Source organism: Pseudoliparis swirei, chromosome 5 (genome assembly GCF_029220125.1).
Source record: "Pseudoliparis swirei isolate HS2019 ecotype Mariana Trench chromosome 5, NWPU_hadal_v1, whole genome shotgun sequence".
Classification (NCBI taxonomy): domain Eukaryota; kingdom Metazoa; phylum Chordata; class Actinopteri; order Perciformes; family Liparidae; genus Pseudoliparis; species Pseudoliparis swirei.
In genome coordinates, this window is record NC_079392.1 from 6,493,970 (window position 1) to 6,633,566 (window position 139,597).

The window sequence follows — 139,597 nt, forward strand, 5'->3', positions numbered from 1 at the left end:
TGACAAGATTATTATTAAATATATATATATATTTTTTTGTGTGGAATTTATTTATTTATCATGGAATGAAATTAGACTTCAGCCTTAATATCTCAGAGGCCGTCTCATTCTCAAAGCTACTCCCGCTATGCTTGCCAACTGCAATCAGAAATAACTGTCCCTTCAACTTAATGAAAAACAAGCACTTGGCTATAAACTTGTAGTCATCCTCCATCCAATCACATTGTCTTGAGTAATTAAAATGATTAGCTTAATTAGCTTAATTAACTAAATTTGACTACAGGACATGGCCATATGGTGAGGGAAAAAAACAAAGATGGGAGCTAATTAAAGTTAAAATAATGCAGGTTTTAATTAACTCAACCCTGAGGCATCAACATTTTCAAATTTATCCAAGCTGATAATTAAAAAGTCCTCTTGCCCAAGCAACATTTCTTCTCGGAGCTAATTAAATCTGGAAATAAATTAGCAACATGACGCTCCAAATATTAATTCCTGCTCGAAGATGACTCCACTTTCTAATGAAATTAATTAGCTGCACTGGACCCTCAATCAGATGCCAGGCGCTGACCATGAGCATAGACCTCATGTAATCTAGCGCCGGGCCGAGGGCCCCGGGGCCGAAATCTACAATTGTAATGAACGCTCTTTAACTGTGTGTCTCTCTTAATATACCAAATGAACGCGTAGATCTATTTATGCCAACGGCTTCCTCGTTTTTATATAGAGGGAGCGGTAAAACCGGCTAGTTAAAACTTTTGCGCGTGTGTGTGTGTGTGTGTGTTTGTTTTCTTCTTCTCCAGGAGAGAATGTGTCGAGAGAGAGAGAGAGAGAGAGAGAGCACAACACCACATGGCTGCCAAAAGCAATGCCAGGCCCAGCTTCAGCAGCCTGTAAGGTTCCACAGGCTGTGCCTGTGTGTGTGCCAGCCTATTACAGAAGACCCTCATGAATTCACCCCCCTACACCCTCTTGGCAGCTTAAGGGGATGACACTGTGGATGGGGAGGATGCAGTCAAAAATGTATCCGTCTGCATTTTCAGCTCCTCGCTGTCTCCATTGCATATGCATAGAATGTGCTGCATACACTGGGGCAGTGTTGTAAAACAAACTTCATTACGGAGCATTATGGCTCTGTTTAAACAGATGTCTGGCGTGCCAGACGAGTTAAAAACAGTCAAATAAAAAAGGTCAGCAATGGCAGGTTTCAACCCTTATATGCTTGTATATATTTGAGGAGAGTGTATAATAAGCACAGCTTACTGCATGAGGAGGGAGGAGGAGAAAAGAAAAAAAAAGCAGGTTACGACGTATTCAAACAGATTTCGAGATTATGATTAAGAAGATAAGATCAAGATGACATTTTAATGATCCCCGAAGGGGAAAGTGCATGAAAATTAAAGAATTACCGCGGAATCCCCAAAGTTCTCGTGTGCAGTGCCACGGCGATGAGTCAGGTGTGATACTTTTTCATGAGTAGGTAAAGTTTTGGAAACCCACTGCGGTAAATTAGCAATGTAGGTCAGCTTCATTACGCAAATTATAATAACATTACTAATCTGCACAAATAATGCATCAAATATGCCTCACGCTGCAAACTCAAGTCTGTCAATCAGAGTCCAGAATGCCTTGACGTTAATGGGAAAATACATGCACGACCTATATATATATATATATATATATATATTTGTAATATAATTAAATATATTATATAATTATATGACATATATATATTTTATATATTATATATATGTAATATAATTACATATATAATATATATATATATAATCATATAATATACAAATAATATAATTATATATATTATATATAATATAATTATAAATATATATATTATATAATTATATATATATGCATATATATATATATATATATCAGCAGTGCTGTGTCCACTGGTTAGCACGCTGCTTCGCTTTAATTAATTAATTCTCGCGCTCAGTGTGATCGATACGAAGCACTTTCCAGTTGTTCGTAACCACATCAGCAGGCGTGTACAGTAAAGGTGGAGCCCCAGAGGCTGCACCATCACGTCCCGTCTCCAGGCGCTTGTTACAGCCTGTTGGGCAAAGTGCATAAAGGGGCATAAACCTTCATTTCTGACCCTGGTGACAGAAGCCGCCGCGGCCCTTTTGTGTCTATCCTTAAAAGAAGAGCCTTCGATGTCTTTAAAATTGACTTAATTGTGTTTACTGGCCATGCAGCGGATGGTTCTTCTTTTTTTCAGTCGGTGCAGACAACAAACTATGAAGCGAGTAAGGGGGCGTGATGAATATATATATTTTTTAAAGCTGCTCTTTTGATTCTGTCAGTTTTTCAATAATTAATGCTCTCCTCTGGCAATTTTTGATCCGATATGTAAATAATATCTCATCCCGTTATGCAGGCCACTGATGAATGTGACAAACTTCCGAGAGACGACGGTCCGGCCCACGCGGTCTGTGGGCAAACACTACAATAGACTAACTACCCTGGGGGGGGGGGGGCTTTAATGCCCATCCCAATCTGAGACATTAGAGAATTTGAAATTAAAGGTACAGTTGGCCCACGCGACAAAGTGGGTCCTCATCTAAGTGGGGTACACACATCAGTCAGGATGCCCGTGATGAGGCCGCTCCCAGCTCAAAGCTAGTTATAGCTCACATCAAAGGGATGTCATCATGCCCAACAGCTACCCTTGCCATTTGGATCGCACTGGATCCTCACCACCCCAACAACAGACTGTTTCAGCTGCTGCGGTCAGGCAGGCCCTCGCTAGTCACGCAGCAACAGAGAGAAGACTGAGATTTCTTTCCCATCAGGATCTCAGACTCCGACCTCGACCTCTGACACCCCCACCCCCACCCCACACCACTGCCCTCTTACACCACACACACACACACACACACACACACACACACACTGTAACATTGTTGTTGTTTATTGTGTGTTGTGTATTGTAAATAGTGTGTGCACTTTGCTGCTGAGCCACTGTTTCACTGCACCACTGTGTGTTGTGTGTGTATGTGTGTGTGTGTGTCTGAATCTTGAATCTTGAATCCGATCCTTTAGTTACATTTCTCCAGCATGCCCCCCCCCACGCTTAAAACACCATTAAAAAACGGAGAATATAGTGTTTTTGGCGTCGGGGCCCCCGACCTTCGTTATTTCACGAACTCGTCCTTGTTATCTTGATCGCAGTAAACAAGCGGCATGCACTCCTCTGATTGCGCCGCTCTGGTGTGGAGATGTCCGACAAAGTGGTCAAGAATGTCGACACAATTAGCGCTTCAAAGAAACGTCGAGGTATCAACGCGGCGGTGCAATGACCTTTAAAACAAAGGATTACAAACACGGGGATGATAGATACGCTCGAGCCGCTGCCACAAGGGTCCGACTCATTTGTTTCAGGTGTTTTTCATAAGTTCTACTTTGAAGAATAATAAAGCCCAATGCTCTAATCATGCCGCTCGGGGGCTGTGGTATTCCTCTTGGTTATTAATAACACAGAAAGTGTGCAGGAGCGTCAGAGATCGGGTCGAATGCATACGCGGCTCGCAGGCGAAGACAAAGCTTCTGATGGCGATTGTTGATTTGATGTTCAGAGAGCTACTTCCCTAATTATCCTGCTGTGGATTATATCATGAAAGAGTTTCATCTTATTCACAATCTTTTCTTCTTTTTTTAAAAACTGAACAGAGCATGGGTGATTAACTTTAAAACACATATATATATATATATATATATTTATATATACAGTATATATATATATATATATATATATATAAATATACACACAGTAAATGATGTTCTCATAGATCGAGACACCACACCAGTCTTGCTCAGCGATCCAAAAACACACACTTTTTATGCTTTAATAACCCCTGACAGGATACAGAAGTCCTTTCCAGACCTCCCAGCACATGTACCTGCAGAAGAAACATGCCTTCGTCGAACAATAATACATCAAGATCCCCCTAAATGAGACTTAACATGTCTCCGGCTGCACCTTTCGTGACCTGCCTCGGACATGAAAGGTTAATCCCGTGACAGGGTTAAAAACGTATCTGGCCTTTCTGGTCACATAACATCCCAATTACTTTAACAATCTCACAATGTATGGGTGCGTGTGAGGCTGGGGCCAGGGGAAAAAGGAAGGGGGGAGGGGGGGGGAACGAAAGAGATGGGAAAGAAGAAAAATACAATAGATAAAAAGTCTGAAAAGATAAATTGTTATCTTAATCTAATGATTGTGCAGCTTTAATTTGTCAGACCTGGCTTGCCTGGAAGGAAGAAAAGGAAAAAGGAGTGTCTTGTACGCAGTGTTAATAAAGGACGTCTCTCAAGCCTCGGTGTGAGGAGAAAGGATCATCGGCGGAACACTGGGCGAGATGTGTGCTCTGTTCTACGTGTGCCGTTTTTTTTATTTTTATGGGGGGGGGGGGGGGGGGTATTTCTTTTTTTACCTCCGCTAACAGTTGCTAATTAGCACCTCATCACCCTCCGAGTAGCTCCACGCCGTGAGAGACGCAGAGTGCGGGGGTATTTATAACCCAGCACTCACGGTGGCCGTCAGACATTCGGCTGCAGTTGTCACATTAGGTTTGCTGCTTTGTTGTCGGGGAAGATAAACATTTAAACAAAAAGTAGAATTAATTTCACGCGAACTAGCTGCTCCGAAACTCTCGCAGTCCTTTAACGGAAATTAAATGCTATTAACTGCGTTCAAAACTCTAATGCTAACGGTGTATTTGTGTATCGCACGGACGGATTCCCATTCGGAATCAAACCGTTAAAAACTGGCAGTGTCGGTCGACACGCTTAGCTAACGGAGCTACGCGGGTCCGGGGGCCGCCACAAACCACGACGCAGAGATGAGAAAAACCTGGCCCCGCGAGCTGCAATCCCTTCCGCGAGACAAAAGGGGTGAAAACAGAATGCGAGCATTGTGCGAGAGCAAATCTCACAAGATTAATTTGAAGTGTTCACCGAATTGTGGTTCCTTTTAATTAATGATAGAATTAACTGCTTTGTTAATGCGTTCCTGGAGGAAATGAGCTGCTGGCAAATTCTGCCTTCGAAAACAAAAGGAGGGACACATTCTCTCTCTCTCTCTCTCTCGACGTTCATGCTAAGTCTCGCGTTTGCCCGTGTCGGGGGTGCAGCAGCTCATGCTGGGTGGAATCTGTCTCCACGGAATGTTTCTCCCGCGCTGTCGAGAGACAGCGATTCGAAAACAACGGCCTCGCTGGCAACCGATAGAACCGAATGACGACTGGTGCTTTTTATGGGAGCTGAAGGTGACACATGTTGCCGATAGGTGTCGATAGCATGTTCAGATTCACACGCATGTTCTTTGTGTTCAATTATCAGCTGCCAAATGTCGTGGAAATAAAGCACTGCGAAATTACATCACATGTCATTTAGCTAACGCTTTTATCCAAAGCGATTTACAATCGTGTTACATTCATACACCGTAGACGCAGCTACAGGCATGAATTCAGGATTAAGAGTCTTGCTCAAGGACACATCGACTAGGGCCGGGATTGAAGCGCCAACCCCCTGATTGAAAGACGGATCTGCTGACCACTGGCACACAGTCGAAATGAGCAGATGTTGAACAAATCAACCGATTTGTGCAACTTTCACAAAGCAGTGTGCTCGAGATTAACTCGTCGTTCAGTCAGAGGCCAATCCGAGGTCTGCATGGCGGCCGACAATGCCTCTAGCGCACTAGCAGAGAAATTGCCACAGCTCCAATCCTCAGATGCTCCCATAAAATGCAGAAAATGGGAAGAAAATAGATTTAAAAATGCACTTGAAATGAACGCATGTGTATGAATAAACAATATATGTCCGATGCGAGTGAGACGGACGGCTGCTGAAAACACCTGCTGTGCTCGAGAAGCATGAGATGAGGTGATAGCTGGCTTTTTTAACCCGACCGTCCTCCAACAGCGCTGCTCGAGCATCTGACAGGCCGTGCAGTTGAACTGTACCTTATATCATAACCACGGCGCTTTGTGGCCAATGGCTTCCGCTGCTTCCCCGTGTGGCAACGAACCTAATATCTAACCGAGAAAATAAAAATAAATGTCTGGATTATCGGGTACATGCACAGAAGTGGCGTGGCACAAGTTAAGTATCGCGGCATTTTGTTTGATTTTCCGGTGATTTTCTAAAGGTTTTTTTCTCTTCTCTTTTTATTCGCCCAGAACACCTCGAGACTCGGGTGCCGCATCAGAGTGACGCTTTGACAATGCGGGCACACCGCGTGCTCCCCGACAACGGCGCGTTCGGAGCGGATTCCACGTTTTTTCACATCACTCTCCCTTTCGGCAGAGTGCTTTGTGATGATTTTGTCTTCGGCGAGACGCGGAGACAGAAAATCACTGAGATATTTCAGGAGCGGCGGTATTGGACGTGGAATCGAGTGAGTATTACAGGCCGCATCCCTGCTGCGGCTCTTAACGCGCACTGAATTACTTTGCGTCCACGCCCGTGCTCGATATAAATCCATCAGAGGCAAAGAGGGGAGGCAAAGAAAAGAAATCGGTGTGAGAAGTGAACACAGCGCGATATCTTTTCATGGCGTGTCATTCAAGGCATTTAATGAACTATTTGGAGTGTGTCTTTCTCCGGTGAGCTAGGGATACGCATCCTTTGGTAGGAGCAGATTTTAGAGGCAGCGAGTACCTGGACCGCGGCGTGTAATGCGATAGCACACGTGTTCTTATAAAGACAGGTGACCCACGTAGCTCCAAATTGAAGGGAAAAAAAACAACTTGGAGTCGAATTTCAAGGATGAAAAACCATTTCTGGCTCTTTTTGGAGCTGACGGGCCACGAGAGGACAAGTAAATGTCACCTTGTGTGAGTAGCACTACCCCCACCACCACCAAAACAACAGCTGCATATTCTATTCAAGAGCTAGGGGCAACCGGGCATCCATAGGAGCACAATATCCCCGAGCAGGCGGTTTCCCCTGCACGGGGCCTGTCGGGCATGATGTACGTAGCGGACCTGTATCTCCCCCACCAGAGCTCAGATTGTTTTGATATTTTTATTAACATGTCCTCAATCATAAATCACCCTGACGAAGTGAGGACGATCCCTCCTCTCGGCGCAGGCATCAGATTACAGGTGGAAGACAAAGTTATCGGACACCACCGCCACGTGTCTTGCGTTTAAGCTACGACACTTCCTCCTCAGAGTCCTTAAATTCGGTTTGCATTCGAGCATTCGGAGGGCGCGGAATACGATATACATAATGTTATGTAAATGTCCTCGAAGACTTGAGACAAAGGCGGGAGGGGCAGTGAGCGCTTCTTGCAACGACAGGATTCGATGCGGTATCGCTTTAAATGACCTCGGATGGACGTCATTTTGAGTTATTGTGATGTCATCCGAGGGAAAAAGGGATGTGCTATTGCATTATTTAAGCACAACACCGTGACCATTTGCATCACAATAAGATCCATTGCTCGTCTTCTTCTTTTTTTCCCCCGTTTGACTTCTCAGCAAGCGAACTGCTCAGTGCCCCCCTCATTCCCACCCCTCCACCCCCAAGCGGCACACATTCTCATGTCACACTAAACTCGCCAGTGTGCGCAAAACTGTCACGCTCCCTTAAAGGCCCTGGATGCTACGTGTAATTCCTTTAACACAAGGCCACGCAGATCTCCTTATCATTGTCGTAATGGCCGCGCTCATGCCACCCTGCACAAGGCAGCTGGTAATTCATTTAATTTATTCATCCCGACCCCCGCTGTGGATCCGAGCGTTGCTTTGGCGGCCGGAGCGTACATGGCCCGGACGCTTCGGCAGCCTCCGTCCTTCAGAGGCGATCCCAGGGTCGTGTGTGATTCTATCACAGGCCGGAGAGAAACCATCATTTACGTCTTCCTATCTGCAGCCCGGCGGGTGATCTCGCGAGGAGGGAACACACGTCTGGATCAAAAACTGTGACGATTTATGAAAATGTATAGAACCGATTCATCACAGCCCATCGGCCATCTTCCGCGTCGAACCAAGACCCCGCTTGACGTAAATCTTTTCCGACACCGTCGGATGAGAGATGGCCTTTGTTCGTCTAATATGTAAACACCATCTGCATTTCCTTTAATCCCTCCTCAACAGGTAGCCAACTCTGGAGCAGAGCCCCCCCGTCACTCGCAACCTAGGACATTTGGCACTCTGACACGATTCAAATCTGCGCATTGGTGCTTCAAAGCGAATCTCCCGTTTGCATGTGGTCTGAAGCGCCGCTGGGCGTGTTCAACTGGATCTCAGTCAGCGCGGAGCGGGAGAGTTATCTCTTCTGATGGATCTGGCCTCTCATTATGAGGTGGGCTTGTCTAATGAGCTCTGATTTCACAAAGGCCTCGGCTTGAGTTCAATCTGATATGACTGCGGGGCATTAATAAGTTGAGTTTTTGGGAGCGAGCTCCATGCCAAATGGAATTTCCAATTCCCCAATTTGGCAATGGTTTAAATTCACGTAAACATCTATAGATACGTATTTTGGATTGAAACACATATATCATGGTCTTATTGCGGGATTGGTGATGATCTGCTGAATCGAATGACATGATTTCAATGATATGAATGTCAAAAGCCGGATTAAACAAACAGGAATTTCGTCCCGGAGACCGCCGTTATTCCACACTAGAAAGTATGTGTTGACATAGTGTCACACTGACTGTTTCACGCGAGGCGCTTTTCGTCTGTCACTCCCAAGTCACGAGAGTCATTCCTCCGTCAACCACACTCTTTTCCTAAACATGACCAAGTGGTTGTATTGCCTACAACATAACTCCATGTGAAGACGGAACTTTATTTTGAAAAGACAGTATGCAAAAAGACAAGTGCAAATGACAACGTTGGCAACAAGCTGTCGGAAATCGTGAAACATTAAGCAGCTAGAGAAACAAATATTTCTTCTCTGGAGTTGGTGGAGACCAAAACAGAGGTAAAAGGAGAGTAAATATGGAACCCAGCTGGACACAAATGTGACACGAAAAAAAATATTTTTATGCAACTCTCTGCGTGAGAGGTAAGCATCAAACTGAGTAAGAAGTTCACCATATCAACTATGTATATATTGTGCCAATGTTGCGTTTAGAGCTTGTTGCCCCCTCAAAGTGGCCAAGAAAATCAAAGATTGCTGCTTTAAATGATTAATCAATTATTAAAACTGCTGCGGGTGAAATTGCTGTTGCTTGACTGAACAATGAGTCGACTCGTTCAGGCACCAGTGTTTTCTCATGCCCTACAGTATTGCCTCCTATTGTCTGCCTGCTATGGTGTCATATGATCTGCTGGTTTGACCCACTGATGAGCACTGACAGCAATGAATCAGATCATTATGTGCTAATGTGTTGATGGTGGTGGCCTGTTCATACCATGGGCAGCTGTAGCGAGGTAGGCAGGCCATTAATCATGGAGGTGGCAGCCAAATCCCCCCCCCCCCCCCCCGCTCCTCTCTAAATACATACACTACCGTTTAGAAGTTTGGGGTCACCCAGACAATTTCGGGTTTTCCATGAAAACTCACACTTTTATTCATCAAATGAATTGCAAAATTAATAGAAAATATAGTCAAGTTATTGACAAGGTTAGAAATAATGATTTTTAGTTGACATTTTAATTTTGTTCTTTAAACTTCTAGCTCAAAAGAAAGATAGTTTTCAGCTGTGCTCACAAAATTGTACAGGGTTTTTTACCCCTCCGTTAGCCTTCTAAGGCGATTAGCAAACACAATGCACCATTAGAACACTGCATATGGGCCTCGATACACCTATGTAGACATTTAATTAAAAACCACACCAAAAGATTACTTTTCTTTGAAAAATAAGGACATTTCTAAGTGACCCCAAACTTTTGAACGGTACTGTACATGTACAGTCACATGTGAAGACTGCACACGGTGAGACGTTGCTGCTGCCACACAGGAAGTTAAGGGGGCGGACACAAACTTTGCCAAGAGAGAGAAGCATTCGTCTTGCTGGATCGTCTCGTAACCTTTCCGTCTGCCATTTGCGGCGGTGCCCCGTCGGTGGGTCTAAATGTAAGAGCCCACTGGAGGGACGCTCTTCCCCCACGTGCCCACCTGCCTCTCTCACGGCAGTCTGCTGTACCATGTGGAGGCCCCAGATGTAGCGTGCAGAATAATCCACTCATACACTCATGAAAGTGTCCATCTGGCCCCACGTGCACACATTAAGCCCCCCCCCCGGAACCATACAGGCATGGGGACACTGAGGAGAGAGCCTCTGCAGTCCTGTCTCCGTGGCATTAGCTCGATACAGGAGTGTGAGATACTGCTGTGTACTTCCTCTGTTGCGTCTACAGAAAGAGGGCCCGGCCAAGGTGGCGCACAGCTGAGAGTCACTTGGCTGTGACCGAGAGGTGAAACGGAGAGAGGAACTGAGCGGGATAAGCCCAGCAGAGCGAGGAGGATCTTTTTACATTAGCTGTGGCTCGGGCACACGCAGATAACAGCAAAGCTCCTGCCTGGCAGGAGAGGCACCGACATTACAGCCCTGCTTCACAGCCGGCAATGTTTATCCAACCAAAAGAAAAGATTTTTTTTTTTTTTTACATCTCAAGGTTTCCTTTTGCAGATCGGGAAAATATGTATTGACTAAATTGAGATAGAACATGAAAACGACTCATCAGATCGAGAGGCTCGCCTCCATTTTTTAATTCTCCACATGGAAAAGTTTCATTAACAGCACAATAGTTCAATAATTGTTTACAGTAACAAAACATTTAGTTATTTATACGTTATATATGTCCTATTGCATTTCTGTGTTCATATAGGAGCATTTATTGACAACATCAAAGAGGAACTCCTGTGAAAACATATGTAAAAAAGGTCTTCTGTGGTTCTCGGGGAGCAAACAGCCCAGATGATGTCATCGGGGCAATTTAGACGACGTCACCAGCGTCATCATCTTCGGGTGGGCGTACGGACTCCAACTGAAGAGCAGAAAGCCTGCAGGAAAAACATGGCCGTTAACCAAATGGTGTTGATGATGTGTTCTGATCTCTTGTGTTTGCACGCTATTGTACAATGGGCTCAGGGAGCGCCGCTCTCAGCCACTAAAACTAGAACAAAGACGGTTAGAAATTACAAGACTGATTTCCAAAAGTGTGTGTATTAATCCACAATGGAAAATAGTCCTAAAAGAAAGAAACAATTTAGACTCTTCTAAAGTTGTCCTCCCCTACACCCCAAAAAAGGATGCTGCATATTCGTGACCTCTATACGGATTGATGTCTTTAGTACCGATGGCTTTGGGGCTGACAGCAACAGACTGGGGTATGTTTCTGACAAAGATAAGAATACAAGTTTATTGTCCTCCTGAGCGTAAAAACTGTGTGTGGCGTACCAACAACATGAAAGCGGCACAAGACACCGAATGTCTGGAACAAGACAACCAGCTCACGGTACAGTGCACAGACACATTACAAATCAAATACATATCTTTTAAGTTCAAAGTGAGGATTGCACTTGGGAGGAAATACTTCTTAAAAACTATGGTTGGGGGCTATAGAAAATAAAAGGACTGTCAGAAAACGAGGGCTTTATCTCAGCTCCCTGGTAGTATACCGGTCACTCAGTACTATACCGGTCACTCAGTACTATACAGGTCACTCAGTACTATACCGGTCACTCAGTACTATACCGGTCACTCAGTACTAAACCGGTCACTCAGTACTATACAGATCACTCAGTAGTATACCGGTCACTCAGTACTATACCGGTCACTCAGCTTCATCTGTGGCTTCCATGCCAACTATTCTGGCAACGGGTTCTTTAGCCTGCAGTTGTTGTGTATTTTATTCAGTCAATCACTGCAACACAATACAATTCTATATAATACACAAAACAGAAAGACTGAAAAGGTATAGGTAGAACCATTTGGAAAAAAGTCTAATGAATCCGGCTCTGTTGTGAAATCTGGCACAAATTATTAAAATCTTTAGTCTTATCAACACTTTTTGAGGGTCAAATACTTGCTCGACTGAGAAGGCCACGTTGTCTGCGTACTTTAAAGACAAACTCGTCCAAAGCTTAATATGTTTGCGTGCAGAGAGACCAGTCCAGGGTTGATAATAGACCCTTCACCTGTTCACACAGTGAGTCAGACATTGTTGTTCCACGGATGGAGACGCTCTGCGGTCGGTTCGGAAAAGTCGTCATTTACCTCCAAATCCTCCGGTCTTTGCGAACGGATCTTGCCGTCATGGAGTTTTTAAAAAAACTCAACAAAAGTCCTCAAATTAAACATATCTGGGATCTAGAGAACGTCATCTCTACCACAGAGGAGTTTAGAACTTTCTTCATGGAGCGGAACAGGTCCAAAGTCATTCCACATACTCGCTTTTGGCTTTTTTGGTCACCGACTTAATGATCCCCTGATTTAGGCACGATGCGTCTTTTTTAACAAGCACTGGAATAACCTTGTAAAAACTCTTTTTAATTGAGTCTTTAAGGACGTGGGCCTGTAGACCGTCTGGGCCAGTGGCCTTTTTTTGTTTTGGCTTCACAGTCAACTCTACTGTAATAAACATTTAGCTCATTAGCAAAGGACTGCCTGTAACTGACGGAGCATTATTCCTCCTCTCTGGCCACCCCCATTAGTGCATCGTAACCTTCCTGTGCTGATCCCGTGTCCCCCGTTGTCATCACAAGAATATATTTATCTTCGTTGTCTCCTTTTTATTATGTTCGCCGTCCCCGCTGCACTTCTTTTTTCTTTTCTTTTTTCTCACAAAGACATTTCAATTCTTTTGCTACCAAAGACGGTTTGAGAAGATTCTCAGTCTTCCTCAGCAGACCTTCGTATCGGAGGAAACGGTGTCTGGGATTTCATCGAAGATTCAAAGACAATGTCCCAGATACAGTGTCCTCTATCGTCGAAACAGTCTCTCACGTTCCTTTGACACACTTACTACGAACTACTGTGGTGACTGGTTTCACGAATACACCGAAAGGTGAGGACCAGTGTGGTCTGCAAACTCCCTATAGGCATCTGGGATGTTCACAAGTTGATAGTAAGTGAGAATTTTTTTACCTCCAACTTTGTAGCGTGTGGTACCTAATTACATAACCAGAGTGAACAAGATCATGAATGCAGAAGAATTAATTGATTAATTTAAAACAACCAACATTTTTCTCATACTTCTTTTTAACAAGTTCTCTATTTTTTAACATGTTCTCTATGTTGATGCTGCCTGCTTATTTTCTCTCTCTCTGTGGGTGGCAACAGGTACAAACTAAGTGATTGATTCATTTAAAATAACCATAACTTATTCTCTTAAAATAGAGAACCTGTTAAAAAAAAATGAGAAAAATGTTGGTTGTTTTAAATGAATCAATCACTTAGTTTCTACCTGTTGCCAATCACAGAGAAAAAAATAATAAGCCGGCAGCATCAAAATAGAGAATGATTGTAATGGAGCGCTCTGCTGCAGGTGTGCTGGTTGTATGCACATCCTCTATGTATCACGGACATACGAGTGATCTTTGTCCCAGGTATGGTCCACAAAGGTACACATGTCTCATCTCGATTTTCATTTCAGCTCCAGCCAATCGTGTGGGCTTTCCAACTGGAATGCCATAACAGCAAGAATAATCCACTGCTAAATTCATTGTTATTCTAAATTTAGATGAATGCACAAAAAGTTAGACTTTTTGGGATTGGCCATTCACATGACCTGTAAAACAGTGAACAGCGGGCTTGGAGCTCTGGTTTTTGGTTCTGGAATAACAAACAAACAGGTTTTAACTTGTTAGTCAGTGACGTGCTGGTTGGTGGATTGTGTGACTAATCGACTGGACATGGCTTTTTATTTTATCCTGTTGTTTCCAGCCTGTGTGCTAAGCTAAGCTAAGCTAACCGGCTACAGACTGTGTTTTACAGTACATTTCTTTAACAGGCAGATATCAATTCTCTCATCTAATAATCTAAAAGCAAATAAGCTTATTTCCTTCAAAGTCTAACTTTTGTTTTACCCATACTTTGGTTGTCATGCGCAGCTCTAAAGACATTAGTGAGTGTCACTGCGATATGAATGCTGTCTGATACTCTGAAGAAATGGAAAGGTCGCGTTGCTTTTTACCATAACACGATACTTGTGTTGCCAATTGGGGTCATTAATGCCAAATTCATATTACACCCTCCCCGCTTTGCGAAGGTCATTTTGACCCGAGTGTTCTATGTTTCACCCTCCTGTTGCCTTTATATTTACTAACATATTTTACCCTTTGGGTTCAATTTGACAGGCAGATATCAATTAAAACCTCTAATAATTATTAGAATTAATATTGTTTTCCAAGTTTAAGTCTAACTTTATGTTTGTTTGTTGTCACCGCGAACGCAGCATTAAAACATTGAATGAGTGTCAAATGAATGCTAAGTCTGATATTGATTCTGAAGAAATGCTAAGTCGTTGCTTCCCCACTTAAGAAAACATAGCGCATACGCTAATTAAAAAGCTTTCGCATATAAACATAATCCGCCGACAACACGGCGGTGATTCAACAGGAGGGCTACTTGTTAGCACCTCTTCCCTCTCTCCGATAATGATTTTTCATGTTCTGAGGACCGCAGTAATGTCTCCCTCTCATCTCTGAAGCAGCGGCGGGACCGAGCCGCTCTCGCCCCCGTCCCCGTCACCACTTCACAGGCTATTCAATTAGCAGGAGAAGCAAAGGAGATGGAGCCATGATGGAGCTGATGAGATGCACAAGGACAGGTGACACTAATCAGAGCGGCGCCCCGTTGTCTCTGTGTGGACATCATTAAGGAAAGAGAGTGATTCCAGGCTCTTTTATTCCCCCTCCCTGAGCCTGAACACACTCCAGCCAGCTGCATGCATTAGCTTCTTTTTTCCGATCAATTTGCAAATGAGTGAAAATGTACCCGCGGTATAAAGGGCGTAAGGGTTTGACGGAGGAACGAAAAAACAAGATGATCCGACAATTCGAACATGGGTTTTGAAGTATAGAATCTCATAAATGCCACGTGGGGAAAAAACTGATATCTTCAATAAATATATATATTTTTTTACACTCACCATGTGAACTCCTTCAGTTCCTGGTTTTCAGAAGAGAAGCTGAGACGAAGACGTCCCCTCCGTCCTTTCGTCCACTTTCGCCTCCGATGGAGCGTGACCTGCCGCTGCCGAGGCCTCGGACCGATCCCAGCGGGCCGGACTCCTTCGGTCCTCTTCAGAGCCTCTGGCCCGGACCGTGAAGGAGCTCTGCTCGGCCAGCCGGTAGCGGCCGCTGAGGTAGCTGTACAGACACCTGAGGAAACACCGGGTGCCGAACATTAGGCGGGAACAGACTCAGGGACTCGGGGTCCAATTAGCTTACATTCACGCCCTTTTGAGTAGAATCCTAAATTCATTAATAAGTCCGTCTCTGTATCAACTGAGTCTTTAGCGCATGTGGGAAACTCCCTCGGCCCCCTCGCTCAGTCCATTAAGACCTTCGCTTAAGGAAGTGTTTAGGAAGTGGAAGTATTTTGTAAAATGTTAAGCAACTGTCCAAATCAAGAAGAGTGATACAAGATATTTTTTCTTGTTTCTGGAAACATTGAAACAAGTGTTTGTATGTTTTTTAACCACAAGTGACTTTTTAACTCCAGTCAGGCATGAGAATCCCTCACCTTTCGGCGAAATTCGCCGTTTTGAAACCAAAATAGGTGACTTACGTGAATCGTGTAGGTCCGAAGAGTTTTTGTTTTGGGGTAGGGGGGGGGGGGGGTCAATTGGCTGGCCGGCGTTTATGAGATTGGAGTGGGACATGGAGAAAATGTGAAGTGGTGCTCTTCGCAATAGAACATCTTTGATGGGACGTGTCGCGTCTCGGCCAATCAGCGTTCAGATGTCTTCAGCGTTTGGTGGTTTAGGTTAGCTTGAATGTTAGCCGCTACTTCTGCTGCTGTCACGCTGCACGGTGTAGCGATGCTAACAAAGTACCCGTACGTTAAAAGCGATGTGATTTAGCATATTTTTAGTATCGATACTTCATTAAAAGAGCGCGGGATCAGAGCGCACCCGCTGCTCCGTGTCGAGCTGTCTGCGCACACTGCGCTGCGAGGGGCGTTAAGTGGCGGAATTTTCGGCTTTAAAAATTAAAAAAGATGCCAGAAGTGAAATGTTTAAGTTCAGTCTGTAAAGTTCTGTAACTCTACAGCTGCTCATCCTGATGAACTCTGTATCCTCTGGTCAGAGACTAACGGCCTCATAGTGTATAATCAATGCTATGATGGCTCCATGTAGTTTCATTAATATCTTGTAGGCTAATACTAATATTACTGCCATTTGTTAAGCGTTGAAAAAGTTGGTAAAAAGTGAACCGTACAGATATTTTATTTATTACTATTATAGATAAATATACCAGGATCGTATTTATGGTACTGTTTTATGGTATTGTATCAGTATCATGATATTTATGGCAGGTATGGCATAGATTAGAACATACGTGTCAAACTCATGGCCCGCGGGCCAAATGTGGCCCGCCACGTCATTTTATGTGACGGCATTCTTGTGTCCTTAAGATTCACTTGTTGGTTCATAATTGACTGTAAAAGGGAATATTACTAAATAGTTGTGTTGTGCATACTGTGATATTCTGAACACTCAGGTTCAAACTGCACCATCTTTTCATTAAATACATTTGAGAAGTTAAAAATGTCCCTCGATTTAGGTCTCAGCTTGTCATTCAGGGGTGATAGTGCGTCCCAAAGCCAGACCAGTGGAGAACCACAGCCCCAGACCAGTGGAGAACCACTACCCAGACCAGTGGAGAACCACTACCCAGACCAGTAGAGAACCACTACCCAGACCAGTGGAGAACCACTACCCAGACCAGTGGAGAACCACTACCCAGACCAGTAGAGAACCACTACCCAGACCAGTAGAGAACCACTACCCAGACCAGTGGAGAACCACTACCCAGACCAGTGGAGAACCACTACCCAGACCAGTGGAGAACCACTACCCAGACCAGTAGAGAACCACTACCCAGACCAGTAGAGAACCACTACCCAGACCAGTGGAGAACCACTACCCAGACCAGTAGAGAACCACTACCCAGACCAGTGGAGAACCACTACCCAGACCAGTGGAGAACCACTACCCAGACCAGTAGAGAACCACTACCCAGACCAGTGGAGAACCACTACCCAGACCAGTAGAGAACCACTACCCAGACCAGTGGAGAACCACTACCCAGACCAGTGGAGAACCACTACCCAGACCAGTAGAGAACCACTACCCAGACCAGTAGAGAACCATTACCCAGACCAGTGGAGAACCACTACCCAGACCAGTAGAGAACCACTACCCAGACCAGTGGAGAACCACTACCCAGACCAGTGGAGAACCACTACCCAGACCAGTAGAGAACCACTACCCAGACCAGTGGAGAACCACTACCCAGACCAGTAGAGAACCACTACCCAGACCAGTGGAGAACCACTACCCAGACCAGTAGAGAACCACTACCCAGACCAGTGGAGAACCACCTGTCTCAACTGTGACAAAGCTTTTAACAAAGTTAATGTAATCATGTTTGTTTGATCTTTGATAAAGTAATGTGGGTTAAAATAAATATAATGAAATTAAATAGATGTATTTTATAATATTAAATACATTTGCATATATAGTTATACATTTATATAAGTACACCTAAATAAACAAATGCAAAGACAGTTATTTAACAATATGTTCTGGAGTAGTTAGAATTATACCGTGTTAGTGACAACCGGCCCTTTGAGGGCAGCCATGAGGCGGATGTGGCCCTCGGTGAAAATGAGTTTGACACCCCTGGATTAGAAGATCATGACAACCAGGTAGAGGCAGAACAGACTCAAGGAACAGACTCGAGGCTCAGCAGAGCACAAGACTTGAAGACTTGTTCACGCCAACAACAAAAAAGGAAGTTGGTTCATGAATGACCATATTATATACAATATTACTATTATTATAGGGCCCACTGACTTGGTGTCAGAATGGAGGAACTATAGATTATCATACAACGTCCAACATCGATGTTCGTGGAAGTCACCAGCACCCCCCCCCCCCCCGCGCCTATCCTCCTCACCTTTTTCACCCCTGACCCGTTTTCATGCCTGTGATTGTGCCTGTGTCCTCGTATTGTATTTTATATATTGTTGTTGTTTTTGTGTCTGTTGCTTTATGGACTCATGAGTCTGGAATAAAAGAAATATATTGAGTCTCCTCTTGACTTTGGAATACTTAAATAACATTGTATGCATCTGTATGTATTATTACCTGTAATAATGAAGTTAAAATATACATTGTATTCACTCTTATCTCTTGCACGATTCAACTCGTGTTTTACAGTTTATGTTGAAATTAAACAAACATATATAACATGTTAATAAGGGATCTTCAGAGAGGATGTTAAGCAGATGTATCCCCCCCCCCCCCCCCACACTGTTTCCAGTCTTCATGCTAAGCTAGGCTAACATCTCCCAGTGCTAACTTTGTATTGAAAAAGTACTTTTAGGAGACAAGAGTGGTAACAGTATACCACCTTCTTGTGATTGGCCAAGAGGTTACAACTACCTCCACATCGTCAGGCTGTGAATGGGTTATTTTCTTCAAAAATACCTGGTATTGTGAGAAAAAAAAGGCAACACAAATCTTGTTTGTGGTCCTGTGTGCTCAGCTGCGACCACACAGGAAGAAACATGCATGTTTAAGTCTCATTAGGGGGCTGAGTGATATCACGGGATCACGCTGATGTTGGTGCATACTAACCACCGCTGCAATGAACGAGTGACCATGGGGTTGACGTGACTGATGTCGGCGCTAATCACGATAGCCTTGACTCCGAGGTGGTTGGAAAGCCTCACTCTGTATCATTTCCCACAATCAGGAGCCACTTCATATCGAGACACGCATCTTCCAGCACTGCCTGGCAACCTGATGGAGGACCTGAGGGATCAGGGCCGATGCTCATTATTCAACTGCAACGGTTAATGAAACATTTTAATTCAACATTTGCAGGAACTGTTTGGTACAAAGTAATGGATTTGACAGCAGGCACAACATTTTTGTATTTTTTTTTAATCCCTCTCCCCAAGAGACCGACTGGATGCATAACCTCAGTCTCGTATAGTAATTGGCTGCCAAGGCGAATCGATGCCTCGGATCAGAATTGAAGCATTCTGCTTGTTTACAACATCTATCATTTGCTCCTATCAAGTGCGATCAGAGCAATTTTCCCTCCCTTAATATAGGTTTGATGGGACAAAGAAAAACTCAATTCTCAGAGAATTGGAAAAGACATTTCTTGGGTCTTCGTGGTAACTACACTGTCAACAGATAAGAGAGTCCATCGCATCAATTCTTGGGTAATTCATCTTACAATTGTGCCGCTGTGTTTCCCTTCGGAGCAGCTTGTAAATAAAGTTTGAGGCTTTTTTTTTGGTTCCGAATGGCCGCGTGTACGAAGCGTTACTCTGAGCGTCGCCGAGCTCTCTCCGGCCGTCCGGAACTCACCTGTCGCCGCTACCTCAGAAACAAAATGTACGTTTTTTTCCAGTTTTTTTCACCCTCGCGTTGGCCTATGTCTGCAAAAGGCCGATGAGCTACTCGTCCTCGGGCAGCTCTGCAAACCGCTGTCGACAGTAGCGTGAGGTGAGAGAGCAGCGGAGGCCACTTTGTATCATGTCAGCGCTGGCGGTTAGACGCCATCTCCACAGTGTCCCTTGTCACCAATCACATCCCTTTTAAACCACCCAGGGAGCTCGACCCCCCCTCCACTCCCGCCCCCCTCCACTCATCCTCCTCGCTCACACACACGCACGCACACACCCTTATCTGTCAATGCTGCTTAAATAATGTAATTAATGACTTAATTAACATTTCCATAATCTATTTTAATAAATCTAAGGCGGCATAATGAGAGTTTCTAACCTCCAGGCAATGGCATATAAAAATTCACATTGCAGAAGCCGCACGGTCAGGCCGCCGCCGCAGCGCCCCCAACGATCGCCGTGACAGTAACGGGAGGAGAGGGCGCATATTGTGTGACAGCCTTCGGAAAGGCAGTTCAAGCCTGACAAATGTCATGTGACTTTGTGAATGTGTCCCATAACAGACCTGCAGCACGAGGGGGGGGGAGAAGAAGAAGAAAAAAAAATTATTTTTGGAGATTTAAAATGTTGAAAGCATAGAAGCCAATAGATGGAGAAAATGAGATTCAGTTGAGAGAAGTTCATAAGGAGATGATGCGTCATTCAGTGGGTTTACTTCTACATTTATTTGTAGCTTTTAGTATTTTAACTTACTCTTGTGCTCTTTTATTTCCCTGCTTCTTCTCTATAATATATACAGTGGGTATGGAAAGTATTCAGACACCTTTAAATGTTTGACTCATTCATTGCAGCTATTTGCTAAAAAGTAAATTTTATTTCTCATTAATTACTCAGCACCCCATCTTTGTCATAAGTCACGGATTTCGCAGAGAGAGAGGACCTAAATGCCGACAGATTCTGCAAAAACATATTTAATTTCAAACTACTAACAGGACGACAAACACGCGGACCAAACAGTACGAAACCACACTGGGAATGAGACGAACAGGGTTTATATACACAGGCAGGCGGAAGTGATTGGACAACGGGGAACGAGACACAGGTGAACACAATGAGGGCGGGGCCAGCAATCACACAGAAGGAAACAATCAGGACCAGGGCAGACAATCACAGGGAGACAGATGACACAAGGACTTCAAAACAAGACACAAAACCCCAGATCATGACATCTTGACAGAAAAAACCCAGAAGTGTGGACATTTTTGCATATTTATTAAAAAAGAAAAACTGAAGTATCACATGGTCATAACTATGTACATGTATGTATGTCTTTTCTAACAAATGTCAATTGTTAAAAATGGGTCACAAGTCAGTAGTTAAAAAAAATGCTGGGCACTGTAGTTTTAAGCAGACGCTACTCAAATAGGAGCAAACGGTGTGTTTGTTGGGGACTATTTTCAGCAGCGGATGAATACACATATGGTGCCCGAGTGAATATTTACAGCAGCGGGGCTGTGCATGTGTGTGCATGTGAGATTGAATACAAATAAACGTCGCTGCTGCATTCACACTCACAAACACTAATTAGTTGTAATAATTAATTGTTGTATTTGTTCTTTTCATCGAAATTCTCAGCAATAAGAAAACATGTAAAATATTGGTAATATTAGAAGAAAGATTTTATTTTGATAATGAACACAATTACCATAAAACCATTCACTTAATTTCATTATGCTAAAAAAATAAATGCTTTCTCTGCCGACATATTTCATCACAGTATTTATTCAGAACTGACCGATAGTGAAGAAAAGGTACAACATGCCCGCTAAACAAAACTCGGAAGCGGCCGAAATGTTGTCGCCACGGCAACTGACAACAGGTAACAGAGGCTCAATCACTGGGAGGCTGGCAAAAGCCCCCCCCCCCATCCCCCCGCCAATCGACTGGCTCATTGCACGTCATCATTCGCTCAGTGTTAACAAACACACGAGTGCACGTGCGTCGCGGTAAAAAAAGAAGAAGAAGGTAATTCCGGAAGTGTTTACTTGTTAATGTTCGTCTCGCTTCAGTCTCATAGAAAAAACCAGACCGAGCGGTGGGTGGGGGTGGGGGGGTGCTCCTTATGAGGACTTCCACCCCTTGGGGTGGAGAGTGACTGAGATGCACCCTGACAGGGGGCAGCAGGAGGCTGGCACATGCGAGGCAGCGCGAGCACCACGGGGCACTGATCTCCGAGGCCAGCCCATCCTAAGAAGGGCGCCCACCAGCCTCCGACTTGCACCAGCAATAATGTGAGCGTCGGTGAACAGGAAAAGCTGTTTCGTGCAGTGGGACACCTCCAGAGTTTATGATAATGATAGAACATATCTGCGGAAGGGGTTTTAATGTACTCGTTTGGGGCTTTGAAGATCTCCAAAATAACAACGTGGAACGCAACGGATGTTTTGGGGCGCGTAAACAAAGTGTCCGTGCTTTAGCGGTACGACCGTTCGCGTGACAACACGTCGGAAACCTCTTTCAACTCCAAAGCTATGAGCACATACCTGCAGCCGAGATGTGCCAAGAATGTAGCTGTGGCGTCTGAAGCTGCTGAATGTGTTGTAAACAAACCAATTTCCTGTCATAAAATTACAGCTCATTACTATAGCGTTGGATACGGGCTTCAACAACATAATGATGCAGAAGCACATTACCAGCGCAACCATATTTATTAATTACCACTTCACTCACCACATTCCTTGCAAAGGCGCTTGATGGGATGGAGGGGGGGAGGGGTAAAAAAAAAAATTTAAAAAAAGTTACGAGCCTTGTTGAGTTAATTACAAACAGCCTCTCTTATGCTAGTTAAGGCCAATACTGGAGACGGGACAGATGCAGAGCGCAGAGTTTTAATTCTGCTGCTGGCTCTCAAAGCCATTTGAGTTGATTGGTGGATTACATCACTTCTACTACTCCCAATTTATTTTACAATAATAAAAAAAAAAAAGTAAAGCGTGGGAGCTTGTCTAAATCACATCATTCACTTGAATATGTCGTAATAGTTTTCAAACATGCTATTCTCTCTTATTAAAATCCACTTCAGAACGTGCATTCCGATCGGTGCGCTCGCTTTCGGTAATTACAGATTGCGTAACCTGTATTTGTAATCTGATCCGCCATATGTCGCTTTCTAATCACAGAGTAGATATTGTTTATGCCAGGAATCTAATGCATTATCTACACGCTGGATGTTGATAACAACAGACTGTTCATTTACTAATGGTTTATAGTACCGCAGGCATCGCTCCAATTAGCAATATCAAAATGGGAAAGAAGCTAGAGTGAAAACAAGAGCGATGGGGCGGGGGATCGGACAGCAGCGTGCTTTTTAAAGATGATTATTTGGTTGACACTCGCCACTTCCTGTTTGGAAACTTACATAAAATGTAAATGTTATCGTTTTGCATTTTTGGCAGATGGAAAACACTTCTCGGAGCGGAGTCACAAACAGAGGAGAAAGATCATGGCAATCATTTGAAGTATTGATGTTCGCCAAGTTCAGACCAAGAACACTTAGTGTCTAAAAGTACACATTCCACACATACAGAGTAAAAAAACTAAAACACTCACTTGATCAGCAGGATTTCTGTCAGCAGTCCATAAGAGGCTGCGGCCACTTTGAAGGTGATGGGCGGCGGGGGGTCGCTGAAGGCCGTCATCATGCAGTGAACTACGTAAGGCCCCAGAAACAGCAACACCAAGGCGGTGATCAGCACCAGCCACGTTTGCCACTGGATGCTCACCGAGCGCCACGGAGAGGTCCTCTGGAGCTGGTACTGGACGAGAAAGAGAAAGCCTCGTGACTTAACCGCGCAATCACACGGCTGTGTCTCGCCACTCGTGAAGCTTTCATCAAAATGGGTACATTTTTAGATGCATGAAAATATAAAACTGTATAATCGAAAGCTGCAAACACCATAGAGGATGGATGGAATTGTTGCTATGTTGGTCCAGACTGAAATATCTCAGCAACTGTCATGGAATCTTGCACAGGCATCAATGTCACTTTAAAAGATAAACCTCAGGAACATTGGTGACCCCTGACCTTCCATCCAGCACCACCTTCAGCGAAACATGTCCTTGTGTCCAATGTCTAATTACCACATGTTACTACGGTGGTAGGCTCACAAAGCAGGATTTTTTTTCATTTTTTTCATGATAATAAAAATAATTATGCTGTTTATCATTTATATTAATTGATTTACAACAGCATGTACAACTGTGTCAATCTAACATAGCATGGTTGTGATTATTTTCTGAAATTAATAGATGTAGCTTAAGGTAGCTAGCCATGTAGGAAGATGACTTGGCCGTTCTTCATCCAGCTACAACACTGATTGGTTAAATGTTTCTTAAACCGGATGACATGGACATCAATGGGTACAACACCCAACGTATTTCAATCTGCAGCAATTTAGAGGTCTGGAACCTGGAAACCTAATCATTGTCTTACTTTGTGTCACAAGCAAAAGAATAATGGATCACATTGGTCTCATCCAGGTTGTCGTCATTAAAGGTAGGGATGATCTTCTTGTTCAAAATTACTTTTTATGATATGTTAAAATATTCGAATTACATCCTGACAGCAATAAATGAACCAAATCATTTAGAAAGAAATAAGAAAAGAAGAGAAAACCCAGACTGCAATAGGCTCATCCAATCATTTCAATTGGCCCAGATGCAACGATTGGACCGTCTACCTGCGCCTGATCCGCCCCTTGCAGTCATTGCTCTTCGCAAGTCTTCCACCAGCTGCTCGCTTACCGGTTGTGAGTTATATCAACGTTTGGATACTGCTCTCAAAATCTAGCATACTCTTGTTCGTTGCTCATGAATACCAATCCTTGCTTTAAATGTGTCACATGTTGTAGCCAGAGAGAGAGAGAGGACCCAAACGTCGACAACATTCCACGAAAACTTCAATCTTTTTAACTCATATGAAACCAACAGATCAACAATGCTAAAGAATTTAAGCAGTACGAACCAACAAACAGGGTTCAAATACACAGGCAAGGTGCAGGTGATTGGACACAGGTGGAAACAATCAGGCACAGGGCAGATAATCACAGGGACAGGAAGTGCAGGGAAACAGACGACAGGAGAGACGGGGACTTCAAAATAAAACAGGAAACACAAGACACAACAACTCCAGATCCTGACAGAATGATTCGTCTATTGCAAGAGTTTTGCACTTTAAATCCCATCATGACAAGATAATGTTCATTGAACGTCGTCCATGGTGACACAAACTAGTGCGGTGGGTTTTTACATTGAGAAATGCATTTCCAGCTAAAAACAATCAATAAAATATGGAGCTACTGCGGCAACGAGTAAAACCAGAGACGCTTTCCCCTAGTGATTGTAATGTGAACCCATAATGGAGAGTAAACAATCCCCTATTGTTGGAATAAACTCATTAATACAACCTCACACCTGTTCTTTACACCCAGCGCTTTCTTTGTTATCTGTGGCTTTGCACTTAAAAAAAAAGAAAATACAAATAGTACAAAACACCTCAAACAAACAAACAGAAATAAACGCTCACACAGACGCAGGCGTAACATCACCAAAGCATGTATGCAGTCATCAAGCCAGTATGCAAACATTGCCTTAAGTCCTCTCCAAATATCACTTTGCTTCGGAGGCAAAGCAAACCACTCGAACAGCGTTTGATTAGTGTCTGGAATTCATCTGCAAATGCACACTAGCCTTGTCCTCTTTCATGGCTGCTATTCATTAATTAGTTTCTTTGTGCAACTGAGCTATCCTCAATGTTTAAGGTTACATCAGGCCCCAGTAAGTGGCTGCCTGATAACAGAATGCATCCATCTTCATTACTCAGCCCTTTCTGCCCGGGCTTGCTCCTCCACAAGTGAGCTATGTCGCTAGGTTCTAGGGAACTGATACATTTCGTTGCTTTCAGATCCTGAACTTTTGCCTCCTTTGATTTGAGTCGCTCTGATTAAATTACTGGGTTGTGGTTTGCCCTCATATCGGGTTCCTTTGTGGTGATTTTTCCCTTCACAGGGTGGAACAGTGGTGCAGCCAAATGAAAACCAAACACCTCCTTTGTGTTTTTAGATTATAAGTCCTCTTTTATGAATACATTGTTCGGGTTTGTCAGGTAAACATTGCTGCCAAGGAATTTGTAAATACTGTGTTAAGGTCACATTCCATCCAGTTGGACCCAGTGGGATTGATCCATTGTAGCAAGTCAATAAAACTGGGTTTTTTTCAAAAATTAATCGGCACTTTTCAGATAAAAACCATTTAAAAACGTTCCGGCTGAAGCTGTAGATGAGGTTCTCAGTCAGGTCAATACATTGGAGGGGAACAAAATGTATTTAAATTAATTCGGAACATGGAAACTAATAATTCAGATATGATTAAATATTAAATTAGATTTCCACCAAATTAATTATTGAATTAATCATCAATCAAAAGCTAATGTTGAATTTATAAATCATTTTGCATTTGCTTTCCAGAATGCACACCAGTTTATTCTGTTCTCCGGAAAAAGAAAATGAAGAAAAAAACAAACATGTCAGCATAGTCCATCCTTTTTTGCCAAAAATAAAGCCCAGACATTTAGATAAATGTTTTCTCAAACCAAAACATGTGTTTTCAATCTTTGGAGGAAATATGAATAGACTCGACACCCAGGGCAAAAACAGAGCGAATGTGTTTCCACACAGTGAAGGTTTTCTTTTGTTATTTAGAAACGGATCTCGATGACGCAAGCTATTAAAAAGAAAATGGGACTAAATGTAGCGGTCAGTCGTTAAAAGGACTTAAGGGGCAAGATCCGAGATTGGGAACGTTTCAATTGCCTCTCCAAGGCTCTCGTCATGGCGATGGCGAGCCGGCAGCTGACGATGCTAAAAGCGCAAACAGTGTGAACTGTGAACTACGCTCGAATAACAACACACACAGAGGAAGGTAGACATTACTCCACTATATATCGTCCCATAGGTGGTAGTTGTTTGCTGCTATATTAATGCTCTGAATGTTAAATACAGCTCCTTTAAGGTTCGGTCGAAAAAAGCCATGGAACATATTTTAGCGACAACCGTGAAAAAAGACACATTTAATCGAAGCGGTTGGCGTCACATCCATCTCCCTCAGCCTTTCGTCATATCAAGGCCAGACCCGTTTGAATCGGGGTTAAGAGCAGCTCAATATGTTCATTGTGTCCCCTCAGCCAAATATAGTATCAGTGAAGAAGCAGAGTAAAGAAACCATAAAGAGACATACCAGTCACATATGTCTTGTATCCACGTGATTCTGCATGGAATGTCGAGCTTTAGTATTTTGGAGGCCGGTGGTTCAGAGGAAAAGGAGATGCGATAGTCCATCTATTCCTTGAAGGAAACCATGATTAAAGACACGCCGCATGAGGATATGTGCATCACGGGCCTGGCAGACCTACCTGACACCTTTTTTGGTGAGGAACACCAAAATTACATTTCCTCTGTGCCTAATCTTAAATTCAAATAACACGTGGAAATCCAAACAGTAGACTGAAACGCAAGCTATAACTTAAAAAGTCAACATCGCAGTGCATTAACTACCGGTTAAGAATCACAGTGTGTTAATTACATCCTGATGTTTTATGACTACGACCTTTAAACACCGAACCAATCAATCAATACAGGACGGAAGCAGCCTATTGGGAATATTTAGACCCACAGATTCCGAAAGTAGGGCACTATTTATCCAAACACAATCCTTATTAATAGCCGGACAGTCAACCCAAATACATTTTCTGCATATTTTTCCCATCTCCCTCCAGAAGTACAAACACAACACATTGTCCAGCATGGGGATAATTAATTAACCAGAGCTGTGACAGTGGTGCAGCATAGGGGACAATGGAACAAATACAATAGTATCCTTATAATGTCATGGTCTCACGTTTGACCTGACATTTAAATGACTGTAACTTACAATTCATCAAACACTAAGAACAAAAAAAGTTGCATGTTTCTCAGATGTAATGGTCGGGGTGGAGCAGACTGTTACATAGAAAACAGCAATTATATGGAATACTGTCGTCAGGTTAACGCCTGTAAATAACCCCATGGAAGGTTTATTGTTTTGGTTTTGATGTATGCCTGATGATATTCTGTTGTATTAATAATTTAGAGAGGTTTTTTTGCCACTTCCTCTCTAATAGATAAATCAGACTTTTATTTTGAAAAGGTAAAAGGAATCGCAATTTTGTTTTTACGTTTGAATGCGAACTTGACTGTGGGACGGATCTTGTTACGGAGGGCTGCGCATTTACGAAATTGTAATAGTTTAATGGACCCGTATGAGGCTAAAGCTCTTACGGTGGTGATAGTTTACCAGTTTAATTAATGTATTGTGACCCAAAGGAAGAAAATAAAGGAGTAATTTCACCAGCAGTAAGTTTCATGCCACTTAATATATGGGGATCCATTACAACTATAGTTTTCAATTTCATCCTCTTGTTACTTTTGCTCGGCCTTTTAGCTTTGGATTCTAGGATGGCACGTACGACGTCTGCAGTGTTAGCGGAGGCAGATTGATTACTAGAAATTCGGTGTAATCATTGGGAACAATGTGCGCTTGATTTCAGACGAAGGTAGACCAAAACGGACTTTTAATGTTTAGCAAGTGGCCTTTACCTTGATTCATCAGAAATTACAACTGCTGCTAGATTCTATCAGCTCTAGCTCGCTAAATGAATTACGTTAGCTATGTGAGTTGAGTAGAAATGTCGATTAGCCGGACCTTCCGATGTATTCAGCTGTCTCGTTATAACATGAAAACCCTGAAAACAGGCGCCGTGATATCATGCAACTTTGGGTGAAACTTAGTTGAAAAACAGTTAATTAGATTTATGCGTTAGCTTTTCTTTAAAAAAAAAAAAAATGTGTTTCACTTTTACAAGAGAAAGGAAAATGTCCCACATGCTCCAACTAAATATGTCTCAACGTTCACCTCTACCTCTAAGTCCAAACGATGAAAAGTAGTCTTCAAGAAAACAACAACAACTTCTCACCAAGCACAACAAATGTGACTAAACTGCGTGAATACTGAGAGCCAGTCGAACTACAACGGATATCTTATCATCTTCACGTGCGGCGTTGGCCTCTAGCTTTCAATAGCCACCTCTGTGTTTACTGAGGGGAGAAAAGAAAAATACATATAACTGTTTCATTGTTTCCGTCTCTTTGTAATTTTGAATGCAATAAACAAAGCGTCCGAATGTATGTAATGTCTGTGACACGCAACACGTAGGTCTTTGACGTAACGTCGACACTGTTACTTCTTCACATGCAGTTGGTAATTATTGTTCTTTAAAAAAATAAAAAAACATTTAAACTATCATTTTGGCCTATAAATAAAACTATAAATGTTACACGCTGCACCTTTAAACCTTTGGTAGGCCTGTTAGCTGTGATTTAACATTCGTCGTTAAGGGAAGAGGGTTTCGCAGACTGTCAAGTTTTACCTGCAGATGTCAAAACAACGTGACGTCTGGGCGGAGGTTATGTCCTCTGTGTTTTAGGAGTGTTGGGATGTCCATGCCTTCAGATAAATGACGAAACACATTTACTAGAAGCTGCGAAAACCTTTACCCGAGGAACTCTACCAGGTGTACCTGCAACAGTCGGGATCTCGATTTGTTTTCCCAAACTCGGTTCTGACTCACCTTTAATTGGCCGTTATCGGCGTATTGACAACCAGCAATTGGCTCTCCCAATTTCAACACAAATGAACTACTGCAATGTGGAAATACCCAGCAGCTCCGGAGACTGTCTCCCGTGTGCATGCTGCCTGTTTGCTAACAACAGGGATGAAGTTCTACTTAGCAGAGCCGGGACTGGAAAGTCTATTAACTTATTGAGATTAAGAGCCTGATGCCTTCCCTCCCTCCCACCCCCCGGCCCTCCATGGCCCCTTCCCCCGACCGGCACCACACCTCCAAAGGAGAAAGGTGATTGATGAGAGCCATCAGGCAGCTTGGAATCTCTTCTCTCATTAGACTCCTCATGCATCTCGCTGTTTCAACACACACACACACACACACACTGGGAGAGCACGACAGGGGGGAGGGGGTGGGAGGGACGGGAGGAGGTGTCCATTCCTCTGACTTTTTAGAAGATAAGTACTCACTAAAATATTTACCTCGTACATTAATCTCTAGGAAATTAATTTGCCATACTTTCTCCCTGAGAAAAAGAAAAAAAAGACTTTTTTATTATTACTTTCTTTTTACACAGAGTGTGGTTTCCACTCCCTTCTCTTCGTGCTCAGTGAGCTTTCTCTCTTTTGACTCACTCATGGGACTGCTTCGAAATTAATGTCCCTGAGGGAGTGGTGTTTGGACAGTCAGGGTGGATCCTATCATCGACCACTGAAGCTCTCTTGAGGAGGGTTTAGCCTGAGTGGTGGAAAGGAAGGAATGTTACATACGCATATCCCCGAAGCAGACGTGATCAATCACATTAATGCAAGTGCAGCACATTATTAGTAGCATTACTATAATGTGCTACTGATTGCACCGCTGCAAAACCAAGTGGGGCCTGCTCTGTTCAGATAAATAACTTCTTTGTACCTCAGGCAATAACTAAGACAAATAGTCAGAATCAATGCCCTCTGTAGTAACAATTTAGTTTCCCTGTTCACTTCTATTTTACACATGTTTTAAGTCGCGTTTTTTGAGGCTGCATTTTTGATGAATAAGACCGATAAAATAATGCTGCTTTAATAAGGAATAATCCAAGGTATAAAGGAGGAAATCTTTGGCCTTTGAGTGGCAATAGACTCAGAGTTGAACCTTTCGCTTAAGCCCTCTACACTCAAAGAAATGACTCATTGGATGAACTCAATTAAATTGTTGGCAGGTTTTCCATCCAATAATTATATGCCACTCCAACTCAAATTTAGCACATCAGTGCAATAAAATGTAATTAAGTTAGTCCAACTCATTTGTATCAAATACATCTAAAATAAAATAACGATATTCATTAAATTAAATTGTCCAACTCAAAATATAAACTAACTAACTAACAAAATATGCAAAATCCACACAGAAGGTACGCCGCGACCGGGAATTGAACCCACGGCCCTCTGGCTGTGAGGCGACAGTGCTAGCCACTACACCACCGTGCGGCCCTGAAAGTGTCTTCACCTCATGCAAACAACTGATTTTCAGCTGGCGCATGCGCAAAGGGTAGTCCTCAATGAAACACATTTATTTTGAGTTGATATGCACACCATCTAACCTAAATAAATCTAATAAATGAAAGTATTCATACATTTTGTGTTACACCCATTAAATATAAATATCTATTTTTGTAATTGATGTATTTAAATGTATCAAACAATATTTAAATGTGTCACCTCTAAGAAGGGCTTGAATCGTTTTTTTTAGTGTACCAAACAGTGACTGTGCAACCCATAGCAATGTCAGCAAGCAAGACACAGGCGCAAACGGTACCGGGAACGGGTTAAACACCAAAGTAGTAATCCCTAGAAACGATATCTGCATATGAATCTGTAGGCAACAGGACTTGTCCAATCCCGTTTGAGCGGGATTTTGGTTGCATGCAGATAAACGGTGTTGGTGACAAAGCACCAAAGGGGCAGCGTGGGTCAGTCCAAAATGCAATCCCTAAAGGATCAATGTTTGTGTATCGGGTGCATAAGTGTTGCTGATCTGACTGTAAGCAACGACAGAAGAGGACGCCTTGGCCCAGAAAGCCGTTATCCGGATATCCGCTAGCAGCACCAAAACAATTATGTCCGCTGCCCCAAAAGGCTAAATCGCCGGCGGACTGACAGCCAGTGGGTTCCGAGTTTGCCCACTGGTAACCTAAACCTGGGTTACTTCAAAGGCCAAGAGTTAGCATGTAATTAGAAGACCTGATGCTCTGTTTCAGGGGGCTCATCCGCTACAGATGCTAGCGAGCTATACGGCGAACAAGATTTCAGACAGTTGTCTTTCAGCCCGCAAAAAAAACCGGAAGGCCGCTGGGTAAAGAGGAGCAGAGCCTGCTTTGTTATCCCTCTGTCCATAATAAAATATTAATACATACCATGAGTGATATATCTGCCCTGTTATCACTGTAAAAACTGAATTCGTGCCCGAAAGCTCGAGAAGCGCACCAACGGAAACTTGGCTGGCGTCCTTGTGGTGGGAAAGTGTATGACCGTGTGAGAGGATGTGCGTGAGTGGGAGAGACACAGACTGCATTGTCAGAGAGAGAGAGAGAGAGAGAGAGAGAGAGAGAGTCGGTGAAGGGTGGGGTTTTGGTCATCTGCCATCGGATAAGATATCCTGACAAGGCAATCAGAGAGAAACAAATTCTGCAGCCACACAGGTTCAACTCTCTCGTTCCTCACCCTGATGAGCTTTTGAGAAATGGAGTGCGGTTGAAATTGGTTTTGTATGAGAGGCTTCAGATGTGTCTCTTGTCAGGATTATTGCCACCTGTCTTCATTGGCTGCAAAGGTCCGTTAATTAATCTGCCTCTCTTAGTGGCCGGAGAGGACGGGGGGTGAACAAAGCGCCGCCTCCCCTCCTCAGCAACCGCTGTGTCAAGAGACGCGACTCCCGACGAACACACATCCAATTGAGAATACGACTGCTGTGATGTTAAGCAACATCTCTAATCAGAGTCATTAAAACACTACATCATGTCCTTCCTCTCTAATTGTATGATTGAAGCTATTTAATTGCATATTTAATCTAATTTAGTTAATGAAAGTCCTGGGAAATTTAGTTTGAGGGACAGTGATATTGCCGGCGATCAATGAAGCTGCAAATAGAGCTCTTCAGAGATTCTCTCCTGACTGATTCATGCAGAATATTCATGAATACAGTTGCAAAAAATAATAAAATATGCTCTCCTCCATATGAAGGTTATCCCAGTTAAAACATATCAGCTGATATTAAATATAAGGGCGGCGGCAAGTGATCCAGCGTTGATTAATTGGACAAACTTCGATTAATATGCCGCTGGATATCGATGCCAAGCTCATCAGAACAAATGTGGTACAACACAACCATCAGCGGTAGATGAGCAGGGTTCAGTTTTCTGCAAGAAGCAACAACAACAACAACAAAAACAACAACGACAACTAAATAAGCAGCTCAATGGACTTTTTTCTTTTGGTTTGCAGGAGGTCCCGTCCCACAGGAACCCGTCGTTGGCATCGTCGGCCCCGCAGTGTCAAACTGATCAAGTGTTAGCCGGGATCGTCTGCTGCTGAGTGTCTGCACCTGTGCATTCCTCTGAGCGCTGAGATCCCAGTGACTCTTGAAGTGAAGCTTGAACTTTTCCTGCTGTTTTGCGGCTCAGGCGTACCCAGACTTGCCTGACTGAGTTGTACACACACACACACACACACACACACACACACACACTCCTGCCACTCTCCGCTGTTGCTACGGAATGTAAACCACCAGTGTCACAGCAGCGTGATATATATATATATATATACGGGGGGGGGGGGGGCTGCATGTTTTTCTTTTTTTTGGTCGCGGTGCAGGTGCAGTTGGGGGGTACGGCATTGAAGTACTTGCCAAGTTACAACATGCAAATGATCCGAAAGGCTGAACAGTTCGGTGGACTTAACTGCGCGTGCAATAAAAGTTATTTTCCTGCACAAGTCTGAACAAAGAAGCAATCAGATCATCTTTACATATTTCCCCTGAATGCATGCCACGGTGTCCTTAATCAACAGCACTTTTACGTACGTTTGATTAAAGTAAAAACGAGCTGTTGTTTCTCCAAGGACACCTCGCCTCATGTGAAGAATACTTTTTTTTTCTTTCATTTAGCAGATGCTTATATGCAGAACGGCGTTGTTGCCGCCCACAGGTATAATCAACCAGAAAATTAATAATCATTCTGCAGGACTACAATAAATCATTACGCTTTGGACAATTAATAACGGAGGTGAAGCTCGGGATGTCTGATTACAATAGTTACGATGCATATCATCAAGATTTAAACCCAACATTTCACAATGGAATTTCAGACACCAGTGCACATTACTGATGTTTAAATGTGGCATTAGGGCGGGTCACGGGGGGTAGAGGGATGGTGCGTATCTTCATCTGCAATTCTAACCCAACCTGCTATTATAAAACTTACAGCGCAGGACTTTTTGTAGCTCGGAATTTACATTTGATGCAGAGTGTAAGCACAGGCTTTCCGCTTTATGGAGCGTCTCGTCTGAAACGATCTGTAAGTATGAGGACATTATGATAAGGAATGAAATTAGTTGAATACCATAACGGAGAAACTTTTTAAATTCAGGGACACATATTCAGGTTTCCAGTGGCCGTCCTATCGGTATTCTCTCTACGTGTCACGGTAATAAAAGAAGATGTATGGCTCTTGTAGAAGTCCAATTATGGAACAACGTTAAAATGGATATAAGAATGGTCAACTCATTTTTGGTTTTCAAAAGGATTATTTATTAAACAATTTTTGAGGATTATAAGTGTGATAGAAACGTAAGTACACTACCGTTCAAAAGTTTGGGGTCATCCAGACAATTTCGTGTCTTCCATGAAAAGTCACCTTTATTTATCAAATGAATTGAAAATTGAATGGAAAATATAGTCAAGACATTGACAAGGTTAGAAATGATGATTAATATTTGAAGTATTAATTTTGTTCTTCAAACTTCAAGCTCAAAGGAAGGCCAGTTGTATAGCTTATATCACCAGCATAACTGTTTTCAGCTGTGCTAACATAATTGCACAAGGGTTTTCTAATCAGATATTAGTCTTCTAAGGCGATTAGCAAACACAATGTACCATTAGAACACTGGAGTGATAGTTGATGGAAATGGGCCTCTATACACCTATGGAGATATTTCATTAGAAACCAGATGTTTCCACCTAGAATAGTGTGTATTTTTGATTAATGTTATCTTTATTGAAAAAACAGTGCTTTATAAAAAAAGAAAATAAAGACATTTCTAAGTGACCCCAAACTTTTGAACGGTAGTGTATATATATATATATATATATATACACAAATATATTATTTTCTTTATTTTCTATTAATTATCCAATTTATTTGATTATAAGAATTTAGGATACACTCAAAAAAACGATTCAAGCCCTTCTTAGAGGTGACACATTTAAATATTATTTGATACATTTAAATAAATCAATTACAAAACGAAGATATTTATATTGAATGGGTGTAACACAAAATGTATGAATACTTTCATTTATTAGATTTATTTAGGTTACACTCACAAAAACGATTCAAGCCCTTCTTCGAGGTGACACATTTAAATATTGTTTGATACATTTAAATAAATCAATTACAAAAATAGATATTTATATTTAATGGGTGTAACACAAAATGTATGAATACTTTCATTTATTAGATTTATTTAGGTTTGATGTTGTGCATATCAACTCAAAATAAATGTGTTTCATTGAGGACTACCCTTTGCGCATGCGCCAGCTGAAAATCAGTTGTTTACATGAGGTGAACACACTTTCAGGGCTGTACGGTGGTGTAGTGGCTAGCACTGTCGCCTCAAAGCCAGAGGTCCGTGGGTTCAATTCCCAGTCTGGGTGTTCCTTCTGTGTGGAGTTTGCATATTTTGTTAGTTTATATTTTGACTTGGACAAACACAAATTAATTTAATTTAATGAATATCGTTATTTTATTTTAGATGTATTTGATACAAATGAGTTGGACTAACTTAATTACATTTTATTGCACTGATGTGCTAAATTTGAGTTAGAGTTGCACATAATTATTGGATGGAAAACCTGCCAACAATTTAATTGAGTTCATCCAATGAGTCATTTCTTTGAGTGTAGGAATATATAATCTTTTTTTGCTTCTTCCTATACCTTTTCAGTCTTTCTGTTTTGTATATTATATAGAATAATATGGTATTGTATTGCAATGATTGACTGAATAAACACAACAACAATGTGGAGAGTGGTGTTTAACCGAGTTGCACTATATTTTTCTGTAAAAGAACCTTGATGGAGATTTTCAGCCTACATATGAAGAGGAACTGTATTAGCAAAGCTTTAATGGAGGTGATCAGACCCTGGTTACAATGAATGGTGCATTCTCGCTTGATTTCAGTGCTACATTTGATTTAATTCACCATGGTATACTCTTAAAGACACCGTAAAGCAGGGGCGTCAAACTCATTTTCACCGTGGGCCACATCAGCATCATGGCTGCCCTCAGAGGGCCGGTTAAAGTGTAACACTCTTTAATTGTAACTACTCCCCAACATATGGTTACATAATAATAATAGTCTTTGTATTTGATTTTTAATTATTCAAGTGTAAAGATATTGTACATGCATTTATATAAATGTAAAAATATATATCAGCACATTTCTTAAATATTATGGACTCTCTAATGGTCTGGGGCAGTGGCTCTCTAATGGTCTGGGGCAGTGACTCTCCACTGGTCTGGGGCAGTGGTTCTCCACTGGTCTGGGATAGTGCCTCTCTAATGGTCCGGGGAAGTGGTTCTCCACTGGTCTTCCATGGTGGACGGCGCTAATGAACTGTTTTCACGCCTCCTCTCTGTCTTATCTTAACATCATCAACAGCTAAAGAATGCACTTATAACCAATGAAATTGTAAACCTAATTTAATAAGATTCATATTGGGTAATCAAACAAACAATTTGTGTGAGAAAGACGATTAAAAAATAACAATTATGTCTTTATATCAACTCTATAGCACTAGTTTTTTTTGGGTTTAAATATGAATAGCAAAAGAAAATGGCAACATATCTCTGTTTTCCTTATAGGGCTTGTGTACGTGCACCAAAGCCCAACTTCTGAATAAAAATCACCAAATGTATTGACATTATTGTCACAACCCAGGTGTGCAAACAAGCGGTGAGGCTAAGTAACACTGGCTCCACTTCGTTTTGACATCCAGCTTTCGAGAGTCAAAAGAAGCAACACTGCAGAGCAGTGGGGGTCCAATACCTGAGCGTGGTCGTCGGCTCATTGAGCGGACATAAACTTTCTCCTCCTGACATGTGGTGGGAAGAGGATTAGTTAAACACACTCAGCCTTGGCTGACTCACAGTTTGTGGAATCACAAAGTAATCTCGAGGCACATTCACTTAGGAGGCAGCTTGATGATCCCAGGCCAGTGATTTATTCATCTTAGGCACGTTGTGAGGCTGTAAGAATTTGTCAAGTTAGAATCCTAATTAAAACTGTTAATCACAGATTCCTGTTTGTTCAGCACTCGAGTGAAATGAAAAATGTGATCAAATTATTCATCGCTCCCTTTCAGACAGGTAAGTCAGCATCGCCGAGAGTGTCAGTGTGGCGCAAAAGTTTTTTTTTTTCAAGGCTTGTGAAGATGTCAAAGCACAACTTTTCAATTCATAATGACGTACATCTACATTTTAAATTCGCGTCAACGACCCGATCGGTTTGGATTGAACTTTATCGAGATAAGCATAATTTGAGACATCTGGAAAATGGGATCCAGGCTATGAGAAGTACGCAGTGGAGTGAATCAGAATTCATGTTCAGCCCTCAGCCAATGGGCTGCTCGTATTCAGAGCGAGGCCTCGAGCGACGTTTACACAAAGTTAAAGTAACCGCTTCATTTTCTCAGCCGCAACATTTCCTGCCGTTCACATACTTTTTGATTCTGTCCGTCTCATGAAATCTATTTCCAGAAACTTTAATAATAGTCATAAAAACAATGATGACAATATGGAATAAGTAAGTCCACTTGTTCTGCTTATGTGACCTAGACAGCGACGGATCTTTCAAGTTTTCAAGTTTTCAAGTTTTCTCCTAATCTAATGAACATATATCCTTCAAACTGTAATACAATCTTTTTCATTCCAGAAAGAGAAGGCAGGGAGCATCGTGAAGATTCAACAGAAATAATTGTTTCGCTGCCTGCTGTTTGGACAATATTAAGAACGTGGACACTGGACGAAGACATTCACATCAATGTTGATGAACACAGGGATAATCTCTACATAAACTGGTTCATTTGACGGCAATCAAATGAAAATTGATTTTAAAAGAATCTAATTTTCAGTGCAGAAATGCCAAAGATATGGTTGCAGTAATTTAGAAATGTATATAAACAAATTACAAAAAATAAAGAGCACTTAGCAGACATATATACGTGTCCTTTGGGCACCAACACTACATAGTGTACGTACGTTTAAAGATCCCTGACCCTGTGGCAGAGCGTTCTATAGATGTCACAACTTCTCCACTTTAATAGTTGTATTCTTCTTCGTGTTCTTTGGGGTTTATTGGCTGTTGGCAAACAACTGTCTGGTGCATTACCGCCACCAACTGGAATGGAGTGTGCATCAGGATGACGATACCGTCTCGCCAATGTTCAAATAATACTAAATAAAATAACAAAAACAAAAAAATCTACAAAACAATAAATAAATAAATATATAAACTAACCATATACATACATATATATATACACATATATATGTATATATATACGAATATATACATATACGTATATATATACACATATATATATGTGTATATATACGTATATATATATATATACATATATATATACACACATACATTGATTGTATTCATCCTGTCTGCTTAATTAACTCTCCTGTCATTCCAGATCCTGTCATCTTCACCTGATTGTCTCTCATTCCCTTCACCTGGTCCTCACGCCCTTCTCACCTGCCTCTGGTCACCTCGTTAGTCCCTCATTCCCTTCACCTGGTCCTCACACCCTTCTCACCTGCCTCTGATCACCTCGTTAGTCCCTCATTCCCTTCACCTGGTCCTCACACCCTTCTCACCTGCCTCTGATCACCTCGTTAGTCCCTCATTCCCTTCACCTGGTCCTCACGCCCTTCTCACCTGCAGCCCATCCCCTCATTAGTCCCTCACTATTTAGCTCCCTCACTTCCACTTGTCCTCTGCCAGATTGTCTTGTGTGTCATTGCCAAGCTCGCCAGTGTATTCCAAATATTGCTTTTGGGTTCAAGTACCAGTAATCCTTCCAATAGCAGGACATGGAGGATGCACACATTCTAGCCAATCGACGGAAAACATCAGGGTGATAAATAACAAATCTGCATACGACTCATGGCCACAAAGATCATTTGTTCAGAGTGTCTCTGAAAACACGTTGCCTTTTGTATTTCCCACCTTATTTATGTCATCATGCCTTCAGTGTAAATTCCAGATGACATACAACATGTAGTTCATATTGGATGTTTAGTTAAAATGTGATAGGTTGTATTCTGCTAAACGGAGTTGAGGAACTGGTTTGTTAACACTCTTAAGACATTAATTTCAGTTTCTACACACTTTATTAGCTATAATCTAGTCTAGTAGTGGTAGTTAGAAAGAACAAGGGAGTATGGAAGTGTTAACACTGAGTAGAGAGCAGGATATAATTTGTAAAAAATCAAATGAGCTATTTTAAGCAAATGCATTACAATTATTTCTCTCGGCAGCTGTATTTTTATTTGGGCTGATGTTGCAATGTTAATTATGCTGTAAAACCAGACCAAAGGTGTCAAATGGCGTGTGCGTAAACATTGAACTTACTAGTGTTTAGTTTAGTTGGATTGGACAAGTGACAACATTCAACCTCTTAGCGTGCCACACAACTCACTCCATCCAGATCCCCTTCCCAGGAAACAGTTTAGAAACTCACTGGGAACTCTCCCGGGACTCCACTTTGAGAAACTCCTGGTTAGGGGATAATAGTGGAGAATATGAATGGGGGGGGGGTACTGTAAATTAATTAGCCTCCTACCTCCAGTGTGACATCCTGCTTCTCTTGCCAATGAAACAAGGCAACTGTGAAACTGTACAAGATGGAACTTGCTCAAGGAACCAGCGCCTCGTCACCACCATCTGTAGTGAAACTCAACACACACACAGGAAGGGCCCCGGGGCCTGAGGCTGTACCCTGAAGTGCCATGTGATAAGATAGAAAGCATTACATCATGCCACGCTACATCTGTGTGCACTATCATCATGAATGTCAATCTATGTAATTCAACCGCAGTTCCCGATCCCTCCCAACAAGAGGTAAAAGCTATTCGAGTGAAATAAACTATTAAAACATGGCTAGATTGACATATCTAGGGTACATCTATCTCGTTTCCAGTAGATACAAGTCCAGAGGAGCTCGGATATGTGACACTAAACACAATGACATCATGCTTATAGATATGACTCAAGCATCTTATTTACTATAGCATTGTCTCCACTAATGTTCTGATCAGTGTGGTCTGCACTGGCTCTGATGACTCCAGATTATTCTTCATAATTTCTGGAGTTGGAGCTTGTTTAATTTAAACTGGCTAAAAGTACAATTTTAGGTAAATAAAAAAACATCAAAAATATTGCATCCAAAACCCGCTGTGAAATATGAACATCAGAGTTTGTGCAATCTTGCATTTTTGATGAGTTTTTCAACAATAAATTAGGCTTATACAACAAAAAAAAATGAAGAAATTACTTTTTTACACATTGAAGACAATATTTGGGTGAAATAGACCATTAACGCAGGGTATGATTTAGGAGGTGTCATCATGTTATTGACAGGTCTCTCACATATGTTCATCTTACATACTTTGACCCTCTCACAGTGTGTTTTCAGTCCATGACCATTAATTGTAACATTTGTCACATACAAATGTCCTATTACGTGTTTGGTTGTCCTCCACAACGGCAAAGTCACAATTTAAACCCGTTAATATCTCACTGGACACATATCTAAAATGTCAAGAAAATAAACAACATCTCTGACATCCCAAATACGGAGTGGGGTTTATAAAGAATGAAGACCATCATCATTCCCTCGTCATCCTCCCTCTGCTCATGTGATCCATTGCTCATTACAGACCAAACACTGGAGTGTTGCGTGGTGTAGGGATATACACTGTGTGATTGCTTTGTATGTTCATTCCTCTATAGGGTCCACTTCTGAGATGATTAGATAACATGCATTCAGTCACTCAGTACATTAACACCAACTGGCAATAAGAAAACAAACCAGTGATTAACAAAAATGATGGAGGTCAATTTCTATAATATTGCTTCCTTAGCTTTATTTATTGCGTGTTACTGTGATGATGCGATGTTAGTGATGCAGATCAGCTTAATGAGCTGAGACAATGGTAAATTAGCAGCTGGTAAATTGATACATTGCTGTTGTTATTTTCACAGATTTTTCCCGATGGGAGGCTGCCGCCGACGGGCCCACGCAGAGACCAAGACATTTCTTTATGTCCCTTAGGCCTTCGTTACAAATAGAGGCAGTTTTTCTTTTATTTGGGTATATTGTAAATATATTATTACGTACGGAAAATTTGGGTAGTGGTTCCCAACAAACTGGAAATGAAGCAATGTCGTCATGAGGTGTTGTCATCAAGCGTTCAATAAGTGAATGGATTACGCCCAGTGACAGTTTTTCCCAAGCCCATTGCTTCCTAATAATGTAATAGAGAGACATTTTTAATGTACAAATTGTAGGTGTAATCAAAATTATCTTTAAGATTAAATGTGTCAAATTGAAAAGCAGTTGATTTCTGGATAAATGTCTGTAAGAATTGCTCCACTTCATTAATTCATAATTGGAAACATTCTCCATATTAAATTGTCTGCTTGCCGACTGACGTCTTGACAGTTTTGGGATGTTCAGCTGACACTGGGTTATGTTAGCGTGGCATTTCATTAGAATTAAGTAATTGGAGGTGTAAGCAGAACCCAAAATTGTTACCTTAAATTAAAACTTCCTCGGAGGATATTAGTTCAGTATTAAGAGTTTAAAATGTAAACTTTTTAGATGCCTGAAGTGGTAAGATTATCAAGAGAATTCCTGAGAATAAAAGTGAAAACTATCCAAACATCTAATAAGTAAAGTGTGTAGCAAAGCATTGTTCTCATTTCCTATCCCAATAATGACCTCGCCACTCGTTAGATTTATCTTGCCACCCTCCAAGGGGGTCTCGACCCCCAAGTTGAGGAGCGCGTACGATAATGTATGTCTAATTATAAATCTGTCCATGAGTAGTCATTGACATTTTGAAATATAAGTAATATAAGTCTGATAATAGGATTGCAACTCCGACTGAAATTCTGAACAAAGCGTCTAATTGTTGGAATCATTTTTAAATGGAAGGTGTAGTTCAACGTGGGTTACATTTATGAATTAGTCAGAGCACCTGCCACTCAAGGCCTTTTCATCTGTGGCAAATATCCTCGCCCTCAGTCATCTTAAGGTGTTCATTCTACCGTGTGACAGCCCCTGTGGGTGAGTGGGCCCCACTCTAAAAGCTCATCCAGACACAGATGCGTAGCACTAGTGACCTTTAATTTCATTCAGGCTGTGTACAAATGACTTCAGCATAGCCCACTTAGAGGGGGGGGGGGAGAAAAATGCCTGTGAAAGAAAGTCTTTGCAAGATTGTCGCGTCTCTGGGTTTCGGCACACCGGCATTATCTACTCCCGAGCTTTAATGACTTCCCGCCGAGAGGAGCCGCGGCGAGAGCCTTGGCAGTCGGACTAAGAATAGCACGAGACGCAAGGTTATCTGGGCATTACACTCATTGTAACATGCAATTAACTCGACTCCTCCATTTCCATTACACAATTATTCATTCATGTCAATTAAATTTTATGCATTGTTCTACATGACCAACGCCTGATTACGGGGCCCTTGCACTCCGATATCCCAAGTTAACTGGTGCCGGCCTCACTCGCAGGCCAACTAATTGCAATTTAGCCCTAGACAGCACCTCCCTCTTTACGCTGTCCTTAATGGAGCAACTGATTCACAGACAGGTAACGATTGGAAAGACAAAGTGCTTCTCTCTCTGAATGGAAAACAAATGCGCTGCCGCTAAGCTGTTTTCTTTGTGATAGCACCAGGGTCTGCCCTTTGTATTCAGAGAGGGACAAGAGGTAATATGTTCCCTTAAATCCTATTTGTCTTCCAATTCCATCTCCATATAGAAATAAGAAGACCCCATTAAATCACACAGGAATGTCTTTAAGCGGGAGAAATGGAATTCAGTTTACAGACAGGAGAACAATTTGCACTTGCCATGTCAAGATTAAGGTACCATGGCGAGTTCTTCATTATGAACTCGCCAAAAGTATTCTCAAACGGTCGATATGGGGAGGAACAAACTTTATCACATTTATTCTCAGTTTGACTGGCTGTCTCATGTATTCAGTTGAGAGGTTTGTTTTTGGAGTCAGTCGATAGCTGGAGCATCTCCGACTTCTTATAAAAATGCAGGCTTCTCCAGCTCTACGGACCAATGGGTGATGTATTGTAAAATATGTCAGAAGAGTGTTAAAAAAACCCAACATGACCTTAAAATCTACTTGCGTTCATCGCGTCTCTGTTACTCAGGACTAGTCGTCGGGGGCCTGTCCAAACCAGCCCCGATGCTTATGTTTCCAAGAAAACAAAGAGAGATGATGTTATGTCTGTCTCTCAGCCAAATGCTGCTTTTGTTTGCGGTGCTGTGAATTGCTTAACGTGGCTTTCCTCCTAATCTCTACAACGGAGGCGTCAAGTACACAGTAACCCTGACCTTTTAGTCAGAACGGCCACAATTATGACAAAATGGGCGAAATGAAAAATACTTTAAGCTCTACTTCCTGACCGTGGCCTATAAAGTAGTCAAGCTGGGGGTTAACTGGCCACCAGATTATCCCCAGAGAGTATAACTATTTAACGGACCTCTGTGTTCCTGCTCTGGGAGTTGATTCTTAAACCAAGTCGAACCAGTCGGAGAGTTCTTTACCAAGTGGACGATATATACAGACCTGACCAGTGTGAAGTAGTTGGACTGGACCCATAACAATAACCTTAGAAACAGTACATGGTACCAGTAAAACTAGATGATGTGCTCTGTAGATTAGACTGGGCAACAAGAACAGCTGCTGATGAGACATAAGGTACCCTAAAGCCTCACGGGTCTTTGCTTGAGTTTCAGTTCAGAACAATTTCTGGTGGTTGGAGCTGGGATGGTTCCTATCAAGAAAACCAGAAGAGGAGATTTTTCCGGGTCAAGCATCGTAGTCACGTGATGCCATTGAGAAGCAAAAATACATCCTTCCTATGGACCAATATTGTAAAAAAAAAAGACGTCTCTAATTCAATGGATAATACACTTTTTAGGAAAATCAACTTCCGAGTAAGGACACATTCATTTCCTCGTTTTCACCATTAGATCCTAGCCATAGCCAAATTATTGGTATTTTCCTTCCTCGAGAACGAGGCTGGGTCGAGGGCCGGGAGCAACTTTCATCGGACTGAATGGGGCCCCACCTCCGTCACCGTGTCCAGCTCTCTTTATACATCCACTGGGTGACTGACTCAGCAGTGAGCTACCTTGAGGCGAGAAAGGCTTTGTCAGGATAAGGTCAATAATCAGCCTCAGCTGCACTTTGTGAAGTTTCGCTGTACTTTCTTCCAAGTGTCAATAATCCTGCAGTTGTTGATCTAACTTTCGGTTTTTTTTATTGACGTCTACCTGCAAGACCTTGCTGGTCTCACCTCACCAGCTCTCACATATAATGTCTACCTCAACCATGCTAAGCTGCTTCAAGTTACTTGTATGCTTGCATGCTAATATTTAAATATTTGTATTGTAATTCAACGCGTGGCCTCTCATGGCTGAGTGGCGGTGCCGTAACCAGCTGTCTTAACCCTCCTGTCACCTTAGGGTCAATTTGACCCCATTCAATGTTTAACCCTCCTGTTACCTTTATATTTACTGACATATTTTACCCTTGGGGTCAATTTGACCCCAGCAATTAAAGCCTCCAGAAAATTATTAGAATTAATATTGTTTTCCAAGTTTAAGTGTGAGGTACTTTATGTTTGTTTGTTGACTGCCTAAATAGCCCTTTAAATATCTAAAAAAGTTGATATTTCTTATATGTTTGACACAGTGAAAAACAGCCTGGGGTCAAATTGACCGGAAAGAACACCGACATTAAACATTGAATGGGGTCAAATTGACCCTAAAGGTAACAGGAGGGTTAATACATCTATAGTCATTTAACTCAAAATACATACACGGGTGATGGGAATTTTTGTACCTTCTCAAACACACCGTGGGACAATTCTAAAATTACAACCTGCTGGTAGCGCGACAGAAATCCAACCCAACCGTCTCACACATGTGAGATATTTTACTCTGGAACCAAATATTGGACCGAGGGACGGATCAACATCGGAATCCCCAGAGCCGTTGGGGAGCGTGGCTAAAAAAAGGCTCTGAGTGACCTTTCAGTTCCATCCATCTGATGGTAATTAGATGCTGCAATCCCAGTGTTTATGAAGGTATTAACACAACAACTGTTTGGGCTTTTCCTTCCATCCTGTCGCTGTCCTCTGCAATATATCCTACCTAGCAAGTCATCGTGTGTTGTGCAATAAATAAAGGATGGCAAATTGTTTCACACACTTCTGTCAAGGAAAATTGCTTTATAATAGGAAAAGAAAGAAATTATACACCACGAGGGAGCTTTTTAAAATAGATTTTTAATACACCTGACATGGAACACATGATTAAAGAGTGCAAATTTGAGGGTCACCCCAGGCCAATTGGACCTGTGTTTCATGCACTGATTCACATCAAAGACTCTCAGGCAAGACTCCTCAAGGCATACCGTATGTGATCAAAGCACTCGCTCCTCTTTGTGAATTCTATTTTATCCTTGTTGTTCGTATTATGTTTCAGGGTAACCATACAAATCTCTCGCATAATTTGGAGGGTAAAAGACATCTTAATTTTTCCAGGACCTTGTTTCATGCACAAAACAAGAAATTGTAATGTGAGATAATGATTAATGTACTTCTTTGTTGATTGACCATTGAAAGGACTGCTCTTTTATTCTTCTGCTCAACAGACTCTGTAAGCAGTAGGGCAGCAATTATTGTTCATATTCAGACCGGGAATAATCAAGGCCTTCAAAAGAAAATTAGATAATAAGCATATAAAATATGAAAGGAAAGGAACAGCCAACAGGAGTCTTTACTCTGAATAAAAGAAGATGTGATTAGCTTGGCCAAAGGTTTACAACATTCTGTTTGAATGTAATAGATATAATTACTTTGCTGTTGAAATGAATTCACTTTGTAACAATATATCAGAATGAGGTGAAATATGTCTGGATTAAAAGTGTGACATTTTCATTTTCCGTGTCTTTGCTCGTGAGTGCGGATCATGTTGCACTCTGTTGTTGTTGTTATGTTTGACAACTATGAAAAAGTCTTTTAAAAAGCCTGATAATTGGATTTGAAAAAAATAGTGTTCGCTCTTGCCGACTCACGGTAAACCGCGGTGAGGGTTTATGACACAGCTGTTGCCGTCTCCAGAGACGCGTACGTGACTTCTGGGAGGAACGGCGAGAGGACGCAGCAGAATCTGGGTCAAAGTCCGACTGTCCACGGAGCGAAAGACGAGGCAGGCTCCTGAAGTTAAGTTTGAACTTCTCCCTGCCTTTTTACTCACCGGTTGTCCGACGCCATCCTGATTTCTGTGTCTCATCTTAACGGGACTTAGCGGGGCCGGACTTCCCCCCCGAAAGCAGAGCCAGAGCACTGGTCGACAAGCCTGCTGGTTGTGCAATACAATGTTTCCGAGTATATTTGGGGTCGATCGGCACACGTGGATGAATTGTGAGAGAGGGAAAAAAAATCGCTTCACTTCTGCAAAAGTTATTCGGCATACATACATGATGTGCAGAGGATGGCTTCCACTGACCTCGCGAGCGCCTCCGAGCTCATCAACAGGAGTGCTCTTCAAGGCTCGTCAGATTCTTCTGCGGATTTTCATATTCCTCATTACACTGAATTCCTCTCATGCTGACACATTTTCTTTTAAAAGGTGTAATACAAAAGGATTCAGACGAGCAGGATCTCATTTTTTACCAGTGGTGCTCCGTCAGGCGATGCCAGGACTTGAAGCCAAGTCAGACCGGAAGAGCTATAAGAAAGTCTGCTAGCTGTTGGGCTAATTAATGCAGTGTTACATGCCACAGGCATAAGCCAATTAAAATTGTTGTTTTAATATATGCGCTAATCACAGAGCATATGCGCCTGAGTAAGCGAATGTCGTCGACGGGTCTTTTTTCACTGTTACAATCATTAAAAAGCAAAAAGAAGCATACCTTTAAGTAGCTAGCTTAGCATAGAAGTGCTGATACTAGTTACGGTTGTGCTAACGTGCTTTTATGTCATATACTGAGCGTTTTAGAAATGTACACTACCGTTCAAAAGTTTGGGATCACCCAGACAATTTTGTGTCTTCCATGAAAAATCACACTTTTATTTATCAAATGAATATAAAATATAGTCAAGACATTGACAAGGTTAGAAATAATGATTAATATTTGAAGTATTAATTTTGTTCTACAAACTTCAAGCTCAAAGGAAGGCCAGTTGTATAGCTTATATCACCAGCATAACTGTTTTCAGCTGTGCTAACATAATTGCAAGGGTTTTCTAATCAGATATTAGTCTTCTAAGGCGATTAGCAAACACAATGTACCATTAGAACACTGGAGTGATAGTTGATGGAAATGGGCCTCTCTACACCTATGGAGATATTTCATTAGAAACCAGACACTTCCACCTAGAATAGTCATTTACCACATTAACAATGTAGAGAGTGTATTTCTGATTAATTTAATGTTATCTTTATTGAAAAAAAGTGCTTTTCTTTGAAAAATAAAGTCATTTCTAAGTGATCCCAAACTTTTGAACGGTAGTGTATGTCTCCCTCCGAACTCTCCGGGTAACGGGGGATCACTATTACGCAACGTTTTTACTCACACATGCTTTTCCTCATAGCCTATGACACGGGGAAAAAAAGAAACCACGGTAACTTAACACGATGCGCACGGTGCCGAGTTAGCGTGGGATAAGCTACACAATCGTGAGCATTTAGCAGACATTACAAACTATCATCAGCCTATCATCAGGGCTGCACATGTTTATTCAGATATGTGTAAGAATGAAGAAGGAAAAAAACACACCAATCTGTCTGCTTTCTATTCACTCCATTCTGTTGACGGTCGTTGTGCCATCAACACCCCGGCTGATTGCTGGGGATTGATTAACAGCTTCTGTGCATCACCCAATTTTCCAAGTTCTTTGTGTCTTTTAATTAAAACCGAGTGCACTTCACCTCTGGCTGTATTGTGCAGCAGTAGAACAAAAATGAATGAAGTGCGAGCCCGGGGGGGGGAACTCTCCTCATAGGATTCTAATTGTCAAGATGAAACTCTTATGAACAAGCTTCAGCTAAACACATTCTCAAACATGAATTAGATTAGTCTGTACAGTGAGTGCATGCACCCAATATGTCGTTACTGCTATATTATTAATCCGCACGTCTAAATAATAAATGCAACTTATTTTAGAGAAATTTGTTCTTTTCCCCTCCTACTTTTCAGAATGTGTGTATGGATATAAATGTTTGAATGCGGCAAAACAAAGCACAAAATTGATTAAAAAATATATATATATATTTAACATTTCAGATATGCAACGTCCTTGCGTTTCACAGTCGAGTGATTTTTTTTGGGTAATCAAGACGATGCGATAATTACGTTGGGATTGGAACGTGGAGCATTTAAAACATGGCACAGCTCAGACGCTGCACATCAGCGTGTCGACAATTAAAGGACATATGGGAAAAACCTCCGCCTGAGTGCAGGAGGCCCTGGATGTTAATGGGAGACTGAACTCTTTGTGCTCAGTCCTCCAGTTGGAGTGTTGAGATTGGCTCCTCTGATTGTCCACTGAGAGTTGTTTACATTTTTTTCAGAAGCTCCATTTAGTTTCCCCTGACAAGGTGGAATAAGTGACTTGGCCATGATGGATGAAGGCACCTGTCCTAATGGTGGCTCAAACTGTGCCCACTAGTGCACGATACATTGATAAATTGACAACAGTTGGGACATGCTCTGCTAGCAGGGAGAATGAGGCTACTAGGACATCCGACTGCTCCCCATGTTTTCCCCGTCAGCGTTGTGGAACCTCACAATGTGGAAGTCCCCAAACAGCTGGAGCGGCGGAATGAGCGCTCGGAGGGGCGTTTGACGATTAATGTTTGATCTTTGTCACCGCCAAAGAAAAATAGAGCGGAGACGTACGCCTGGAAAAGTTTAGTTTGAGAAATCCGCCGGGTAAGTTAAAAATGTTTTTGGTGTTCTTGGAATTTTTTATGAAGAAGGGAAAAAAACTATTTAAATGTAACAATTAACAAAATTAGATGTGAAATAAAGCTATTTCCTGAGCATTAGCATTTTAATTTGTGTCATTGAGGTGAACTTAAAATGTTTTTTAACAACAATATTTGAGTGTTAAATCAAATTTAGGCTTTAACCCTCCTGTCACCTTCACATTTACTAACATATTTTACCCTCGGGGTCAATTTGACCCCAGCAATTAAAACCCTCCAGATAATTCTTAGAATTAATATTGTTTCCCAAGTTTAAGTGTGAGGTACTTTATGTTTGTTTGTTTACTACCTAAATAGCCCTTTAAATATATAAAAAAGTTGATATTTCTTATGTTTGACACAGTGAAAAACAGCCTGGGGTCAAATTGACCCCAAAGAACACCGACGTTAAACATTGAATGGGGTCAAATTGACCCTAATGGTAACAGGAGGGTTAAAGCTGCACCAGTGTGTATGTATATATATATTTTTTAATTATCGATGGATTAAAAAACGAACAAATAACTTTCAGTTCACTGTGTTGGTTTCACAGCTTCACACCTTTACTTTTCCCTTTTATTTCAGTCTCTGCTCTCATCAAAGTTATTTTTTACCAGCAGCAGGAAGTTTTTAAAACTTGATTAACGGAAAGCGTCGTAGGTTTCGTGCCTCGCACCAAGACGGTGAAGTTTAGTTTAAGCTAACGCAAATGTTGGGGTTGAGATTTGAGGACATTGTGGTCATGGTATAGGAGACGGGATGTGAACCGTGGTTATATCCCTCAGCTTTTGATCGCCTTCGCAAAACATTTTTGGTGTTACAACATTTTTAATGTGACGCTACCCATAGCGTTGCCTCTGAGAGAGAGGGCAGTAATTGTTGCACAACCACAGAGGTCAGTGATTTGGATAAAGTAAGTATAAGTAGATTCAAGTGTCACTCATCAATATTATATATTAGCAATATATCAAATAACTTCAGGTCAAGGTTTTGCTTGCAGTGCAGAATCCATAGTGAAGGATTGTTCACTCCATGAAGCCCACGGAGCATTTTGGTGTCTTTTATCTCAATGTTTTGTTTTTCCCCCCCGACCTGCAACTTTACTGTTCGGCTCACTCTCGAAAAAAGTAAACCCTAATGTTGCACCATTTCTGCTGAAGATATGAATGTTCCCCATAAAGAGAATACTGCTGCTTTAATTAAGCATTTGAACAAATAAACAACAGCGGTTTTTTTTTGGGTGGGACATTCTCTTGACTGTAGATCCAAGCCTTCTGTGTGGCTGGAGACATCATCATGCATCCAATAAAAGTGTTCCTATACAGAAGTGTAATTCCTCTTATAATGACTATACAAACTGCTGTAAAGGCTCCAGATAGTTAAGTAATCTTTATTGCTAACTATCTCTCACACAACTCATACAGTTTATAATGAGTTCAGCTTACCTCAAATGAGACTCATAAAGCTTCCCTTGGCATCCTCCCTGCTGTCTGTTTTGCCTTAGTGTGATATGGGGTCCATAACAATCAGCACCGCCCTAATTATTTTTGGCACTCACAACTTGCTCTGAAGGAGAAAAGACCAATTTGAGGCCTTTAAAATGCCTTAACCTTCTCTTAAAGAGCCAATTAGCCAGCATATCTACCCATGAAGCCCAGCATTACACCATTTCTGTCAGTTCTTTGGGGAGAAACCTACTTTACACAATTAATGAGGATGCTTTGCAGCTTGCATTTCAAAGTCCAAACTCTATTGTCTACGCAAGTTTGTCTTTCAAAATACCCTGCATGTGTGTCAGCGCATATTCTCCACTTTACAACACAGGCCTAGTTTTAAAGTGTGTCGACTTAAATCCCAACATAAACCTGGAACTCTAAACTTTTACATTTACATTCGTGCCATTTGACGAATTTCTCATAACATGTGTCCTTCCATGTTGTGGCGGATTCACGTTGCACTGAGGAGGGAAATGAGATAAACGATCACCCATCACCCCCTCATATTGACAGGGCAGTTTCTGCTAATTCAAATTAAGTTATTTGGAGGGCAAGTCCATTTAATTATCTCACATCTGCAATAGTTTACTCCGGTGATTAGTAAAACTCCTCAGGCCTGATGAAATCAAATACAGATGTTGCTGTTTATTCATAGCGTTGAGAGTTTAATAGCAACAACATTAAATATATGTATTAATCCATGTAATCAACATTACAAAAATATCCTCCATCATCAAGAATAATCCTACATAACAAATTGTCTCCCGAAATGGACCCGTGTCATGGTAACTGATCTATATAAATGATCATGACATAGGCTATGATATTTAAACTGTCTCACAGTGCCTTTACCACAAGTGACTCATGATTGTTCATCATTTGTTATTCCCGTTCCAGTTAAGGTTGTTGTCTATTGGCTCCGTGCAGAACACCAGATATACGCCTCATAGCCTTCTGCCCATTTCATTGCTAATTTTGGTTCATTTTGTATTTGTATTTTTTAACAGGCTGTGATCTTAAATAATTATGTACTTTATTATAAAAATGTTTTACTTTCACCATCTGTGTTTTTTCACGTTAAACTTTCCCAACAGAAAGGTCTAACAGCACAAGCGTGGCATAAGTGTCTCTTCTCCTCTTCCGATTTGAAGGCTTTTATTTTCATTGATCAAGTGAGCGCCATTAAAACCCCATGGAAAACTACTTTCGCATAAATGATAACTGATACACCTTCTTGCAACCGCTGTGCATTGAGTTCACGGACAGCATACGTCTCCAAGAGATGTTAACTTTACCATGACGTCTTCAGTTTGGAGAACCGTGTGACACCAACAACCTCGCTGGCGCTGATATTACAGCCAGCTAGGAACGGGTCAGCGCTGTCAGTGACAGAACCTCGATTTTGGGGGGAAAAAACTCAAAACGTTTTGGCTCAATGACCGAACCATACCGTAACGTTTTGCGGTCAATGCCTAATCTCAACCATCGCGCCAGAGTTTTGAGGCCTACCATCTCGATATGACCAGCTTTTTCGGCTGGCTAGCTTGCTAACTGACAGCTAACAGGAAAACAAACATTATAATCAAGGGACTCAGACACCCAACTCTCATTCAGGAGTTTAGTTGAATTTGGCTTTTTCTTGCTCTGCCTTTTAGTTTGACGTTTTTTAACAAATAAACGCATCAACCAACCAACCCCCTAGTGTGGATCGTACATATTCAAAATATACAGTAGAGTTCAACAACATGGACGCTTTGTAGTCCAAACCAAGACAGCAAACTTTACTACACATTTCAACCGTGATAAGGCAGTCTGGACCAGAGCCACTCCTTATACTCTTACCTTTCACAATAAAAACTCAAATAACTGCAAATTGCTTTGCGGTTGTGTTTATTTCAGGTGTAAAATCGAGACGCTAAAATACTGACGGAGCGAGAGTGTGTGTTGGTGCATTTTGAGGGGGAGGTGTGTGTTGAATGTGGATGTCACACATTTCAGATCCCCCACACACACACACACATGAGCCGAAAACCAACTAAAGGCCCGTGAGCAGTTTCTTTTGCCTCCACTTAACTTTTGTCATTTTTTCTGACGTTGTCATCAGCTTAGCCTAGATTTTTGGGAATTATTGGAAATGTTGAAAACATGTGGCAAGCTTTAAAGTAGCACTAATTCATCCTCTGAGCTTATCGCACCTTTCACTTTCCGCAAAGCCACATAACCCACACGATTATTCAAGTGTGTCAAACTCGTTCAGCTTTTGCAATCAAACAGGAAATGCGCAAAGTATCTGACGAACAAAACGAAAAATGGCAGGGATGAGAAACAGCCTATGCATGAGCGAGGTGTCCCCCACCCCGCTCGGCAAACCTGCATTGAATCAATCAAACCAAGAGGAGAGGCGATTGCCTATCTCGCTGATAGCTACAGGCCAAAAGTTGGCGAGCACGGCGGGCCAGACAAAAACAACACGTAAAGGCTGATCTATTTTCTCGTTTGAAAGTAATATGAGTTCCTCCATACATTCCTGTGATTTAAATCAAGGTCATTAACTGTGATGTGTTGGAGGATGCAGAAACGGGGACATTAATCCTGAGGAAATAGTTATCTGCCTGAAGAAGTGTGATCCGAATGCAACGGGACTCGGATAGTTGTGGATGAAAAATGTGACAACAAGTCTATGTCACCCGACATTATCTTCCCCAACTTTTGCACATAACTCCTGAACTATTCAAGATGTCACCGAGGGAGGAGAATCTAGGGCTGTACTGCTTGTTCCCATGAGACTCATTTTCTCGGCTATTTATTGCGCATTGCCGAAATTCTCCCTCTGTCCTGGGCCGACTTCTCAAGAGGGAGGACAAATTAATCACGTGGTTTACTTGCGTTTTGGATAAGATTAATGGTAAAATCACAGAAGTTGGAAAGCCCTGAAACAGGCTTGAATAAAAGAGGCCATTATTCGAAATTTGCCCCGTATTATTATATCATATATTTGTACATTTTTAATTTGTTGATGTTGTTTTGCTGTTAATGCAAATTTCCTCTGTTTACCTTCTGAATAAATTCCAAATGTCCATTTCCACGGCACTAATTCCATTAGTACAACAGCCATATCGTACGTGTGTTGTTTCTCTTCTCTTTAGAAACAACAGGAAGACAACATCTCCTCTTCTCTCTCTCCTTATGGATGAATTTTCATCTCTCCATCACACATTACTAACTCTGCTTCCTCCCCAGAGACTTTGTGACTCTACGTCTCATCGGGTCCATTGGACCCGGCTGTGTCTGATGCCTCCTGCCTGGTGACCCGGCTTCCTGTCATGACCCTGCTGATGACCCCCCCTCTGGATCGTGGTCCATTCCTACTACGAACTATTCACACTCTGTCATATTCATTGAATGTGTTGTAACTCTGTAATGATTCCTTCTGGTCACATGACATTTATTGCTTCTGTCCATCCTGGAGAGGGATCCTCCTCTGTTGCTCTCCTGAAGGGTTCTTCCCTTTTTGCCCTGTGAAAGTTTTTCCTGATCCAGTGTGAGGTCAAAGGTCAGGGATGTCGTATGTGTACAGATTGTAAAGCCCTCTGAGGCAAATTTGTGATATTGGGCAATATAAAATAAACTGAAAATGTCAGTATGCCGGTCGATGGTCAAATAAATATGGATTGCCTTTACATGTTCAAAGACATTCATGATGTGAGGCGACCCTTTTTTTCCTAGAAGGTTTGAAAACACACACAGAGAGAAATACCTCCACACTTAATTTTGAACCAATATTCATGGTTCCCAGGGGATGAATCTATCCTACTTTGGTATGTACTGACGATTCCTCTGGCGCCACCACATGGTTGACTTAAGGTTTTCTATTGTAATATTTCAACAACCGTTGGCGTGGATTGTCTTGAAATGTGATACAGATGTTCATGCTTCACGCCAAGACAAATTGGAACAACTTTGTAATAACTAATCTTTCATCCGAAATTTCAGTTTCTCCAACACTTAGAAATAATGGCCTCGTCGGCAGCCTCATTGGCCCTTTGTGTTGAGATACTAATTAGCAAACGTCTACCTGTAATATGATGAATTATGATGGCGAACAATGAAGTAGCATTGCCATTGTGAAGACGTCGGCATGCTGATGGGGAGCAGTAGCTACAGTCTCACTGAGCTGTCAGCGCGGCTGAAGACACATCGGCTGCTTCTTCACTTGGTATTTTCAGTCGGATTAATTTGTGCTGCTTTTTTAGCTTTTTCTCAAGTTGAAGTTGCTTACTTTTTTTTCATTCTTTAAAAAAAATTGAAAGTAGGCATCAATTAGACATTTACAGATGTCTTTCACACAAATGACATCGCATGTGCAGATTTTCAGATGATGCTCTTTTTAGTTATAAATATTTATAGCAAGAAGATAGCATAAACAACAAAAAAGGGACAAAATAAAACAATAAAACCCCAAAAGAAAACAATGTATAACTGGGGAGTTATACATGTTGCTTCCTCCAGGCTAACATGAGTGTCAACGACCAATTCATGATGCAAAAATATGTGATGAATCCAATTAAATACATTTTCTCTTTCTTCCTTTAAAAAAACGATTTTTCCATGTGTTGACCAACATGCAGGAGACTTAACTATTCTGTGCATGCACTAATTAGGCCGGTCCATCTGCAGCATATGGCAAATGTAAAATCCCTTCCTTGGGAATTGGCAGGTGTATAAAATGTCGGAGAGCTCCTTGTAGTTTAAGTAGCGGTCCATGTCCTTGTATATAACTTTACATATTTTATGGACTATCCATTGCCATTTTTATTAAAGCAGCGAATACTGTACCGCAGGTTAGACAACCAGATTACATCTCTGTATAAAATGGGATTTCTTTCTACATCAAACCTAAATTGTGACCAAAGGAGATTAGTTAAGTTAAACCCAATCGAATTTCAGCTTTGCTCTCCAATTTGCATATTCTGTAGCTATAAGATAGGATGATTCACCTTTTTACAATTTCACAGATGGGATCATCATGGATCAACTGATGCATCAATGTATTTTGATTTTCCCTTTTTTTCCGGCATTAAGTAGCTTTTGATAAAGTCTTAATTTCCTTACTACATCATTATTAGCTTTTGATTCCGACGTGCCATCTGGCAAATGTTAAAGCACAAGCAGATAAGAATGCATAATGAATATGGTTGACTCTGTGACAGATTGCAATAAAAGAGAGGGGCTGTGACAATTATCGCAGAGACAGAGCGTGAGGGCATTTGACAATGTGGCAGGCCTGCATTTGCTAATTGCAAAGCTGCTCATACATTCCCACTATCTCATCGACCATCACTATTCCTTTATATGTGCAATCACATCTTTGTCTCTTTTTCTTTTTTTTCCACGTTTCCACTCCGAAAAAATCTCACTCTCCTGCGTAACGTCTGTGCGGTCTAAATGGATTTTATTTAGCAGTTAAAATGAGTTCGGCGATATATAACAGAAGACCTACAACACTTTCCCACCTACACATGGTGAGAATGAATCCAAATTGTTCCATTTCGCAGCCGTGTCAACTCCTCCCCGGCACCACCTGTCATCGGGATATTTTTGCAGCAATATCAGAGGAAACACTTTGTGAGATTGTGCGAGCTGTGTGCTTTCATCAATGTCCCTTTAATTAAATCTACCTTTCCCCAGGCTCTTCCATGATCTCTGCAAATAAAATGGAGAGTAAACACACCTAATTAAAGAAGTTAAAACACAACCCAACCAGGTTTCTGCCTCGGTGTCAGCCGGCTGGCGGAGGCTCTGCAGAGCACTGTAATTCCTCTCTCGGCTTCGCAGTCAATGCAGGCAAAAAAAAACAAAAAATCATGTGTCATTAGTAAATTACACAGGTGCCAGAATGAGTTATCATCTTGAGTATGAAAAGCTTGATAATAACCTAAGGAGGTGCTTCTAAAACGGTCCTATCTTTTAAGCTAAATGAACACGCCACACTGATATGAGATTATCCAGCTTTAGAGCAGACACTGTTGCCCGGAGGCCTGCAGCCAGTTTATGATGCACTATTTTCCCCTAATCTTTTTCAACCTCAACAAGACCAAGTGCGGGGCAAAAGGCAAGAAGAGAAGAGAGATAAATGTGTTGTATAGGTAACAACATAATGTGGATGTTTCTTTCTATCTCTCTCTCTTTATGCTTATATAACGGCGTTATTTCCAGAGAACTGCTGGACGCCGGCTGACAGTTTATTACCTCTGTTGTGAAACTACAGCTTAACAGCTGCGTAGCGCCTTTCACTCGGACTCCTAATGGATGATTGGCTGTGTGGTGTTGCATTATAGCAATTAAATCTTTTGCAACACCCTCAATCCACACCTACTTTGTAAACAGCTAATTTTTGGGATACATATTTCCACATCTCTCATGTGGAAAAAACACGAAAAAGACTCAAACTATGTGAAAGACACGTAAGCTGGTTTTCACAAATTATTTTCAGCCGCCTTCATTTTTGCTGCTTTTTTTGCTTTTTTTCAGGCTACATGAACTACATGAGCTACATGAGCAACATGAAATAGATCAGCTACATGAGCTACATGAGCTAGATGAACTACATGAGCTACATGAACTACATGAGCTAGATGAAAATAGATGAGCTACATAAACTCGATGAACTACACAAGCTACATGAGCTACATGAGCTAGATGAAAATAGATGAGCTACATAAGCTACATGAGCTAGATGAAATAGATGAGCTACATGAGCTAGATGAGCAAGATTAAATAGATGAAATAGATGAGCTACATGAGCGAGATGAACTACACAAGCTACATGAGCTACATGAGCTACATGAGCTATATGAGCTATATGAAATAGATGAGCTACATGAGCTAGATGAGCTACATTAAATAGATGAGCTACATGAGATATATGAGCTACATGAGCTAGATGAAATAGATGAGCTACATGAACTAGATGAGCTACATGAGCTACATGAGCTATACGAGCTACATGAGCTATATGAGCTATATGAACTACACAAGCTACATGAGCTACATGAACTAGATGAAATAGATGAGCTACATGAGCTAGATGAGCTACATGAGCTACATGAACTACATGAGCTACATGAGCTACATGAGCTACATGAACTACATGAGCTACATGAACTACATGAGCTACATGAACTACATGAACTACATGAGCTACATGAACTACATGAGCTACATGAACTAGATGAAATAGATGAGCTAGATGAGCTACATGAGCTACATGAACTACATGAGCTACATGAGCTACATGAGCTACATGAACTACATGAGCTACATGAACTACATGAACTACATGAACTACATGAGCTACATGAACTACATGAGCTACATGAACTAGATGAAATAGATGAGCTAGATGAGCTACATGAGCTACATGAACTACATGAGCTACATGAGCTACATGAGCTACATGAACTACATGAACTACATGAGCTACATGAACTACATGAACTACATGAGCTACATGAACTACATGAACTACATGAGCTACATGAACTAGATGAAATAGATGAGCTACATGAGCTAGATGAGCTACATGAGCTACATGAACTACATGAGCTACATGAGCTACATGAGCTACATGAGCTACATGAACTACATGAGCTACATGAGCTACATGAGCTACATGAACTACATGAACTACATGAGCTACATGAGCTACATGAGCTTCATGAGCTACATGAGCTACATGAACTACATGAGCTACATGAGCTACATGAGCTGCATGAGCTGCATGAACTACATGAGCTACATGAACTACATGAACTAGATGAGCTACATGAGCTACATGAGCTACATGAGCTAGATGAGCTACATGAGCTACATGAGCTACATGAACTACATGAACTACATGAGCTACATGAACTAGATGAGCTACATGAGCTACATGAGCTACATGAACTACATGAGCTACATGAGCTACATGAGCTACATGAACTACATGAACTACATGAGCTACATGAGCTACATGAGCTGCATGAACTACATGAGCTAAATGAGCTACATGAGCTACATGAGCTAGATGAACTACATGAGCTACATGAACTACATGAGCTAGATGAAAATAGATGAGCTACATGAACTACATGAGCTACATGAGCTAGATGAAAATAGATGAGCTACATAAGCTACATGAGCTAGATGAAATAGATGAGCTACATGAGCTAGATGAGCAAGATTAAATAGATGAAATAGATGAGCTACATGAGCGAGATGAACTACACAAGCTACATGAGCTACATGAGCTACATGAGCTATATGAGCTATATGAAATAGATGAGCTACATGAGCTAGATGAGCTACATGAAATAGATGAGCTACATGAGATATATGAGCTACATGAGCTAGATGAAATAGATGAGCTACATGAACTAGATGAGCTACATGAGCTACATGAGCTATACAAGCTACATGAGCTATATGAGCTATATGAACTACACAAGCTACATGAGCTACATGAAATAGATGAGCTACATGAGCTAGATGAGCTACATGAGCTACATGAACTACATGAGCTACATGAGCTACATGAGCTACATGAACTACATGAGCTACATGAACTACATGAGCTACATGAACTACATGAACTACATGAGCTACATGAACTACATGAGCTACATGAACTAGATGAAATAGATGAGCTACATGAGCTAGATGAGCTACATGAGCTACATGAACTACATGAGCTACATGAGCTACATGAGCTACATGAACTACATGAGCTACATGAGCTACATGAACTACATGAGCTTCATGAGCTACATGAACTACATGAACTACATGAACTACATGAACTAGATGAGCTACATGAGCTACATGAGCTAGATGAGCTACATGAGCTACATGAACTACATGAGCTACATGAGCTACATGAGCTACATGAACTACATGAGCTACATGAACTACATGAGCTACATGAGCTACATGAACTACATGAACTACATGAGCTACATGAGCTACATGAACTACATGAGCTTCATGAGCTACATGAGCTACATGAACTACATGAGCTACATGAGCTACATGAGCTGCATGAGCTGCATGAACTACATGAGCTACATGAACTACATGAACTAGATGAGCTACATGAGCTAGATGAGCTACATGAGCTACATGAACTACATGAACTACATGAGCTACATGAACTAGATGAGCTACATGAGCTACATGAGCTACATGAGCTACATGAACTACATGAGCTACATGAACTACATGAGCTACATGAGCTACATGAACTACATGAGCTACATGAACTACATGAACTACATGAGCTACATGAGCTACATGAACTACATGAGCTACATGAACTACATGAACTACATGAGCTACATGAGCTACATGAACTACATGAGCTACATGAGCTACATGAACTACATGAGCTACATGAGCTGCATGAGCTACATGAGCTACATGAGATACATGAACTACATGAGATACATGAACTACATGAACTACATGAGCTACATGAACTACATGAGCTGCATGAACTACATGAGCTACATGAACTACATGAGCTACATGAGCTACATGAACTACATGAGCTGCATGAACTACATGAGCTACATGAACTACATGAGATACATGAACTACATGAGCTACATGAACTACATGAGCTACATGAACTACATGAGCTACATGAGCTACATGAGCTACATGAACTACATGAGCTACATGAACTACATGAACTACATGAGCTACATGAGCTACATGAACTACATGAGCTACATGAACTACATGAGCTACATGAGCTACATGAGCTACATGAGCTACATGAACTACATGAGCTACATGAACTACATGAGCTACATGAGCTACATGAGCTACATGAACTACATGAACTACATGAGCTGCATGAACTACATGAGCTACATGAACTACATGAGCTACATGAGCTACATGAACTACATGAGCTACATGAGCTACATGAACTACATGAGCTACATGAACTACATGAGCTACATGAGCTACATGAACTACATGAGCTACATGAACTACATGAGCTACATGAACTACATGAGCTACATGAACTAGATGAGCTACATGAGCTACATGAGCTACATGAACTACATGAGCTACATAAACTAGATGAGCTACATGAGCTACATGAGCTACATGAGCTACATGAACTACATGAACTACATGAGCTGCATGAACTACATGAGCTACATGAACTACATGAACTACATGAGCTACATGAGCTACATGAACTAGATGAGCTACATGAGCTACATGAGCTACATGAGCTACATGAACTACATGAACTACATGAGCTACATGAACTACATGAACTACATGAGCTACATGAGCTACATGAGCTACATGAACTACATGAGCTACATGAACTACATGAGCTACATGAACTAGATGAGCTACATGAACTACATGAGCTACATGAGCTACATGAACTACATGAACTACATGAGCTACATGAACTAGATGAGCTACATGAGCTGCATGAACTACATGAGCTACATGAACTACATGAGCTGCATGAACTACATGAGCTACATGAGCTACATGAACTAGATGAGCTACATGAACTACATGAGCTACATGAGCTACATGAACTACATGAGCTACATGAACTAGATGAGCTACATGAGCTACATGAACTACATGAGCTACATGAGCTACATGAACTACATGAACTACATGAGCTACATGAACTATATGAGCTACATGAGCTACATGAACTAGATCAGGGGTGGCCAACCCGCGGCTCGCGAGCAGCATGCGGCTCTTACGTTCATATCTAAGTTTGTGTTTTTTTGTATGTGCGTGTTCGCTTCGCTTGAGTTCAATACGGTATTTTTCGTCAAACGCGCATGCGTGAGATGAAAAAAACGCAAAGTTTCCCAGTAGGGCACGGGTCTCAAACTCGTGGGCCAAACGCAAAAAGACCACATCCGAATGTCGAGCGGGCCGTTCTACGGTGGGTTACGCGAATGAAAGTGTCCGAAAATCAAACACTGCACTTACGCCATGAACGCCGCATTATGGGCAGCTGGATGTCCCGCACTATGGCTAAAGTAGTTTACGGTGACGCTTTCTCCAGCCGCCTCAATTCAGCGGACACGGTGTAAGAGCAGCGTTGGAGAACCGCATCCGAATGTCGAACACTCTCTTCGGCTAAAGTGGTTTATTGGTGGGCGTTTGATTACTCCAGCCCCCCATAATGCGGCATTCATGGCGCAAGTGCACCGCTCGATTTTCGGACACCTGTTCTGATTGAAACCATGTGAAAGAATTGCATTGAGTGGCAACAACGGAATTAAGCCAGATTTGAAGAGGATTGTTCAAGGCAAGGAATCCCATAAGTCCCACTAAGCAACATGCATAGTAAAAGAAAACGCTATTGTAAATTATTCTATTTTGTTTGTGGACTTGGTTGAACTGAGATAATGTGTGTTTGTGTGTGTGTGTGTGAGACAGTGTACACAATGTTCATTGTTGAACATGACAGACCTGTTGTCTTAGTACTGTAGGAGTCCATTTCTGTCATTATCATGTTGGTGTGTGACATTTACAACAAATCTGGCTGATCAGAGGTGTGTGCGTGCGCGCGCACACATATGTGTATGATGTGGCTCTTTGCGGTGACACAGTAAAAAATGTGGCTCTTAGTCTCTGACTGGTTGGCCACCCCTGAACTAGATGAACTACATGAACTACATGAACTACATGAGCTACATGAACTACATGAGCTAGATGAACTACATGAACTACACAAGCTACATGAGCTACATGAACTAGATGAAATAGATGAGCTACATGGGCTAGATGAGCTACATGAGCTAGATGAGCTACATGAAATAGATGAACTACATGAACTACATGAGCTACATGAACTACATGAACTACATGAACTACATGAACTACATGAGCTACATGAACTACATGAGCTACATGAGCTGCATGAGCTACATGAACTACATGAGCTACATGAACTACATGAACTACATGAGCTACATGAGCTGCATGAGCTACATGAACTACATGAACTACATGAGCTACATGAGCTGCATGAGCTACATGAGCTGCATGAGCTACATGAACTACATGAACTACATGAGCTACATGAGCTACATGAACTACATGAGCTACATGAGCTACATGAACTACATGAACTACATGAGCTACATGAGCTACATGAACTACATGAGCTACATGAGCTACATGAGCTACATGAGCTACATGAGCTGCATGAGCTACATGAACTACATGAACTACACAAGCTACATGAGCTACATGAGCTACATGAACTACATGAGCTACATGAGCTACATGAGCTGCATGAGCTACATGAACTACATGAGCTACATGAACTACATGAGCTACATGAGCTACATGAACTACATGAGCTACATGAACTACATGAGCTACATGAACTACATGAGCTACATGAACTACATGAGCTACATGAGCTACATGAACTACATGAGCTACATGAACTACATGAGCTACATGAGCTACATGAGCTACATGAGTGTCACGGACCAATTCATGATTAAAAGCCGAAACAGACTCAAACTTTTTTGAGCTCGTGTTCATCACTCGTATATGAAAAAAAAGCTGATTGGGAATCAAAATAGTTCCAGTAAACCCGAAGGGTTGAAGTCACTTAACAGTCCATACATCACCAACCAAAGAAAAATACTGTATATTGCAATGTAAATAAATGTAAAACAGAGTTCTTTATTGCAGCAGGAACAAGGAGCAATTCTTTGTACTTGAATTCATGTATAATATATATATATATCTGCGAGTCAGCTGTGGGGTGAATAAATGGAGCAGCAGATTAACAATAAGTGACTGGCTCTGTCTGAGACGGTGTCTTATGAAAACATGTTGGCTTAGCGCTCGATAATTTACTCTACAGTTCTTTATGTTTTACTGAGAGGTGGCGGTCCAGCGGCTCAAACCTTGTCAAACACACAGATCGCCATATTTAATCAAGATTAAAGGAGAAACTGTGGAACAGGTGACTGTGAGAGTACCCAGGACGTTCACAGGTCCAGTGTATATTTCAGAAATCATGAGGAAGTGTATTTCCTAAAATCTTACGATTGCATTCACTGTCACAATAAAATGTACACACATACACCAAACCTCATAAAGGCTATCGTACACGTGAATATCCCAGAAATGTGTTTTCTCTTGCACAATCTGCCCTGTGATATGGATATCATGAGTAAGACTGAGAATGTGTGCGCTTGTTTTCCACCCCCGTGTTTATGACACATTTAATGTGCATTCATTTGCTTCTGTTATTTTACTCGTGAAGACATTTCAGAAATTCAAGTACTGTACTAAAGTAGATTTTTGTGATGCTCCACTAGAAGTTCAGAGGGAAACATAACACTATGAAGCAGTTGGAATCATATCCACATTATATTCATCACATTTAATGCCTCAGTAATAACTTAACATATATTAATTATAATAAAGACCATTTCGTACAATTACATTTTATTTTCTAAGTATATTCTGATGATACTTTGCTTTTTAACAGTGTTATACTTCTGCTTTTTACTTCCGTAAAATGAGTACTGAAATTAAAAACACAAAACTAATTCATAATCAACAACCGCATATGGACAATATTGAATAACAATGTGTTCCAAACTGAAATAAAAACACAATTTGACTGTGTACGTTTGACCTGTAAACGTGTTTGTCAGTGGAGAGCACCTCCATGTGTAAGGCCTCCAGTGTGTCCTGATGCTCTTCTCTCCAGGAGTAATAGGAGTTAATGAGAGCAGCTTGACAATGGGAGACTACCTGCAGCCCGAGGGCCTGTCGGGGAGTGAGTAAACCATTAGCCCTGTAGCCCCGGGGCCAACGGCTCCTCAGAAAGTGAGGAGTCCTGCGACACCATATCACGGCTTAGTCTCCGCGCACTGCTCTGGCGAAGCCGCTTTGTCCCGTTGCTGCCATCGCTGGATATCGAATGCCGCGTACATGTCAGAAACCCGAGGCCCCCCCGAGCTGGTCAAAACAAGCCAGAGATATAACACTGACATACAGTAATCCCTGCAAACGACATGCGCCGCGCCGGCCTTTATGAGCGCGGCGGCGAGAGTTGATACAGAAGAGAGTAATGGGTCTCTCACCTGTAACATGAGTCTGTCTTTAGAGGGGGGAAAGGCCCGAGGACGGCTGGGTGCGCCCGCCCGCCCCTCGGTCCTCTCCCAGTTGGACACCACTATCCTGCAGCTCATTGTCTTTGTGTGATGGGTCAAGAAGATAAATCCCTCTTTGCTCTCCGCTTCTTCTTTTTTTTTGCAACTGGAAAAATGATAGCCCTGGGAGCATATTTTTGGCATCATATAAATAAGAAATGGAAAGAAAAAAGAAATTATACCCCTAAATGAATGATCTGGTTTGCATTGTAGGGAGCCACAATTATGTATGTGACATGTTGTGAGATGCCAAACCATGTTAGGCTACAACAGGCATAGTTGTGAACAATAAAGCAAAGCTATAAAAAATAGTATTTGTGAACCGTAATCAAGCTTTTAAACAAACAAAAAAGCTGTAAAATGTTTGACTGTCTTCAGATCACAAATGTAAACAGTGGTTGTGTCACTATTGCATAACAATGGTGGACTAACTATACTGAATATTCAATCGTGTTTTTTCGAGCCTGAAAATGGGGCCGACAGTAAACCGAAGCGTTCTAAGATTCTTTAAGATTAATAACACTCAAAAAATGTGAATATCTTACAATACATTTCCAGGGATGAGCACATATAGCAGACTAGACCAATGGTTCTCAACCTTTTTTCAATGCTGTACCCCCTGTCAAATATTTTAAACCTTATTTAAAAACCCGATTTAATATAAAATATCTAAAAAATAAGTTTCTAAACTTTCACTTCCTTTTTAAAGGATTTTTTGAATGGGTGCTAATTTAATATATATCTATTTTAAATCTCACGTACCGCCTGCTGTGTCTTCACATACCCCGGGGAGTACCGTGTACCCCCATTTGAGAACCACTGGACTAGACCATTATTAACAACATTATATATATATATATATATATATATACACTACCGTTCAAAAGTTTGGGGTCACTTAGAAATGTCTTTATTTTTCAAAGAAAAGCACTGTTTTTTCAATAAAGATAACATTAATCAAAAATACACACTATACATTGTTAATGTGGTAAATGACTATTCTAGGTGGAAGTGTCTGGTTTCTAATGAAATATCTCCATATGTATAGAGGCCCATTTCCATCAACGATCACTCCAGTGTTCTAATGGTACATTGTGTTTGCTAATCGCCTTAGAAGACTAATGTCTGATTAGAAAACCCTTGTGCAATATGTTAGCACAGCTGAAAACAGTTATGCTGGTGATATAAGCTATACAACTGACCTTCCTTTGAGCTTGAAGTTTGAAGAACAAAATTAATACTTCAAATATTAATCATTATTTCTAACCTTGTCAATGTCTTGACTATATTTTCTATTCAATTTTCAATTCATTTGATAAATAATAGTGAGTTTTCATGGAAGACACAAAATTGTCTGGATGACCCCAAACTTTTGAACGGTAGTGTATATATATATATATATATAATATATATATATATATATAAACCATGGCCACTTCTGAAACAAACCCAAACACAGAAAATGTGTGTGACATTAGTTTTGAAGTAGACCTCTTCTAACCATTTAAAAAATGTCCTGATATGCTCACGCCATCTTTACATTACACTCCAACGAAAACGCTATGTCGGCAGAAGTTCGATGTGGGTGGAAGTTTGAGTCAAACTTTCTAAATCTCAAATCTACAAAGGTTAAGAACACCCGCTGATCACCACACTTGGGGCCTTTTAAAGTATATTACAATTACTCTAAAACACATGAAACAATTCCAAACATGGAGGTGATTTATTACATTAGCGGTGAGCCACGGAGACCGGCACAAAGAGAGACCGTTCGAAGATTACAGTGATGAAATAGTCAAATGTTTTATCTTGACAGCTGGATATTCCAATTTCTTTGCCGCTGAGCCATGTAGATTTTCCAGAGTGCAAACACGTTTAAGTACTTCTTCAGAGTCAATTAAATCAGATACTAGTTAAATTACCATTTTTATTAACCTACAGGTTCGCATTTCTGTAATTTTAATCACTGTTGGAAAAGAATATTAGAACAGCTTTTCTATGAAGACAGAGCTAAGGGTCATTTAGAGAGCGGCGAAATTAATCACACAATGTCACTTCGACTCTACCTTTCAATTCACTTTAGAGCGCGCTCTATGATTTACATGTGCATGGAGAATTATCCGTGGTTAGTTAAAGGAGAGATTAGGAGCGGCGGTGGGCTGCACCTGCCCCGAAAAAAAGCTCCGGGAAACCTGAGCGTCACACCTGAGCCAAAGTAAGATTATTAAAATGAAGGTTGTACAGTATTTAAAAAGGCTTAAAGTTAAATATCCAAAGTTCGACTACCGTCAATATTACGCTACAAATCATGTAGCGTAATACAACCGTCCACTATACCTGTGGAGTCTCCTCTCCCTCCTCCACCGGGGGTGATGGCCGGGCCAGCCTCTGGAGTGCGGACGGTAAATAATATACCAAGAGACCATTAACCTTTAGTTGTGGTGTTAAGATTTGAACCTCAATTAGCAAGAGTAAATAATCCTTGTGATTACTTTTGGCTGGCCTTCATCACGTACATAACATAATTAAATGGACCATTCCAAACATAAAACCTCAGCTAATCAAGAGCTTTGCTGAGGCGACGCAATATGACTGGGTGGGATTCTAAAAGCACACACCCACGCGTGTGCCGAGTGTTCACGCGTCCCTTACCCACACACACACACACACACACCCACTCACACATTTATTTTGAAAATAATTAATGGATAATAAAGAGTTTTTTGGTTTTGGAATACCTCCCCACAGTTGAGATAATTACATATACAAGGCATATCATTTGAACATAAAATAGAAAAAAAGAGATTGATCAGAGTCAATCTTTGTGATTCCCATCTAAGTTAATTAAAACTCAATTATTAAGATGACTTAGAGCCAACGCACATCCACTCCATCTCTCTCCGTGGCCCTGTAGGTGATCAGCGGGTCATTGTTCGCACTAAAACCAATGACTTTGGCCTTCAAAATACATTGAAAAATCCATTAGTGATAAACAATGTAAACTAATTAGAACATAGGAGACCATGGGGTTTTTGCAGCTGCAATTTCATGGCAGTTGGTATTATAATGTGTAATACAGAAAACAATTAAGCCTTAATGGCTTTAAGAGTATTAGACCAATCAAAATGTACTCATGTCTTATCCGCATGCTTTCAAGAATGCCATTTGAAACATTTTGAAACCCAGAGAATGTTTCTTGCATTAGTATATGGATGTTGCCAAAAATAAAGTCAATTAGGAATGAGCGATGGTCCACCCTTGACCTGTCCCCGAATTGGAAGTAGACATGTTTACTGTATAATGACATTAAATAACATGTTTTTTTAGACTCTTTTGTTGTTTATGGAATGGATTTAATACGTTTGATAACACTAAGAAATATATCAGTATGCTTGCTGTTAAATTCACTAATTATTTTTTCAGTTTTGACCTCTGGAGAGTTCTGAGGTGATATGAATGTTATAGATTCATTAGTTTAGTTCTATTGAGTCATTTTGTATCGTTTTGATGCCTTTTTGTGGTGACGTGAGCACGTTCAAGCCAATCTCTGCAGTTCACAGATTGGACGATTGAGCTGACTCAGCACCTAAGTGTGTATTTGTATACATATAGGTGTTGTGATGCTGCCCATAGAATTGGTGATGGGTCGGAGAGACCAAAAGGCTGCGATCAAATAAACATTTCAGCAAAAAAAACACACACAATCTGCATCAGGTAATCTGCCAGGCAGTGCCTTAATTCAGCCCCTTCATGCCAATCAAAGCCAGGCGCAATGCAATAATTTAACCATGATTTACAATGGTCTAATTATTAGTCACTGTGGAAGAAAAGAGTGCCGGTTAAATGAATACATCGTTAAATGTAAACTATACTACCTTTGCAGCCTGTTAACGCTTCATGGCTGTGTGTGTCTGTGGGATAATGATGCGGTAATAATGATGTAAGGAAAGTGACAAAATGACATTATGCCGTGTCTAGAACAACGATAATTACTGTGGTAAAGAAGAGAAAAAAGGACATGGGAAATGGTGTTCAGGAAGTATTTCACTGCATTGGTGGTTCTTCATAAAACAAGGTTGTCATGGCAGTAGATGGGCGCAAATACTTTAAAGAAATTGTTGACGTGAGACGTCAGAGCAAAATGTCTGCGGTACTTCCTTTTGCTCAAAGAGGTTGACAACCTACAACAACCAGAATGCACTGGGCTTGTTAATGACCACTGAGTAGACAAAGTATGTCACTATTTTTAGTGAAGTTTTTAAGGTGAGAAAGACTGTCGCTTTTGCATTTGCTCGATACTCAGAAGTCTATTTTGTTCTCTTTGAAAACCTGAAATATGTCCCCTGAACGCCACACGTGGGCAAAAGCATGGCAGTAAAGTGGCCTCTCGACATTAATCTTTAGAAATACACGACCCACATTGTAATGATACAGAGCCAGTGAAAAATGTGCCAAACATCCCGCTTGTATCAATTGTCTTTCATTGTGTTTCAAATTTTCGTGAAAATCGAGGACACAAAAACATTTTCGCTCGTGGCTAAACAAGTGTAACATGATTTAACCGCACCGCGTGTGTGAACGCTGAAAAAAAAACACATCCCACATCTTTAACCTCCAGAACGGTCCCGAAGCAGTGGATATCAGATCGGGACATCCTTGTGTTAGCAGGTTGGAATTAGTTTAAATAGGCCACAGAAAATGGACTCTTCAATCTGAGCATAGAAATGCAGACCGCGTAATCAGCTCTCGTTCACGTGTGGGCCAAGATAAGGCTGATTTTATTCGTGTGTAAATCTATCCAGAGAGGCCTCATTCTTGGCTGTGGCAATAGTAAGCGATGCCTCCGAGCTATAGCAGCTCGTGTGTGTGTGTGTGTGTGTGAGAGAACTGGTCCTTCACTTGGGTCCCCACCCTCTGCCTCGGGATCCTTGTGTAATTACGAGATGATCTGGGCATCGCACACAAAGCACGGTCACACTGCCTCAGGAAGTGAGCACAATAATCTTTGTAACAAGGCAAGGAAGCGACTTCCTCTCTCTCTTGGTGGAAATAGGGAAATGTAACTCGAAGGGAGATAACTCCTTAAGTGTACCGTTAAACGAGACAAGTTCAACACCTTTAAGCCGGCTCGAATCGGACACGCATAGCATTTCCTTTCACGCATCCGAATCGCGGCCGCGCCTCCTGTACGGACGCCGCGCTCTCCGGTTTTCAGCAGAAGTTGCAGGCGCCATACAATACGTGTGCACATTCTCAATCATTTTGCATCCCTAATCTGTTACCGTAGCTCGGCGGCGGCGGCACATTATGAAGACAACTTGATTGCGAGTTGTCACCTGAGCCTCATTCCCTTTAATTACATCCGGCGCGTGGACACGCCTGCGCATGCAAATGGCTGAATTTGAAGAGTGAACAGAGTTTGTTTGAAAAAACTACAACAAAACCATTTGTCCCCACCAAAACAGCCCTCGCTCTGTGACAAATGATGCTTTAGTCTTATGAATAATTCTCAAATTCTAAGCAATCAAGTTTTAAAGATATCGTAAATCCTGTTTAAATGGCCTCATTCATTACAGCGAAGATATGGGCGGGGGGCGGGGGGTACTCATAAAGTGTTGCGTCTGGAATTGCCACTGACTGGGAGATGTTCGGCGCGGAGCTGATGTATGGCGCGGCTGACTGTATGGTGATGGAAATGTCGCCGTGGCCTCGTTAGCATTCTGCTGTAACCCTCGGGCAAGGGTGTCAGATTCTCTCAAAATTTACAGCTCAGTTTGGGACCGAAAGATTTCCGTGCATAATGGCTGCGAGGAGCCTCTATAATGACAATACTGATCCGCACCACAGCAACGGTATAGCCCAAAGCCTATTGGGTGGCCCAAATGGGCTTTGGGCCACCATATTGGCCACCATTTTGACCCACTATATTTCACTAATAGTGAAAAATGAATATGCTTTAATTCCATTCATGGTGAAACTCAAAATGTTATCCTCTTTATCCCCAGCGTCACTACAAACTGGGTCCTGATAAACATTGTACGAACCCGTGGAATACAAAATGACAAATGAAGTGGACAAAGACAACTTGAGACACACATGTTTTGTGACTGCGTCTTGCCGGGTCGCGATGCTCCGGCGTTGACAAAACCTGTCGACAGATTGACATGAAAAACGCCCGGCGAAGTGCTGAAAACCGGTTCGGCGGTATAGTTCCCGCTCTCGTGCCGGTGTCTCCAAGAAAAACATTCTGACACGGTGACTCACACGCAAGCTCGGCGTGAAAGCAATACCAGTGTTGCTGCTGGTTACAAAAAATTATTACATTCCTCTGAATAGCTTTTTTTGTTGTCCAAGTATTATAGAAAAGAAGATTTTTTTTTAAACACAATGAGCTGTGTGTGGGCACTGTGACAAAAAAAAATTTCCCTTGCAAGTTTACAGAGTGTAAGGCGATATTTAGAAATGTTTTATTTTGTCAGATCAAGATGTTCGGTTCACGATCAAAGAGGACAAAAAACCAGAGTCGTTGAATTTGATATATATATATACAGGACTGTCTCAGAAAATTAGAATATTGTGATAAAGTTCTTTATTTTCTGTAATGCAATTAAAAAAACAAAAATGTCATGCATTCTGGATTCATTACAAATCAACTGAAATATTGCAAGCCTTTTATTCTTTTAATATTGCTGATTATGGCTTACAGCTTAAGAAAACTCAAATATCCTATTTCTAAATATTAGAATATCATGAAAAAGTATACTAGTAGGGTATTAAACAAATCACTTGAATCGTCTAATTAACTCGAAACACCTGGAAACACATTTTCAAATGTTTGATTTTGTTTTGCTGTTATAAATCTTTTTTTTACTTGGTCTGAGGAAATATTCAAATTTTATGAGATAGGATTTTAGTTTTCTTAAGCTGTAAACCATAATCAGCAATATTAAAAGAATAAAAGGCTTGCAATATTTCAGTTGATTTGTAATGAATCCAGAATGCATGACATTTTTGTTTTTTTAATTGCATTACAGAAAATAAAGAACTTTATCACAATATTCTAATTTTCTGAGACAGTCCTGTATATATATATCAAATTCAACGACTCTGGTTTTTTGTCCTCTTTGATCCATATACTTATATATATATATATATATATAAGTATATGGAGTGAAAATGTTGTGTGCTATGGATTTGCTGCATCTTTGGCTACCATGTGTAAACCTTTGTCTTATAAGGTTGTCTATGCAATATTCAGAGCACATTAATATAGCAGAAACAACGACTTGCTTTGTAAAAGATAAAGTGGAGTAACCGGAGTAGGGAATGTAATCTGTGTGGTTTGTAATCCGAGTTTCTTTGTGCTTTGTTCAAATAGCCGGGTCGGCCGGGCCCCCACCAGCTCAACAGCTCATAGCCTACGGCGGTCACACTGAAGCGTGCGCCGCGCCCACCATCTTGCTCCTCCCCCCGGGGTAACCACTGTCGGGGTAACAGTGTCAGCACTGTTGCCGTTGCTAGCACTGTTAGCTACGAGCGCAGTTATCTGTGAGCGCAGTTAGCTGCGAGGCGCTAGCTCAACCGCTGATATTGAGAGCCGCGCTTAAAGAAGTTGGATATATAAATGTAAAAAAAAATAGAAATAGAAACAAATGTGAGAGAAAATACTCCAGATAAACTCTGCAGCATTTAAATGACTGTTTGCCACGCGGCGCTCTCTGGTCCCTCAGACGTCTCGTTCCCTGAGCACTCTGCTAAGAAGGGCAGAAAATGGGAGTTACAACTAAGCTACTTAACCACAATGAATTAGGGCCTAACATTTGAAAATTTGATACTGAAATTACTGTCATTATGGTGCATTATGTCTGAGCATAATGATTGCTTTGGCGCTGTTTGAAGACAAAGACAGGCTCTTGGGGGGGAAGTAGAGTCAGAGGAAAAGTTGATTCCGTGGCTGCTAATGTGAACTTCAAACCTTCATTTCAGCAGCTGTCTTTCCCGGCCATCTCACAACCCGTCTTTTGTTAGCTACATGTAGTGATGCATCTGCAAATGATTTCTCTTTTCTCTGGACACAGACTGAGCCAGACCCACAGAGAACGACTCGTCTTTCAGAAAAAATGGCTTTCCCGGCTTATGTTTGCTTTGTCTGACATTTGCTTTGGCGAAGAACAAATAAGAGTTGGACACGCCGTAAAGGCCTGATGGGACGACATGGCGTTATTAATCTTTCATCACTACTTGATGGTTTTAATGGGTCTGGAGAACGGTACGCGCTCCTCTAGCAGAAGCAGAAATGGTTAGATCCACTGTACTTGTGCAGAGTTCTCTTTGTCCTCTGCTGTGTTATTGTGGGCATCGAGTTTAAGCCGCACGTCCAGGCCGTTGAGAAAGAGATGAATTGCATTCCAGGATCGTGGACCACACAGTAACTGCGTCCACGTTTTCCTCCTCAGCTGTGTTATCAAACGACTAAAATGGGCCAGACTTAGCCTTCACTTTTCGGGATGTTTCCAAGGTTGCAAACAGAGACCGACTGGAGCTGTTATTAATTCTCCATCAGTTTCAGTTTGGATGCCTGAAAGCCAATTAAAGGAAACTTAATTGAATCAGCCTCAGGACCCTCCCGAACAGGAACTAAAAATGAATTGTGCTTGGGGACGGATGGCAGGAAAGAGAGGGAGGGCATGGAGGTTAAATAAAAAAGGGTGAAATTACCAAGAGTCCAAGTCTGAGATGATGGCTTCAGACTGACCCTGCTATTACATTGTGCTTGCAACCTAATCCCACAAAACCAGATGCTGTATTTTTTTTTTTTGTCTGGTGATGAAATTGCAACTATTCAGTCTCTCAGAGACACAAGTTTCAGCCAAAAGTTAGTGTGGGAAGTGCACTGAATACAGATGCTATTTACATTTACATCATAAAGGGTCAGTTGCATGAAACCCCACGCAGATTCATGACTATTTGTGCAAACAAAGACTTTTTATGTCTCTCGCTTTATAGTTAGCCTCATTCTTATCGTAGCCCCAGCAGCGATTTCGAGAAAATCTTTTTTTATGCATGGTTTGATGTCTACTTGAGGTGCACACATTCACACTGTCTATTCTTTTTTTTATTTTTATAAATGACAGTTTATGTGTGGGAGACAGCCTTTTTTTGCACACTCATCTCTTATACATATACAGACTATTTGAGAATGAAAAAGTTCAGCTTAAAAACTGAACTGACATTAACAAAAACAACTTATGCTAGTATATTAAAACATACATACACACACTTCATACATATCCTCAGTGTTATTTTTGTGTACTTGATTGGTGAACGTTTGCGCCCCACATGAGTTATAACCACTTCTCCTTGCCATGCCTTGTCAGTCAAACATTGTCCAAAAATATAATTCAATATTTGTATTTATATAGTGTAGCTATGTCTCCTTACACCACAAAAAGGGAATTCCATTTCAAAATGTGGAAAAATGACTTGCGTACATTATTGTAAAAAAAAGAAAGAAAGGAAGTCTGTATGAAGAGATATAGCTCTCTGCTGTTGTGTGTCCATTGACATGCCAACGTGGTTCACTGCTCAGTGACACCCACACACACACACACACACACACACTCACACACTACCTCAAGGCCATGTCTCATTGTCCTGCGAAAGCCATGAGGAGGAATTCCTTTCATGTGTCATCTTCTGTCACAGTACTGTCCTGACAGAGGCTTAGTGACATATGAGAGGCCTCGGCGGAATGTACTGCTTTTAGTCAAATGAAGAGTCTGGCAGCTGCTGCATTCATCAAAATCAAGGGATAATCTGATTTCCATATAAAATCAAGTGATGATGAAAAAAAAAAATTTGGTCAAAGAGGGGTGCTAGCACCTTTTAAGGAGACACTTGAGAGACACGGGGCGGGAAAGGTTCAGACACCGTGCAGGATCGCGTCAGAAGATTTGAAGTTACATGAACGTGGTGTTTAAACTAAGCTCTCCGGTTAGACGGTCACTCTGTCTGCGCTGAGTTCTATATTATGACTTTAATTGCCCGCGACCTTTTTAAAAAGCCAGTTCATTCAGCGATACATAAATCACACAACGGGCACTCAAGCTGTAAAATGCTAACACGATACAATCTCTGGCGTCATCAATTCTATTTTGAACTCAGAAATGTTCCATTCTAGGCAAATCATCTTAATTTACGTCCATACTCTATTTGTTTTGACCAAGCCAGCGGTGGAATTAGGTGCCGTCCAAGCCACAGTGGAGCAACAATCGAAATGTGGATTTGTGTGCGAGCTTTTACCACGGCTGGAGATGCTTTCTATGATCTGCTGCAGGGAAAAGTAGACGGCCGTGGCTTTCCAGGTTGCAGATGCCCTCGGTGATGGAGTGCCAAAGGAGTTCAAAAAGCCGGGAATAAGTTTACATTTTTTGTCTGTTATTAACACAAGATTAAGATAGTTCAAGGTTTTGTTCGACTGTATCAAATGTGTCTGTAGATACACGTCTTGGGAATTCTGAAGCTTTTACGTGTCTTCAAAAAAACGATCGCTAACGAGTGAGAAAAATGAGACGACAAAACGGCATCACGCCGATCTCTTTGAGCGCGTCGTCGCCCTCTCGAGACTGTGTTGTAGTTTGTTTGATCAACCTCCACCCTTCAAACATCATGAAAGTGATGTTCGTTTGTGAAGAGTATTCTGCTGAACAAAACATGTCAGTGTCATAAACCTTTGTTTGGCAAAGTTTTTCTTCTGAAATCGTCTGATGTAAAAAATCCCTTTGGCCCTTTTGTTGATGGAACCAGTGCGATGCTAACATTTGGGATTGACCAACAAAACTATCCCTGCAACACTCTATAAAGACTGCTCAAAACACTGGGAGAGACTGATTTAACGTTGTGTTGAAAGACATATTTTGATGTGTGTGTTCCCAGGAAATGAAAGTCTGGAAATATGAGGGAACATCTGGATTCCCCCCCGCCAATAAAAACCAATAAACCTTCATAAACAGCTAATGCATGTCAACATGTATTTTGCAGTGGTTTCCATGTAAAACTACAAACAACTCGATAAATAATATAGAGTCTCTGACCTTTTTGTTGTTGTTTTTAAATGTTCGTCTCATTTTGTTCAACCATTGTTTGCATGATAAAAAAAATCTAGATATGTTGCAACATTATTTACTGTTTTAAAGCCTGTGTCCTGTCAGAGAAAATTCCAAACTGACTTTACTAGACAGGAACTGGAAAAGGGATGTTCCCAACCCAATTATACCAATATAGCAAATGATCAGGAGAGGAACCAAGAAGAATTATTATTTATTTATTAGGAGTGCATCATTAGACACCTGTCCTCCTGACCCCCGGCTCTGTGTCGGACAAAGGCTAATCAGAGCCAGGGAAAGGGGAGTGTGAATGTGCTTCCTCCCAAACAAGCCTCTCCTCCACCGGACTCCGCTCAAAGGGAGCAGAGGCCATTAGGCGGCTCTGGACCTCCTTTTCTTCATAATTACACCCTCCTGGATTGACCGAGCAGCAGCTAGCCTTCTGCTGTTTGTGGTAATTAGTCCAGAATGTGAGCTGTCAACATGCAAAAATCGTGCCAGTCGGCCCACAATGCTGTGGCCACCCCCACTGTGTTCAACAACAAGCACCTTGCCTTGGCCACTGGAATGCATTCACTTTCTTCCTCTCTCTCTTTTTTTCTTCTTCTTTTTTCCCCCTCGGCGACTTGTGTCAAATTCAGGTCCCTCCGAACAAAATCTTAATAATTAACTGGCAAATTTGAACATGATTGCTTGTGACACACCTACTCTGGTAATTATTGCTTTGAGGCTATGTGCTAATGAAATTAATGCATTCATTGCCCCAACAAATTAGCATAACTCATCCAAATGGCCCACATTTGATGCCACGTTGCAAACGGGGAAAACAACTTATAAGGGAAGAAAAGCAGCATCGTCAAGAAAAGAAACCCAGAAGATGAAATGGCAATGGAGATCGTACGATGAGCACTGCTTGCTCAAATTCTTAATGACTAAAGCCTCTTAATGTTAACCAAGGGTGATTGCAGTAATGCATTTCGGAGTGAAAGCAGCACAGGACCAAATGATTATCACGAGCATCATTACAGTCGTTGCTGATGTACATATACATCTCTCTGAGGACACATATTAAATGGCCGTGCCACTGCCGACATTAAAATGTTATTATACTGATGCATTAACTTACTGCAGCAGAGCTCATATCAATATACAGCTTTCCAACAATCGTTCTCTAAATGGCACCGCTGCCACTGGCAGCCGTCGCCAGCCCCGCTGCTAACCCCCCCGTTCACGGCTGCTTGGACTCTCCGTGGGATGTCTCTGCCGGGCATCCATAATTGATGACGATGCCATCGGTACAATGGACTAAGACAAGTGCAACGGTCAGTTAGAGATGCTGCACAAGTGCAATAAATGTGCCTTCTTAGGTAGAAGAGCCAAAATGGTTGTAACACCTAGACATTATTTGTTTTGCCTGCAGCCAAATACTGTCAGACCGTTGCAGTCAGGTAAGAGCCTGTTGGCTCACATGACAACTCATGGTAGCATTTCCAAAACCTCACTTCATATATATCGTGGGGACCCTACTTTGTACAGCACATCAGTAAACTGCAGCGGAGAATAGTTGCAGGCAGGGCTCGACATTAATGCTTGCCTGTGGCAAGTCAAGTCTGTGTTCGGGCAAGTGGAACGCCTCATTCAGTTCCCTCATCGGGCAAGTGACAAACACATGTGATCTTTAACAGGGGGCCGATATTAAAATATGCAACTGGGAGATCGGCATTAATAAATGACTAATCGGCGGTCCCTGAAATCGTACATTGTGAACGTTAGCATGAGGAGACCTAGTTTAAGTTCGCTGTTCGCAGCCGGTTGGCGGTACAGTCCTGCTCGGCTAAATAACGGGGCTAACCACGTAGCAACATTCTGAACAACTGACTATGTTGATCTGCACTTCACACATTTCATTTATTTTATTTACACTACACACATACACACTTTGCATTTGCACACTGTCTATATTTGGTGTTTTTATATTTAGTTTAATTGTCATTAGTATTGTGTATTGTGTATGCATATATGTTGTATATATACATATCTATTTTATTTTATATTTTGCTTTGTATGCATCTATATCTTTCATCCCTGTTTTTATATTTTATTTTTTATTCATGTGTGTTTGGTTCATTGGTGCTGCTACTGCTACGACAAATTTCCCCTTGGGGATTAATAAAGTATATATCTATCTATCTATCTATCTATCTATCTTAATCACACACGTAGGGCGATTATATTATACTTCATTCCCATGCAGGCTGCTCAGGCTGTTTGTCTGCCGACAAAAAGAGTTTCCTCCTTAACGCCGTTCTGAGTCTTCAGCTGTTAACAAAGTGCATCGAGTTACATTACGGTGCGTTCTAGCTCGGTAACAGTAAAAAACGAAGGTCAATTTTGAAGTTATCATGATTACAATTGTATTCTTGTAGAAACAATTTTTTCGTGAAAGAGAAACTGTCGATTTGATTTATTGTCTAATAGGCCTACATATTCCCTGGAACTAGTTAGCCTGGCTTGCTAGCTTCCACTTTTCAAGTGCTATTCTTTGTGAGTTTTGACAGTGAAGCCATTTGCCGTCACCACAACTGGACGAATGAAAGAGAGAGACAATCACAGCGAGGTACACCAGCTCCTTTATGGTACGCAGGACAGACACACTGTGTGGGCGCTGCCAATTACTCAGAAGGTTTAAAAAAATGAATGAAAATACGCTTCTTATTTGAAGAAAGCTTGGCTAACTAGTTAGCACCTTTGAGGTCAAAGCTAACAAGCCTATCTTGGCTAACTAGTGTTAGCTAGATTGACGAATCAGAAAGTGTGAGCTAACAAGCTAATTAGTTCAGCTAACTAGCATCCTCATCTGAGTGTTAGTCAAACTGGAATACATTTGGGTCCTCCCAAATATCAATCTAGTCACTAATGGTTTATAACCAACTAATTTCAATGTTTGTATATGATTAAGACGTTCCACAGTCAGTAGAACAACACAAAGGTTACCAGCATGTCTCATAGCGACACTGGCTATAAGAAGTCGGCCTTTGCCAAGGCCAACGCCCCACATTGAGAATGCTGTCATTACAAATATGCACAAAAGCTATTTTATCCGCTTTAGAAAAATATGTCCAGCAACCACAGTATCATCACGTTTAAAAAGACGTCGAAGAATTGAGAAGAATTCAAAGATCACAAACATGCTCAGCAGCCTGCTGGAAACAAACTCAAGCTGTATGTAATTGAGACGCTCTGGAACAATTAGTCTTTGACCCCAAACGGAGACAAAGACAAATTCCTAAATGAATAACAACAACCAGTGGAGACTTCCCAGCAGACTGTTTCTTTTAACTTTCATCCGTGTGTGAATCTGTGTGTGCGCGCGTGATTTCATGTTTAAAATATCTTTTAAAATCCTGAAAGGTCGTTGTCAGAGTTACTGTGACATTTCCTTCCACTCGGAGCGGATCCCTCCCATACATAGACACGAGATTAGGCAGCGCACCCCGCCGCCGCGGAGCAAACAATGAATAAAACACTCCGTGGCCAGTTTTTGACGCTTTGACCCACGGCACGAGCATGAATACATACAACACATCAACAGCATACTTCCTAATCTGAGATGGTTAGTGATGTGGCCACCTTATCCGGCATGCAACCCCATCTGTGATGACAGATCAGCTCCGCCGTGTCATGCGAACAAACTCACAAACACAAGACCCGATGTGTTGACGGGAAAATTTGCATTAGGAATGTACCACAGCAAGGCGTGATTAATTTCTGCTCATGAAATGAATACAGATTTGGTCATTACATGGCCTGTATCCTTTGCCAAATATTCTAATGTCTGTCTCTCCTTTTTTCCGCAGCGAGTGCTCTGCTGCAATAATAAGGAATATAAGACAGCTTACAAGCAATAACGGCTGGAAAATCAGCTAAATCACGGGGCAAAACAAAGACCTGATTGCTCATTAGTATTATGGATCTGCTCTGCTTAAATCTGTTTTGTGAGATGCAGACACTGTTTAATGACTTAAACGGTGTTTGTTTAAAAACCTGCCACCTACATTTCACACAAGTGAGATTAAAAGAATGAGACATCATCAGATCTCTCATTGAATTTTCATAATACCCTCCCTCTCCGAACTCGCGCGCATCAATACACTTACCTTGGCTTTGCAGATGATGCAGCGCAGATTGTTTTCACTCCCACATCCCTGTGAGGAAACAATTATTTGAAAGTCATTTTAGTGCCGACAAAATCATCAAAACAACAGTTCTAAAGAATGACTTTCTGAAAAATTACATGAATGAGTTACAAATCCATTGTTGTGTTTTGCTCAATAAGCTAATTACAATAGTCTGATTGCAATTTTCACCCCAAAAGTGTTAATATCAATATAAAAAATGGGAAACAACCACATTTTCTGAACATAAAAGAAAAGAAGTATTCACACCGTTATTTGGTTCTGTGTGAGTTTTGTCCAACATAGTTGTGTTTTCTACTTCCTGGCCACCGCAGATATATAATAATGAATATATAGACATACATAACGCCCGGCGGATGTCGTTTTGTACCACCTCACAGGACCGAACTGCACATGGGACAGAAAATAACGTGGTCAATAATAACCTTCAAGCTGGTGCTAACTATCGGAGGACGCTCATAATAACGATGGGCATTTTATACAAACACAAACTGCTAAATACGCTGCTAATATGCATGGCATGCAGGAGCACGTTTTGATAGATGTTAATGGCATATAATTATAGAACACTGCTATTAGGCAATGCGATTTTATAGAGAGGGCCACTGCCCCCGGCACTGTGGCCTGATTGCTGTGAGTGTCGGCCTAATGAATGTAAACCAAGTCTGTTTGCAGCAATGAGAATTATCAACCCATGAGAGACGACGTGAGTGTGTGTGTGTGTGTGTGTGTGGGTGGTGGTAGGGGGGGCTCACTATTTACACCAAGTTGCAATTAAAGGGAAATACAAGCATGTACACTTACAGGCAAGTGCATGCTTGCTGACATGAGCACACAATTCCGTCACAGATGAAACACTCGCATAATACACGTCAGCATGTAAACTCATCTTCTCACTGCGTTTCTCCCGTGTTCACACTTTGGTCAATGCTTCACCCTCCACCAAATTAATTCCATATCTAGCATGCCCAGTTGTTAGCATTTCCACTTCCTCCCTCAGCCCCTCCCCCCACCCCCCAAACGCCGCCCTCCCTGTGACTACTATGCATCTTATTCCTGACGGATGGGGTTACAAATTCTCAAGAGCAACATTTTTTCGAAGGATACCGTTCCCATTAAGTTCAATCGTAGAAGCAGATGCATGAAAAATGAAAAACACATTCATCCGTCGGGGTGACATGTGTATGACATTACTTTCCCAAAAGCCTGCATCCTCGTGTTGTGTCTTGTCAAGCCATCGATGGGCCGGGCGATGAGACACGCCAGGCCTCCACGCTCGGCCGCTGTGGTGCGAGCCATACAGTCCTCCCATGCCCTTGCACATTTGTGCTGCGAGGGGTTTCACCCCTCTAGGAATGCACTCCCTGTAATGAGGGTCAAGGGGTCAAAGTGCTGCCGCGCCTGGAGGCCGGGATCTCCTAGGCACACTCAGTCACTGACTCTGTCCCTATATTTAAATCCTGCCTCAGGACATGTTTTTCAAAGGGCATCTCCTAACTAGTTCCCGGTTACTAATTAGTTTTGCGCCATGCTATTTGTCTTTGGGAAGCTGAAATGGGATGGAAGAGCCTGTGTGTGTGTGTGTGGTGGGGGTGGAGGGGGATGGAGCGGGGGATGGGGGCACAAATGAGGCAGTCTAAAAAAAGATAGCGTATGGCTCGCCTCAGTGCCGGTGATGATCGTTCAGCTCGTCCTCGGCTGGAAACGTGCTGAAGTGGGCATCAACAGTTGTGGCAGTGAATGCCAGCGCTGTTTTGTTGCGTTTGAACTCAGCCCGCCCGCTGTTTAGTGACAACATCTGCGCGATGCCGTTGTGTGGGGGCGAAATTAAGTAAAGACGTGGAATTTGCCCTTTTTCCTTTTTGTTCAAGCTGCTCTGAGGAGTGGTAACGGCACTCGCTATCACTCCTCTCTCTCTCTCTCTCTCTCTCTCCCTCTCTCTCGCGCGCAAATCAAATCATTATTGGATTACATTTTCTGGCTTCATAAAATGCGGTTAAGAGGCACTTTAGACATATGTGCATGACCTGCTTTCCAAAGATGGCTATCGGAGCAAAAGTGACAGGTCAATTGCTGATTTCTGTTCTGTAAAAGGGAAAGGGGCTCCCTACCCTGAGCACTCTAAAAGGTTGAACGCTCTCTCTCTGTTTCGCCCTGTCTGCCTCACTTACACACACACAGAAAACTAAAGTAGCCTTGTAGCATCGGCGCACACTCTCGGCAGAGAGTCCTGAGCGTGCGTGTCTGTATATAATTGTATAGCGGGAAGACACACACTTAATGGAAGTGGCTCTTCACTCTGACAGCCGGGTGTTGCAGATGAAAGCGCTGCTGTCGCATGTTGTCTCCCACTTGTGGAGTATCCAAAGGGAGCCAAAGCACACAGCAGCAGCAACAACATTAATATCCAATCGCTGTATGTAATAACAGCTGATTCATATGTTGTAATCAGTGCGGTAACGTGCAGTTACGATACACTCTGATGCAGGTTTAGATATGGATGTTCATATTTAGTGCTGCACTCTGGAAGCAGGCGTTCGATAGAGAGATGAAGTCCAAAAGTGAGTAAGGTGCATCAATTTAATTCATTTCCCCTGGATCTGCTGGATCTGTGAAATCGGAAAGCTGATGTTAACGCCTTCTTGTGGAGTCATGCTGCTCATGTGTTAGTTCTGTTTAGCTCTTTAGCTGCTAACCGAACAGCTAGGCTCACAAGCTAGCTGCCAACGAACAGCTAGGCTCACAAGCTAGCCGCCAACGAACAGCTAGGCTCACAAGCTAGCTGCCAACGAACAGCTAGGCTCACAAGCTAGCTGCCAACGAACAGCTAGGCTCTCAAGCTAGCCGCCAACGAACAGCTAGGCTCACAAGCTAGCTGCCAACGAACAGCTAGGCTCACAAGCTAGCTGCCAACGAACAGCTAGGCTCACAAGCTAGCTGCCAACGAACAGCTAGGCTAGGCTCAAGCTAGCCGCCAACGAACAGCTAGGCTCACAAGCTAGCTGCCAATGAACAGCTAGGCTCATAAGCTAGCCGCCAACGAACAGCTAGGCTCACAAGCTAGCTGCCAACGAACAGCTAACAAGCTAGGCTGCCAACGAACACAGCTAGGCTCAGCCAACGACCTGCCTAGGCTCACAAGCTAGCCGCCAACGAACAGCTAGGCTCACAAGCTAGCTGCCAACGAACAGCTAGGCTCACAAGCTAGCTGCTAACCTGGCCAGTCTGCCGTTTGTAGGCTACTTTGATTTGGACCTTGTGTTAATTCAAACTTTTTCGCCAACAACAGTGTCACACTGCGACTAAAACTGGACCGATAAAGAGTTGTGAAGTTGTGTGGCATGAAACCAAAACGATGAGCTAAATTAGGCTGACCAGACGTCCTCTTTTCCCCGGGCATGTCCTCTTTTTGAGATCTAAAAAATGCGTCCGGCAGGGATTCCAAAAACGTCCGGGATTTTGCTTCGTCGGATATTTGTGTTTCTCTGGGTCTTTCACAAACTAGTTATTACGCCCTGACAAGTTTTGGAAATGGTATCTCCCTTACGTTCCACCTTCTTGCGTGAGCTCTGACTGTAGAGAGATCAGTCATTGGTCGACCGATCTCAGGGTTGCCAGATACACGATAAGTATCCTCCAAATACGACCATTTTGAGCTTTTGGTACGATACTTCACCATCTCCAATCTGGCAACACTGAGCACCTTGCCGCCTCCACTAGTTGCATTGTTTACAGCGCATGACATCTTTTTTTATTTGTTATCATTATTGCTTCAATATATGGACGAGACACATTAAAGAAGCGCTTGACTAAATGCCACAATAAAGATTTGTTTTACATTTGCACTTTGCAGTTTTGTTAAAGTTCAATAAATAGATGTTCATATAGTCATTTGTGTTATTTGTGTCATTTCATTTGTGACATTTGTATGCATTCACATGGTCATGGTGCGGCATGGTACCACAATGTGGTTATCATGACGTCCATTTGAGGTAGTTGAACAGTCATTACATTATGTATAAATAAACGTGTGTCCATGCAAACTAACACGCTCCTGAAGCGCATTTTCACATCACACGATATAAGAACTAGTTTACATGCAGATAATCTGTATTAGTCATGTGAAAAAAAAGTTGCAGCTGAAAGGGAAAAATCTCGGATTAAATTTACATTCTCGCCCCAACGCACCTCTCCTCGCTCACTTTTTAACTCGAACTTTTTGAAAAAATTCTGCCGAAATACTGAGACAGTGGTAATTATGCTATTCTGCTGGCGTCGGCAGTAATTAGCATGGGCAGCAATGAGCGCCGGGACTGAACAGAAGGAGGAATGTATGCCACCGACGGAAGCGAACATTTCATTATCTGAGAAAAGAGGAGCGGAGCGAGGACTTCTTTCGGGGCGGCGCAGTGCAAAAAGCATCAGTGGCCGTTGTATCGACACAACTACTGCTTCAAGGAGTGTTGGAGATGCTAATGAGCCATTTGGGGGTGGGTGACAGGTGTCCGGGTGGACGATAGCTTGCTGGATCCCTGCCAGTCCATTAGGAGGCACTCCTCGCCGTTTCAGCTGTGCTTCAGCTGCATGCCGATGACGTGTTATCATTGTTAGCAACCCTCATTAAAACTAATTGGTATTGCTATTTGAGAGGTAGCTCATTACCTTGAGGCAAACGGATATGTTTTGTCTCAATAAGGAATGCAAACACGGCAAACACATTTATTCACTGCGAGAAGTTCAACAAAGACATTCACCCCCCACCTCCCACCCCCCCTCTGACAAATGGCTGATGACGGAAATATCAAGGCTCCCTATGTGGAACGTATCTCTTACCTTCTGGATCCACGTGGACAGACACACGTGGTGGGCAAGTAAATTCTTGCAGTCGCAGAAATGCCTCAGCGGGTCGCCGGCTTGAAGTTCAACATCCCTGCATATGAAGCACTCTGACGTCTCTAGAGGAGAAGATGGAGCTTGTGAATGGTTTTGCACTGATTTCACGTCGCATCAAAGGATAATCCCGGATCCACGATCGGAGTTATTGCCGGTCAGAGAATTGTTAATTGGCTCAGAATGTGTCCTCGTTGTAGATCAGGGTACATGTTCTTCACAGAGTTGTGCAAATATTACCACTCATACTGGGACTTATTTTTCCTCCATTACAGCGTTCAACACACTCCACAGCTCCCCGGAGCATTAGTGCTTTATTGTGTTCCCGGCGGGAGCGTGGCAAAGTGAATCTGGGCTTTGAAGGTAATTATAGCTGGTTGACATTCCCGACTAGACAATGAACACAACGGCACGGAGGTGAGAGTGACAATCAACAACAATTTAGTGTTTTCTATCGAACGATTATTTTCTGCCAGAATATTTTTAATTTGTGATATTATTTTAATTTGTAAGACCAAACATATTATGAACATTATCTATTCCATTCATTTTTTATTTGTAAAATATTGTCTTGTTGCAAAGTTGGCCTCTCTAGCTCTCAAGACCAGCAATATTAAAGATATTTCAATGATTGCTTTTAGTGGCTATTTCATCATTGCTCAACATCAGCTCATGAAAACTGAACAGGATTCCCAAAATGTGTTGAGGCCTTGTCTGATGTACATGTACTATAGCCCCCGGGGGTCAGCCGCAGCAACCTGCATCTCTCTAGTTTAAAACAGGAAAACTTTGCCAGTGTCTCCGTTACAGATGATTGAGCAGGAGCTTTGAAGCTAAATTGTTGGACAGTAGCTCGAAGCTAGATTTGTTGGTTTCATCGCATAAAGAACATTGGGAGACAGCAGTGAGGGCTAGCTGTCATCTGTGTGTAAACTGCTGCCTCAGAAGCTCCTGTCTCTTTTGGGCCTCGATCGCTTCAGGTGGAAATTTATCTTCGGGAAGAAAAAAAAAATCAAAGGGTGTTTTTTTAAATGTAGCCCCATCAGATTCTTTGTAAGCATTTTTTTTTTTTACTGACCAGGCATATATTTCACCTCACATTCATGTCTCGGAGACAAGCTGAAGGAAACAAAATATTTTCCACTTCCCAACAGCCATTTTGGTTTCACGTTTTTTTGTTTTTATCCGGCAATTTTTGCTAAATGTTTGGTGTCTGGGTGCCACTACCTTTCCCTCCCTGTTACTGACACCAGCCACCTGGCATACTAATGGAAATCACTCCAAAGGAGTGATACAACTGTGTGTCAAAAGTCAGACTGCATGTTTGCTTCCTGTTCGTCCGCCTGTCTGGCAATATGATATGGAGTTTAGTTGGTTTACACTGAGTCAAAATAACTTTGTGTGTGTGCAGGAAATAATGGAGCCATGCAGAGACACCCATATAGAGTATGACAGCCAGACTGTTCGTGTTTCAACAGCCCAACCGAAAATATATCCGAAGTTACTGTGATGGCAGGTTCACCAATTATACCCACATGCCCCTTTTTTTTTATATCACTCCCTCGAATTGGTGCTGCTTTTACGATCATTATGGCAAGCCCCGAGGCACTTTCTGGAGCTAAATAACGGATGCACTTGCTGTGAAAATAACGAGAAAACAACATTACAACAGAGATGTAAACATGCGGCGCGTCAATCGCAGCCGAGCTGACGCGTCTGCGTGATCTGTGACACCCGTAATTAACTGTCAGGGGTGTCGGTGTTCGGCAGCGTTTCACATGAAGGTGAGTGCTCGACTAACTGGCTGAAGTCACCCTCGACGCACGGTTTAGCGGCAGACGAAACTTCCTCCGGGCTGCGTTGCTACCATGGAGGGCGGCGATGTACTCAGACAAATGTCGTCAGTCGGAGACGCTGATCTCTGCTATCACAGAGGAGCACGTGCCGACGCGAGCTCCATCGAGAGCTCCGTTTGTACCACTCGACTGTCAGGAAACGGGCTTCAGCGGCAGCCGTCTGCCAGCGAGGGTTTAGGCCCCTGCTGCAAAGTGCCACGGACGCGAAGAAACCAAATCGGGGTCTGTCGATCCGAGCGGTGTCGTGTGACGTCGTACAGTACACCGTACAGTAAACAAATAGGGGGAGGGGGAAATGCCAGATTGAGATCATTTAATTGGCCGTTGCGTTGCTAACGACCTCATTAACAAAAGAATGATGGGAAATCAGCGTGGTCCGGGCAAGGAACCGCCGGTGTGACAGCCATCTGGCTACAAGGGGGGGGGGGGTTGAGTGGGGGTTGGGGGGGCTGGTAAGTTAACACCAAGGCCGTCACGACTTCCAAGCGCGGGCCGAGAGCACCTCTAGATGGAGGCAGCTGTTAGTGCTATTTTTTCTCTCCGACCAATTAGAATTCAGGATTTCTCTTCAAGCTATAAATCAACGCTTTTCTTTTATTCCGCTCATCTATTTGAGCTGCGATGTGATGCGAGGCACACAATGAGATCAGAGAGGGAAAACTACCCTCTGAAATGTCTGTCATCATTTTAACTGACATGGAAGCTCTAAAAAAAACATGCGAAGGACGGCGGCTCACATTGATGGCAGGTTGCTTCACACGACACACACCGACAGCACGTGGATACACGTATAATAAGGGTATGTATGTCATATATACACTACCGTTCAAAAGTTTGGGGTCACTTAGAAATGTCTTTATTTTTCAAAGAAAAGCACTGTTTTTTCAATAAAGATAACATTAATCAAAAATACACACTATACATTGTTAATGTGGTAAATGACTATTCTAGGTGGAAGTGTCTGGTTTCTAATGAAATATCTCCAGAGGTGTATAGAGGCCCATTTCCATCAACTATCACTCCAGTGTTCTAATGGTACATTGTGTTTGCTAATCGCCTTAGAAGACTAATATCTGATTAGAAAACCCGTGCAATTATGTTAGCACAGCTGAACACAGTTATGCTGGTGATATAAGGTATACAACTGGCCTTCCTTTGAGCTTGAAGTTTGAAGAACAAAATTAATACTTCAAATATTAATCATTATTTCAAGATTCAAGATTCAAGATTCAAGATGTTTTTATTTGTCACATACACACACAGGGTGTGCAGTGAAATGAAAGTGGCAATGCTCAGCATTTCTAACCTTGTCAATGTCTTGACTACATTTTATATTCAATTTTCAATTCATTTGATAAATAATAGTGAGTTTTCATGGAAGACACGAAATTGTCTGGATGACCCCAAACTTTTGAACGGTAGTGTATGTCATATAGGGCATGTTTAACAAGCAACTCAGAGTAAGGAAGCTGTCCCGATTGGTCCAAAAGCTCTCAGAGTTTAAAATGGACACCACCTTAAAATGGAATGAAAAAAGAAGAAGAGAAAACGCAGCTTTGCACAAGAGATGATTTAGCTCGGCGATGACCACGGATTCAGCAGCTGTGAATCAAACCGTGTCGGCACATAAAGGGCAACCAGATAATGTGCAGATGCATTCATTTCCACAAGCTGCATTCAAGTTAAACGGTGCATTCATGATCTATTCACTTTTTAAATACTCGGCGAATGGCTTTTAATGTTTTGAGAGACACACGTTCACATTGTTACACTCACAGGACACAACCAACTCATATTTCCCGTATTTGCAAGGCCTCATAAATTAAAGGGGCACATGTGCTTCTCCAAAATGCCTGCTAAACTCCTCCTCCGTTATGAATGTGTCGACCGAGCTGAATTAGGCCTGATGACATCATCAATGCTCTGATCTGAGTGGCTCTTTAACGAGGAGTGTCGGGGAGAGGGGATTCATCGCTGCACGTGCAGTTCAGCTTATTTAAAGGCACTATAATTAGCCATGTAAAACAATGCGAGTCAAGTACTTTGTAATTACATGTGCATTTTTTCTTTTAAGCCACACAACTGGCTTGTATCTGTTTGCTTGGGTACAAACGTGTGTGTAAATGGTTTATAGATACATATTTTTTTTTGTTAAGCTATTTAAAGTCGTGAATTCGTCATTTTGGAACAATATTTGCTAATCCCCAAATTAACTGAGCAACACATACAATTTGATCACACACATGATGTCTCCTACATACAACCAATGGCTTCTGCATTTCTAATTTCACCACTTTCAACTACATCTTTCTGAAAACTACGATACACTGCCATAATTTTATTTGCTCAATGCTTTGTAATTTGCTGAAAGTGGGAGCAGGAAGAATTATAAATGGGTAATGAGTCATTCTCTGAAGAAGGAGTGGTCCTTAGAGGAGTTGACAGATACATGCCCTGGCCTCAGTGTGGTCAAAACATATACAGACATCACACAAAGAATATCAGATGTCTACTGTTAACATATACAAGTGTCGTATATGTTCTTCAGGATATTAAAAAGTGAAACTTTCAGGACGACATACATACCGATGAATAAACTGCATGACTGTGCTGAGGACAGTGGCCGGTACTCACTGCCCATACTTCACTTTCTGTTGTGGTTGAGCGACGACTTCTTCCCCTCACTTCTAAGTTCCTCCAGAAAGCAGCAGTTTCTTCCCTTCCTGTTGGCATTCCTCTGTTTTACCGTCGCAAGGGGGGTTAAGGGGACATTCAGAGACTCCAAAACTGCACTATAAACTACTGCACTACTCACTGTCAGCTTGTCGCTTTGTGTTTTGGTTTTTTAGGGAAGTTATACACACACAAAAAAGAACTACGGCAGCCAATCACAGCTGGACAATGGAGCACGTCAGGACAGGAAGTCGAATGGAGGGGGAACACACACAAAAAATAGAAGAAAAGCTTTCTGGTGAACTCAAATTCTCTAGAACCAGATGTTGCGAGTGAGAACGGGAGGACTGTAAAACGACACAAGCATTGTTTTGTTTTGGGGGAAATGTTTCGTAATGAAGGAGGAGGACCACGTCGTGGAAGAGAGCTTCTTTTCTTACAGGAACACTCTGTGTTGCAACAAACATCACGTCAGCGCTCTGCTTGGAAATGACCGATGCATTTTGGAATTTCCCCACACACTCTTCCTGCATATTGACACAATGACAACATATCAATGGAAAGTTCCAAAATAATAGACTGGCCTAAAAACCTTTTTATTCAGGAAGGCATTTTTTACCTTGAGTTAATTTATTGTCAGCTATTACATTTTTTTTTTTTTTTTTTTTTATGGGTTGCTTTAACTATGTTTTCATCGGTTTCATTTGTTTTCACTATATGTGTGGCACTCTGAGATTCTTTGAAGGAAGAGTGCGATAAAAATGAAATGCATTATTATTATTATTATTATTATTATTTATAATAGTCATGTCATTTTTTTGGTAGATCTCGGCCTTGGTGACATGGATTGTATTAGTCTGTGTTAACAATAGAAATTAAGTCACAATTTATTTTAAGTAAAGTTTCTGAACGGACTTCATATTTGCATGAGCTGCACAAATGAAATGTATTTAGTTACAAATAATATAAAAAAACAGTTTTTTATAATTGATTTAATAGCATTTAAAAGGGGAAATGCCGACAGTTACGATTTTCTCAGTGGTTAGTGGCTTGATGAATAATAATATATATATATATTTGCACTATGGCATTCATAGCACAAAAGACAAAACCACGCAATATATTTGAAAATAGTTAAAACAAATACATACAGAGTTTAAGGGTGTTTTCTTCCTTCCACAAACCCCAAAACACAGGAGAAAAGGATTAAAAAAAGGTTGTTCATCTATGCAAATGTAATCTGAGAGCATTAGCAAGTCCTTCATTAAGAGGACAGCCAACATTCTGTTATGAATTTAGAGCAACGTTAACACATCTCTCTTGCCCAAACAAATGAATTTAAAGTTGTATCTATAATACTGTCCTTAAATCTCAGGGCAAACTCGCTCTCCACTGCAAAACAATATCAAAGCCATTTCTTGATGTCTTCTCCATGAACCATCATGGCTGACTTTCTCCCTGGGACATGCAGTGTTCATAGAGACAGCATGTGCATGTTTCACACTCTTTTTTTAAACAAATATCTTGTTTGGAAATGATCTCACAGTGTTCTACTTTATAAAGACGCAACATGTGAAGGTTTCCACACCTCCACCGAAGCACTCAGCTCCAAATAAGAACACCTTGGAGAAGTTGTCAGTGTGAGGTAGGTCTACACTCTGCCTAATTAAACGGCACGTCTCTTCCTATTTATGAAGAGCACTTATTAAAACAAGCATTCACATCCAATCCGGGAGATAAATGACGTAACACCAAGTGCCATAAAGCCCATTAAATTGCTTCTTTAGAGATGGATCGCGTCCAAACACACAATCAAAGGATTTGACTGGGATTATCTCAGATTAGAAACACTCAGGGACAAATGAGGAGATGACAGGATATCATGCATTGAAAGGATAAATTAGCAGTCACATACCAGACCAAATTTGTGATGGGTGTTAGGGAATAAAGAGCGGGGCGGGGGTGGAGGGGAGAGATTGAGTGCTAAAAAGCGAGGAACAGCTCTTCAGTTTTTAGTAAACCCAATGATACATGGCCAATGTAAACCACAGTAAAAGCTTTTCCCTCTCCCTCTAAAACCTCCTGCCATCTAAATAAAGTCCACATCAGGGAAAGAATCAACCACTAAAGATAGAGAAACGGACACAAAGTAACTGGTGAGAGATTTTCAGTTTATGACCCCATGGTGTTACTAGGGAGGGAGACACAGACGTACAGAGCTTTTAGTACATTTCTAAATGTACTCTCAAGTCTCACACATATTTTTAAAGTGGATCTAAATTCATGATATGCAACATTCGCATCACACAGAAGTCTTGGAAACACATTTCCGTACAACAGTGTGGCTGATCAGATTGTTTTGGTGTCATTGTGATGTTAAAAATGTACATTGAAGGCATTTTATTGTGTCAATCAAATGAGTTAGAGGTTTCATTCAGTTAAAATTGTATTAAAGTCATATAGAGCAAAATAAAATTGATTAATGAGAGTTTTTAGGCCTTGGGCAATTCCCTTAAAAATGCAGCTCCACAGAATTTACAATTAACCAAACTATTTTTAACGAAACATATGAGAATTATGAGTAGATATTTTAGTTCCACTCTAATTTGAATATTTTAAAGGGAAGTAAAGTGAGCCCGGTGCTGATAAAACACTTTTCAGGAGGATAAATAATGTAGGCAGCGGTTAATGTTAGCATGTACTTCTTTGCATATTTTAAAAGCAACGAGAACCCGCATTCAATCGCATTAAAATAAGACTTTCTCACAGACACCAATATAAAAAGGTATTTTGGATAGCTTTGCACATTAAAGAAACGTGACTTTTGAACTCCTAATCTTCTGTCATATGCTCACTTGTCAGGCTCTCCTCCCTTTGTGCTAGGACTGGGTGGCATGGACTAAGCAATACCCAACCAACCTGCAGCGAAAGCTGAAAAGCTCAATTCATCTACTCTTTGATCTGCTTCACCGTCTTTAATGATGAATGATGTGACTCACAGGTTGTCTTTGTGTCGGAATTCGTTTGAGTTTCTCTGCTGCAGACTGAAGGTTCATAAGTTCACTCATCTGGCAGATTGTGACTCTAAATTTGGATATGGTATTTTTTCTGAAATATTACTAATGACTGCTGGATGGAGAACAACGCAAAATACATTTTGAAAACCAACATCTTCATGTTAACGAATTATACGTAATAGACGATAAATCCCCCAGTTAATTATTTTCGCCAAAAGCTAAACGGAATAAATCTTGTTTTATAAATGTATTTATTTTAAATAAATGTCCTCGCTTTTTGTATTGGTAAATATATAATATAACGATTCGTTAGCTACAGTGAACATTTTGAATGAGATGATTAACCATATTTGGGACAAATCTGTGGAAACAGTGTCAAAGCTTTTTGGGTGGACGTTTTCCCCACGGCACCAGCTGAGAGACATTTTAGGGCCAGCGTTGCTAGGAAACACACTTTCAACTTCCATGGTGCATTTTTACTAGGAAATGTCTAACGGTATATTTTATGAACATTAGCCGTGTTTCCATTCATTGTCAAGCTAAATTTAAGCTAACCTTTGAAACAAAGAGAATACAAATGTGGTGTGTTCAAGCAATTACTCAGAAATGTGTTTCAAATTGTTTTCAAAAAGTGTTTTTGAAAATTGTTCTTTTTTGTTAGTTAATATTAGCTATCTGGAGACGAAAACAACATATATATATATATATATACAGGACTGTCTCAGAAAATTAGAATATTGTGATGAAGTTCTTTATTTTCTGCAATGCAATTAAAAAAACAAAAATGTCATGCATTCTGGATTCATTACAAATCAACTGAAATATTGCAAGCCTTTTATTCTTTTAATATTGCTGATTATGGCTTACAGCTTAAGAAAACTCAAATATCCTATCTCTAAATATTAGAATATCATGAAAAAGTATACTAGTAGGGTATTAAACAAATCACTTGAATTGTCTAATTAACTCGAAACACCTGCAAGGGTTTCCTGAGCCTTGACAAACACTCAGCTGTTATAAATCTTTTTTTAACTTGGTCTGAGGAAATATTAAAATTTTATGAGATAGGATTTTAGAGTTTTCTTAAGCTGTAAACCATAATCAGCAATATTAAAAGAATAAAAGGCTTGCAATATTTCAGTTGATTTGTAATGAATCCAGAATGCATGACATTTTTGTTTTTTTAATTGCATTACAGAAAATAAAGAACTTCATCACAATATTCTAATTTTCTGAGACAGTCCTGTATATATACACTACCGTTCAAAAGTTTGGGGTCATCCAGACAATTTTGTGTCTTCCATGAAAACTCACTTTTATTTATCAAATGAATTGAAAATTGAATAGAAAATATAGTCAAGACATTGACAAGGTTAGAAATAATGATTAATATTTGAAGTATTAATTTTGTTCTTCAAACTTCAAGCTCAAAGGAAGGCCAGTTGTATAGCTTATATCAACAGCATAACTGTTTTCAGCTGTGCTAACATAATTGCACAAGGGTTTTCTAATCAGACATTAGTCTTCTAAGGCGATTAGCAAACACAATGTACCATTAGAACATTGGAGTGATAGTTGATGGAAATGGGCCTCTATACACCTCTGGAGATATTTCATTAGAAACCAGACGTTTCCACCTAGAATAGTCATTTACCACATTAACAATGTATAGTGTGTATTTTTGATTAATGTTATCTTTATTGAAAAACAGTGCTTTTCTTTGAAAAATAAAGACATTTCTAAGTGACCCCAAACTTTTGAACGGTAGTGTATATATATATATATATATATTATATATTGAGGAATACCATGACAGCACAAGCAGCTAGTCAATAGAGTTAAATGTATTTGCTACATCAAAATATATTCCGCAAAGTCATTAGGCCTACCATAAGACATTTAGCGCATCAACTCTTTCTAAATCATACACGGAAATATTTAACGTATCTGAGGAATATAATTTTGCCATTTCAATGCAGTTTGTCTGATGCAATAGCTCAAAATGTGCAAACAATTTGTGAACAGAAACACAGCTGCTGTCACGAGGTGCGTTTTTCAAGAAGTTAACAAAGCGTTGGTTCTCAAAAGCTGATTTAAACTACTTTTTACAACATTGAACATGTGTTACGTCTGTATTATATAAGGAACGTGGAGGTTAGCAAGGTAGGCTAACTAGCTTCCGCTCAAAACATGGGGGTTAGCAAGAGAGACTAGATAGTTAGCATATTCATTGCTAAAAAAACACTCCAAATGCAAGTTAGTGTATCTTAGCTTCCTCAAGAAAATTAGAAGCTAGAACACCAGACTAACTAACCTCTGTCCCCACCCCCCAACAAAGCTTGCCAACATTAGCTGAAGGCTAGCAATGTCTCTCCTTCATGGGTTCAGATTATGGTGAAGGCAAATGAATACTGTCAAAACCTCAACAAGTAATCGTGGAACATCAACACGTTGCATATTAAACTGTGATTCAAATAACAACCTTAAGTGGAAAAGGTGTTCAAATCACAGATAACTTATGAGCTTCCTGCGGAGCCGTTGAAACGACCATTTCTAACGCCTGGCCACACAGATATTGAACCAATAAAAGGTAGGCTGATAGCCGACGTTGTTGGTGTGCTTGGAGAACACGTGACGTTGCTCCTGAAAAATGAGTAAAACTAAAATGTCTAACTTTGGTAAAATAAACTAAAATAAATAGTGAACTAAATCAAAATAAAACACAGTGGATGTTTGTACCGATTTCGCATAAAAAAATGTAAATAAACTTCAGTTTGATTTAAAATAAACCTGACAATACCATCCCTCCACACACACACACACGCGCACACACACTGTATTCTCAGTGAAGTCCTGAATGTCTTTGATCATTCCACTTAATCACAGCTTTAAGATGTCAGCTGCGTTTGAGATGGGGAGAATTTGTCATTGGCTGCTGCCAACTTTCCCTCTGTCATCCAATTTTACTGCCTTGATTTAAAGCAGAAGCTGACAATTTGAGTGTGAACGAGGGCGTTTCACAGACACATAACTCCATATCTAACACATTCTCGTAAACAATAAACTGCTGAAGTTATTTTGTTCTTGTCTCTTCCTGCACTATTAACAGGGCTCTGTTAACCTGCACTGCGGGCAACGCGTTCTGATCTTCTGGATTATTCACCGGAGCTCTGCTTGCGACCACAAAAAATAATAACAGTCATTGTCACAGAATTCTCAAGCAAGGTTAGATGTTCAAGGTTGCAACATTCACTTTAAATATTCAGACACGATTGTGTAAAGCTTCAGGAGGCCGAGCTTTTTCACTCCATTAGAGAAGGGACAAGCATAATTATGAAAATGAGATTAGGGAGAATCAAAATGACCTGATTGAAAAAAAGAGAGAAAAAGTCCTCCAGTGCAGAACTTAGTTTGATTGATTCGGAGCAGATGAGCCCAGGGCTCCACTGTTGGCAGCCCAGGGTTCATGCTGTAATGATAGCTTTATAATTAAGATTAAAGACCACAGAGCACAGACAAGACACTCGAGTGGTGTTGCGGGCTTCTCCGATGACACTGGGAATAATTGAAGAGAAGTATCTACAATCCCTTCCTCCCCAAAGAGTAGAAGACTGCGGGTATCACGATATGCAAACCCTGGGTGAGACTGACAATTGAAATGAGGTTGAAACATCAAGATCACTGAATTCTTTCAGACTGCGCAATATATATATCTCACAATCCCAAATGTCGCTCGCGGATCTAAAAAAAGAAAAAGAGTTTGATTTGTGTTTAACTGTCGTGCGTAATCTTAAAGAACTGAAGCAAAAGGCTTGCCGTGAAACAGCAGATTATGTGTGATTACGATGAGTCACTCTTTACACGGGGCAGATTGGAGAGCCATCTGGGCAGCATTGGACGGCACGAAAAAAAGAACAACCGCATTTTCAACAACTTTCTTCTTTTTTAATCCGAGGCGATGGTGAGACTTTTGTGCCCGACGTTATTTTTTAATTTAAACGTTCTATGAGGGAAATCATATTGAGTGTAAGTCAAAAAGTAAGACAAATCTCCCCGCGTATAGACGCCCTTTGTTAAAGAACATTTCCAGTCCGCCGTCTGCTTTTCGGTTCTCTCATCGCAGCTTGTCAAGGTTCACGTTCAAAGCGGCCATCATTTCTCACCTTCGCTGACATCTCCTATCTGACGAGGGTGAAGCTGAGTCGCTGAGATGGCTAATAATCATATCAAAGGTGCCGTGTCATGCAGCAGATTTAAATAAGAGGGTTTGAGGGGGGGGGGGAGCATTTGCATGCGTTTGTACGCCTGGGCTAAGAGGCTAATGTCATAAAGTACGGCGCAGACGTGACTTAATGTAATCTGTCATGTCATATGCTAATCTTCAGTCCTCTCAGCAACATGCAGCGTGTTAGCGCAGGGAGATTTCAAAGAGCACCGCAGCAAGGCGAGCGCTGCAGTGATGAACGCCGCGACGAGAGCCGCGCTGTGTGTCTGTGCTGAACTCGATTATCAGCACGAAAACAAACACTGTCGGTATTGATCATTGAGTTAATACAGTAGTTAAGCTATTGTACACATGTTGTCGCTGTAAAAATGGATGTGGATGACACTGAATTTATCATGCCAGGACTATTTACCTTCGCATTGAAAATGCGGAAGGTTATGTTTTGATCGGCGTGTATTTATTTATTTATTTATTTGTATGCGTGTTATTCGCATAAGTAAAAAAGTCTTAAACCGAATCACATGAAATTTGGTGGGATGATTGGTTATTATCCGGGGACCATTTGATTCGATTTTGGGATAGATCGGGTCAAAGGTCATGGTCAAGGTCATGAAAAGGTCAACATCTTCTTTCTACCATAGCGCGGTCAATTTCTATCCAATTGGCATGCAACTAATGCCAACATGTTCATAATTCAATGCCCAATCTTGTGATATGCGAAGGTATGCACTCTACCGAGTGACCATTCTAGTTTTATGTGCGTTGCTTTACAGCAAATGTATTTCAAAGCTTACTAAGAGAAGTCGACGTGGTCACCTACGACCACGAGGAACTCGTGTTACTCTCTACCAGCCCAAATTGGTAGCGTAAGTAGCACCGACATAATGACGATGTTGGCCCATTACATGCAGCACCGCATAGTTCCGCCCACAATTTATGATGCAAAAAATATACAGTGAGAGCAGTCTGAACATGCATGCCAATAAACACAACCAGGAGCTACTGCCTGCAAGGGGGGGTCTGGTCAGGGCGTCATCCAAGATGGCGACGGCTTTGAACGCCAAACTCTGGGCTTCAACCGCCCATCGGGCGACGTTGCGCTGACTGAACTCACAGCTCAGCCTCACTCTCTTCCTGATTGCAGAACTTCTATTTTTGCCTTTTCCTTCAGATCCCTTAGTTTTTTTATTGTTTATCTACATTAATTTCATTTTGAATAATTAACCCTCCTGTTACCTTTAGGGTCAATTTGACCCCATTCAATGTTTAACGTCGGTGTTCTTTGGGGTCAATTTGACCCCAGGCTGTTTTTCACTGTGTCAAACATATAAGAAATATCAACTTTTTTATTTATTTAAAGGGCTATTTAGGTAGTCAACAAACAAACATGAAGTACCTCACACTTAAACTTGGGAAACAATATTAATTCTAATAATTTTCTGGAGGTTTTAATTGCTGGGGTCAAATTGACCCTGAGCATAAAATATGTTCGTAAATGTGAAGGTAACAGGAGGGTTAAAGCCCTTGGAAACTCCAATTTAAATATTTAATTAAAGTGTCTGGGCATCAAGTTGGGCTGTCCTTGGCGATGCATGTCCAGAGGCAGTCCACTCCTATCTTTCAATCGACTTCATATAGGTCCTCATTAACATTCTCTTCATGTTCTGTCTGAACGTAACTTCCCAAAATTTAGGGAAGTTTAGAAATGTTGCTTGGGTTGATTTTTTTTTTGAGTCTACTGTTGGATTCAGACTTCTCTGTGTTCCAACAGTATCAGATGAGGCGATTAAAGACTAAAAAAATATTCCGCGACTCGACAAAGAGACACAAAGGCGACATGTTGGTCCTGGACCAACCAAAGCTCGTCTCATGTGGAGTCATTGGGAAGAAGGGGGTTGAAACAGACTTCCCGGGAAGAAGGATCTAAACAAACAACGGCGCTGTGTAAAAGCCTAAAACTAAGAAAGAAACAAACGACTGTGGGCTGTCCTCTGTTTCGCGACTCACACGAACCAATAACATCGCTCCTCTTGCGCGTCGCCATGTTTACGGTTGTAACAAAATCCTGAACGTCACAGGACATGCAGTGGAAGGCAACGAAGGTTTATTTGCTCGTCCCAGAGGATGTCTGTGGCCACTTTGACACCCTTCAAGGGACTAAACATTTAATAGTCACGCCCAAAGCCAATCGTTGTTCCCGTTCCAAGCAGATGTCCAACATCTGCCGGCTCGGGCTGCAATCGGGCTGATATTGACGAGGGAATGTTTCCATGTCCATCTGAAGGACTGCAATCGTGATTAGTACTTTGCATGGTGTGCATTTTAAATGACATCGGTTAAATGACGGCAGATCTTATTCATGGCGAACTGACATCGCCTTCCTACTGCATGAACTGTCAAAACGTTTTGATGAGTCGAGGAAAAAAATCCTATTCCAATGAATCCACTCCGTAGACGATACACATTTGAGGCATTTCCTGGTAAGATTTAATAAAAACAGAAACGGTGAGTCTTGTCCATCATTGTGTTCTGTACCTCTCAAAGATGAAATCTGATAAGTAGGGATGGGTATCGTTTTTTTTTTTTACGATACCGGTGGTTAACCGGTACTTTTAAAACGATACCGGTGCCTAAATGGCGCCTGAACCGATACTTTAATAAAAAAGAGCACAAAACGACGATTGACAATGACGACAATAAAAACCTCTTCGGCCAAATTCCCTGTAAAAGCCGTTCTCATGGCCGCACTGAAATAAAATGGATATCAGACTGTCGCGCTCGTAGCTCGTAGCTCGTAACTTGCGCGAGCTACGAGCTAGCTTAAAAATGGTTATAATGGTTAATTTATCATCGGTTGTCCTACTTTTATGAATGCAAGACTTGCAATCAACGTTACGGTACTAATCTGAGTCAAGGCTGCTCCTGTCATCATCAGTCTCCACGTTTTCAAGGGGATGCCGGTGTTAAATGATAGGCACCGGTTTTCGGCACCCAACCCGACTGATGAGGCATCATGGTGGTTAAAGCTGTTGACTTCTTCATATTTTATCCTATGTCATGCAATTATTGTCCTCAGTCGTTACTTCTACTGTATACCATTTGGTTTTGGTTGACCACACACACACACATTACTTTATGGTATATGTAATCCTGCATGTAGATGGATGACCGGTATGACTTTTCTCTTTCATACTGAAGTGTTGAGAATTCTGTGGCAATTTCTATTTTTGCCGAAGAATGTTGTACAGCGAGTCGCATTCAAGCCAATGAATCATAAAGTGAAGGGAAAAAAAATCCCTGGCGTCTGTTCATCAGTTGCTTCGTGTGACCTTTTCTTGATGAGGGTAACGTTCTCTTTTCATACAAAGTGCAATCTGCACACACTTTCTGTCATTGGCTCGCGGTGCACACGGTGGGAGAAAAGAGCTAAATTTGGTCACAAGTGGCGCCGCTGCCAAAACACCAAAGAGTGAAAAATAAATTCAGTGGAGGAAAATGTCAGGTACGAAGCTGTGAGGGGGACTTTGGAGGTCTGACAAGACACAATTACAGCCCGGCCCCCCACCGAGGACCGGGGATGTGGCATTTTCACGTTGGTAGTCTCTCAAGTGAGCCCACAGCGGCGTGGCACACCCCTCTTTGATCTGTGTGGAGGGGGCGCCCGGTGCATCCCTCTTTCCCCCGCTGTATAAAGTGTGGGAATGAATGTCAGGACAAAGTCGGCAAAGGGCCGGACCCACCCAGTCGCCCCCGCCGATGCACACAAGCATTAAAATGTGTAAACCTGCAGAACAGTGAGCCTTCTGTCTTGCTGATGATCTCTACAAGGGAGGACAGCCTGTGAACGACTGTAAAATGGTTGCATCCAACACTTTTGACTTTAAACTGAGAGGATGTAAAACTAGTAGCGGGCAGTAACAACGAACACACCATATTTTCTTCATTTTTCTAAAAATATACCATATGTCCTTATCCTGATATATACAGTTTGTACTTTCATCTAATAATCTTTGCAATTATTCATACCCTGAAGACAGCCTGATAAATTGCCTGTGGTAATTAAAATGATTAAGTGAGAAGTGCAAAATGGTAATTTATCCTCGTGTGACAGAGTTAAGTAAACCTGGTTATAAAACTTGCCTAATTAGCTGTCGTAAAATAGAGCATGATGGTAAACCAGGGAACAGGTAGTTACAGAGGAAGAGTTGTTGGGGTTCAGACTCACCAGACAGTCATCTTGATTATTTTAATGTGTTATTATTTTTTTCTCGGAAAAAGCACTCTATGTTGCGTGATAAAATGTTTAATACTGTCACAAAAAGATCATATATTTGTCTCAACTGCCAACACAACAAAGGTAAAAAAGCAATTAACTACCTCGTGGAATGTCAACTTTAAATGGCAGCGAATTTATAATTTAGAAATGTTCCAATAAAAATACATCCACCTTAGTTCTTCTCCTCGCAATTTAAATTTTTTAGTATGGGTCAATGCGGATCAATGCAAGAACTCCGTATTCAGAAACTACAATTAAATGACGTAAAATACAATCGGCGACAATCAAGCCTCAACGGGAATCGCTGAGACCGTCGAGCCTATCGGATTACGTTCCGACAGTCATGTGATCCAAGGACGAAACAAAACCAAAATAAGACGTGTAAGATATGTCAAGTGTGTTTGTCTGCTCTTATAGACGATGTCCATGTCTTGGTTCAGACATCTGTCTTTACAATAACAAATTGCAGTGGGAGGGGGGGGAGTCTCAATTTGCCAGGCTCTCATATCCCGGCAGGCTTTGATATGAAGCAACAATATAATGCCGACCAGCAACATGTGGCGGCCGATGCGTCGCCCACACAGACGTGCACAATAACCTTTCCCAACATCGGCCATCTCAGCACGAGTCTGTCACATGCTCGGCAGCATTGCATGTGACACTCCACTCGGGGGCACATTTCTCCCAAATATGATTTGAGATGATTGAAAGCTTTTTGATATAAAAGTGTATTCTCTTTAGCTAAGTGCTCCGAGAGACCATCAAGGAAATTTAATTGCCTCACTTAGAGGAAAAAAAAGAGAGCAAGTTTTCTGACCCAAACGATATCAGATCTTAACGTCTCAACAGAAACACATGGGATTGGATGGTCAACTGGGCGCCTAATGTCATTGGGAAATGCAATTTTCTGATGGCATTTCCTAAGTCTGTCTCACCGAAAGAACAAGATTGATCAAAATCTTAATGAGACATTTTTTGAAGTGGACTTTGGCTTTGGCTTTATGCTAGATTATAGAGTCAAACAACCATGAATGTTGACCTTATGAAAGGAAAGTGCATCTATTTGAAAAAGCCTGACGTGACTGTGCACTCGCACAAAGGTCACGGATTAATAAATCTGGTTTATAAAGGGGAAAAAATCATGTAAAATGTGCACTCTACACAGACAAGCAAATGCAGAGAAGTATTATTTGTTTTTGATGCCAATTATTTGTATCCCTCACCCCTCCGGCCCCCCCACATGCCCATCGATCTGAACAGAGCAAACCAATTTCCCACATGCTACCCAGCATAGTGTGAAGTCCAGACCGGCCGGCAGACTGGCTGCTGGGGGCTCATTGTCATTGTAGCTCATGCCAAGTTGAGGTGGATCATCCCCGACCTCTTCAAACGAAAATGGTTGATCATGTCGGAGTTGAGGGTCCAACACATCGCCGCAATAAAACCAGACAGTCCAAAGAAGAACATCGGTGAGAAACAAGAAAGGAAAATAAATGTTCGAGCAGTATTATGGTGCTTCATTCGGGGCGAGGGCAGAGCTCTTTCCATCAGGCCACACGTTCACGTTGTTGATATTCTACTAAAAAGCAAAGAATCAAATTCATTCCAACAAACCACTCAACACTCTCAGTGCCATTAAACTATCTTCAACTTGGCCTAGCTCCATTAAAAAATAAAAAAAATAAAAAAGGGAGGGAGGGAGGGGGAATAATACCGGTACGGAGAAAAATAGCTAATGTGGTCATCAAGAATGCACTCATCACGAAAGCCTTTGTCGCATTATATTGTCCATCATACTTTTGTTCTGTGTTATGTGGATGTCACTATATCCTTTTAAGATTAGCCGACGGTGAAGTTAAATTGCGCCCGGTGCTCGCGCCTCTGCTTGTTACGCGCGAAGCAGATTTACTGAACAGTAAACGAAGCTGTGTTCTATACCTCCACACACACATTTTGATGTCCTTCCCATTTCCACTCACGTGGTCAATCTACCACGACTCCCATGAAATGTCGAGCCCCGATGGTTCGGCCCACTTCTCCTCCTTCATTCTGGTTTCTTGTCGTTAGCGGTTGAGAAGACGTTTTGTTTCGCCACATCTAGCTAGCAGCTAAACGGCCCTCGCGTGTTAAATGCGAATCGGAGCCCTAATATTGCATCTGTGAAAGAAGCGCTTTAATGGCGGACTTGGCACGCAAATACATTATGCAAGGGATTGTTATGACCAATTTGTACAGCCACGAGTGAAGGTAGGCAGTGAGGTGGAGAAGAAGCAGGCTTTTAGCTCCATATTATGAGAATCTGTAGGAGTGCTTATCCACTCTGCACTCAGTCCACTGGCTTTCCATTTCATGCCCGACATCAAGTGAACATTGTTGTACAGGAAGAGGACAATGAATCTGGCCAATGCTAATATAACACTTGGGGCGGTTGTGAGCCCCGGCTGATGAGGGTCGAAGGTCACACGCAGCATATGGTCGGTTTTCGCTCCAAACTGCAGGCACAAATTTCGGAGAAGTACTACCAACATTACACTCTGCAGATACATATACGACTGCTCCGAGAGGATGACCGTGTGCTGGCCTTTGGTCATCTTTTATGATGTAATTTATGCATTTTAACACTATAAATAAACAAAACTAAAGTTTACTTTCAATACAAATCCTTTATGACTCATTTGGCTTGATTTTGAGTGAGCGGGTCAATATGACCCTGGACAGCTCAGGTGTCTCATCTCTATTTATCTACATCACCCCATGAAAGAATTTAAGAGAAAATCCATGTTATGGTAGGCTAGTGCAATTTAGATTTAGATTTTTTTCAATGTCGCTACAAAATTGTTTAAACATGTATTTTTCATTAAAACGAGTGAATTCTCCTGATTGAACTCTGATCCATGGAGGGGTGAATAACTCAATTCCACTAAAAACTGATTGAATTGTTAGTAATGGTGTTGGTGATGAGGTATAAACTATAGTTTTTAGGATTTTTTGGTTTCTGACCAGTTGTGGGTGATTCAACGTTAACGTAAAGAAAGCACAGAGGAGCTCGAATTACGACACATCGAGTGTCTTCATTCTACTTACTTGACTATATCTTTACCGTTGGAATATTTATTTGCTGGTAAATGCTCTGATTATTGTATAGAGAAATGTTAACATCAGAGATTAGTACATAAAGCTATTAAAAGTGATCATGTAACAGTAACATGTTACATAATTAAAGCATGTTAGATTACATGTTGGCAGCACTAAAGCGTGTTACATTCACTTCTTTATGAAAAAAACATCAGCTATGAGGTTTTACAGTTATATCCTAAAGATTATTAATGAGGAAAATACACCCTGTGTGTGGGAGCCAGTCTGCTTCTTTCTGTACCTTTATCTATCACACACACACACACACACATGTCATTTATTTCAAGACTGTAGATAAGCAATTGAACATGGTATGATAACAGTCAAATTGAATACACCGGTATCCTGTTGAACCGTATTAGCTTCCGGCCCTCTAGCCTCAACCTCACTCTTAGTTTCACCCCACGTTTTCCTTCAATATTAATAAAGCATGATAAATGTAATCATTTGTCAGATTCCTGTTCTTTTGCGATAAACATTAAATCCCCCCCCACACACACACACACACACACACCAACCCCCTCACTACAGCCTCCCTGCTCCTTTTATATAACGGGCAGGATCCATCCCCGTGGCAGGCTTCTCGGTATGTCAGCTGTATCAACATTCATTTTGTGAGTTAGCCAAGCTTTAAAATCAAACTGTTATCTGGAAACCCGGCTCTGCGGGGCCGGTGTCGGCATGCTTGGCTAATGGGGGTTTCTGAGGGAGAAGAAGCGCCACTCTCCGCTGTTTTGATATTTGAGAAAGGTTTTTTCGAGCCCCCATCGTCTCTATCGAGGTAGCGGTGGAATACCAACCGATGGCGATAGTTTTCTGGGAGCCCCTCGGTTAAACCCGGCATTTCTAAATGGACTCAATCAGAATCTGCAGCGTATTCGCAGCAGCTTTAATCTGTCGGCTTGCATTCACACCAAAAGCGCTGCGAATTTTTGCAACGCTTTCCTCATGTGAGTTTACCCGCTTGACAAGTCGTGGTTTATTCCCGTCATTCGCGTCATATGCTTCATTCGCGCCGTAGAGGGGGCGTGGCTTATCTCTGCGGCTTTATTCCGTGGAAACAGTTATCCTTTCCGACATCAACCATTGAAGAACTAACCACTAGTTCTGCTTTACACTCGTTGTGGGAATCCCACAAACATCGGAACATCTAACGCCCTCGTGTTTTTTCGTTCATAACATTAATATCATATGTATTTATATGGTTACATAACATCACCTGTATTGGCTCACACAGCTCGGTGACTTCCGCGTACGGCGCTACTAAAGCAGCAGCGAGTTAGATTCACGACAGTGGAGCATCTCAACACTGATTGGCTTTCGCAACTCGCACATTTTTCGTTCAAAGTTGAAATATTTCAACATGAGGCGAACAAGGTGAATTTTTCGCTTCACTCAATTCACGTCATTCGCGCCGCCCGGCGAAAATTCACGTCAATCTTAACCGTTCACGTCTGTGCATTGACTTTGCTTATGGGATCTACTCGCACGAAAGATTCTCAACGTTTTTGGTGTGAACGCAGCATTAGCCTATGAAAAGGGTTTTAGCGAACGTTAGCCTAGCAACCAAAATGAGACCTAAAGGGAAATAGAACTGTGACTCCATTCCAGGGGTAGTTGTTCCAAGATTGTGGAGTCGCTGAGAGAAAAATGATAATTCCCTATATTTAACACAATAACCAGTGGCCTTGCAGCTATAATAGGCCTATAGCGCACAGGATTTGCTTCCCAACAACAAACGTCAGTGGGAACAACTGCAAACCGTGTGCTGCAATTGAGAAAATAAGAAAACTCATTTGAATCTAAGCAAAAAAAGTCAAAACTACCAAGGCTGCTCTCAACTCCTGTGGCCCGGTGAAGCGGCTACACATAATGAAGTATTAGAATTGTAAAAGGTTCTTCCAAAGCACAACTGTAACATCCAAATTTGAATGCCTCGTGCACTGTTTTTCGAGGTTTGACATTTTGCTGTAAGTGTGTAATATTTAGAAACTCTTTGGTTTTGAGTTTTTATTAGCAACACAATATTATATTGATCTCTGCATTATTATGTTTACAGACTTCTCTGTCGATGAAGATAAGTAGGAGAGTGCAATCTAGTCAAGCTCATCACAGCCTGTCCTTGAGGCTTTGAAACAAGATCCATTTAGATTGTATGGCAGAGTAAAAGGAATACGGCCTATAATATCTGCCGCGGCTTTGTAGATAATGATCAAATGAAGAGGTCTTGTGAAAATAGCTTGAACCCCAATGCTGATTAGGATCCAATTATAGGGTGAGAAAAAAACACTAATTAACTTTGGGATGATGTTTCAGACTCCTTCCAATTTACCATTATTTGTTTGATTCTGATGAGGAATGCTGTTTTCCTCCGACGTTTGAGTTTCTTTAAATATTGATCGGCTACTTTAAAATTATGACTGATAAATGAATAAATGATCGGAGCTACATTACGTAACTTTCAGCGAACATCACAGAGAACAATGAGGTCAAAACAGTCTGAATCCTGTCAGCACGTTACCGTGGCTACCAGCAATTTATACGCACTTCTGGACGGTGTATTATTATTTATTTATTTGGTTGCATAACCTAATAATGGCAAGGTGGCAAACAAAACGAACAACAAAACATCAATTTCATGGCAAAACATTTATTTACCTTTACACAGAAACAAGTATTTCACTCTTGCTTTTGTCTAGTTTTTAAATAGAAAAGAACAAAGAAAAAAAATGGAATCATGATTTAAAAAAACTTTTAAAGGATTTTAAAAGTAATGTATTATTGAAGCTGTTTATGGTTATATGACGCAGTTTGTATGTTTTAGTCATGAATATTTCTTTCACAACGTATTGTTTCATGCATTGACCGCCTTGGGCTTCATACCCACCGCTACTTGCCTCAGTCAAATTAAAATGATCAACTTATAATAATACTTTGTTTGCATCGACGGGCACAAACTGACCGGCTCATGCACATTTCTCAACAACACATAGTGAAGAGCATCTCCCACCGTGGAAACAGGAGCTGTTTTAGGATCACACTTAAAAATGTACTTTTTATATTTATTGAAAAATAAATGTCCCAAGAACAATGCTTGGAAAAATGGACAACAAGGGAAAAGATGAGTAATGTTCTCAGCTGATCTGAAAAGATAAAAAATGTGTAAAGAGCGATTGATGACGCCCTATTCATTTACTATATATTTACCTTCGCATTGAAAATGCGGAAGGTTATGTTTTGATCGCCGTGTATTTATTTATTTATTTATTTGTATGCGTGTTATTCGCATAACAAAAAAAATTTAAACCGAATCGCATGAAATTTGGTGGGATGATTGGTTATTATCCGGGGACCATTTGATTAGATTTTGGGGTCGATCAGGTCAAAAGTCAAGGTCAAGGTCATGAAAAGGTCAACATCTTCTTGAATCGCATGAAATTTGGTGGGATGATTAGTTATTATCCGGGGACCATTTGATTAGATTTTGGGATTAATCGGGTAAAGGTCAAGGTCATGGATAGGTCAAAATCTTCTTTTTACCATAGCATGGTCAATTTTATCCAATTGACATGCAACTAATGCCAAACTGTTCATAATTCAATGCCCAATCTTGTGATATGCGAAGGTATGCGCTCTACCGAGTGCCCATTCTAGTTTCTACTTATGTTTGTCTTTTTTTTATTTTCTTTATTTTTTTATTGTTTATTCATTATCAATTTGTTCTCCATTTTTTGTCATTCACCATTGTCAATGACAAAAAGTGGAGAAAAAGTAAATATTTTACTTAGTTTGTCGCGTTTCTTGTTCAGTGAAACTGAATAAAATCAATAAAAAAAGCGTGCGGTTAAAATGTCTCCGAACAGCAGCCGGAGATGACTGACAACGCCGACGACCGACAGAAAAAAATCACACAAATAAACGCTTCCACACGGACAGCGTAACACAATACTGAGGTTCATAACAAAGAGGACCGCGTTAACGCCACGGCGTTCCTTCGGAGTCCTCCCGGGACTCGACGGCCTGCCGTGGTGTTTGTTTGCCCCGCGGCAATGAACTCGCTTGACTCGCCGCCGTCTCACTGCGCTCACAGCTGCCTGGGAAATAAGATCAACTATTAGCAGATGAAACGGAGCCGTCGCTGCCATCTGACTCGAATCAGGAACTTGTTTGCCTGCGCACAACCTTCAGGTAAAAAATGCGCGGGGCCATCGGCTGGTACCACGGAAAAAAAAGAAGGAACAAAAAACGACGAGCGCAATTAGGCCCCTTCGTGGGACACGGGCAGCCATTATGGAGGAAATCAAATTAGCTTCATTAACCTGCCAAGTTGGCTGAAGGCGTCGCTACCCACTGCTTCTTTCCCCGCCCTCGCGCGGGAAGATGAATGACAAACCGAAAGAGGTGTAGCACGCTGATGTCCCCGCTGAGTTCTAATACAACAGCCCCCCCCCCCCTCCCCCTTCCCAAAATGTTCTAATGCATTCATGCTCATGGAAACCATTTGGGCTGCCTCCGCCACACGCGTGTTTTAATGTTTCGCGAAATGAAAACGCCGTGGCTTGAAAAACAATAGCGCACGCTATGAGATAATTAGCTCTCCTGGCTTGACAAATGGGCCGATACCTATGTGCATACATGCGCTTGAGCGCCGCATATGTCGCCTTCATGAATAGGCATCGTGCATTTTTGTTTTTTTTGTTCACGCATTTTTATTTATCGCCACACACAACTCCGACCGTCCGAACAACGGCTGAAAGGGAATAAAATACAGCTGGATTGCACCACGCTGACAAATAAGGAGCGGCGAATGAAGATACGGGATGGTGGAGGAGGCTCCGGCCACATCACAGTCATGGAACAATGAGAAGGCCCTTTTTTTTCTTCTTCTTCTTCCACTGGTTTTTAAGAAGTGCTCATCTTTCTACCGCAGACCCTCGTTTTCCACCACGGAGGACGTCAAACAGGGTGAATCTACCCCCCTTAAGGAGAAGGGATATCTCCCCCCACAAATGGTTATTTCTCATCGGAAAACGTGGATCAAGTTCACAACAAAATGCAATCCTGTCTGGTTGCACGTATAATCATTTGGCCTTATGTAAAATTGCCGGCAGAGGCACCGGGGGGAACTGATATTTGCGGTGACTGGCTATCAGAGCCGGCATCAGAGGTAAGTGATTCTATTTAGATAGATAATAAATATGCGGTCATGGGGAACCTATATCCAAAATCCACATAATGACTTTTCTGCTGTGGCTGGAGGAGGAGGAGGAGGAGGAGGAGGAGGAGGAGGCTGCCGATCAGCCTCGACAATATTTACAGCAATTTGCTCCCCTTCATCCTTCTCAACCCTAATTCTATTTCCTCTTCATTACGAACACCATATTTTTTAATGAGAGAGCCCCTTACCCGGCATGAGAGTCTCCTCGATTCTCATATTTATCAATCACGCGGAGGTTTGCGGGCTGCAGGCGCGCGGTGTCGCGTGGTGAAATCAGTCTTGAATTCCACTTAGGCGGCGCACCGGCTGATTGAGGAATTAGCTCCAATGCTGTTGTGAGCGATGGCCACGTAACACTTCTGAGGCAACTGTCGAAAAGCAAAGCATTAAAAGCCCTAACACTTAATTCATTTGTATTAATATCTTCTTTTTTTCAATTAAAATTGTCGACTTCCCTGCGTGTTCATGCAAATTTCTCTCAAATATGTTGGGCCCCTGATAACTGATACATTATGGATGAAAGCCGATGATGCTTTGTCTGAGTTGATTTATTGCTACCCCCAAAGTTGATGCCCCTGCCACCTGGAGCTGGTTGTATCAATATAATATGATATCCTCAAATGAGATAGATGTTATCTGGGATTTTGGCTGTGGTAATATTGTGATGGAGCCTAAATATTTCCTTTTTTTCTGGGTCTTAAAGGTAACAGAACAGTTGTCCTTTTTAGACTCTTCTGGCGGAGTGAATGAATGATCCCCTCAAAAATCTGTTTTTAATATCCACCAAAAGCACCAATAGTCATTCCATGAATATCAACACTTACTGATATCAAGATATCATCATATTTTTTGTTTTTCCAGTATTATTTCAGTGGTGACTTATAAGATCATATTAAATGGGATTTACTTGCAGCCGATATGCTAAAATAAGTTGTAATTGTTTTTCAAGTATTGAGTAGTGTGGCCTTTGAGACTATCATTTCAAGAATAAATTAAACAATATATATTATATTTGTGAGGTTCAAAATAAAATAAAAAATAAAAAATGTGGAAAAAAATCTCGATATTGACGAATGGGCGAAGTTGATGTCGGTGAAACCAAGTTCATTTTTGAAGCCCGTTAAAAAAAACTCCCCAAAATGGTGTTGAAGACAACGCTGGTGCAAACATGTGGGAAAAAATGAAGATGAAGAAGTTGTGTCAATTCAAGGAAACATTAAATAAACTTCAAGTTGTTATTTAAACTAAATATTGAACCCTCTCTGGCTCTCCACAATGAAGGAACAGTGCTGAATTTCAGTCCAGACTTAAGACCTTCCTCTTGACAGAGCTTATAGTTAGGGCTGAATCAGGTTTGTTTTCATCTCTCAATCATTTCTCCCTGCCTGATGGATCCACTGTCCTGTTGAGACTCATCTGCCTGATGGATCGTGGGTGGAGGTATATTCATTGATTTAACTCTAAATCTGTCCTTCTGTACACATTACATCTATGATCCTCCTGATGTCTAAATTTGTAATTTGTGAAATTGAAATAAACTGAATTGAATTGAAGCGCCGACTCTGGAGTAGTGGCCACACGGGGTACTGCAGGATTACATGATCCACACTGGCCCAAAAATACTATTAAAAAATATATTTCCCACTGCGTGACCACTGAACACATCCCTTCTCTCAGGTGTTTCCCCACAAGTCCTATAAACTGCAGTTATTAAACCACTCTTAAAATAATATAAATAATTAAACATTATCGGACAAAACCTCCAATTTCGAAGTAAAATAATGGAATAAGTGAAACAACAATTGGCCAAAAATAACAGTTTTGATGTCTTCCAGTTCGGCTTTCATTAGCATCACATGTTCTGAGGAATGAATGAACCTTGGAACGTGTTTACTATAAACACAGTAGGCTCTATATCTATATATATATATATATGTATATATATATAAATATATATATATACATGTGTATAAATATATATATATATATATATGTGTGTATAAATATATATATATATACATGTGTATAAATATACAAATATATATATATACTTGGTGTACCAAAGATAAGACTTGACCTAAATTGAATTACCTTTATGAACATTATTGCATTCGCCTTTTAAAAATGCTCCATGTATAAAGGTGTGTTGCCCTTTAAGAAGTCTTTGTAAACGTAGTCAGAATCCCACCGTTACGTGGAGGTGAGACTCGTGTCTTCAATGGGTTTGTCCCAAACTTCCTGAATGATCTGTCACTTAAAATGAGTTTGTGAGTTGGCAGGTGCTTGCGCGTGTCAAGATATTAAATCCGATGCTTTAAACCGTCTCCTCACATCTCATTTCACCTCTCAAGTGAACATCTTCGGCACGACGGCCGACACGCATTACGGTAACTAAAGGAATCCTGGGTACTATGTCATTGATTGACTCTAATAGGTTACGGTAAATCACTTTTTTTCTCCCCTCATCAATTACACTCATTTATTTAGTGGACCATAACTCTATTTGTGAATGAAAACCTTATTCAAAGGACAAGAAAAATTAATCTTGTGGGTGCCGGTTTGTTGGAAAAAAGGAAGAAAATGAGATGTCTAACCCAAAGTGACATTTACAAATTACCTGTTAATTTCGACTGGGTTGAGGGATGATAGGACTGAATTACACTGACAGGAGGGTAACCGGTTAATGAAAGCCGAGTCTGTAGTGGCTAAACAGGTAACCCGCACGTCGAGGCGAAGCGGGGTTCATTCCTTGTCAAGCACCTCGAGTGTTTTTTTCCCGCCGTCTTATCCGAAGTGTTTTCCGTCCACACCCACCCGAGAGGCTCACGCCGCCCCACGATCTCCTTTTGGCCCAATTAAGCGGAGGCCCGGATGATGAATAGTTACAATCAACCTTGTTTTCGGAGGCCTGTGCTCAGGAGGATACTAACCATGCAGAAAGAGAGCGAGAGAGAAAGAGAGAGAGAGAGAGAGAGAGAGGACGCCCAGAGTGTCAGAGTGCAAGGTGAAAGTGGCGAGACTTACAGCGGTGTCACCTTGCATCCGTCCCCTGCTAATGTCGGCTGGAAAAGAAGAAGAAAAAAAAGTCCCTCTCTCGGTGCTGAGACAACAAGACACGAGAAAGAAAGAAAAAAATACTGGTACCACCGCCTCCCCTCCTCTCCCCCCCTCCACCAATGCCCCCGAGCAAACATTAGAGAAGAGAAAACAGTGCCAAGTGGAAAAAACGGGGTGACATTTTGAATTGAATACCTCAATAATGGATGCAATCTCCCCTTAACCTCCATTTAGCTGGCGGAGAACGAAGCGGCGGCAAAAATCAAGACGGGATCCCTCAGGTCAGTGGAAGCAGAGGACGTTGGTTAATGACGCCTGGACTGCTCTGAGAGCATCGCGCTGGATGCAAGTGGGAAGATTTTTTTTTTTTAAACGTCCTCCCACCCCACCCACCCACCCGTACCTATTAGAAGTGTGAGTTTCCGAGAGTTTCCGTGGAATCCGGATTCAAACTCCAAATCCTGAGTTGGAGCGAAAGGAAGAAAGACAGAGAGGAGAGGAAGGAAAAGAAGAAGAGATAAGGTCAATTAGGAGTGCGGGCTGATTTGCCTTACAAAAGGTCAGCCGAGTCGTCGCACCCATCCGACTATTGTGGGATAACTGGCTGGAAAACTCCTTAACGATCTCTGCTGCGGCTGCACAGAGCACGAGACTCCACCCTGACCTCTTGAGAGAAGGCCGGGCCAGCTTCTCCCTCACTCTCGTCTGACCGGAGAAAACTAATGAGTGGGAGGCTGTGGGTAAAACCTAATGGGGCTCAGTCGTTTCTTTTTTTTCTTTTTTTCTTTTGCTCCGGGCTGACTGCTGAAAAGGAACATTTAACCACAGCTCGGGTAATTGAAAAAATGACAAGCGGTACATACAGGCCATCGGCCCTCCGCGCAAACACGCGCGGCGACGGGCCAAATTATTCGGATTATTTGCCACCTCCGGATTAGACGCGCCTCTCCGCACCGCCAACCAGCAGCAGCGGCGGCGGCGTCACAACACGCAGGAAGCAGCGCAGATGTGGAAGTAACATCGATTAAAATGAGGCCGTTCGCCTCCGGTGACGTCCAGAGATGGAGTCGGTGCAGGAGAGGCTCCGGAGGACGAGCTGCAAAGTCACAAGCGACGCCTCCGCGAGGAGGAACCGTCTCAGGAGACACGGGAAAAGAAAGAAAAGAAAGAAGCATGGACGCATCTCTCTCTCTCTCTCTTTGGTGAAAAAGAAAGAAGGAAGACGACTCAGAGTGAGATGTCGCTGGGAGAGTTTTCTGAGCTTAACTTTGCTCACAGCTCCACCTGCTTGTCACAGATTGACACTGACACGTGTGTCTGTTGAAAGACAGGCTGGAGTCTGAATGCAGTGACCTTTGACCCCTAAAAATAAAGGTTGAAAAGCTGCAGTTTGTTTCGGAAGAGAAGCAGAAGATGAGAACTGTCTTAGTGTTCGACTTAAAGCTTAGAAAACAGGTTAAATGTCGATATTTAAGGCGACAGTACCGTGTTAGCTTTAATGAACTTTGTTATTTAACATGACATCAAACATTAGAATGAAGACGGTGCTGGTCACCGCAACATCAGATGCACGCTGAACACTATTAAGTGAAACCTGAACATCTATCCATCCGATCGTTTAGTTTAATTGATCAAATTGACTCTTATTAGTTAATTGAGAGGTTTTTTTGCCCTTAAAGCGTGCGCTGGGAGACGTTCAGATTATCTACTTGAGGTAAAGTAGCAGTGCCACAAAAATACTCCATCGGCAGTAAAAGCTAAATGCATTTCAAATCACTCAACTCCAGAATTCACATTATTTCATGATTTAAAAGAGCTCACCTAAATCGTAGGTACAAAATAATGTGTTTTCGTGCATTTTCTTCTGTGACATCACAGCTGGTCTGGAGCCAATCGGGGTCCGGTATGCGACGGCGAGGCGATCGTGACAATGACGACTTTCCTCACGGAGAAGCTGTTTGTTTCCGCTTCTTCGGCATAGAATTTTTTTTTATTTGACGGATGGCTCGTCCAATCACCATCTTTTATATATTAGCAAAGTCGTATTTTCTGCGGACAGTTTCAAAACACCCCCAAACGGCAGACCGGCCAATCACAGCGCAGCATTGGTCGGCTTTGCGACTATCTGTTGCCGTGTCGCCGTTTCCCCTGTTTTTTTCTTCATCTTAACCCTTGTGTTGCCTTAGGGTCATTTTGACCCGAATCAATATTACACCCTCCCCCCGCCTTTGGGTCATTTTGACCCGATTCAATGTTTCACCCTCCTGTTACCTTTATATTTACTAACATATTTTACCCTTTGGGTTCAATTTGACGCCAGCAATTAAAATCTCCAGAAAATTATTAGAATTAATATTGTTTTCCAAGTTTAAGTGTGAGGCACTTTATGTTTGTTTGTTGACTACCGAAAGAACACCGACATTAAACATTGAATGGGGTCAAATTAATCCTAAAGCGGGGGGAGGGTGTAATATTGATTCGGGTCAAAATGACCCTAAGGCAACACAAGGGTTAAGGCACGAGTTGTGGATGTGGAGCTCGCTGAACGTCTACACCAATAGTCTCAACCTTTTTTGAGTTATATAACCCCGGTGCCGAGTACCCCCTGACCACTGCAAAGCATTCTGGGTTGAACAAAATGTGTAATATACAGCATTTTGCATATAATATATAAAATTCAGTTTCTGAACTTACACTTCCAGTATATGTTCTTGAATATTTCTTAAAATAACTATTTTCAAAGTCTCATTTTTTATATATTTGTAAAAAATCTCTCGTACCCCCATTGGAGAGCTACTGGTCGACACATGCTGGTTTTTGCTGTTTAATGATCGTACCGCTGAATAAAAACCTATAACCTGGATGTATCCTTCAAACATATATTCTAGACCCTTCCGTCTGCTTCTCTCTCTCTCAAATCGTCTTTTTTTCCGGCGCAGTTAGCGACGGTGTGGGCTCCATGGTAACGTAGCTCTGACAGCTTGAGTGCCAGCGGGGGGGTGGGGGGGGGCGGGGTTTAGCGATGTGCTCCTAGTTACTTTTGCTCCATGCAGATAATCGTAAAAACCCTGAATGTATTTTCATCTTCCTTGGGTTCCAATGTTATATGATTATCATATATTTGTTATATCTTGCAGTTAACACAATTGATTCATACCTAGCTCATATCCGACAGCCGTGTGAAATACAATGTACTTTTAAATACCGTGTCCCGTAATGAATACGTGCCATTGACCGTATTTCAGTTGTTATATATGCGCGCGCTATATATTTTTTGTAGTTGTGGACACACAAGAAGCCTCGAGGGCCCCGGGAGGTGGTGGTGATTTCAAATATATAAAATAGGACTGATTAAAGCTGATATTATTATCTCAGACATTAACCAGACTGAACACGAGCTCTGAAACCATGATCCATCATAATAGTTGAGCATTATCTTAAAATGTCCAATGGCTATCCCATTTATGAATGTTATGCTTGATGGATGACGGCAATTAACAAAATGCAATCTCCAAAGAGTTCTCAGAACTACCCCCCACCACACACACACACACACACTTTTAAACACACGCCCATATAAAAAGGGCCGAACCCTGTTCACTGCTCCAGTGGATTTACATATCGTATCATTTGAATGTGGCAGTCATAGTTAAAAGGGAATTATTCTGCTTTCCGAGTCTTTTTTTAAACATTAACTGAACGAGGTGCAATTACCAGCAGTTAATGGGGCAGCTTCACATTTTTTACACCTTGTTCCAATGAAATCAGCATTTTTGTAATTTTTTTTTGTTGGAGTGAACACTTTTTCCTTCTGAAAGGATGGCCCGTGTGTTGAGGTCTGGGCCTCTCATTGCCGGTGGACAGCGGAGAACGCAGTGTTGATGCACACTGCCCTTACAAACAATATAATACAGCAGATAGAGTGGTCTTGTTCAATTCAATTTAGTTTATTTTATATAGCCCAAGATTAAAAATTACAAATTTGCCTCCGAGGGCTTTACAATCTGTACATATACGACATCCCTGACCTTTGACCTCACATCAGATCAGGAAAAACTCTCAAGGAAGAGAAAAAAATCATTTCACGGGGGGAAAAAAGGGAAGGAACGGTTCAGTCATGAGCCCGTAAAAGTTTAGGGAGGTTCACCATTGGCTGGTTTAGTTTAACTAAACTGTCCGGTGGGGTCCACTTCTCCTCTGGACATGCTGTGGTCGGTCAGCATTGGACAAAGACATCAGGCTGAATGAAGGAAGAAGGAGGACATGGCCGCTCCGTGTGATCACCAGGATGATCAAGCCATCGACGCCTGTGTTTAATGTTTTATTTATTCTTATTTCTTATTTATTTATATATATTTTTAAATCCCTTTTTTTATTACAATGTCCTGTATTAATGTTTTTGTTCATGTTTTAACTGTTACTGCTGAACTGACTGATGAGTCGGCAATTTAATTTCGTTGTATGTTTTTACAATGACAATGTTTTACCTCACCTTACCTTACCTCACCTCACCTTACCTTACCTCACCTTACCTCACTTTATCTCACCTTACCTTACCTCACCTTACCTTACCTTACCTCACCTTACCTCACTTTATCTCACCTTACCTTACCTCACCTCACCTTACCTTACCTCACCTTACCTTACCTTACCTCACCTTACCTCACTTTATCTCACCTTACCTTACCTCACCTTACCTTACCTCACCTTACCTTACCTCACCTCACCTTACCTTACCTCACCTTACCTCACTTTATCTCACCTTACCTTACCTCACCTCACCTTACCTTACCTCACCTTACCTTACCTCACCTCACCTTACCTCACCTTACCTCACCTTACCTTACCTCACCTTACCTCACCTCACCTTACCATTCCATACCTCACCTTACCATACCATACCATACCTTTCCTTTCCTTTCCTTACCTACCTTACCTTTTCCTTACCATACCATACCATACCTTTCCTTACCTACTTTACCTTTTCCTTACCATACCATACCTTACCTTTCATTTCCTTACCTTTTCCCTACCTTACCGTATTACTTTCTACTTTGTGATTATTTTCATCCTGTTTAATGAATACTGCATGAACAGTTATTGAAGCTACACGATATATAGAAGGGGAAACAACTATATTATTATAATGAATGCGACTGTGGGTCAGTGGTTAGTGGGTGAACCCTGAATTGCTCCCCGTCTACGGTGTATAAATGTAACATGTAAAGTGTCTTTGAGTACCTTAAAAAGCGCTATATAAATGGATTATTATTATTATTTATCAATTTGTTTCGTATCACTGAATAAAAGCAGAAGTTTTGCTCAAGCTGCTGTTTAACAGCTGGGTGGCACTTCCAGCCACAACCCTATCAGTGGGTATGTTGTTGTTGACAGCTGACGGACGATGCCCACTGTGAGGTGTCGCGTGCTTTAAAGTTTAAACACGCAGAATGTAGTTGTGTAATTCAGACACGATATGCAGAGAACATAATGGATTTTTGGGGATACTTTTGGTTTCCACCCACACAAACCAGATCATTGCTTTATTCATTGCCTCTCAGAATGCAACCATCGGGCCATCACTGCGATAGGAGGCATTCCCATTACCTTTTTTTTCTTCTTCCTTCCAACCTCCCCTCCACTATCAGCAACGAAGGAAGTCTGTCGACTCTTTTATCCGATAACATCTCAACCAAACATCCAAACCAAAAAACAAAAGACTCAAGGCTCAGATTGTGACATTTATTCTCGCAGCTGCAACAATGACTTGATTCATTCATATTCTCTCATTAATATTGTTTCCAGCTTCCAGCTCACGCAAGGGGGGGAACATTTATTGCGTTTTTTCGCGCTCACAGGGGTAAGTAAATAAAACAAGACATTTGATGATGTCACATGCAACAGTGTGAACGATTAATCGATAACAGTAATAAGACAAATCCATAATGACAATTGTGAGTTGCAGCACTATTTTAATCATGAAAGCATTGCAACTAAATATATGTCAAAATAAGGAAGTTGGCAAGTGACACGGCCTCCATAACTTCACAGGATTTGGGACTTTGTTCGTGCCAGAGGAGTATCCCTTAAAAAGAAAAGCACTATGTTTCACCAAGATGCAACCCATATATATAAATATATATATATATATATATATAAGTTTAAAACTAAGTTAAAGATACCCTGTGAATAGAATTCTTTGAATAGATTTTGTACTAGAGTACTATCTGTTTGTTGGACCGAATGTATGATTGACTGACAACGTTGGTGAAGTGTTGCATGGTTGTTGTTGTTTTTTTTGCTTCCTTATTTATAATTATTTTCCTGCTTTAACATTTTTATTTTTGTGTTTCCTTCTTGGCAAGATGCATGGTTAATTTTTACTTTATTTTTATGCTTTATTATTATTATGCATTCTTACTTTTGAAGGTTGTATTTCTGTAAAAATACCTAAATAAAATATCATGTATTAAAAAAAACATTGCAACTACTGATTTTTTATTTTGTTTATTGAAAAATCTTTTTTTATTACAATTTTGAACAGATCATATGATTTGATGCTCAATAGCGACCTTGAAAACAATCCCAGTGGTTAAAGAAAAGAAAACGTTTCCTCTACAGAGTGATCCAAGTACAAGAGGTAAAAAAAAATCTCATCTTCGAGGTACAGGAGCACAACGCTCATCCAAATTATAGCTTTCAGATTAGTACAACATTTGGTTATAACTTGGCCAATGCCTGCCTCTATGTAGACACACACACACACACACACACACACACACACACACACACACAGACACACACACACAGTTGTATGCAAATGTTTCGGGTACTTCCAATGGACATAACAGCTTTTCTTCCTGAAATGGGATGTTGTTCTGCAGGTGCATTTTAAAATAATAACCCAGACGTCTTTTTTTCCCATTATTCCATTCCAGTATATACCTTTTTATTTATTATTTGTGCAGAGCATGCCACCGGTTTTCCCCCCTGCCCTCCTTCCAGTTCGCCGTGTATACCCTTTAGCTCGGCCTCGGTGGGGTCTTCATTAGCACAGCAGATAGATGCTGCTGCCCCGACCGCCTGCTGTAATGAGGGAGTGGCTCTGCATATGGACACCGGTTCATTGCAGACTTACAACCCGCGGACGTTTTTTTCTCCTATTTTTCAAAGGAATGCATCCGAGGTAATGAGGGGTCAAGTGATTGGGTGTTGGGCCGACAAACACAGCTGATAATGATGCATTCAAATGCTTTTTGAAAAGCCGCGCTCGCTCCTCCTTCTGTCACTGCCTTCAGAGAGTGCGCACCTCATTCATAACTGTCAAGAAGCCACTCATCTGTAACTCCAGCTTATTTGGGTTCAAATCACACATAAAATGTTTGTTTTTTTTCACCGGGGAAGGGGGTGAGAAGAGAGAACTAATCTCGTTTCTTTTGACACCTCCCTATAATGACTTTTTTTTTTCGGGGGAGGGAGACAGTGGAGGATAATCCTTAGATTGATATGAGCCCATCCCGTGTCTCGGAGTCTGGTAAACGCAGGAGCTGCAAGTTGACTTTCAGTACCCTCTGCCTTCTGCAGCCAGTGGGGTTGGGGTTGGGGTTGGGGGGTGGTGGGGGTAAAGAAGAGGTAGAAGACACTAACAAGTTCATGCAATATTAATGAGGTGTTGAGATGTGGGACATGCAAGGCAAATCGGCCACTGTATATGCAGGGAAATGATATTTTACACAAGCATGAAGACATGCATTTGGGAGGTGAGTTCATAATGGTTGCAGAGAGAAAAGGGCCACAATGTTTGTTTTTTTTACTGAAAATTAGCTTCTTTTAAATATATGTTGGATCCCACATCAAGATATTATCAGACTTGACCTGGGATTGATGAGAAGCGGCCTTTTAGCTCCTCTAAACACTGGCATGGGCAGTAATTGGGCCTGCACTGTCCAATAAAAAGGATGGTCTTTTATTATATATTCATATAATTAAGGAAGAAACCTTATAGACACGTTAGTACTATGTATTTAATTTTTGTCCAATTGAATATTGACAGATGCATCCAGTCAAATATATATATATATATATATAAATATATATATATACAGTATATATATCATATTTGTTTTAAATATATATATACATATACATATATATATATATGTATATATATATTTTAAAATATATATCTATGTATAGTGTAAAGATAATTAATTTAATATGTATTATTATGATGTATATATGTATTAGTATGGTTTTCTTTTGTTTCTTACTGTTAAGTCATCTCTCTTGTGTACATTTTTATTGCTTCTATTGTTAGGTTTTCCCATGTAAAGTGCCTTGAGTACCTTTTAAAAGCACTATCCAAATAAAATATATTATTGTTCTTGTCTGTATCAGGATAATTAATTTATATTTGAAATGCTGGGGGAGGTAGTTTAAAAAAACAACAAAGCCCACAAAGCATAACCTTCACCAGCCAAATAATACTAACATTACTATCATGACATAGTCAACCAGAAATGTATCTTGGCCAGAAAGATTCATTAAAATAACCACCTGGCTCAAGGCTGGCAACAAAAAGGGAGGCCACACACAGATATTTGATCCAAAAACAGATTAATCAAAGCTCCACAACTCTCATTAGTGAACCAAGAAGGAGGCTGGTGCAGGGGGCCTCTCCACTCCCAGAAGTGGTGTCATTAACGCCTTCTTGGAGGCTCCAATCAGATGGGCTCCAATCAGCAGGTGAATGTCCTAGCTCCTCCCACCAGGAGGAACACAGCCAGAAGAGAGGGAGGGTCATTAAAACTTCATAATCATTAATATCATTTGGAGTAATTGGCTTGTTGGTTCGATCCCCTCCATCCTCTTTAGTTGCATGTCGAAGTGTCCATGAGCAAGGCACTGAACCCCGGGTGCTTCACAGAAGCCCACTGCTCCTTAATAACTAAGAATGGGTTGAATGCAGAGAAGAATTTCATATATGTATATATAACTATGTAACTAACGATGTAATATGATGATACAACTCTTCTTTCTTCTTTGTGTTGCACAATAAGAGGTCCATCTGATGTAAAAGTGTTTTTATTCCGACAAATGTCGTCACGACTTTCAATAATTCATCGTGAACAAAAAAAAGGTTTTGTTGTTCAACTTCTGTTGATATCATATGTTTAAGACAAATACAACAAGGTCGACTTCTGTATTACTTATTTTTTTAAACGAGCTGATCCCAGCGCTGTGCGGGACAACCCATCGAAGTACCTACGACGCTAAGAGCAGTTTGAGGTGTGCGAAAAATCTCTCCGTTGGTTCCACTCTTGAACGATGTCCGACGGTTAGACCATAACGCTGGTCAACATTGACTGAACGCGGAGCGAACGTTAGCTCGATAGCAGCTATTGCCATCATCTTCATCATCATCCATCATCCATCATCCATCACGCTAAAATAATCCTTTGACGTGAGGAAATGAAATGTTTTTAGCGAGCTCTATGGGCGTTTTTCTCTGCATATTGTTGCGCCCAGGGCTCTCGAGTGTCACGCATTGAGCGTGAGACTCACGCATTTCGGTCTTAAGTCACGCACTCCCGCCACACATCGTATTTCTCACGCTGAAAAAAACTCTCGGCTATTTAATGTTTTAATGTGCCGCAGCGCGCCAACATGAGCTGGCCGCGCTGCCCTCAATAGCCAATTAGAAAAAACCCTGAATCTGTTGTATCTGGGTACGATTTAATCCAGCAACCAATGAAAATAAAGCATCCTGGAATTGCGCGCGACTGACTGATATCCGAAAATTTCGTTGGAAATGTCACTCTTGCCTGTCTTCAAAACTTGAGAGCCCTGTGTTGCGCCAACTTCTCCCCCCGTCAGGTGGGGGTCTCTTTGCCGGAGTACTCCATAAAGACGCCCTGTGTAGACACATTTAGAACAGGAGCTGACCAACAAAAGCCTTGCAAAGTAGGTCAGCAATCCCCCTAATTGGTCTAACTTTTGGTACAATTCCATTTGAAATGTATAGATGATGCAGATTGTATCCCCCCCCCCCCCCCCACAAAAAGCTAAACCTATTAATTACATTAATTAACACCAGAAGCATTCCCAACACCATGAATAATTCGAGGAACGGCGATGCAGAAGAAAGCTCCGCAACGCTGCAGTGAGAGGAAGAGTCCCGGTGGGAGAAGCCGGACCATCTGGCCCTCTGCAGGCGACTGTCCCCGGATAGAGGACGGAGTTCAGCTGAGACAGCGAAAAAACAGAGAGGCGGGGTGAACTGTCCCGCTGTGAAGACGCAGGCCAAAGCCCGGCGTTGGCCTCCACCACGACAAGCCGCCTCGCAGCCGACACGTCCTCTTCCCTCCAAATCCGCCGTCGTTTCCAGAGTGGCGGCGACGGCGATACATTTGGAAGTGAGCGCGATGCCACGGAGGGGGGGGGGGGGGGGTTGGGACACACTGTGGCCGTGGATTTGTCACCGGCTTAGAAAAGGCCAAGAGTGCCACATACTGGGAAGACTACAACAGAAAAGAAACGTCACTTCCAACGATGCGGCCAAGAAAGTGCAGAAAGATACCGATATCTAACAATAGCGCTGCACAGCGAAGGCGTAGAGAGTCATGAATGGACCCCCGATCAGTATTCATTATTTTTAAGGACCGATATCTCGAGCTCAGGCCTCTTAGTTACGTCTAAAGAGTTCCATCTTTTCTTTTTTTTATTTATATTTTATTAGTGTTCAGAATCTCACATACACATATTTAAATTTTTCAGATTCTTTGTATAAAGAGAAGTAAAAAACAAAAGATAAACACATATGCAAACTAGAACGGGCATTCGGTAGAGCGCATACCTTCGCATATCACAAGATTGGGCATTGAATTATGAACATTTTGGCATTAGTTGCATGCCAATTGGATAGAAATTGACCGCGCTATGGTAAAAAGAAGATTTTGACCTTTTCATGACCTTGACCTTTGACCCGATCGATCCCAAAATCTAATCAAATGGTCCCCGGATAATAACCAATCATCCCACCCAATTTCATGCGATTCGGTTTAAGACTTTTTGTGTTATGCGAATAACACGCATACAAATAAATAAATAAATAAATCAAAAATACACGCCGATCAAAACATAACCTTCAATGCGAAGGTAATAAAGAAACAAAAACAATACCATAGTAACAAAACTATAAATAAATAAAGCAGGGAGAAATCATTTTCTATAGAGTAAAGAAATACAGTCAGGCCATTTATCTGTGACATAGTTTGCACCACTTTTGCCAGTGCTTCAGAAATGTTCCCGTTCTTTGGTTAACATGAGCTGTGATCGTCTCCATTCTGTAGATCTCTGTTACAATGTCTCTCCATGATGTGATTGTAGGACACTCTGGTAATAACCATTTCCTGGTAATAGACTTTTTACTGGCCACCAGCATTGCATTTATCAAGAGTCTGTCCCCTTTTGGCCAGCTTTGAGGTATATTTCCAAGGTACAGAATCTTAAAGTCAAAAGGGATGTCCTCGCGAAAGATGTCCTGTAAAGCATTGTGTACCGCCTTCCAAAAGTTTTTAATGATGGGACATGAGTTCCATCTTTTCAATGCATTACCAACATTGTAGTTTCCTGTGCCTGAAAAACAAAAGAAGGAGAAAATAAAGATTTCCAGAAACCCATCGCAGCCTCGACCCCGCGCACTCGGCTCGAAGACACACACGCTCCGAACTCCAAAATGCTCATTAAGCAAATACGTAGCCCGAGGTAATGCAAAGCCAAACAGCCAGAGCAGATAGACGATAGGATTCTGCAAAGTGGAGACGATTCACAATTAACATCTCACTTAACAACCGTCCTGTATTTTCGCATCGAGGCAGTGAGGGGCGTGTGAGATAACCTCGGTTTCGCTTTCATGTTTGGATATCCCGCTTGGACGTAGAATGTATAATTTGCCCAGAAGGAAATATTTCACCGAGCATCGGTGTGTGATGAATAAACGTTGCTGATAAGGAGACTTATGGCAATTTGACATGCTTCTGTTGTCCCCAAAGAAGGTTTTTTGTATTTGTTATCAGCAGCATAAACTGGGACAGACCTGCGCCACTTCACCAGCCCAAAGAACACAAGAGGGCAAATATCCATCCGAGTAGCTGTGTAAATACTTTAAAGATAACAGCGGCTGGAATTAATTAGGCCAGGATTAACTTTGGAAAGATAATTAAAGTTTCCCTGTGGAGTTCTTTTTGTAAACAAACACTGTTTTGTTCGCATTCAGCGCTGCTTACCAAATGGTTTGTGCGTGTGTGTGTGTGTGTGTGTGTGTCCTTAAGGCCTTAAAAAAACACGCTAAATGCATTTAAGACCAAGCAATGGCTTCCTGAATGTTTTACAATCTGTACAGTTACAACAACTTGCCGTTTGTTTTCTTCCCCTCTATTGGGGGAGGGGAGGGGGGCTGGATGACGGAGGGGGAGGAAGAGGTGGCTACTCATGTTGAACATCACCTGCAGCGTCCTGGCACGGTCCTCGTCGTCCTCTCTTGATCCTTTCATCCTCTTCTTTCATCCTCCTTTCAGATCTTCACTGGCCGGTTCGACTTGCACCTCGTTGACTTCAGGACCTCGGTCTGCTGGCTCCGATCCGTCTCAGCCCGGCTCTTTGAATCCCTTCTTCCTGATGTCCACAGCACTAAAGGTGGCATCTGGCTGCGTGGCATGGTGGACCTGCTCTTCAGGTGGAGGTGCTGGCCGCTTCTGGAGAAGAGCCTTGAACCCCTCCTCCTTCCTAATGTCCATAGCGCCGAAGGTGGTCTGTGGCTGCTTAGTGGGCTGTGGCTGCCTTGTGGTCTGTGGCTGCCTGGTGGTCTGTGGCTGCTTAGTGGCCTGTGGCTGCCTGGTGGTCTGTGGCTGCTTAGTGGTCTGTGGCTGCCTGGTGGTCTGTGGCTGCTTGGTGGCCTGTGGCTGCTTGGTGGTCTGTGGCTGCCTGGTGGTCTGTGGCTGCTTAGTGGTCTGTGGCTGCCTGGTGGTCTGTGGCTGCTTAGTGGTCTGTGGCTCCTTAGTGGCCTGTGGCTGCCTGGTGGTCTGTGGCTGCTTAGTGGTCTGTGGCTGCTTGGTGGTCTGTGGCTGCTTGGTGGCCTGTGGCTGCTTGGTGGTCTGTGGCTGCCTGGTGGTCTGTGGCTGCTTAGTGGTCTGTGGCTGCTTAGTGGCCTGTGGCTGCTTGGTGGCCTGTGGCTGCCTGGTGGTCTGTGGCTGCTTGGTGGTCTGTGGCTGCTTGGTGGTCTGTGGCTGCCTGGTGGTCTGTGGCTGCTTTGGCAATTACGTAATTGCGATACGAAATGACTCATTTTGTGATAAAATGGACCTAATGTCCTAGCCCTTGTGTATATTCAATTTGTCTTCAAATCATATGAATATTATAATCATATAATAATAAAATAATTATAATAATTATAATAAATACAATAATTATAATAAATATAATAAATCTATAATATAATAAAGAGAATCACAAACACAAGTATTGATTAAAGTAAGAGAAAACAACATCTATCATTAGACTCATTTTAATTAAGTGCATTACTTTAACTGTCTGTATATCATGGGCTGATGACACGTCAACATGAGCCCCGCCTTCTCTGTTTGGACCACCTGTGGTAAACAATTTGCAAATTTCTCTATTAGCAAGGCACTCTCATTTCTGACTCTCCCTCTTCACGATGCTCTTAAGGCAATATCTCTATTAAAAGACTCCATTAGCTAAAAGCATGCTTTTATATGCTTGTTATACCCCACTGTTTCCTATTTGACTATTATTATCTGCAATACATCAACTGTGACATTATTCTAATATGATAGCTTTTAGAAATGTCCCCCCAGACATCTCTGATAACATGAAGCCCATTTCTCATAACAGAAATCATCAAATAAGGACTTGATTGCATCATAATCATATGAGCAGACGAGCGAGTATTTGGCAAATGGAACATGAATCCACAGAAATAACAAAACAAATGCATATCAACCATTGATGGAAACATCTGTGAATCATTATGCAGACTTAGGTTAATTCTTTAGAGTTTGATTCATGAAGGGGTATTGTTGGTTTCAGTGCCTGGCCCTTATTATCATGCATTTAGGAAATGAGGCAAATAGAATAGGCATAAGAGCCCAATCAATAGCTCTTTTCATTTTTTCCTAATGGTCCCTTCTTTTTCACCCTCGTGGACTAGAAAGGACACACGGGAGGTTGGTGTTACAACCAGAACATGTCATTTCTCTGCAGAAAAAGCGAAATGTAATAATGCCTCCTCGCCCCTTTCTGCATATTCTGTAACATTCTGCAAAACTGAGTATGGATTTAACATCAAAAGGTTGCATTAATTTTTCAAAATGAGATACTAAAGTCAATATTTCAAGCATAGGATATTTCAATTAGAGGGCTGACATAATAGGAGCGGCATGATCAGATGAACTTGCTCGTAGGGATGGCTAGTTTACATTTTTTTTACATGCTAGAAAAGTCAAACCCAGGGATGATGATGTCAGACACGTCAAGAAATATAAAAAAATTCTAAAATCACTCTTCAAAAGCTCAACGAGTAAAGGGAATACTGAGACGTGCGCTAACCCACTAAAGCAGAGCTCGGGAGCAGAAGTCAACAAGTACTGAGAGTTTGTTGGAGTTATATATTTATTATTATTATTATTGGTCTGCACACAGACAGAAGGCCGCTGGGCTGCACAGCAACACGTTGAGAGGAGAGACATTATTGATAATGATAATGAACTACATGCCACACAATGTTATTTACTTTTGTCCGCCAGAGGACAACATCTCATATCAAATGAATTTGAGTGCCAGTAAGATTAATTTCTAAAATTCATTATACCAAATTAATTTTTAATATATATATATATATATATTTTTTTTAGTGGTCAAATCTTGTATTGGTTTTCGAGATATGCACATACAAAGGAAAATATGTACACATTGTACGTATATAAAGGTACTCAAAACATAAATAAATAAATAAAAAAGAATATATATATACTGTATATATATAAATACAGGTAGACATGCAAAAAACTGCACACATATTAACATATATATGCACATTCCTGCATACCCTAATACATACACACACATAAATACTGTTAATTTACCCCCCTCCCACTGTTGGCGACGCCCACCCCCCACCCCCCTTTTGATATTTAATATTGAAAATAAATCATGAATGTAGTTTTTCAATAATTTTTTTCCATTGTTACTGTTGTAGGCACTCAATCAAGCAGTGCTGAATGCTTAGGAAACGTGTAGTTAGAGTTACAAATGCAGAACTTTAAAGAAAGAATACTGATTATCTAACGTAAGCATGACCATAAACTAAAGGTTTAATTATAAATAAACACGTATTAAAATCTGTTTCTCTCCCAAATGTGATGTCCGCTTCCTGAAAGGCCGAATAAACATGTGACGTGCATGTCCCGTCACACATTTACAAAGCCTTTCTTTTCAAATGTGCAACATTTACATCATCTTGTGGTCTTCCTCTGCACTTCTATTGGCTCATTACCGCCACCAGCTGCGCACCACGTCACCCCTGCTGGTTGACCACAAGATTCAAAATAACATAAAACCAAATCTCACTTATCCATGCATGGATTATCCCAAATATGTAATATCAGATGTTTTTCACCTCCTTGGTTCATTCACTGACAGTAGCGTCGATGCTTTAGAAAGGTTATTCAATATAATATGCCGTATACAGGTGTTCACGTCACTGTGTTATTGTGACCGATCCCCAAAACGGGTTTTCTGTAAACTGTTTTTTTATGGAAGAACAAAGGAGCATATGGCTGGAAAGGTTTTTTAAAAAAAAGAGTAGACAGGAACAACTGGACCGGGTCTCCGCGACGAGGTCCATTATACACGGCTTGTATTCAAGCATCACGCCCCAACAACAGAAATGACACGGAGGGAAAAAAGCTGGACACCAACAAATGTTATGCCAATATTGTTCTAATAAGCACAATACACACTATTGATCCAACCAACGGCCTTGTCATAGATCCGGCCCACTATTTTTTTTGCAGAGGCATGAATTAGGACGTCCCGATTAATCGTATACTTCCGATCACAATTTAGTTTTTGTCCACAATTAAATGTGAAATCCTTGCCTTTCTATATTGACATTTAAAATGAGTGCATTACTCATAGAGAAACCCTTCGCTGCGTATCAAATCAAGCGCTTGCCAAACCAACAGGAAGCCACACATGGGCCATCGGGGTGTGTTAGCTTTGGGGAGGTCGATGTTATTTGGCGTCTGCGGTCTGCGGTCTTAGTCTTATTTGGTTAAAAACATTTGCACATTAGCAGGAATGTGCAATGCAAAACATTTTCTCCCCTCAAAATCAATACAAAATTCTTATCCCAATATTGATCAAAACAATGGTGATTGTATTGTTTGGCCATAATCGTGCTGCCCTAGCGGGAATTAATCGTGCCGAGCGAAGCAGAATCACTTCTCTTTTTTTCACACAGGCGAACAGCTGTATTTTCAATATGGCTTCAACGGGCTAATTAGGAAATAATAGCTGATTCCGGCAAGAAGTGATTCAAAAGAAAGTTTTGCCTCCCCCTCCGTCAGCGGGGGTATTCTTGAGGGAGCAGGTCGAGGGGTGCCCCTCTTCCCAAAAATCCTCCACGCCTCATCCCTCATCTGCGGCTGCTCGTCATGTCCCGTCACCGGCACAGTTACACCTGAACACTCCGCTGCTGCCAAACACCTGGCTCCATCTCCCACTGTCCAAATGAAAAATAAGCATAATCTGCCTTTCTGAGTATCCAGCAAATGAGGGATTTCATGACAAATTGGGTGAGGGTTTATTATGCAAAAGGAGGGGGGCGGAGGGAGAACAGAGTCAGAGAGGAGCTAAAAAAAAAAAAGGAGGGTGTCGCGAGGAGCGCCACACATTGTTGTAAGGGTTTTTCATTCTATTTTTCCTCTGCTTTTGGTGTATTTTGAGTCCATAACATGTTGTCCTTCAATAAAAACAAACATGAATTCTTTATTTTAAATTAAACTTCTGAATCAAAACCACCGAAGACATAATTAATTCATAATATATCAATATCTGTAATGTTCTACATATCTACGATAGGTCAGAAAGAAAGATATGTATCAACAATAATTTTTTTAGTTTTTATTATAAGACAAAAAACTATAGATAGACATAACACAGTGAACAAAACATCATAAAGTCAGAGTATTGAGGAAAAAGAAGAAAAAAGAAGAAAAAATAAGAAAAAAGATGTGTGTGAGCTTTTAAAAATGTTGTGTTTTATTTTTTTATTTATTTAAAGAAACAAAACACATAGATGAAGGCAGATGTATATGTATGAGCTCATGCATGTACGTGGAATAATAATGTCAACAATCATTTTTAATACAATCCTTATAATAAAAGCCGTGGGCATCATCCTGAGGACATATTCAGAACGGCGTCGCAATAGTAAATGAAGTGCATCGATAGCTTGATGGATGCGTTTCTTGAAACTTAATTAGTATGAAGATAAGTGGCCATTCGATAAACGTCGAGCAGCTGAGTACAAGTGGCATTAAAAAAAAAAATTATTCAAATCGCGTAAAGCCGAGTAACAAAGCGTGAGAGGAGTGAATAACGAGGCAGCTGTGGTCAAGGTGAGCAAGACACCTTTAGGGTCCACAACCCGGTTCCGGTTCCCTCAAGGCTTCGGCACGTGAAGGATTGTAGAGTACCTGTGACTTTTTTTTTTGGGCCTTTTTTTAAAGCGACGGAAGAAGAAAACAACAAGAAAACAAAAGTGAACCAACACACGCGAACGTTTCTATATCTTTTTCTTATCTTTTTAGTTTTTGCTTTATGAAGTTTTAGTGGGTACGTTCACAGAGCTATATGCACAACAGTAAACCTGAATGTGCACACATGCAGGCGTTGAAGGACTGTATATTACATCAGGCCGTAAACACAACCGCAGACCACTTCTCCTGACCCCGTTCCCAAAAACCAAGCCCACCTCAAGCCCACCTCCACAACACTCACATCTGCCCCGACAATGGGTGAGAAATTGTTGGGGCATGGAGGAGAATGATTATAAACATACTATCGAGACAGGTTTTACCCATATCTATAGATTCATCAGACTTATCTAATACACATATGCATGCATGCGCACATACAAGAAACAAGCCGTCAAGTAGTGGTTCAGGATATTGTGCCCGGGGGACATTATTATAGATTTGAAACTCAAAAAATTGCAGCAAACAAATGCCAAACCAGTAAAACCAGTACATAGTTTGTCCACCGCAGAACACCGACGGGTTTGTTGTTCGTCGGCCTCATTCAGATCAACTGTGTTAGCAAAGAGATGGTGGTGAACGTCCGAGGAATGCATTGAGATTGTGTACAAAATAGTCATATTTATTCTGTCTGTATATATAGTATTCAGTTATTGTAGATTATTTACTCTTTCCAGTACGGTTTTTACTGTTTATTTTTGCACTTTACCCGTTTCCTGCTGTAATCCTGTACATTTCCCCACTGCGGGGCAAATAAAAGAAAATCTTATCTTATCTCTATCTGAACTGTAAAACATTCAGCTCAATATCTTGCTCATGATTTTCTTTAAAGACGATCATCTGAGGGATCCATATCTAAATAGTTTGCACCGTCTAATATAACATTATCATATTTTTCTTTGTCATACTCAATGCATGTGTTTGTGACTCTGGTCACATGACATCTTTTGCTTCCGTCCATCCGGGAGAGGGATCCTCCTCTGTTGCTCTCCTGAAGGTTTCTTCCCTTTTTTTTTCCATGTGAAAGGGTTTTTTCTATTTCTTGGGAGTTTCTCCTGATCCGGTGTGAGGTCAAAGGTCAGGGATGTCGTGTATGTACAGATTGTAAAGCCCTCCGAGGCACATTTGTAATTTGTGATAATGGGCTGTACAAAATAAACTGAATTGAAAAATTCTTTAACTTAATAATAATATCCACACGAGCCTCAGAATTTCTACTTCGGCCCGGTTGTATTTCACACGCTCATTTACAACCGGTCTAACCCAGAAACTAGGGTCACATTCACAATACACAACCCAGCACATAAGGAACCGTCACGGGTTGATCATATTTTACCCTCGGGGTCAATTTGACGCCAGCAATTAAAACCTCCAGAAAATTATTTGAATTAATATTGTTTTCCAAGTTTAGGTGTGAGGTACTTTATGTTGGTTTGTTGACTACCTAATTAAATATTTAAAAAAGTTGATATTTCTTATATATTTGACAGTGAAAAACAGCCTGGGGTCAAATTGACCCCAAAGAACACCGACGTTAAACATTGAATGGGGTCAAATTGACCCTAAAGGTAACAGGAGGGTTAACAGTGGCGTCCGTCTCTCGCGGCGGCTAAATCCATCAAGTGCAGCTCCCTGAACTTACTTCCACCATGAAACGTGGATCTGAAGAGGGGCAGCAACCTGAAAGCTGTGAGCGGTTGCACATCGGGATCCATCCTCACACTTAGAAAAATGTGAATTTCATGTGAGCCGTTGTACGACTTATGGACAGTTAAGCGAAACAGGGCCTTGTAATGTTGGCATGAGAGGGGTGTGTGGCCTCTACAAGTCCACTTCAGAGAGTGTGTGTGTGTGCAGAGCACCCTTTGTTGTTAAGTGACCAAATATGATCATTCAGACATCAGTAATGGAGCTAAACAAGAGCAGTGGTAGCAGAGCTTCTGGAGAAAGCCTAAACACAACTGCAGATGAATAAATATCAAGTTAAGGAGGACCGGGGACGGACAGAACCAACAACAAGGGGAAGAAATGGGACATTTGAGAAGAAGAAGAAGAAGGAAAAAAAAGGAAAAACTGCTGAAATCTAAAAGGCAATTGAATTTGCATACCACAAAACTTTCATCTGGGGGATGTGAAGAAAAGACCGCACCGCCGCAGTCATTTAATATTTAATAAATTAGAAGCAGTAGCGAGGGCTAATTAGAATTTGCACATTTACAAATCAGCCCCGATAGCAAAACAAATTATGAAATATAACGCCGCTCCGTGGATTACCGAGGGAAAATCAGATGATAGACAAAGCAAATGGAGTATCACTAACAACATACTGTCGTAACACATCGCACTGCTAATCCAGTTAGGGGGGGGGGGGGGGGGCTATGGAGGCTTTGCTTTCAAATATTGATACGCTATTCCGCAAAAGCTTTTTTTTTGGTGTTGTTGTTGCAAGAGTACATTGGGTCTAACACTTTCTTGCTCGCGGGTCATTAGGCTCTCATCCTCTGCTGCTTGGGCCAGTTTGCCTTGAAAGAAAGGCTTGTGATTAAATGAATGTGTTTGCGCTGGTACTCCATTAGAGGAGGTCCGGATGCTCGCGGTCCCATTGTTTATATTACGGGCACAAAGGCAGGCAGTGTGTGTAAACTGTTGTTGTATTCATTATGAGATTACTTCCTGGTGCGATGGCTTTTGGTAAAAGCCATGGATTTCTTGAAAGGGGACTCGACGTGCACTCAGGGGAGAAACATTTATCAAATGATAAAGGCCGACGCCGAGGCGTATTCAGACCTAAGTAGTTGTGGAATAGATGCCATACAAAATCTACATCAATAAAAGTCAAATAAAGAAACGTGGAACGGCACAGAGTGGATTATGGCTATTCTGCATGTCAGACTCGGGCTTTTAACAGAACGCCAGGGCGTATTTATCATAATGTAGCGGGCACATAATGTAACACTTTAACTCCAATCTGTAAGATATTCCATCAAGTTGTCAATACGGTGAGGTTTGCGTCCGGTTTCGAGAACAAAGAGTTGAATTTACTGAGAATGTGCCGACTTTGTCCGTTACGTAACAGAAAAAGAAATCTAGTGATTTCCTGATTCCCAAGTTAAATTGTATGGAATACAACAAAGAAGAAACCAAAAAAATAAAGTCTGAATTACGTTCTCCGGGTCTCAAAAAAGCCGACAATTTAAGGTGCAATGTCAACGTGTGTTACATTGTACATCGAATCAAAACACCAGTGTAAGACTTCAAATCGTCGGTATGCGTCGGCCCGCTCCATTTACAGGCCTCAGACCATCTCCAGGTGATGGTCAGACCATCTCAGACCATCTCAGACTATTTCCAGGTGATGGTCAGACCATCTCAGACCATCTTAGACCATTTCCAGGCCTCCAAAGAAGCAGCAATTTACTCACATTCTCTGCTTCTTCTGTCCGTGTGACGCGTCTAAAATAATGCAACTCTCCCTGATGCTGCGCGATCCTGGCGGGGCCAACGGGGTCGAGGCCGACTTGCAGTGCCGGGAAGTTTGAAAAACATTTGATCTAAAGACTCTTTAGCATCCCTCAGTGGAAGGAGCACACAACTTCATCAAGAAAACATAAAAGTACAAATTATTTTACATGTAAATTACATCTTAAGCCGAAAAAAACACGTATTTTCCAACTATACGTTCAATAAAAACAGATTAGCCCTTCAGTGGCACTTGAATGGCACTTACTTATGTTATTACTTACAGTATTTTTGTAGTTTGGCTATCTTGTAGAAATGTTAATTTCTTGATTATTGTTGTCCTGAGTTTGTACTCGTGGTTGAATTCACTTATTGTAAGTCGCTCTGGATAAAAGCGTCAGCTAAATGACGTGTAATGTAATGTGATGAAATGTAATGTAAACAACCCTTGACGTATTTGTCCGTGGGGTCAGGATGATTACAGGCGAACATAAGAACAATATTTGATGTCTTATTAAAGCCTACTTTGAGGAAACCTTTGCACAACAGGTGGTCAAATAATGCCCTTTGAAAGATAAATGTGTTGCGACATTGGCCCTAATCTGTACGTCCGATGCGATAGCCTGCTGTGATGGCTGGCGGGGGGGGGGGGGGGGGGGGGGGTCCTGTTCACACACATAGTTACATGGGGATTTGAACAAAATGTAAAAAAAATAACATGTTTCATAGTTTGGAGTCTTCCATAAAGAGTCGTTTCTGTTCAGAGTATGGTAATAGCTGCTGGGTGGTTTTCTTTACCGATGTACAGTTCACTCTCAGAGAGAGAGAAAACACACTTTGTTTCTCCTTTCCGAACTGTGCGGCATAATTTTCAAGGTGTTCTAAGTTTTTATATATGTGTGAGAACGGCAGTGCAGAGCATTTGCAGGAAAAAGTAGTATGCGCCAATTATGAATTCATTGTATATGTTAAATCTGGTATCACTTTGTGGACACCCTCATATAAAAAATTCTTCATGCTATTTTTAATTCAGATTTCTATATTTTGAATATTCAGCATGAACATTTTCCTTCTTTTTAAAGCCACGGTGTTTCTCTTTCCTTTCATTTAAACAGCAGTTGAAAATTGCAGTATTTTGAGCTACTTATTATTACGTAATATTATTATGCATGTTGTACAGAAAGTGAGGGCATTTTCTGTAAGTTTATTATCAAATCGCTCCTGTCAAGAAGGACAACTTCTCAGGAGTTAATAGCTTTTAATTTGTTCAGATGACAAAGTACAGCGTAAATAATGCCAAGATCTTCCTTTAGAGTGAGGTTTTCCTGAAAATAATAATGAATGTTTAAAACAAAGTCATTCTTAATCAATCCAGGAAATATTGCATTGTCGAAATTGACAGAAAATTAAGTTTGAAAAATGTGCTATAAAAAAAGTCTGAAACTATTGAAATATAATTTCTTGTGCATTATGTCCACGAGACCACGTCCTCTCTGGCCACCATTTCTGTTGCTCACATGGGAAAGCACCGGAAAACCCAAGGAACTGCTAAATGGTGAAGTGGAAATTAGGATGTCACTACAAATACCCAAGGAAGGTGAATGGAGAGATAGTCGGCTGTATTTCACATAGTTTTCAGTAAATATCACAATATGTTAAACATGCGTTTTCTTTAAAAAAAGTTTAAACGTCGTGAGTAAAGCGAGTACTACCTACGCATCGTGTAATTGGTTCACGTCCCCAGCCAAGTCTGGAGGGCACAGCTGAACGTAGCCGCCTGCTGCTCGGACACAGTGTCACTTTTTACAATTTTAATATCTATTTGAATTCAGAGTATTTGTTGACAGCCCTGATCCACAGGATTGTGTGTATGTTGCCCTGATCCACTCGAGCTGTGACAAAACAACTAACATTTAGCATTAGCAAAGTATAAAAGTTATCTCCGGTTATGGCAAATGTGTATCCGTTAATTATTTATGCTCAAATCCACTTGAAGATTGGCGTGTAAAATGTGTTTATGTATGGCAACTTTTGAGATCAAGAAACGGACTTTGGGTTTACTTATTCAAGGCCGCTGTCTGAACAGAATCCCGGCAGAATTTTAGATCAAGGACCTTCAAAAGGAGCGTCATTTGACGAGAAGGGAAGGAAAAGAAACAGACATACACATGTGTTTTGCAAAATAGCGGAGAATAAAATACAGATACATCGGTTAAAAAACATTTCTCACGGTAAAAACAATGGACGAGGAATCCAAAATGGCTGCCGTTTTCTTGCGTACGGTGGAGAGGGTTCTCCTGCTTCCTGCCGGGTGTCCACCGCCACGCCCGTTGAATAACGAGTGACCTCACACAAGACTGGCACACAGCTGCTACTGCGCTGCACCAAACAGTTCCAATTAAAACTGTTAAATATTGAATCGGGTCAAAATGACCCGAAGGCAACACAAGGGTTAAAAGAGCTTTTGTAGAATTGTTTTGAGCTAATTAGCTAACGAAACAAGCACGCGTTTTCTTTTCGCAGATTTTCTCGAAATGCGGACAAAGTGCGCGTTACATTTTGACGGAAAACAGACCTTTGATGAGCAGAAATACAAAGTTGACAGAAATGCACTTTTTGTCCAGGATATGTGTGCATTAATTTAGCAGAATTTACACTACCGTTCAAAAGTTTGGGGTCATCCAGACAATTTCGTGTCTTCCATGAAAACTCACTTTTATTTATCAAATGAATTGAAAATTGAATAGAAAATATAGTCAAGACATTGACAAGGTTAGAAATAATGATTAATATTTGAAGTATTAATTTTGTTCTTCAAACTTCAAGCTCAAAGGAAGGCCAGTTGTATAGCTTATATCACCAGCATAACTGTTTTCAGCTGTGCTAACATAATTGCACAAGGGTTTTCTAATCAGATATTAGTCTTCTGAGGCGATTAGCAAACACAATGTACCATTAGAACACTGGAGTGATCGTTGATGGAAATGGGCCTCTATACACCTATGGAGATATTTCATTAGAAACCAGACGTTTCCACCTAGAATAGTCATTTACCACATTAACAATGTATAGTGTGTATTTTTGATTAATGTTATCTTTATTGAAAAAACAGTGCTTTTCTTTGAAAAATAAAGACATTTCTAAGTGACCCCAAACTTTTGAACAGTAGTGTAGTTTTCTCCTGTTTTCTGCTAGGGAGTTGGTAAGACATCTGCACTTTCTTTGTTCCTTTCGTGGTCTAGGGAAGTTAGGTGACTTGCACAAATTGTTTTGTTTGTTATTTTGGGCCAGGCCTCATCCTGAAGAATGGATGACACTTGAGTTCACAAATAAAAACCTTTTGTTGATGATAAGCTGCCGCATTGGTCCTAATTTGGGAGGTGGGGAGACCCGAATTAATGTCACGCTCAGGCTCCCCTCGGCCGGGCGTGACAAAATCGAAAGCCTTACACACCGAGCAACCAAGTACATAACGATTGCTGGCATATTTTTACTTCATAAACTTGCTGCTTGCTAACAACATGTTCACAACAAAGGAAGTGAGATACCATAAGCAGAGCATACCTCATACTCCTTGAGTGAACGGACTGGAAAGTCATCAATTCCACTTGTTTTTGTCCAAATTGAGACTAATAAGATCATGTTTCATTTGACCTATGAAACAGAGATTGTGCTCAAGCGGCTGAGGAAGCTTCTACGGTAAATGTGAGGTCCAGTTTCTTCTTTTTAGATTATTTGTTTTATTCTCCCTGGACATGACTTTGCTGTTTTCCCCTTGTTATTGTAAATCCTTTGTCCTTTCTTTTAGTTAATAATCGATGTTTTGTGATTTCTTTTACTTCTAAGGTGAGCATGCATTTAAAGCACTATGTATACATCTCCTATAGCGTTATTTATAATATATCAACCTCTTTGGATTCATAAACAGCGGTTAGGCAGACATGCTCCGAGAGGTTTTATTCTTTCATGGATCAGTCGGTGACTTTCTTACAGTTTTCTCAGTGTTTTTGGCTCCTTGGACCCACGAGCAGACGTGTACAGTCGGTGGAGTCCGACGGGCTGAGATGGTTGTAGTTGTAGATTTTGTGTTTGTGAAGTTCATCTTCACATAGCCTGAAGTTTAAATGTTTTTTTGTTATCTCAAGGTGAGCAGAGATTGGTATTTTTTGCGGGTAAACGGGTGAAAATCTCAGAGGATGCTGCGTTTAATAACTAGATGGTATAGTAGATGGTAAAACATTATAGTTTTTTTCAAATGTAATTATATCTTAATATTTTAACATTTATTTTATACACTGTCGACAGAGTTGACAAGCAACCGATAAGTGGGACATGAAAGGATCCCCCATGTCATATCTGAGACAGTCTGACATGAGAGAATAGCCACAAAGGGTGAATATCATTACTCTTTTCTTCTTTTTGTTTGTACTATTTATATATATATAAGTAATTACACCCCCCCCCCCCACCTCCCATCCAATTTCTACTTTCACCATGTCCTATATATATCATACAAAGTTTGCTAACGTTAGAACATTTTCAAATGTTCTGATATGACCCATTTTTGAAGTGAAACATATGATTAGCGGCCAGTTGGCAGTCTCCCACATTCACAAATTGAATATTCTCTTGCCGCTCCTGACATCCCGTCAACGTTGTGAAATTATGTTTAATATTTCCTTTGAAATCTGCAGTTAAAACAACCGCAGATCAAACTGTATAATTTAAAAAGACTTGGGCGAGGGGAGGGGAGGGGGGGGGGGTCGGTCACTGGCAACTCACAATGATTCTCTTTCAAACGGACGAGGTTTGGGGGGGGGGGGGGGGGGGGTCATTTGGTATCACAGGCAACATCCATTTAAAAGAAAAAAAAGGGCAAACTTATTTGATTAGCCGCCGTGACGGGAAGGCCCTGAGAGCGGAAGACATTCTTAATCAGACTGGGGGGGGGGGGGGGGCTGGCTGAAATTAAGACAAGGCGAGCTGACTGGTGCCACTGTGTCCAGGTGAGCAAGGAAACAGAGCCGCGGTTAGGAATGATTAGATGGCGTGTATCTCCATTCCTTTGAGTCCCCGGGATCTAAATTCCACAGCAATCTCCAATGTCAACAACTCAAACGTGGAGCGCATAAGCACACATTTTTGCACTATGCGTAATTGAGACAGCGTAATCTGCAGCTCAGAGTGTCTGCGAGTGTCTCATTTCAGTCGGTGCACACGAAAGCAGAACGGCCGCGCAGCGCTCGCCGGACACCAGCGACACGGATAGCGTTGTGGAGATACTGCATGTGAAGTATAAGGGGATTATTTTGCCCTTCACGTGGCGCCGCCTCCACAGGCCCGTGCTGCGGGCGCCACCCCTCCATCCCCATGTGCCAGCATGTCAATCAGCCGTAATTGCCATCCTGGAGGAACAATATCGGGCCTCGCGCAGCTCTAACCACACAGATTCATTGCAACACCTAATCTGCTAATGAGCTCAGCGTGGCTATTTTCAGCGCTGCCGCAGACATCATAGCCGTCGCCGAGGAGGCCTGGCGCGGCTGCCGGTGACAGCAGAGGACAGTTGGCCCGTTTTGGAGGAGGTTCAAAGCAGAACCTCCGCCCCGCGCGCTTCGGGACAGCGCGGCCCGCTCCAGATCCCGTCGGTGAGGGATACGTGTGATCCCGCCGCGGCGCGCCCGCCGCTTGGTATTCCCATCTGCGCGGACGCCTTTTCGGTCCTTCAGATGCTGCAACGGGGACGTTCCGTAGCAACATAAATATTCTACACGTGATCGAGGCGGGGGCCGAGAGGCAACCTTCGGAGACCGAAAACGTGAAGCCGAGGCGGAAGTGACAAAAGAAACTGCAGTTCGTCAAATGGCCACTTGAGGTTGGCTCGGGGGAAAAAAAGGGAGTCAATCCCCAAAGACACCCCCCCCCCCTCCCCCATGTTCATTTCCTCAACTCACTACAGATGAACGGATAATGCACCTGCTTAAATTATATTAAGGCTTCCAGTTCTGCATAATTAAAAGCATGGCCGCTTCGAGTGACGGGCGGGTGCCGTCAGCGCCTCTAGCCG

General features: G+C 41.5%; 1 protein-coding gene across 1 annotated transcript; it reads right to left on the reverse strand.

Annotated features, from left to right (window-relative positions):
* Nucleotides 1-10,669: 10,669 nt before the first annotated feature.
* On the reverse strand, nt 10,670-89,490 carry LOC130194363 (uncharacterized). The gene is made up of 6 exons (XM_056415341.1): nt 89,217-89,490; nt 84,718-84,839; nt 79,846-79,893; nt 23,195-23,400; nt 15,084-15,315; nt 10,670-10,992 (listed from the first exon to the last, which is right to left on the reverse strand). Exons 1-5 carry the CDS (start codon nt 89,269-89,271, stop codon nt 15,111-15,113), a joined length of 636 nt encoding a protein of 211 aa, XP_056271316.1. The 5' UTR covers nt 89,272-89,490; the 3' UTR covers nt 10,670-10,992; nt 15,084-15,110.
* Nucleotides 89,491-139,597: the final 50,107 nt, after the last annotated feature.

Excerpts from the sequence above, each read along its gene's own strand:
- LOC130194363 (XM_056415341.1), bottom strand. The coding sequence starts at position 89,271 with ATGGGCAGTGAGTACCGGCCACTGTCCTCAGCACAGTCATGCAGTTTA. Across the intron at positions 79,894-84,717 it reads TGTCCACGTGGATCCAGAAG|GGATGTGGGAGTGAAAACAA; the intron begins GTAAGAGATACG and ends GTTTCCTCACAG. Across the intron at positions 15,316-23,194 it reads ACAGAAATCCTGCTGATCAA|GTGTCTGTACAGCTACCTCA; the intron begins GTGAGTGTTTTA and ends GTGTTTCCTCAG.